Raw genomic sequence first — 117,935 nt, 5'->3', positions numbered from 1 at the left:
ATAATGAAAATTTTCAAGCAAACGAATTCATTTTAATCATTGATACAGAATGTAGGCCTACCCTATGGATCAACAGAGGATCAAACATCATGGAAATCAGAGTCGTGTTGACATCATGAAATTGAAGTGCACTATTATCCTGTATAGCTATATATAATCAGGACCCCCAACCCCACATATATAACAATTAGTGGGGGGGCCCGAAAGTTCATAATCCGCCCATGCATAAGCTTAGTTGTTATTGTTACATAGGCTATACCTCTCTTATCTATTGCATGGGCCTATAGTCCTTTTGGTCAGGGTTTCTGGCTTTTTTGTGACTAGCAGTCACTTAGGCAGTTTTGGAACTTTAAGGCTACAGGCTACACTTGAACAAAGGGAGACCCTCATAGATCTTCCCAGAGATGTCTGGCTGTTTTCCAGGCAAAGGGAATGGTGATTCATCAACAGGAATATCATGCACAAGTGAATTTTTGGCAGTGATGTTGTGGGTTGACAATGGCCTATGATAACCAAAAGGCTGTGCTCAAAAAGAAATAAGATAACAATCGGTCAGCACTTAACTTATTGCAAGTATAGCTAATTACAATAGATCAGTAGCCTATAAACCCAGACGAACCTTTGGCAAATTTGAATTTGCTCTGCAGGTCTATTCACTCCCATTTCCAATGCTCCTTCCTAAACCTGGGCAACAAACATATCCATTGAGACGAGCTTAACATGATGATAACGAAACAGTTTTTGAAAAACACTTGTTTGTTGAGATGTGTTTTTTACATTGCTCTGCATGTCATCTAGCCTGGAAAATCCAGACCCTGATAATCTAGAAAGATTAAGGGTCTGGCCAAGAACAATGTAATGGCCCAATTTGAGGGGCGGCAACAAGCATGCATTTAAAAATCTCACTGCACTCAATTGGATAACACTAGACCATGTTTACTCTGAATGATTTCGGACTTCGACGCAATCGGATAACACTACGACCAATGTGTACTGTCCTCCAACGTTGCAGTGCTGTCTTAATCAGTTTAGCTGGTTCCCCTGGAATGTTGGGGTAAAATGATGTGCATCATTGCTCTTTGCCAGAGTGTCTCACAGAGACAATTCCATTGTGCTCTCGCGAGAACTCTGGAGAGTTGTTGGTTGATATCATCCAAGAAATGATATCAACCCTGGCGCCTTACATTATGCAAGGTTGGGAAAGATATCATACGGGGTCATGAAGTAGCATACTGTTAGTGTCAAAGTTACCTATGAGAAATGCAGAACATTAAACCACATATTGGAATACTGGACATAATGCAGAACATTAAACCACATATTGTAATATTGGACCTAATACTCTATTCTTTCTCTTTTATGAGTATAATCTGGGTTAGTACATATTGATGGCTATAAAAAGGTTTTTCATTAGGTGTCACACAAGAAACTTTCATGATGGGTACAAACAAAGAGCTCTCCCAAGACCTTTGCAACCTTATTGTTGCAAAACAGTAAGCCACAGGGTCATTATCCGCAAGTGGAAGGAACATCACTGCATCATCAACCAGCTACGCACAGAAGCTCCTCACAAGATTTTATAACCAGGGAGCCGGAAGGATAGTCAACAGAGTAGCCCAAAAGCCAAGGACCACTCAGAGAAAGCTCCAGAAAGACTTGGAGGCAGTAGGTAGAATTGTTATAGAGAAAATGATAGGTAATGCACTCCACTGACATGGCCTATGCACGCTCATCCCGCACAACTCCATTACTGTAAAACATGTCGAAGCTTGTTTAAAGTTTGCTACACAACATTTGGACAAGCCTCTGAAATACCGAGAGAGTAGTCTGGTCAGATGAGAGCAAAATTTTACTTTTTGGATGTCATATTATACACCATATTTGGAGGAGAAATGGCACTGTACATCACCCTAAAAATGCCAAACAGTGAGGTTTGGAGGTGGATGCATCATGGTGTGGGGCTGTCATCTTTTTTATCTCATGCTACTGGCAGACTTCACACCTAGTAACGGTACACGAAAATCACAGTTCGGTGTGTACTTCAGTTTTGAAGTCACAGTTTGGTTCATTTTCGGTAGCAAGCCTGTAGGTACTGCTAGCACTGTTGAGATGTTAATTGACTAAACTGACATGTGGTCTGCCACTTAACACGTTTGTGTGGGAACTTGAAAAAAGCCTATGTTACTGTTAAAGGAACACGCCACCCAATGTCAGTAGTAATATATGTTCTTACCTTAACTTTCACGAGTTGAGTCATCGTCAGAAATATCATACCGGTAAAACATCTGTAGGTAGCGAAGTAGAAAAAGCTGGTGGGCAGATTGGCCTACACACTTCTGACATCTAGTTTCCACTGGATTTTTTGATTGTCGGTGCCGTTTAAGTAGTAGGCTATAGACTATACTACTTAAACGGCACCGAAAATCAAAAAATCCTGTGGAAACTAGATGACAGAAGTGTGTAGGCCAATCTGCCCAGCAGCTTTTTCTACTTTGTCGCCTACAGAGTTTGACAGGTACGATCTTTCAAAACGCTATGTTATTTCCCATAGACAATCGACGCCAGGAAGTTGGATGGATACGGAAGTTAGGAGGCGGGACTTATTCTGGAGAGGTCTATTGTAGATCCTATCCACCACAGAGTTTAGAATCCATGCTGGATCGACCCTCAGCCTCTCCCTCCCCTCTGAGCGAGAGAGAGGCACACACACTAGAGATGCGCTGATGGGCTATTATTTCAACCATAACTGTATAGCAAAACTTATCATCCATCAGCACCAAAGTTTTTTGACCAATTTTCAAAACCGCACCCGCCCACCATCCGCTGGTTGTTTTAATGTAGGCTATATGGGTGATGCAGCGCTGCTGACGTGAGGCTAGAAAGCCCTTGCCTGTTCTAGAAAGACTGATCCCATGCAGCAAATATATTAAAAGGCTAAAAAAATTCGTTACATTGGCTATGTTGTAGCCTATCCCTAGAATATCAGCAGCAAACTCAGTCTCTGTCTCAAAAAACAGTCTCCAAATAAAACGCACATCGGCCTGTTGCCTATTCTGCCAGCTTGTGGCAATATATCGTCCAAAATGCTTGATTGCATTGCATTCTCCACATTTTTAGCTAAATTTTCATGTACCACATCAACGTGTTTTTGATTACTTCTACGGCTAGTTACGGCAAAGCCCGCTAGCATAGCAACATGCTAACACAGTCCAGCCGCGCACCAGAGCGTTTGAGTGCACGTACCGACACGGGAGGTATGACTCAACTCGTGAAAGTTAAGGTAAGAACATATATTACTACTGACATTGGGTGGCGTGTTCCTTTAAGCCATCCCTCAAAAAACCTACCCTTGACCCTTGCCTGGCCAACTAGCCTGGCCTATATCTAATCTCCCTTTTCTGTCGAAAATACTAGAAAAAATAGTGTACAAACAAATTAGTGCCTTCTTACACATGAATAAAATCGAAGAATTATATCAGTCTGGTTTCAGAGCTCACCACAGTACTGAATCAGCCTTAGTTAAAGTGTTTAATGACCTCCTCATTGCTGCCGATAATGGACATATATCAATTTTAGTCCTCCTGGACCTCAGTGCTGCCTTCGACACCATAAACCATGACATACTACTTCATAGGCTTGAACATTTGATAGGCATTAAAGACTCAGCACTCGCTTGGTTTAGATCATACCTTTCTAACCGCAGACAATTTGTACAAGTCCACAATAAAAACCGTCTATCCAGACTATGGTAAAATATGGGGTGCCTCAAGGCTCAGTACTAGGGCCCCTGTTATTTTCTCTCTATATGCTTCCCCTAGGCTCTGAAATTAGGAAACATGGCATTAAATTTCATTCTTATGCAGACGATACACAACTATACCTTTCCGTAAAACCTGACCTAATTAACTCCGTTAGCCAAACTTGACACATGTATAAGAGATATAAAGACATGGATGACAAATAATTTCCTGCTTTTGAACTCCGATAAAACAGAAGTCATGGTTGTAGGTCCTAAAAAGATGAGGGATATCCTATCCTCATCAAAGGCTACATTTACTGATCTTCGACTATCCTCATCCACAAGTGTTAAAAATGTAGGAGTTACAATTTACCAAGACCTATCACTAAGTAATCACATAAAACAGATTACCAAAACTTCATTCTATCACTTAAGGAACATTTCAAAGATAAGGAAGTCCTTATCCTTACCAGACGCTGAAAAATTAATCCATGCTTTTGTAACCTCAAGGATTGATTATTGCAACGCTCTGACACCCTCCCTATTTTTAAGTCTAGACTTAAAACATACCTCTTTACTGCCTCCCATAGTTAGGTATGGTGCGGTGTGGAACTTCACCTATCTCTGGGATTTTGGAATGGACCACCCTGCTGAGTCCTCGTGGTGACTGGCACCCCAGTCGGCGGCGGAGATGGTGGTCACTGACCATACCTGCGCTTGGTGTCGACTACCCCTCACCATGCCTTAGTTATGCTGCTATAGCATAGTGCTGTCATGGACTTCTCATGTGCCACGCCGTACAACCCCCTTCCCTCTCCTCCCTACCCTCTTTCTCTCAACTCTCCCTCTCTTGCCCATTCTCACTATGATTTGCTGTAACAATATATAGCACCACTGATCACTTCTTGACATTAACCACATTGATTTCAAGTAATACTAACCCATTCTACATTTCTCTTTCTTCTCCCTTACTGTACCTCACTTGTGAGGTATATCATCACCAGTCATCAACCATCCGTGTGCCTGGCCCTCCTCTTACCCATCCCACCTGAAGTCCCATCCTTGACTGCTGTATTACTGTCCCCCTACCTGGATTCCTGCCCCGTACAGCCCCATCACCTGCCTATGACAACTCTGCCCGGATTCTGGCCTGTCTGCTGACCCACCACTTGCCCCCTCACAACTTTCTTTCCTGGACAATTCCGACGCCGGACTATTGCACTTTCTCTCACTAAATCATGATTATGCTTTATCATACCGGATACGTAATCATCCCACCTTTTGTAACTTTCACCTCAGGTGCTTTAAACACCATGTCCTATTCTCCACACCTGACTGTCATATGCATTTGTCATTGTTTACAGACCTTACTGTCCGTATTGACCCTTGGCAGATGGGTCAGGTCCTTGAGTCGTGGATCTGCTCGAGGTTTCTTCCTATATGTATCTCCAATTCTAGGGAGTTTTTCCTCGCCCCTGTTACCCATGGGCCTTCCTTCTTTCTTTCTTCCTTTTCTTTTCTCCCTCTTTTCTTTTTCTCTGAATGCCTACATTCTGTAAAGCGCCATGATACATGTGTAATGTTTTGGCGCTATATAAGCACAATAAATTGAAATTTAATTATTTAGTGACTTTTATCTAATTGACTTTTATATAATTGAATTATTTAGTGACATTCTACGCATGCACACACACACACACGCATAAACATACATTCATACACACACACACACACACACACATAAAGACACATGCACACATGCAGGTCAACACACACACCCACAAACACACACACTCATATACAGTACATACATGCCCGCATGCATGCACACACACACACACACACACACACATAAACACACCCGCACACACACAAATACACACACCCAAGCAGGCACACACACACACCCTATTACCCCTACACACACACACACTCACAGGCGAATACACACACACACACACACAGTATAGCCTACACAAAAACAAACACACACATACACATACTCATTTGCATAGGCCTGCACAAAAGTTGCAAGAGTGGGGTATGGAGTAGGAGATCTAGTTTCTAGATTTTGTGTATTTTATTTTAAGCATATGCATTTTCAATCATAGATATTGACACCTGCCATAGATTGCATAAGAAAATGCAGAGTAAAGTGAACTAGGCTATTATACTGACTGCAAAGCTATGACCAGGGGCCTGTACTACGAAGAGTTACTGGCTTATCTGGGTATCTTCGAGAGTAACTTGATCACGTGTGGCGTAACTTCCCGATTAACCCGTCTACGAAAGATGGATAGGTTTTAACCGAGGTATGCTGCCATGGCAATTTACGCTGCATCTCAAACCTGCTCCGACCAGGTTATGTTCTTGGTTAACCCGAGGTTTCCGTTAACCACACCCTTTATAAGTAGGCTACCACCCCTCCACTAACAATTTCTCCCGAGACATGTCGGCGTACCTGGATGATCCATACGACATTGGAGCGCAAATCTTGAGGGACTCTCTTCTCCCATATTTGCGATGGCCAACTCTTCTGCTACTGTAAAACACGCTGGTGCCTTTCCTCCTACAGTAGTGTTCAAAGACACCTTTTTCTTGTTAGCTGTAAAACAGAGGCCAAGTGAAGGCTATAAGCTAGGCCTACATGTTTTCATAATTAAGAAATATTAATGCAAGCTATAACTATATAAACCTACTATTCTGAATAATGGTGTTGCATCTGAAATGTTCACAGGATTAGGCATACACTAAATCAGTTAATGGGGGCTACTTAAACATTCAATTATTCATATTACTGTAATCTATATGCCCACTTCTGAATTGGGTTGCATCTGTAGGCCTTTCTATGAACTCAAAATAGGCTATTTAATTATTTCAACTCATTTCAGACATTCCGCAAGCTACTAATCCTCCGTAACACATATTTGAAGAACATGTGGGAATAAAACTTTACTTTTAGGCATTTAGGCTACCCGATCTGCAATACGTTGCCAACAGCCTTGCTTTGCTCACTGCTGACGTATTTGATTTTTGTCGTAAAGTGGGTTTTAATTGCTCATAACTTGTCATAATAATTCATCCGTAAAATAAGGTGATCGCGTCATCATTGAAAGTGGTGACTTGCGCTGCAACCCGCCCCTTTTATGTGAACGCGCACAAACTCCAATTAGGTTAACCCCTCTGAGGGGTAGGCCTATTCCAGAAAGCAGGTTTACTGGCTTAACTGGGTATGTTAACACAGAGTTAACGGTAAACCTGGGATTTCAGTTCCAGAACGCTCAAATATGATCAGGCTATGTAAGTAACTATGATAACATAGGCTCTGAACTTAACCTGGTAGGGGGTAGGTTTTGTTCAGGTTATGTTCAATTATGTTCGGTTATTTCAGTGCATGTTCAATTAGGCCGCTATTTTTACACTTGTCACACAATGGCGTTTCATTTTGACGATTGACAAAGAAGCACAAAATCATGTAATATTCATCTGTGCAATTCACCGTGAGAGGGCGAAAAGACCACAACATCACATGATAGCCTATCCATTCTTTTCCAAACGAGTTTTTCAAGAGCGCTAGAGTTTTTCAGCTGAATCCTAAATATAGGCTACTTGAAAAGCATTCTCCATCCCTACATTACACATGGTGGATTAGAATACAATAAAATAAATCTTTAATGTAGGCTAGCTAGCCTACTCCATAGTGGACATTTGTGTTTGGCTCACCAGACAGATGGACAAACAACATCTCAGACACATTGAAGATATAATTAAAACAAGTACAGTACAAAAAAGGGGAAACATAGCCTATAGAAAATTAATAAATAAGTTTAAATATAGCTCTACAGCTCAGCCGGGTATGCATGTTGTCACTAAGTTTGGTTAAGAATGCTGATGGCATTTGGGATAAAAAAAATAATAATAATAATAGGCTACACAAGCTCTCCGACTGGGAGTTTTTGTAGTGTTGGAGACGCAGAGCATATCGGCAAGCTGTCGGTCGGTGCGTAAAGTTTGCCTTGCGCTAAAGTTCCTGCGCAACTTCATTCGTTTTCCTGGACACAAACCCACGAGGATCATTAATGTGTAGTTTCACCAACTGGCAGGTCAGCATCACGTATTACATTGCCCCGAAATGTGTCCAGTAGGCTACCCACGCCTTTCGACATTCACCCTTCTGATGATGGAGCGCAAAAGTTTAACTTGGCCCACAGCTCCAGAACCCGCGTTAAAATAGAAAATTACATTTGGGATTCTCAAAGAATTCTATGGCCCACTCAATCTGTGACAAGGTAGGCTAGTTTAAGAAAGCATCATTCAAAGCAGTCAATACAATACGTGATGTCCAGTGAATTATTTAATTGTGCTTTTGACATTAAATAGGCTATCCTAAAAGTACGCATTTACACGGTCAGTTAGGCTATTCTCTGCCAAGCAAGGTCTCGGAAGCAGGCGCTTACATGTAAGTATTGCTCTTTTTTTTGTTATTACAGTTCTCTCCTCCTCGTAAGCCTCGACTACTCCGCCTCTGGAAAATACGGTGCTCTTCGTTTCACTCATGGTTTCGACTCTCAATAGATGATGCGTTTATAAGTTCGCCGTGAACGCGCACATCTCTAGGTTATCTAACACAGGGTTGATTGAACTAACTGCTAACCAGTGTTTTGGAACCGACAGCTCGGCGGTAGTCGCCACAGGTTCAGACAACCCAGAGGTTAAGTTTTATCTCAGTGTTTGTTAAACCTCCTTTCTGGAATACCCCTCTGGAGTACCCCCCCGGTCTATATCTTGTTTGTAAACAATGAAAAAGGATTGCCATTCCAATGGTAGTGACATGTTGTTTAATTAATTATTTACTTTTGAGACATTTGAACAAGTTGCGAATCATCCACTATGTGTTGTGGATCCTAGTTGGAACAAATGGTTTCGAAATTCACTTGTGCACAAGATGATTTCAGAAATGCACCAAAGCAACCGAGAAAAACTGTAAAACAAATGATTCTGTGATTTCTGCATCGCAGTCTGCATTTCGCCCACAGGGCTGTGCTCTTGCACTAATGTTTTAGAGGGTCTCACGGTATTTTTTTGTTTGCTTGTTTTGAAGACAAAATTCATTGTCTGCTAAGACACAAATCTTCAGATATTAGCTCGAAATATAGTCTAATAAAAATGTATTTGTGATCTTCACATTCAACTTTTTAGAGCACATAGCATATAGCCTACTTCATGTTTACTAAGCCTATGAATATTTCCAAATAATTGCCTTCTTCCAGTACAGTAACGAACCTATTTCTCCGAACCTCTGAGGGTCACCCCCGCCCCTGCCCCCCAAACACAATATTTATTAGCCTACTCCATAGCTTGCTATTAAACAGTGCACTGGGAGAGCGTGAATGTACTCTAGCACCAATGTTTGAAGAGGTACTCTTTCGTTAACTTGTATGTGTGAGACGCACGCAGTCATGCTGACTGAAGGTGGTGTGGATGCGTACTTATTAAATCGTACCGTTATTTAACGAGGCGGTCTTTCTTGCAAGTAAGCAGTTATCATAACAGAAATGCAACCCGCCCTCCCCTCCTGCCTGTTACACCACCATCCCTAGGGCGTATAAAAACGCACGGTTTCCTCAGTGGAGTTGAAACAAACTTCCACCCGAGGGGACCACTGTCAGCCCGGACAACAGCTTCCACAGCCATCCACTCACCACTGCCCACTGCAACACACCAAGACCGACACACCATATGGCTCCCTTCGAGAAATCAATGGAAATGATGCCTTTCAAGCAAAGGAAATGCCTTGGTATGTACTAACTTAGCCAAACCACATTAAGCAAAAAAAGCCCTTTTGCAGCAATTGTCTGATTATTATATGTACGTTTATACTGTGCAGCTACTAGAAAAGACGAAGTGAGTACTATTCGTTCAAAATTTCCCAACAAACTTCCGGTAGGTGAAAGCTTATTTAATTTGTCAATGTATTCCGCCGCTGTTTTGGCAAGGTGAAAAACTGACTTATCGCCAATGTTCTCGCGCCCCCACAGGTAATTGTGGAGCGATATTTCCGTGAAAAACAGTTTCCTCTGCTCGACAAATCTAAATTCTTGGTGCCATTTGAACTCACAATGGGTCAGTTCATAAGCCTTCTTAGGTGAGCCTATGTGTCTGTCACTTGTTTGCTTGTGTTTGTGTGTGTTACTGTGTGTGTGTTTGTTTGTGATAGACTAATGGAGAGATTTTTTGAAGATTGTGAATATGATAGGTCTGTTGGCCTGACTTATAGCACCTCATTTTGCAAACAGCTGTCCTCTTGCTCTATTGGCAACCAACTCACACTGCATCAACCAAGTTTGCCAATTTTCACTCACAATCCATCTTTTTTGACTCTCTCGTTTCTAGGCTATACTTTAAATAGGTAAACCAGCAATAATGTCTTAACTCTCTCTCACTCAACATTTCTCTGTTTTCCAGGAGTAAGATTGACCTTGATTCCACACAGGCCCTGTACCTGCTAGTGTCAGAAAAGCACATGACCTGCATGACAGCGAGCATGGGAGAGGTGTACTCCCAGTACAGAGACCAAGATGGCTTCCTGTACATGACTTACGCCTCACAGGACATGTTTGGCTGACGTCACCCCACCGATGCTCCACAAGCTGCCATCTATACCGGTCTCTCTACCATCCACTATGATTGACAGCTGAGCTGCACTCTATACTTCCAGATACGGTGTACTGAAGTTCTGCTTTGCCATGATGTCAGTGAACCACAGCAGAGAGAACAGCCCATGTCCACCTGGAAGAGATCTGTCCAAAGAAGACTTCCTCCCTGATGACCCTGGATTTTATTTATTTATGATTCATTTTATTTATTTGGAGTCTGAAGGAGGGGAAAAAGCAGACAAGACTCCAAGGCTCTGTGATCAGCATTTGATACCTCCAATTAAATATGTTCTTTTGCCAACAGAATGTCATCTTTGCGAGCCCAGCAAGGACTTAACTTTTGGCACCATTGAATGCGATTACTGGACTGAAAAACAATGTCCTGCTTTCTCATCTTTATGAATTCTCCATAGGTCTTCCACCGTCAGAGGAAGCATATCATGGAGGCAACATTAACCGTTAGCCGTGGCCTACTGGTTAGTGCTTCAGACTTGTAACCGGAGGGTTGTCGGTTCGAACCCTGACCAGTAGGCACGGCTGAAGTGCCCTTGAGCAAGGCGCCTAACCCCTCACTGCTCCCCGAGCGCCGCTGTTCTTGCAGGCAGCTCACTGCACCAGGATTAGTGTGTGCTTCATCTCACTGTGTGTTCACTGTGTGCAGTGTGTTTCACTAATTCACGGATTGGGATAAATGCAGAGACCAAATTTCCCTCACGGGATCAAAAGAGTATATATATACTTATACTTACTTATACTTAGATGCCAAGCTCAATTTGAAAACATCTTTGAAATGTTTGGTTGACATGACAGTATGGTCAGTTGCCATGTACTGTATACTACCCAAATCTACTACACAATAAATCAGTTTAAGACCTGAGAGAGAAAGTTTATTGTGTTTACATGCTACAAAATAAAGTATAGGCCCAAACAGGCCATGGTTGGTAATATGATTGATAAAACGCTGGTTAGGATTGTAACTATTATTCTTAGAGGAATCCCTGCAATTTGTGGTCACTCAACAAAACAGCTGTTGTCAAGTTTGGGGGAGTGGGCAGTTGACAATTTGACATGCCAACAACAGGGGAATGTTCAAATCAAAATGGTTTGCTCCGTTTTGCTATGATTTCCGGTTTGAACAAGTTTGGTCACAATAGTGTGTAGGCTAACAATGTGCAACTGGCTTTTTAGGTAGTTTTCTCTTGTTGGGTGTGTCAGTGCTATCATCACTGACATGTACAGCCATATTAGACAGTGAGCACAGTAGATCCACCTAAAACAATTAGATTAAACATTGATTTCATCAAGCTCGAAATACATTTGGGAAAGAAAGCGCACACAAGATACCAAAAACGTTTTGGAATAAAATAGAATGTTGTAGAGCAGCCGTCTGCTGTTCTTCATTCTAGAGGTTTACATGGTTGGCTACAAAGGTTTACATGTAATTCATTTAAATATTAGGAGTCTTACAAATAAAATAGACCTTCTAAGAGCCTGGCTGGTCTACAACAAGCCAGATGTTATTACTTTGTCTGAGACCTGGCTTAATAGTAATATCTCAGACGATGAAATGAAGCTCGATAAATATACACTGTATAGATCTGATAGGGGTGCGCAAGGTGGTGGTGTAGCCACCTATGTCTTATCACACTTATCCTCAGAGGTTGTCAAACCTAATGAAATTCCTGAGTCCTTTGAATGTCTTTTTATACAATTATGTCTCCATGAAAACAAACATTTGACTATAGGTAATATTTACAGACCACCAAGCTCCCCCTCTGAGTCTATAAAATGTATTGCCAATACCATTAGCTCCTTAAACTGTTCAAAAGAGATGATCATCCTTGGTGACTTTAATCGCAATTGGCTAGACCGTTCGTCTCTTCATGAAAGACATTTTCTTGAGAGCCTTAACTTAACTCAGTTAGTCAAAGAACCTACTCGCGTTGATAATAGATCCAAAACCCTATTAGACTGGATCTTGGTCACCCACCCTGATAGGATAATTGAATCTGGAGTACTTCCTGACTGTTTTAGTGACCACTCTGTTGTGTCTTGCATATGGAAAATGAGACTACCAAGATTACCACCTAAAATTATTAAAGTAAGACAACTGAAAAACTTTAATGATGAGCATTTCATTCAAGACCTATTGAATATTAAATGGGATAGGCTTAACTTAATTCCCGCTGTTGAGGATGCTTGGAATTATTTTCACACCGAGGTTCTCCAAGTTATTGATAAGCATGCTCCATGGAGGTCAGTAAGGGTAAAAGGAAGACATCTACCCTGGATTGGTGGTGAACTACTTACACTATTTAAACAAAGGGATAAGGCATGGGGCAAATATCGTTCAACTAAGGACCTTGTAGATTGGGAAACATATAAACATTTAAGGAACATATGTACTACAAAAACAAGGAATGCTAAATCTGAGTATTTTAAAAGTTCTCTATCAAATAACTATAATAATCCCAAGAAATTTTGGAGAAATCTTAATGAGTTATTTAACAAATCTAATCCAAGTGCTCCAGCTAAAATAAGATTAAAAAATGATACTCTTTCTGATCCACTTGCAATAGCTAATGCTTTTAATCAGCATTTTGCTTCCATCTGCAAAACCCAGTCTCCTAATTCCAACAACATCTTAAATATGGCTCAATACTCTTGTGATAGGCCTACCTCTTTTTCTTTTTCAATTATTAGTCCCGTCGATGTACAGAGAGCTAAATCTGAACTAAAGACAGGCAGTGGTAGAGACTTAGATGGTCTGGAAAATATATTGTCATATCCACTATCTGATTTATTTAACCAATCTTTAACCACTGGTGAGGTCCCATTAAGATGGAAATGTGCCAGGGTAACCCCAATCCATAAAGGAGGTGATCCATTTGACCTTAACAATTATAGACCCATTTCCATTATTAGTAGCGTGGCAAAAGTTTTCGAAAAGCTAATATTTAATCAATTATATAATTATATTAATGCGTCTTCTATTTTGTCTCAACATCAATCAGGTTTCAGACCTAAATCTTCCACCACAACTGCCTTATTGAAGTTCACCAATGATGTATCATCATCCCTCGATGATAATATGTCTACTGGAGCGATTTTTATAGACTTAACCAAAGCTTTTGATCTTGTTAATCACTACATGCTTTTAGACAAACTTCATGCTATTGGGCTCTCTAAACAAGCTCTTCTTTGGTTTAACTCTTATTTACATTTCCGGCAACAGTGTGTCCTTTTTCAGGGTAGTCTATCCTCCTTTGCCATTATGGAAAAGGGTGTCCCTCAAGGATCCTCGTTAGGGCCTCTCCTATTTTCAGTCTTTATCAATGACCTTCCACAAGCTTGCTCAGACTGTTCTGTTCACTTATATGCTGATGACACAGTGATCTATAATTCCAACTTTAATATTTCTAAGATACAGAACACTCTTCAGACAGACTTTGATATTATTTAAAAATGGTTCCAATGTAATGACCTCCTGTTGAATAAAAAGAAATCATACTGTATGCTTTTCCCAACAAGATCTACTGTTAAACAAACAAATTTGTCAATTAACTTTTTAGATGGCACCGCTCTTGGTAGAGTTGATGAATTTAAATACTTGGGCTTTTGGCTTGATTCTCAACTCTCCTATAAAACCCACATCAATCATACTATAAGAAAGCTGAATTGTAATATAAGGATGCTGTATCGTTTCAATAATTGTTTTACACAGCAGATCAGGTTGAGAATTGTGAAGCAATTATTATTTCCAATTATAGACTATGCTGATGTAGTATATCAGAACTCCACTGAGACTTGTCTTAAGCCTTTGACTGTTGTCTTTAATAGTATTTGCAGATTTGTATTGAAATGCTCATACAGGACGCATCACTGTATCCTGTATTATTCATTGAATATTCTGTCACCCAATGCCAGGAGACAGTTTCATTGGTTCCAGCTTATTTTTAAGTGCATACATCTTAGTTATCCACTCTACCTGCAACAACATTTAATACCTTACCAAACAAACTATAGTTTGAGGCACACCGAATATCTATCATTTACAGTACCACATATCTCCAAAGAAAGCGGCAGGCGTTCATTTAAATACAAGGCTCCCTTTGACTGGAATAGCCTGCCTGGGGCCTTAAGATCAATTACATCTTGTCGCTTCAAGACATCTTTGTTCACATATCTGAAAGCAAATAACCGTTGTAATTGTTTTCATTAATGCTTTTTTGTGTGTCTTTGATCTGTCAATATGCTCTGTTATAGATATGTGAGCATATTTTCGTATTTTGTGTATATTTTCGTATATGTGTATGTACTGTGCGCATGCATATATGTGTCTCTGTATGTATATATGTGGATATGAAGATGTATGCTTGTTGTATATATGTGTATATGTATGTATTTTTAGGGAATGGGAGCTGTTGGGGGTGGGGGAAGGGGGCTGTATGTGAGTGAATGTGTATGTTGTATTGTACTGTACTGTAGTATCTTGTCCTTGTACCTTTGTCTTTGTCCAGTCCTATCGAGGACCCTCTTGAAAATGAGATGCCACATCTCAAGAGGCATTCCTCTTTAAATAAATAATAATAATAATAATAATCCGGTGTTCCAGTTTAGATGGTGAGCAGATTAACTGGTTATATGTGCATAAAATTAGTGAATATTCAACAAGACCCTGCCTACTTCTTCAGAGCGTTCTGCTCTGCCTCAGCCTAGTGCAGGTTCACATTTTCACGAAGTGTTTGCAAGTGAGACAATATAACGGATATCACTGAAAAGATCACCAGTGTATGTCTAATACATGTCTGTTTAAGCATTATCCACACAAATATGACACATACTGAATGAATGGGGGGAAATAAAACTAGCGATCTAGCTGGGATTCGAACCATGCATGGACAAGAAAGTTCATCAGATAAGCTTCTACATTGTCTATACCACTACGAGCCGCTGAAATTGATGCCAGATTTCTATGTATATTTAACTTTTAGTCAAAGTTAACACAGGTTAACATATGTGAGAAATATATGCCCATGTTTACTGGTGCTATCACAATTTAACATGGGCATATGCAAGCCTCAAAACAACAAAGTAGGTTAATCTTTGCCTCACATACCAAAACCTAACTGATGTAGGCTACAACAAACTGGCATGTCCCCACTAACACTAATTGATAATATGACAGTCATGTACAAAAATTATCATAACTTAGTGTTATCTTAGTCTCGGTGAAGTTATGCAGTGTCTAGTGTAGTGTAGTCTAGTGTAGTAGTCTAGTGATTTGAAGTGAACATATGAAACTTATTTTCTCCGAGTTAAAATGGTTCAAAGACAAAATGGTTATCATGGTAGCATATTTATGGATTAGACAACTTCAATGTAGCTAGAGAGTTTGATGACAGATGTTGCCGTTTCAGATTCCCACGTAGCCTAAATTAGTAAATATTTTAGCCTATTACTGCAGCCTATTACTGCTCAGCAGCCTGTTGCAAAACATTCACGTAGCCTAGATGTTTGCTATAATGAATATCTTGATCGATTGACAAATAAGCTGTCACAATAAGACAACATAGGCCTACACATTCATTTAATTGGAACACCATGCTAACGTAGAAATACAAAATGACCAGTGGTGCAATTGGTTAACAGGGTGGCCTATTACTGCTAGCTTGCTATTTTAGTGAGCAGTTCGAGGCCCACAAGTGATCTTCATAATTTTTGCGCACGATGTGTGTTTCTACACAAAAAACGAACAACGTCTGATGAGGTCATGCCAGTTTGTTACTGTTTGTGATGCAAAATTACTGAGGCAAAATTCATCTGCATTATTCAAGGCATGCATTCGCTGTGTTTGCTCATGTCATAGGCTATCACCAGTTAACATGGACATCAGGATAACTAGTAAGACTAGACTAGTCTACTAGAATAATGACAAGCATTGTTCTCTGTGGTGTATTGGTGATAGTGCTTGCTGCTTGGAACATTTTGCCTCAGTGAGACTCATGTTCGAAACCCAACAAAACCTTCGCTGATTTACTTTGACACTCCTGTTTGCACAACATTTTATGTGGATGCTTAAGCAGACATGCATTATACATGAACTGGTGATTTCCGCGTGTTTTCGGCAAGATCTTGCTTCATATTCTGTCGCCACTGTAGGCTTGTGAAAATGTGAATCTCCAGCACTGGAAGGGCGGAAGCAGAGCAAAGCGTTGTTAATAAGTAGGCAGGGTCTTGTTGAATATTCACCAAACTTCAAAGTTCCTTACTGACCACCCGACGGCACGACCGCCACCCTCTGACCACATGTTCGTTTGATCTCTACGATAAATTAAGACAGACAGTGACATTTTGTCGTGTATCAAAAATAAAAGACGCCTACTGTGGGATTGTCATCCCTGTCAAGTAAGTAGATAAGCTACCAAGTTTGATAAAGTTGGTTATCTGAATCTTTTGCACACTAACGTTAGCCTATATCATCTGCATCGTTTTCTCCTTTGTTAAGGAGGCTATTTCTAGTTGTCTACTTTAAAAGCTGTGATCTAATTTGCTCAGTAGATGAATTCAAGAGAATTATTAACCTTAATGTTACTGTCAGTCGAAATGTGGCGTCGATATTTAAAATTTGGTGCGCCATTTTCTTCAAAGCCTAGGCAGCTCGTCAGCAAATTTTCTTAACATTGCAGCCTTGATCGATATAGCAGCTACGTCAGTTAAATAGCCTAAAGATGTTTTACATCTTGAGTTACGTTAGCCTATGATGTGTAGACCTTTTAGCATTGTGACTGCCAGCATTAATGCATAAACAAAATCAGAGATGTGACCGAGAAAGATGGACAACTCGTTATCTTATTTTAATGGAGTCTACTTTTCAACGTTTTCTCTCACAGGATGGCTTCACATGGTCTGACTGTAACGGAATCTCAGGACTTTCCTGATATTGAGATCAAGTGGTCTGCTAAGGTGACATTAGGGGAGAGTGCTAGAAATCAGATGGATAAGAAGAAAAGGGACAGAGAAAGAGAATGCATTTTGTATGGGATTTGTGCTCTTCTGAACTCTGGATGAGGAGTTTTCACTTTGGATATTGCCAACTCATACAACTACAGAAGAGAGGGAAGGGGATTAGATATTGAACAGCATCTGCTAGACTTAGTGGGTTCCCCTTTTGAAGATATGATTGAATGTATCCCTCAAGGTGACAAAGTTCATATCTATGTTACGTCAGGACATCCTGGTTACCATAAATCAAGACTTTGGAGCATTAATACTGGTTTATGGGAAAGAGCGGGTTCAAACGATGAGCGTGTTAGTCCCAAAGATATGTTTGAGTTCTTGAGGAAGAGAAAGGACAGGGCTGAAAGGAATCAAAATCAGTATGAGGTGTATCCTCCTGCAAAGCGACATGCAGTACCATTGCCTGGCAATGACGTAATAAGACAACAAGCTGAGAAATTCTATATGATGGACTGGGTGGAAAAAAAACGATGTTTAGAATTTGGGGAGAGTGTGCATGTAGAATTAAAACTATTTAGCAGCAGTGACAATCTCTCCAAGAGGCTTAAGGAAGTCGTTCCTAAAAATATATCGGCTTTTGGGAATACAGATGGTGGTTTCATGTTTATTGGTATACATGACAAAAGTCAAGAAGTCATTGGGTGTGGTAGGGGGCTTAATGCAGAGGCATTGCAAAGTATGGTTGAAGATGTGTGCAGGAAGTCAGAGGCAATTCATACCTCTGACTGCAAGAAGAAGAATACGAGCTGGTCTCCAGAGTGTAGACTTATCAAAGTCATCACTCCGAAATCCTCAGAAGCTGATGCATATGTGGTGGCCATCAAGATTCCAGTATTTTGCTGTGCTGTCTTTGAGAAAGATCCAAACTCATGGCACATTGAGGGAGGCACTGTTTGTAGACTGAGAGCTCCTGTGTGGATGAAGAAAATGCAGCTCTCAGACCCAGGTAGCTTTCTTTAACATATTTTTACATTAATTGACATAAATGTGTTATCTGTGCAAGGAAAAACACGATGTGTTTATAGGAAAAAAGGATGTTTCTTCAGTTAATGCAGCTTCAATCTTTATTCCAATAAAAAGCAATCACAGAAGTACATGTGACGTACTTCTGGGCACCAATCTTGTAGAGTGACCCTTGATGAGTCTTGAAGAGTAAAAACTAACTAACTTTTGAGTATCTCAAACTCTTGGCATATATTCTGTGTCAAAAGTCCCTCCTACACTCTAAATGTTAATGAGTAGATAACACCTTGACTGGGATGGTTATCAGATGCCTTCCTCCATACCGTTTCTCCAAATGTTAGTGTTCTCACACCTGAGGCCATAGCATGGACCTTTGAGTGATATTGATAAGATCACCTTGTAGCATATGATGTTCTTAAAGAGGGTAAACTGTAAAATCTTACATCTGTCATACATTTGCAATCTTGTTGAAATGAAAAGAAAGGGTAAGCCTGTTTTTTGTGTGTTTTTTTATTCAGATGAGGACCTGTGTGAACGCTTTCAGAATGTGCTGAGTCTACGAGATGCCCCACCTCAGTGTAAACCAGTGTACAGCATCGAGTCGTTGACACACGTACAGGAGAAACTTTTTCCTGGTCAGCACATGCTTATTTTGTTTGTTTAACATAAAACGTGTGTTTTAATGTGTATTCACAGTTACATACCATTAACATTCATTCAGTAACAAGGCAAGTCAGTAGTATCAGTAGAAATCTGTAGAAATGATGACAAGTGCTATCATAATACTTTTACTTGTTCTTTTAATACTATGTGTACATAAACCTGAAGTAAATCATTGCTTTAACATTGTTGTAACACTTTTAAGATATTGTGGAATACTTTTTATATTGCTTTAAATATAAACTATTTATGAATGTAAAAATAATAATAAGTTCTGATTCCAGTACTCTCAGGATGAATAGAATATACTGTATGTTGTGGAGCAGCCCTTATGTGCATATTGAGTGTGTTGTTCTTTATTCTAGTTCCAGAGAATAATATCGAGGTGGTGCCAGATGCCTTTAAAAACAAGGCGCTCACTGATGCCATCCTCAATGCCAACTCAGCAAAGAGTCCGGGAATTTGCATTTGCTCCCAAAGTTGGGCAGTTGATATAGATCTCTCCAAGAATAATGATGTAATTTGTGAGGCTCTGATCATCAGCACAGGCAGTTATCCCACTCTCTGCTGTGTGGTTGAAACGGATGGTCCTGATTTGTGGAAATATGCAACAAATACAGCATTCCATCTGAAGCAGAAGCTGGTGAACGTGGGAGGCTATACAGGCAAACTTTGTGTAATCCCCCAACTAGTGTACAGCCAGAACTGGACAGTGCTGAACCACCCCTCACTATACCCCAATAGTTATAGACTCAACCAGGAAAAAGATGTGAAAGCCCTTCTCCGCTCCTTGGTGATTGTAGTGACGAATTTCACCTCCCTATTAAGTGATGAAATTGGCTGTGAGTTCCTTAATTTGCTAACAGAAGAACAGTTTAAAATTCTTCAGACCTATGGTGGAATCAAGAATCTCTTCATTCATGGTGTGCCTGGATCTGGGAAGACATTGATTGCCATGGCGCTCATAAGAAGGATCAAGAACTTTTTTTGCTGCGAGGAAAAAAATATCCTTTACCTTTGTGAAAATGTTGGATTGAGAGACTTCATGAGGTATGTTCAGAAATAGTATACAGGCTTGTTATTAAAAGCTTGGATATGCTAATCACTGCTCAAATATTATAATTGATATTCTAAAATGGATAGTTGAATGGAAAATGGAACATACGGGTGTTTATTGCATACCTGATACAATATAATTATAATACAATTAGATACAATATAATTGAGTCAATTACTCATAACATGTGTGGTTTCTTTCCAGAAAACAAAACCTCTGCCAGTGTGAGACAAGAGTAAAGTTTTTAGCTGAATGCACAGATTTCTCGGCGGTAAAACACATCATTGTGGACGAAGCCCAGAACTTTCGTGTGGAAAATGGGGAAAGCAACTGGTATGAGAAGGCACTGAATCTGAGAGGAGCGGATGGGATGTTCTGGGTGTTTCTGGACTACCACCAGAAATGCCATAATTTTCCAGATGGCCTTCCACCGCTTTCTGACCAAAACATGGTTGTCTTGCACAAAGTTGTTCGTAATTCTGCAAAAGTCCTGGAAGCTATGCAGTGTCTAATGCATAAGATAATTGAGGGCCCACAATCTGAGGTAACACAACATTTAGCAGCTATAGACAAGCAGATGGAACTGAGCCACTCATTCCAAGGCTCCTGTATCATCAGAAAAGCGGCACCTGGAAAGGAGGTGGATCTTGTGCTCCAGATCCTACAGCATCTCCACTCTCAGGGCCACACTGCTGGACACGTCGCTGTGCTCTTTTCAACACAGGAGCAGCTGGCTGCAGAGGAGTTCAAACTGAAGACAAAATTCCCCATTCTTTTCAGCAGTGTGCAGGAGATCAATCCGAATAAGATGGTTCTGGATACTGTCCGCAGGTTCACAGGTCTGGAGCGGAACATTGTGATTTTGGTCAGTCCCTCTGTCCATCCTTTTCTTACATGTGTCGAGCCTAACTTTCTTATTTCTGCTTATTCCAGAGCAAGGATCAGGTTGTATGTTGTTAAGTCTTCATAAAGAAATGTTGTGGCTGTGCAGGTGACACACAATGTATCTGTCCAAGTCACCCAATGGATATTATGGACAGTGTAAGGAAGTGGATGATGGTTAGTTTTCATTACTGTGTTTTTTGGTACTACTTTACGATTTATCATGTTAATGAATTTATCATTATTTTATTTGTCATATATGTATTGCCTCACATTTTATCAGTTGACAATCAGTAACATCCATTGGTCTATATGCATAATTCAATATTGTCATGTCCAGACAGATCTGCCAGAACAAATGCAATGAGCTCTAAGATTTGTCTGGTTCCCTGCTATCCATGTACATCTTCAGGGTTAGTCATTTAGCAGTGTAAGAAATATTACATGGTCACTGTCTGAGAATTATGCCTTTATATATTTCTGTTGAAGTTAGTTCTTCTTAGACTGATTTCACTTTTTAACTAGATGTACCGCATAGCGGTACAAAATATGACCGCCGCTCAGTCCTGTACATCCGTTCCGCGAAAATAAATCACACTTCAATTTGTCTCCATATTTTACTCCATCCCCCACTCTTGAAACTTCTGTGTATGCTTGTTTGGCATGCCTGAGTGTGTGTGTGCGGCTGCACAGAAAGTAGCCTACTGGTGCTGAAAAGGTGAATAGATTGTAGAATAGCCAAAGAAGATGTAGCATTGTTATAAAACCTTTAAAATCTCTAAACAATCACAAGTAGGGCAGTTCATCACAGTTCATCCATTGCAACTGGATTGATGAAAGGTCACTTACACCTGTAGGCTACATTGTATTTGGGAAAAGCAAAAGGTATCAGCATAATGTTATTTATTTATTTTTTATTTATTTTTAAACAAAAACATCTCTGTCAGTTCCATGCCGTTTTCAACAGCTATCAAAAACAAAGGTCATTTTTGGATGGATGGATTTTTTGTGAATGTTTCTTCTTCTACATAAGATTTTAGTCATCTTTAGTTCATGTAATACTTTATTGTCAATGCACAAATTAAGTAACAGTAGTCTGAAACGTTATTGTTAATGCACAAATTAAGTAACCGTAGCCTAGTCTGAAACAAAATGCTGTTTTACATCTAAGCAGTGGTGCAAATAACTGACATGTCCAAATGGGCCTTGATGAAATGCGTCGCTAGACTGTTCATACACATTTTAACGGGCCAAAGTTGAAGAGTCCGTTATTGTTAGTGCAAATATAGGCTGATTCATGTTCCCTTGCATTGTTTAACTGAGGTCCATGGCTAGTCTGGCTTTCATCAGACCAAGCTCAATCTTTTAAGAAATCAAAAAATAAATAGCGGGCAGATCAGGCTGGGTTCACCCAGCCTAGTCCATAGGCACCCGATATTGTTTAATTTTCCGATTGAGATATACACGCCTGGCTATTCTAAATGCAAAAATGCATCAGGGAGTTATGACAAAACGGTAACTAACAAACTAGATCCTAATAGAAAGCTGTTAGCTTCCTAAGCTACAGGTAGGATTATAAGGTAGGCCTATTTACAACATAAATTGTCAATAGGCTATGCTGGCTTACACAAATAAAATCTCCTTTGAAACCAATGGCTTATGCTTTACAGTATCAAGCGGACTTAAACGGTCATATCGTGGCGAAAAAGTTGTAATAACATTCACGCAGCTCCATGAGTCAAGGAAAGCCCAATGAAGTAGCCACTTCTAAATGGGACCCACTACACAGTAGCTTAAGGTGTTTTGCTAAAGCAGCCATAATGAAATGAAGGTGTCATTGTTTGGATACTTCACACACACGTGCTTTTTAATTTCACAGACTACAACTACCAAGCTGTAATCAAAGCACATCGATTCCCCTCTCACACCCTGCACGCACTTAAAACAAAAATAAACAGGCGCCTCAGTCTCACGATGTATAGGCAAAACTGTATCAGACCGGGTGTAACGCTTGGTAAATCTTCCATTGCACAGAATGATTTTGTAGCACGTGCAATAAATGACAGTCGAAAGATACAAACAGTGCTGCTATACATTTGCTTGGTATAACCGCATTTATAGTTTTCTACAAATGCAATAAATCAAATGCCTCCATCACTCAACCAACGCTAACGGTAACATTACCTAGGTCCTTATTGATATTACAAGATTAACGTACCTGCAGTAAAAACCAAGCATGTCCGATAAACATCCTCAGATTTATTTCGGCTTCAAGAAGAAATGGGAATTACACTTCATGTGAACATCGCCCTATCCTTATTAGATGTTCGCTATGTAAATTACAGTCCTTGTATGAAGCGCCCATTGTTTTTCCAACCCACTTTTAACTTCCAACAAAATTACGTCTCACTGCAACGATGCGCCATCTAGTGGACAAACGACTACTTCTCGCCAATACTGAAAATGCAGCCATGATGATGATGATGATGAATATTTATTTTGGCTTTCTTTTAATCCTACTGAATTTGTAATTATGTATCGGCCGTTCTAATACCGATAGTATGTGGGTGCCTGTGTGTGTGCATGTGTATATGTGTGCACCGCCATTTACAGGCCAATGAGTGTACAGTCACTAAATGTACACATAACCTAATTTTTTTAGACCCCCCATGGATGAAATTCTACTTTAAACTTGGCATACCCCCGAGAATGCCAGGTCAATCATACACATAAAATTTGGTGCAGTTCTGAACATCTTAACTGAAGATAGGGGCGATTAAAGCAGAATAATATTGCATTTTCATTTTTTCCCGGGGGGTGGGGGTGCAAATCACAAATGAGTGATTATGAGCCAGGTTGATGTGGGCCCTTGAGACCAACATACCATAAAAGATTCTTCATCCTCAGTGCCATGGTTCAGGTAGTTATTTAGGAAAAACGTTTTTTTTTTGCGGTTCAGGGGGCCCAGCACGGGGGGGGGTGGTGGTCCCCGGGGACGAAATGAAATTTTTCCGTAAAAGTCTAGTGGGGCTACATACCCACCAAATTTCATGTACCCCGGTGGTTCGGTGTCCCGGGTATCAATGACCAAAAATTCAGGGAGTAGATGACGGGAAAAATTCTTGAAATGTGTGCGTGTACAAATTTATGTTTATGTGTGTGGGTGTGTGTGTGTGTGTATGTGCTTGTGTGTTTGCTCGTGATGTGTGTTTGTGCATGTGCATGCATGCGCATATATGTCTACTGTGTGAGTATGTGTCATAATGATGATTACTGTAAATGTATGTGTGTGCGCGTGTGTATCTGTTTATGCACATGTGTGCACATGGAATGGGTTAACATGACCCCTGAGGCAAACATACGGAAAAAAATGGTCATCCTAGGCCCTACAGTTCTCAAGATATTCACAGAGAACTGTGTCTGCCCTACCCTCCTTTCGGGGTCCAGTCCAGCTGGGGCTACAGATCAAAACGAAGAATGACGGTTCCATGCTATCCATGTGGGGGTACATGCCCACCAAGTTTTGTGTACCCCGGTCTTTCAGTGTCCCGGAATCCTTGTTAGTGTACGCCACTAAATGTACACATAAATTATTTTATTGTAAGGCCCCCATGAACGAAAAGTACACAAAACTTGGCATGCATTCGAGGGTGTCATAATGATCCTACACTTTTAATTTCGCGCAGTTTTGACCTTGTCAGCCAGAGATATTGTGATGAAAACACCTAATTTTTGCTTTTAATTTTTAACTAGGTGGCGCCATACATGAAATAAGTGGTAATGGGATGGGTTGACATGCCCCCTTAAGACCAACATACATAAAAAAGGTGGACCTCCTAGGCCCCACGGTTCTCGAGATATTCACAGAAAACTGTCTCCGGCCACCTACATGCCAGTTGGTGTATAGTAACATAAATTAATTTATTGTGTGGCCCCCATGAACGGAATTCCACAAAACTTGGCGTGCATACAGAGGGTGTCATAATGATCCTACACTTCCAATTTCGTGCAGTTTTGACTATGTTAGGTCACAGATACCTTCAATTACAACACCTCATTTTTACTTTTTTTGTGTTTAACTAGGTGGCTTATACATGAAATGAGTGGTTATGGAATGGGTTGACATGGCCCCTTGAGATCAACATACAAAAAAAAAAAAAAAAAAAAATGGTCCTCCTAAAACCCTACGGTTTTCGAGATATTCACAGAAAACTGTGTTCGCCCTACCCTCCTTTCGGGGTCCAGTCCAGCTGGGGCTACAGATCAAAAACGAAAAACGATGGTTCCATGCTATCCATGTGGGTTTACATGCCCACCAAGTTTCGCGGTACCCCGGTCTTTCAGTGTCCCGGAATCATTGACGGAAATTTGGGCATGCGAAAAAGAAAAAAAAAAAAAAAAAAAATCTGACTTTTAACGGAAAAATTTCAGTTCGTCCCCGGGGACCACCACCAGCCCCCCCGGACTGGGGCCCCCGAACCGCAAAAAAAAAAACAGTTTTTCCTAAATAACTACCTGAACCGTGGCACTGAGGATGAAGAATCTTTTATGGTATGTTGGTCTCAAGGGCCCACATCAACCTGGCTCATAATCACTCATTTGTGATTTGCAACCCCACGCCCCGGTAAAAAATGAAAATGCAATATTATTCTGCTTTAATTGCCCCTATCTTCAGTTCAGATGTTCAGAACTGCACCAAATTTTATGTGTATGATTGACCTGGCATTCTCCGGGGGTATGCCAAGTTTCGTAGAAATGGCGGTGCACACATATACACATGCACACACACAGGCACCCACATACTATCAGTATTAGAACGGCCGATACATAATTACAAATTCAGTAGGATTAAAAGAAAGCCAAAATAAATATTCATCATCATCATCATCATGGCTGCATTTTCAGTATTGGCGAAGAAGTAGTCGCTTGTCCACTAGATGGCGATCGCTGCAGTGAGACGTAATTTTGTTGGAAGTTAAAAGTGGGTTGAAAAACAATGGACGCTTCATACAAGGACTGTAATTTACCGCAGCTTAACATCTAATAAGGATAGGACGATGTTCACATGAAGTGTAATTCCCATTTCTTCTTGAAGCGAAATAAATCTGAGGATGTTTATCGGACGTGCTTGGTTTTACTGCAGGTACGTTAATCTTGTAATATCAATAAGGACCTAGGTAATGTTACCGTAAGCGTTGGTTGAGTGATGGAGGCATTTGATTTATTGCATTTGTAGAAAACTATAAATGCGGTTATACCAAGCAAATGTATAGCAGCACTGTTTGTATCTTCGACTGTCATTTATTGCACGTGCTAAAAAATCATTCTGTGCAATGGAAGATTTACCAACGCTACACCCGGTCTGATACAGTTTTGCCTATACATGTGAGACTGAGACATACCTGTTTATTTTGTTTTAAGTCGCGCAGGGTGTGAGAGGGGGAATCGATGTGCTTTGATTACAGCTTGGTAGTTGTAGTCTAAAATTAAAAAGCACGTGTGTGTGAAGTATCCAAACAATGACACCTTCATTTCATTATGGCTGCTTTAGCAAACACCTTAAGCTACTGTGTAGTGGGTCCCATTTAGAAGTGGCTACTTCATTCGCGCTTTCCTTGACTCATGGAGCTGCGTGAATGTTATTACAACTTTTCGCCACGATATGACAGTTTAAGTCCGCTTGATACTGTAAGGCGTAAGCCATTGGTTTCCAAAGGAGATTTTATTTGTGTCGCCAGCATCGCCTATTGACAATTTATGTTGTAAATAGGCCTACCTTATAATCCTACCTGTAGCTTAGGGAAGCTAACAGCTTTCTATTAGGATCTAGTTTGTTAGGTACCGTTTTGTCATAACTCCCTGATGCATTTAGAATAGCCAGAGCGTGTATATCTCAATCGGAAAATTAAACAATATCGGGTGCCTATGGACTAGGCTGGGTGAACCCAGCCTGATCTGCCCGCTTATTTATTTTTTTGATTTCTTAAAAGATTGAGCTTGGTCTGATGAAAGCCAGACTAGCCATGGACCTCAGTTACACAATGCAAGGGAACATGAATCAGCCTATATTTGCACGAACAATAACGGACGTTAAAATGTGTATGAACAGTCTAGCGACGCATTTCATCAAGGCCCATTTGGACATGTCAGTTATTTGCACCACTGGTTAGATGTAAAACAGCATTTCGTTTCAGACTAGGCTACTGTTACTTAATTTGTGCATTAACAATAACGTTTCAGACTACTGTTACTTAATTTGTGCATTGACAATAAAGTATTACATGAACTAAAGATGACTAAAATCTTATGTAGAAGAAACATTCACAAAAAATCCATCCATCCAAAAATGACCTTTGTTTTTGATAGCTGTTGAAAACGGCATGGAACTGACAGATGTTTTTGTTTAAAAATAAATAAAAAAAATAAACAACATTATGCTGATACTTTTTGCTTTTCCCAAATACAATGTAGCCTACAGGTGTAAGTGACCTTTCATCAATCCAGTTGCAATGGATGAACTGTGATGAACTGCCCTACTTGTGATTGTTTAGAGATTTTAAAGGTTTTATAACAATGCTACATCTTCTTTGGCTATTCTACAATCTATTCACCTTTTCAGCACCAGTAGGGTACTTTCTGTGCAGCCAAGACACACACAGGCATGCCAAACAAGCATACACAAAAAAGTTTCAAGAGTGGGGGATGGAGTAAAATATGGAGACAAATTGAAGTGTGATTTATTTTTGCGGAACGGATGTACAGGACTGAGCGGCGGTCATATTTTGTACCGCTATGCGGTACATCTAGTTTTAAAACATATAACATCAAATGGAAATGTACAGAGAATAACACCCTCGTTGTATGTAATTACAGAAAAGTTCTAAACATCTATTTGAAGAGTTGGAAATGCTACATCTCCATTTTTAAAAACATTAAAAAGTCATGTCACTTAATTGTGTATTTCAGGTTATATCAATAGAATTGCAGTTATGTTGTTTTGATTGAGGAGATAAATCAAACAATACCCAACTACAGTTCTACTGAAATTTGAAAGCAATAAATGTTCCCCAGAGTCGAGCTCGGCCCGTCAGGTGAGTGATCACGTAACCGACCCTCGCCCCTTCAGTGGCAAAAGTCCTGGGTTGCAGGGTAAACTGGACACGGCAGCTCGCCAGGAACGCCTGCATTGGGTTGGTCGCCCGAACCGCTTCTGGATTGCCGATCCTGGGTTCTGGGGTCCGCAGCCACGCAGCAGTGGACTGGGCAGGAGACTCGGGTGCTGGGCCGGTGAGCAGGCTGGCTGGGGCTGGGCCGGTGGGAGCAGGCAGAGGAGAAAGGTTGGTGAGAAGTTGAATGATCATTACAAGCTGTTGCTGCTGGAACTGCTGACGCTGTTGGTAGCCGGCTTGAAGTAGGGAGGCAATGTCAGCAGTGTTGCGGTTTACCTCTCTCTTCCAGGCGCTGCATGGCGGTGGGTGGTTCTGGTTCGCCGGTTTCCATGCTGGTTCGACCGCGCTGGGTCCATGTTTGGTCAGATCGCACTGTCAGACACCAAACAGGACGAGGACCACAAAAGCGCCACGCTCAAAAAGTTTATTTAAGGGTTGGGGGTTAAGGGGTTTCAGGGTTCCGGGGTACAGGAGTTCCAAGAGTTCTGCGCGTGTGTTCCCCAGTAGCCTAACAGCGATGGCAGGAGCTGGATGATCCGGGAAGTCCTGGGGAAACACACACAAACAGCAATTGAAACGAAGCAGCAGTACAGTCAAGGACTAGGCGGCATTCAGAGAAGAGGGACGGAAGGCAGGTCAAGATTACCGGGCTGGAGAACACAGAAGTAGTCGAAAGCAGGTCCGGGATCACAGGCAAAGAGTCAGAGGCGTTTTCCAAAATAGGCAGGTAACTGGTGCTGGTTGCAGACGATCTGACAAGTGTGGACTGAAAAGCAAGGCTTTATATACAGGGCATGATGAGTGGTGAATGCAGTGCAGCTGGTAGGTAAACGAGGGTGAGGCAGAGCAGAGCAGGAACAGGTGGAGGTCATCAGACTTCAATCAGCGCGTGTTACCAGGCAGAGAGAGAGCTCATGACAAATAAACGAAATGTTTTCCTGATTATAAATAAATACTTCTTAATTCATAAAATATAGAGGCATAACATTAGGTGGAAGTGGTAGGCTATGAGTGCTCATTCAATGTGTATGCGTGTTTGCGAAAGTGAAACTGACCCACTCGCAGAGGCGATTCTAGAGTCTGTGGGGGCCCTAAGCAAAAATTCCTAGGGGGCCCTACCAAACAGGGTTCATCACCAATATGTTAGGCTGTAAATAATCTGACATGAAAAACCTTGTTATGTTGAAGATATAAATGTAGCCTAAAGAATAAAACATGAATAAATAACGAAAAAACAATACAGTAAATTAGGCCTACTTTAAAAACCTTTTCACAAAATATAAAGTTATTTATATTGACGAACTCCCCTTTCAATATTGTGAATAGTAAATGTGGGCACTACAACATGAGACACTTAAGGCTACAATAATTGTGGCATTGATGGACAGTTTAACACGGAGCCTGGCTTATTCTAATTACTTCTTTGGATAAAGTCTATCTTACTTTTATTCTTAAATAGGCTACTTGGTTGGCCCATCTCCTGACAATGTTACAATGCTTACAGTAGAAGCGAGAAGCAAACTACAGAAGTTGAAGCTGGGAGAAAAAATAGCTGGGCCTATAAAGAGAAATAGAAAGAAAATGTTGCATTCATCTTACCCGGTTTCACAAATGCAAAGCCTGTGTATCTGATACTGTGTGCAACAACGCTGTTGCTGTTTGAAAAGAATATCATAACGCACTACAAAACGCAGCGGCACCTTCAAGGTGGCCTATCTGCTTCAAACAGAAGCACAAAGGCGGGGTATGCACAGCTAGCAGGATCCAGTGCGTTCTGGTGTTCTTTCTCATATTTGTTTAAGCACCACTCGCAGTCTAATTGGTGAATAGCCTAGGCTATATGTAAATCGATATTGTAAAATTAAACAAATAAACAAACTAAACTAATAAAACACTAAACAAATTGGACTGCCAGAATAATCTGGCTGGGCTAAATAATTTTAGAGGCGGGCCAGCTTTGGCCGCCTGTTGCCGACCCATGTCGTAGCCTAAATGTGAGGTGTTTCAGTGATTTTTAAAAAAAAAAAAATTTTTTTAAATTAAGTAAAACGCCTATTCAGCCAACCGGGAGTTCAGCAGAACTGCGTTAGTGTTCATGACTACAGGAGAAGTGTCTGTGTCAGTTTGAGGACAAGAAACGGTGCATCAAAGGGTCAAAATATTAGCAGCCAAAGATAATCGTTGATAAAAGAACAAGTGATGGTGTAAACTTAAAAAATCTTTGGCTGCACGCGATTTAAAAAAATCAATGCGTTATACTTGCTTGTCATATTGACATATTAGCCAAATCGCATCGCAATTGACAGCCCTAATACAAACATATTAACATATCCTTGCTTAACTAGTTGTAACTGTCGCTAGCTAGCTCAAGTTTATTGTCAGATGTAGCAAACCATGTTCAATCTTTCTGTCAATTAACATTAGCCTACCATAACTTCATTGAGTCAATGCCAAACTCCGATGTTGATCCGTCATCACTTTGCACCCTCGATTGAAGTTTACCACAATAGCCTAAATATGTAGGCCATACGGATTCTTTGAACTCTTTTGAACACAGATCCTCTGTTTATAAGTCCATAGCATACATACACAGATGCTCTGTTTGTACAACAGGACAGGAGCACGCAAAATCACTCAATCATTCAAGATCTATGAACGGAATTCTCGCTTGTCCCACCGGCAAACGCGCTGAGACCAGGTCTCGGGGGGCTAGCAGCTCGGGGCTCCAAGCAATTGCCTGCCTTGCCTATTGACAAGGTGCGCCTCTGCCCACTCGTGGGTAGGTGAATGAAGTGGATTCCTGCAATGTTCATGAAAACAGCATAGCGATTGGATAGCCTAATAAATCGCGACTTGTTGTAGGCCTAACAGTAGCTTATATCGTAGCAAATAGCCTATGGCGATGCCGATGACAGATAGGCCTACACTTATTTCACTCGTCTCGCTGGAGTGAGCGCATAATGTGGACTGTTGCGCAAATAAATGAATTAGGGAGATGATCTGCATCTCCATTTACCAAACGCTATAGTTTTGCTAGCATCTCCACTGTTAACGTGAAATATGTCTCCATGCAAGGTAGTGTCAAGCAGCAGTGAAGTGAAAACCTTATCATGCAGGTAGCCAATGTTCACGTCACCTTAGTCAGACAGAAAACGGGCCCTGCTTGCTCTGTTAAAGTTTGTATGCCCCTTCCAAACTGCGTTAAAAGGGTATATTTAACAACCAGAATTTCGAAAATTTCCAGGGGGAGACACCCCCGAACCTCCCGTAATATGATCAGCACCACCTCTCACAAAATACTATCAACGTCCCTGCTACCGGTCCGTTTAGTGAAAAATGTTGCTGTAGACTGTTTGGACAGCAAAGGGAGATTACAGCCTAGTAATAAAAACAGCTGCTGGAATTCATTTCTGTGTGGGCCTGAGTTATAATATATGACATAATGTACTACATTTTCATTGTGTGCAATTGTGCACCAGCCTGCAGAGCAACAGCAAAGAGAGAAGCGCTGGCCGCGTCGCGGTCAGGGGGAGGGGGGGCCTTTTTTGATATTGTGCACAAGGGCCCATATTTGTTTAATCCGTCCCTGATCATGACACCTAAGTAGGTAGGTGGTGCAAGAGAGAGAGAGAGTGTCAGTTTTGATGTTGATGTTATGCTGTATGGTTTAGATGAGAAGACCAGTAGTTCAGTCTTGGAGAGGTTTAGCTGGAGGTGATGTTCTTTCATCCAAGCAGATATATCAGAGACAGTTAGAGATCTGCACAGAGACTGTGGCATCATCAGACAGGAAGGATAGATAAAGTTGGGTATCATCTGCATAGCAGTCCATGTGGACTGTCAAGTCCAGCAATTTCAATGTGAACTTGGGAATTTGCAGTTTTGTCGCTTGATACATTTGAGTAAATACAATCGTTTATGTTTGTGTTTGAACCTTGGTTGTGTCGTCCATGTTTTTCCCACATTTGGACTGCAAATTACATGAACACTCGCTCGCAGCTTGAATAACGATGTCATCACTGGAAACGTTCCCATCATTCTCAGACCTCATGAACACACCATCAAACAAGCTAGACAGCCCACCAGCTGTTGCTTGTGAACTGACTTGAAAGGTCATTTATATGTCTTTTCAGGATAGGCCTACATTTATAAAAGGCTGCATGAATAGTGTCCTTGCTCCTACCAGCTTATTCACACTACCTGTGGCATGTGCTTCGTCACTGCTGTGTTGCAGTTGCGTGTGCGACATCAGGAATGTCTCAGATGCGCGCGCTTCTGCTGCCAGCCCCGTCTTTACACATGTAGGCTGTGTTAGTTATTTATTATCACAGAATGATTATACCGTACAATATAATTTTATCACCCTTCCTTGGGAGAGAGAGCTGTGGAAATGTACTGCCCTCACCAAGAGCAGTAGAGAATGACTGTCTCTGCCACTTCATTTCAAAAATGAATATGGCATAATTTGATTACAGCAAAAACTATGTCGGCTCTCTCCTTTCCGAGTATACAGCATATGTCATTCACTTTGATACAAAACATCAGTAAAAAAAAAGTGTCAGTTATGCAATGCTGATGTTATTCATGTCAATATGACAATTAAAATATATTAATATGCATGGCGGCAAAGCGATTATTCAAAATCACCATGTTATTTCCCCATTGGACAAAAATCACATGGACACGGATCTCCTTGTATGGGCAAAGATGGCAACTTTTGTAGGTAAACTCCAGAGGTCTATGAAGTTGCCATGCACATGACATGCCACACATCTGGTGTGAATGGGGCGTAACCTCTTTATGCAGTCTACAGGTGGAATCTGTTCATTGGATGCTAAAATGGAAAGTGATAGGTTTTTGGAAGAAAGCGCACCTATCAACTCACAGCACGCACCTCATATGAATAGAATGTGCTGAGGGGATAGAGCACAGAGAGCACAACTATAGTTTCGATTAATCTTGGCACAGATTGAAAGACCTCTTCTGCGATAAAATAAGAGAGTGAAATTTTGTTGTCTATCAAACATAGAGCCTACAGTGGATCTCTCAAGGTTGAAGAGTTATATCCCTGTCAAGTAAGTAGATGAGTTACTTTGTTTGATAAAGATGGTTTCTTCATTATCTGAGAACGTTTCCACATTGATAGACCTACTCCATTGCTTTCTCCACAGTTAGATAGGTTGATGGTATTCATGTCAATATGACAATTAAAATATCTTTTAATATACTATATGTGCATGGCGGCAAAGCGATTATCCAAAATGTCCATGTTATTTTCCCATTGGAAAAAATTACATGGGCATGGATCTCCTTGTATGGGCAAAGATGGTAACTTTTGTGGGTAAACTCCAGAGGTCTATGAAGTCGCCATGCACATGCCACCCATCCGATGTGAATGTGGCATAACCTGTTTGTCTATGAACAGGTGGAATCTTTTAATTGGATGCCAAAATGAAAGCTGACAAGTTTTCCAAGAAAGCATACCAACTTACACACATTTAGTATGATTAGAATGTGGTGAGGGGGTGGAGAGCAGAGAGCACAACTACAGTTTTGACTAATCTTGGCACGAATTAAAGACCTCTTCTACAAAAAATTAAGACTGAAATTTCATTGTGTTTCAGACATAAACTTGGCCTATACTGTGGAATTCTCCAGGTTGAAGAGTTATATCCTTGTCAAGTTAGTAGGTAGGTTACTTTGTTTGATAATGCTTTCTCCACTCAATTTTTGGTTGCCTACTTTTAAATGTTGTCATTTAGTTTGCCCAGTAGACTAGCCTAGAAATCTAGACGCACCCTAGCGGCAGCAAATGTAATTCGTCTTGTAAATAAATTCGTCTGTATAAATCGTCTTGTAAATAAACTACCAGTGCTTTTTCAAAGTTCTCAATGTCTCGTTTTAAATGTCAGGGCCCTAGGAAGTCTACCAATGAAGTATGGAGTTACTTTGAGCCTCGTAAATGGTGTAAAACAGTGATTTATTTGCACACCCCATTACCCCCACACACCCACTCACAAGCGAACACATACACACAGACACATAAAACCAACATGCAGGCAAGCAGACACACGCACACACACACACCCCATTAACCCCACACACACACTCACAAGCGAAAACGCACACACAGAGAAGCACACATATACACAAAAGCAAACGCACACATGCACACTAATTTACATACACAAAAGTTGCAAGAGTAGGGGATGGAGTAAGTCAGGAGATGGAGACAAATTGTCATGTGTGATTTATTTTTGCGGAGAGACTGCAGGACTGGGTGGCGGTCATATTTTATACCGCTCTGCAGTACTTCTAGTTTTAATGTACTTTTCAATTTTTTTCTCTCACAGGATGGCTTCACGTGGTCTGACTGTAACGGATTCTCAGGACTTTCCTGATATTGAGATCAAGTGGTCTGCTAAGGTGACATTAGGGGAGAGTGCTAGAAATCAGATGGATAAGAAGAAAAGGGACAGAGAAAGAGAATGCATTTTGTATGGGATTTGTGCTCTTCTGAACTCTGGAGGAGGAGTTTTCACTTTGGATATTGCCAACTCATACAACTATAGAAGAGAGGGAAGGGGATTAGATATTGAACAGCATCTGCTAGACTTAGTGGGTTCCCCTTTTGAAGATATGATTGAATGTATCCCTCAAGGTGACAAAGTTCATATCTATGTTAGGTCATGGCATTGTGGTTCCAATAGATCAAGACTTTGCAGCATTGATACTGGTTTACGTGAAAGAGCAGGGTCAACAGTTAATCATGTTAGTCCCAGAGATGTGTCTGAGTTCTTGAGTAAGAGAAAGGACAGGGCTAACAGGAATCGAGATGGATATGAACCACGGACAAGCAATGACATAATAAAGAATTGTGCTGAGAAATTCTATATGAAGGACTCGGTGGAAAAAGGTAAATGTTTAGAATTTGGGGAAAGTACGAATGTAGAATTAAAAGAATTTCGAGGTCAAATTTTCACCGACAAGTTTCAGGGAGAAGTTAGCAGCAGTGAGAATCTCATCAAGAGGCTTAAGGAAGTCGTTCCTAAAATGATATCGGCTTTTGCAAATACAGATGGTGGTTTCTTGTTTAATGGCATAAATGACAAAAGTAAAGAAGTTACTGGGTGCGGTAGTGGGATTGATGCAGGGGAATTGCTCATTAAGGTTAAAGATGTGTGCAAAAAGGCAAAGGCCATTCATACCTCTGACTGCAACAAGGATGCAAGCTGGTCTCCAGAGTGTAGACTTATCAAAGTCACAGCACAGGAATCCTCAGAAGCTGATGCATATGTAGTGGCCATCAAGATTCCAGTATTTTGCTGTGCTGTCTTTGAAAAAGATCCAAACTCATTGCACATTGAGGGAGGCACGGTTTGTAGACTGGGAGCTACTGTGTGGATGAAGAAAATGCAGCTCTCAGACCCAGGTAGCTTTCTTTAACATAATTACACACATTAATTGACATACATGTGTTAACTGTTAAAAATTTGCAATCATGTTGGAATAAAAACATTTTTTTTTTTTGTTTCAGATGCAGACCTGTCTAAACGCTTTCTGAATGTGCTGAGTCTACGAGACGCCCCACCTCAGTGTAAATCAGTGTACAGCATCGAGATGTTGACACACCTACAGGAGAAACTTTTCCCTGGTGAGCACATGCTTATTTTTAACTCGTTGAAATGCTGTTGCCATTTAATTTGTTTGGTTAACATAAGATATGTCTATTAATGTGTGTTCACAGTTACTGTTCACCATTAACATTCATTCTGTATCTAGGCATGTCAGTACTTAGAAATACCAGCAAGTAGAAATGATGACAAGGGCTATCACAGTAAATTTGGTTTTAATTTTTTCTTTCTTTTTAAAGCTTAATACCATATCATAAACCTGAAGTAAATCATTACTTTAACATTGTTGTAAGAGTTCTGTGATGTAAAAAAAGATTTCAACTCCTGATTCCTGATTCCAATACTCTCAGGATAGAATTCTAAATAGAATATATGATGTAATGCAGCATCTTGTGCTTATTGAGTGTTGTTCTTTCTAGTCCCAACGAATAATATCGAGGTGATGCCAGATGCCTTTAAAAACAAGCCCCTCTCCAATGCCATCCTTATTGCCAACTCTTCAAAGAGTCCGGGAATTTGCATTTTCTCCCCAAGCTGGGCAGTTGATATAGATCTCCCCAAGAATAAAGACGTCATTCGTGAGGCTCTGATCATCAGCACAGGCAGTTATCCCACTCTCTGCTGTGTGGTTAAAACGGATGGTCCTGATTTGTGGAAATATGCAACCAATACAGCATTCCACCTGAAGCAGAAGCTGGTGAACGTGGGAGGCTATACAGGCAAACTCTGTGTAATCCCCCAACTGGTGAACAGCCAGAACTGGACAGTGCTGAATCACCCCTCACTATACCCCAATAGTTACAGACTGAACCAGGAAAAAGACGTGAAAGCCCTTCTCCGCTCCTTGGTGATTGTGGTGATGAGTTTCACCTCCCCATTAAGTGATGAAATTGGCTGTGAGTTCCTTAATTTGCTAACAGAAGAACAGTTTAAAATTCTTCAGACCTATGGTGCAATCAAGAATAACTTCATTCATGGTGTGCCTGGATCTGGGAAGACATTGATTGCTATGGTGCTCATAAGAAGGATCAAGAACTTGTATTGCTGCGAGGAAAAAAATATCCTTTACCTTTGTGAAAATTTTGGATTGAGAAGCTTCATGAGGTATGTCCTAAGTATAAGTATAAGTAGAAGTATATATACTCTTTTGATCCCGTGAGGGAAATTTGGTCTCTGCATTTATCCCAATCCGTGAATTAGTGAAACACACTCAGTACACAGTGAACACACAGTGAGGTGAAGCACACACTAATCCCGGCGCAGTGAGCTGCCTGCAACAACAGCGGCGCTCGGGGAGCAGTGAGGGGTTAGGTGCCTTGCTCAAGGGCACTTCACTTCAACTGGTCGGGGTTCGAACCGGCAACCCTCAGGTTACAAGTCCGAAGCGCTAACCAATAGGCCACGGCTGCCCTGAACTAGTATACAGGTCTCTTATTAAAAGCTTGGAAACAGTGCTCAAATATTGATATTCTATGTAATTAGTGGGATTGATCAAGCAAGTCCACAGCATGGTGAAGCCCACTATTGTTCTTCTCAAGTAAATATTATTCCCTTTCACCCAATTTTTGTATCGACTACTGCTTCTAGCGTTTGAGTTATCGACACAGGTCCAACTCTAAAAATTCAGGCCTAAAGCGGTGTATCCTGCTTGTATAAATGGTGTGGTGTGTTATTCCTGTTTTTCATTTTCCATTGAAATGAATGGCGGAATGCTCCCCCCCTCCCCGCAAACGGTGTTTTTAAAAACTCCTGCTAGAGTGGAGATTTTGGAAAAATTCGGTTGCATGTTTGTATGTAAACGGACAAAGACGAAGGTTTTATGCAGCCATCACATTAGGCCTATGCGCCAGCGCCAAAAGTGCAACCTGTGTTTAGCAACCAACCTGATTACCCTAGCAACCACGATAACAACCACATTATTTTGCATAGCAACCACAATATGTACCCTAGTAACGCCCTAACAACCACCTTAATTACCCTAGCAACACCCTAGCAACCACCACTATAATGTAAACCTAGCGACCGCCATAGCAACCAACATGATTACCCTAGCATTCACCATAGCAACCACGTTATTTTGCATAGCAACCACCATATGTACCCTAGCAATGCCCGAGCAACCACCAGCAAACACCACTATAATGTAAACCTAACGACCGCCATAGCAACCAATATGATTACCCTAGCATCCACCATAGCAACCACATTATTTTGCATAGCAACCACCATATGTACCCTAGCAATGCCCGAGGAACCACCAACAAACACCACTATAATGTGACCCTATAGCAACCACCATATGTAGATAGATAGATAGATAGATAGATACTTTATTGATCCCCAGGGGAAATTCAAGAAAAGACACGGAGCTACCTCGACATGCTGCCACTCTTGTCGGCGCCAGAACCGGCACATCAGGGAACTTTCTATGTGCTGCAGATACACGCCCCCTCTTAGGGGAAATATTACCGTTTGGATATAATGAAAACCTATTTATGCGTTTTGGCCTATTGGATGTTGTGTTAATGCAGACAACTTTTGATCGGTGTGATTTTCAAAAATGAGGTACTGTTGCAATCCTTTTGGCAAACTGCACCTGATCAAGCCCATTCTTTCAGTCCCTCTGAAATGGAATTCTATTCTATAATTGATATTCTAAAAAGTTTCGGTCCTTGCTTATGAAACTCAGAGCTGTATGGAGTCACGCCTAACAACACTTAAATTACTAGAACATACAGCCTCGCTGGGTTTATTGCTTAACGTATTAGATACTATATAATTGAGTCAATTACTCATAACATGCATGGTTCCTTTTCAGAGAGCAAAACATCTGCCAATGTGAGACAAGAGTAAAGTTTTTGGATAAACACACGGATTTCTCGGCGGTAAAACACATCATTGTGGATGAAGCCCAGAACTTTCGTGTGGAAGAAGGGGAAAGCAACTGGTATGAGAAGGCATTGAAGCTGAGAGGAGCGGATGGGATGTTCTGGGTTTTTCTGGACTACTACCAGAAATGCCATGATTTTCCAGATGGTCTTCCACCGCTTTCAAACCAACACCAAGTTATCTTGTGCAAAGTTGTTCGTAATTCTGCAAATGTCCTGAAAGCTATGCAGTGTCAAATGCATAGGATCATGAAGGGCCCACAATCTGAGGTAACACAACATTTAAAAAACATAAACAGTGAAAGGGCACTGCACCACTCATTCCAGGGCTCCTGTACCACCAAAGAAGTGGCCCCTGACAAGGTGGTGAAATGTGTGACCAAGATCCTGGAGCGTCTCCTCGACAAGGGCCACACTGCTGGAGACATCGCTGTGCTTTTTTCAACCCAGGAGCAGCTGACTGAAGAAAAAGACAAACTGACTACACAATTCCCCTTATTCAGGAGTGTCGAGAAGATTAGTCAGAAAGTGATGGTGGATTCTGTCTGTAGGTTCTCAGGTCTGGAACGGAACATTGTGATTTTGGTCAATCCCTCAGAGTCTGTCCATCCTCGTTTAAAACATCTTAAGCCTAACCTTCTTATTTCTGCTTATTCCATAGCAAGGATCGAGTTATATGTTGTTAAGTCTAAAGAAAGTGTGTGGTTGTGCAGGTGTCCCACAATGTTTCTGTCCTAGTCACACAAGTGATATTATGGACAGTATAAAAAAGTGAACGAGGTTTTTTTTTTTTGTATTACTGTAGCCTACCTACTATTGCCTCACATTTTGTCAGCTGAAAATGATTAACATCCATTGGTCTATATGCATAAATCTATATTGACGTGACAGATCTGCCAGAACAAATGCAATGAGTTCTAAGATTTGTCTTGTTCCCTGGTTATCCATGTACATCTTCAGGGTTAGTCATTTAGAAGTTTAAGGAATATGATATGGTTACTGTCTGAGAATTATGCCTATATATCTGTTAGTTCTTCTACTTTACTTTACTTAATGCTATATTTTAGCATCCAACATTATCTTTGTGAATCATTGAAATAAATGGAAACCAATGGAAATAATCTGTCTTTCAATTCTTCATCTTGAAACATAACATCAAATGGAAATGTAGGTACAGCTCAGGATCAACTTGCCGTTGAAGAAACCAGTATACATGTTTTACACAATGGTAGGCCTAGTCCTGTGGGGATTGAGAACTCATCAGAATGTACATCAAGTCAGTCATAGAGAAGCAACTGGTGATGGTCAGTCTTGAACTCCCACGCATAAACAAGCATGCTCAATGCGATCAAGAGACGCAGTGCCAATGATCACACTCACACCTTCTTCTCAGAAGCCTCACTCCTCTAACTCTAGAGTTATGCAACTCGTTTCCCTTATATAATACTTTGGGTCAGTGTGTCGGCTGGACAAGAGAAATGGCCGTCACAGGGTATAGAAGGGACCCCATGTGACATATTTTTGAGAGGGAAGGTGAGGAGAGCAGGAATGACTAAGAGAAGACACACGGAGCTCTCACACCCTTCTCACATCTGTGCTCATTCTGGCACCCAAATGATTGTATGCCGCCTCCTTGACCTGAAGGCAGCAAGCAAGAAGCATCTGTAAGTGTGACCAACAACAGGTCAGACAGAACCTGTTGATATCATGCCATGTGAAAGGTTGTTTTATTGGTTCACTGAACACCAAACTGCACACAGAGCAGCAAATATTCCAAATCAGGTGCACTGACTAACTTAAAAATCCAAAGGCTCTAATTTACACTAACAAATAATGTCTTGAAATGGAGGTCTCTAGACTTTAGACAGAATTAAAAATGAAAACCAGCTCTCTTTTTCAAACTACTAGAATATTTAAGTTCAGAAGCATGTCACTCTATTCTGTTTTATAGAATATATTATAAACCAATACATGATTTGGTCAAACTCAGTGAATTGTTCTTCACATGCCTTTACCATTTTGTATGAGTGTATAAAAAAAACTGGTGTTTGTCCAGGTTCTGTAAATGCAAAGCAAAGTTGCCTGTATACGAGCCATGGACTATTCCAGCCAATTTCGTTGCCTCTACTTGTACTCTGCACAATGACAATAAAGTTGAATCTAATCTAATCTAATCTAATCACTATGCTGCCTCCGGAGCACAGATGGAAGGGGTGTATTTTGATTGACTGTTGAGTTGAGATAATAACAGCTTTTCACCAGGATCTCAGACATTTAAATTACTTTTGTCTTAGGGACAAAGGAGCAGGTTCATCCCAATATAACTTTTCACCATAAGGGGTCACTGTAAGTCAAGATTTTGCTCTGGTTATTGTGAGCAGAGAAAATATTTTTTCCTATTGTTGCCAGAACTACTTTACCAAGCCCTCACTGTAAATAAACTGGCCCATTGTGGTTCAAGCGGTGTGAAGAAATCAAGGCTCTTAGATGAGACCTCAAGCATACATGAGACTTAAAATTTCAGAGGTAAAAAAAGGCCAATTGTCACCCTTGTGAGAAGATACAAGTGACCAATTAACACCTCATAGCAAAAAGCCAAGCATGTAAAGCATTGCATTTCCTAAGACCTATGGTACAAATAGTATTCAAGCATTTCAGGGCGTGTGTGTGTGTTTGTTTGTGTCATGGAGACACACTGTCATATATGACAACAGATGAGTTACTGTGCATTGCTCACATTCTTGGCCCGATCCTATTTTTCCACTGATGCCGACACAGCGTCTTTAAAAAAAAAAAAAAAGCCCAAACCAAGCAGATCCATAGATAGTCAAGACTACAGTAACAAGGATTCATTGATTGTTTTCCCTCCTTGAACAACATGCTGGTGTGTGTTGGTTTTAGACACGCCTTTAATGGTAGTTTCTGAACCGGATGTACAACGGCTTACACATCACGTCTGTCAAATCTTCTCACAAGACATTAATCATGCATTCGTAAATGGAGTTTGATAACGATGCACTTGGACAGATCTTGGAACAGCAAACACCGGTACTGCATATAATGTATGGGGATCTCAAACACAACTCAATCAATGTCACCCTTAAGACATCGTTCCATATCATACATAGCACAGTGGTCTATTCTGAAGTAGAAGGTGAAAGCTTTTGAGGACTTCTGAGTTCCCAGTCCTATATGAGCAAAGCACAACTGCAAACTGCACATAAAGGAGAAAAACTGGAGTAAAATGAACAGAAAAACTTCTCATAGCTGTCCAACATTGAAAATACAAAACAGACAAAACTAAAAGAATAAGTTAGACATATTAACTCTGGAAAAGGGTGATGTATAATGTATATCATTTTTATATATATATATTAATCACATTTAGCACTCCTATGAGAACTGGATTTTCTCTTAAAATGCATGAGGTGTAACATCTCGGTCACAATAGTTGTCCCTTGCAGTACCACCAAAACGTACCCCTAAACACAAGTTCAAAGTTCACTTTGTTTTGTACCAACCCCTCTGAAGAACACGTCCACCAAATGTAAGGTCTCTCACTGGCACATTTGATCTTTTGTTTGTTTGTTTATTTTTGTTTGTTTGTTTTGGTTTAAACCCACACTGCAATGAAATCCATCATCTCCTCCACAGTCTCCTCGCTCACATGGTCTCCTGCCCTCTTTTGGAGGGCGGCACCAGGTGGTCGGGCAGTGTCGCGGGCAGCTCGTGGCCCTCCAGCTTGACCTTGATCAGGTGGTTGGCCAGCGCAAACTCCTCGTCGTCCAGGTACCCGTCCTTGTCCACGTCCGACAGCTTCCAGATCTTGCCGAGCACAGTGTTGGGCAGCTTGGACTTGACCATCTCCTTCTTGGCCATGGCGCCGGACACCTTGCCATTGACGGGCGACAGCGTGTAGAAGATCTCGTCGTAGGAGGGCTTGTCGCGCGCCACGATCCACTCCAGCTCGTCAATGCCTTCGCCCGCTCCCTCGCCGTAGCCATGTCCAAACGGGCCGTTCATGGTCCCCTCAAAAGCACCACCCTTGACTGTATGGGTGGGCATGGAGGCCTCCTCCTGCCGCACCAGGGTCATCAGCTTGGCGATGTCATGGGCCAGCATGTCGTCCACAGCCTCCAGCAGCTTGGGCTTCAGCGATGGGAACTTCGTGAAGTCCTGATTGATAAGGATCTCCTACGGGAACAAGTGAGACATGAGAACCAGTCATGAGAATCATCATTTATCATTCAGACAGCATGGCAGTCCGAAGGAGCCATCCTCAGTATCAGTTCACATACTGTGGATTAGTGTTGTCACGATACCAAAATTATGACTTCGATACGATACCTGCCATAAATATCACGATGCTCGATACTGAAACGATACTACGGCGAAATCCTGGAAAAGAAAGGACTCATACCTCCTCCAAGTGTATTGAGTCATTTGTGTTGAATTCAGTGCACTTTTGTAGTGTGCAGGTCAATTCTGGGTTCTAAACTTCCTAAATAATTATTATTTTTATAGTCAGTAAAATAGTAGGCCTACTTTGTGTGATTAAGTCCTTTATTTTTTGTTATAGTTCATTTACATTGTGTTGTGTTTTGCCAATAAAGTAGCTTTAAATAGCCAAACTAGGCTAGATCAAGGTCAGTGTTGAAATTACTGCATGCAAATCACTGAATGCTATGCAGAGGGGCCTAATCTTTAGGCCATCTGATGTACAGTATAGGCTTCCCTAGGCCTTCCCGTGTTCATGGGATTTCTTTGACAGTTGCAAAGGGAAAGATGTGAGGATAGTCTTCTTTGTGCCCAGTGTACAAGTACGACGTTCCAACCACTCAGGTCTTCTGCAGATAGGCCTACACCATTACCTGTTGCAATATGTCTGTGTGCATTCCTACATTAGCCTACGTCTATTTCTTTGATGACATGATTTGCTACCACATAACAATAACCCGCTATTATTATTAGGACTCAACACGCTTTGGTGGTATTATATGCTGTGGGCTTTAATTAGCGCATTTCGGGTAGCCTATCCTACATCTGGGCAATACTTATTGAACAAATTGCAGTCTACATGCCATGACAAATATTACCAGTAGTACTGACCTAACATGAAATAGATTGTTTACAAGTTATGGTAATGTTATTCTGGCGTGAACATTGGCGCTTTCATCACGCTAGCACCCTATGATTACAGCTCGTTATGTCTCGGCCAAAATTCATTGATGAAGGAAGGTTCGCTTTATCCCAGAGAACCATACTCGCTTTCACTTAGGCTAGACTAAAACAGAAGAGAAGAACTTGGCACTAACCATTTAGTCGTGTTTTCTATAGCATATTCGTTAACCTGTCGTTCTTTGAACAAAAATGTTGGGATATGTCTGCGAGGTGTTTAGCCAAGTTCCATGCGTAGCCTACTGCTTTTAAATGACTTTGAAACATATTTCACAAACGGGCCTCTGTGTCTGATAGCTTGCCTTCACTATTCGCGATGTATCCGAAATAGTTGCAGATTTCACTTGACCTTTTGTTTTATCCACAAGGCCGAGGACGGTCGGCAAAGAACTACTGTATGTTGACGTTGGCTGCGCACTTACTCACTCAGAGCTGCCTGCTTGACACGCCCACTTGCCTAGATGCGTGCAAGGAGCAGTGAGAGCAGCAGTTCATGCAGACACAGCACGTTAATTTCAATAAAGTATCGATTCTAAAAACGTCGGAAACCGTATCGTTTTTTGCGTGAAGGCATCGTGATACCTTTTTAGTATCGATACACCGTGCAACACTACTGTGGATTAATAAAAAACTAAAACAAAAGGGAACTTAACTACTACACATGATTCACTGATACGGTTAATTTCTTTACCTGCATCTTCTTAACTTTAGGGAAGTCTCCAGGTGAAATCTGGTGTTCCCTTTCGATGGAGGCGTAGATCTCCGGCAGCTTGGCTATCAGCTCCTTCTTCTTGGAGTCCTTCCCAAACACGCTTGGCATCTCCTTCTTCAAGGAGCTGATTATATAAGCATGCACCTGTGCAAAGATAAACAAATACCATCCATTTAGAGACACTGACCAAATTCCTTTCATTTACTATAAATACCATCAATCGACTATCCTTCCACATAGGCTGAGAGTATGATCTCTGATTCATCCACTGTCAACATGCCAGGTGAAGCAGGGATTTATGTTGGTGTGTATTATTTGTAGTGATTCTGATGGCAGTGGAAAATAAAAGGCTAGCTTTCAGAGAATGGAGTGAAAAAATATGTTGTTTATCTTACACTGCACACCAGTAAAGAAACTCAGTCAATGATTTACACACCGTCTTACTGTGGCTAAGCCTGACAGTTTCAAGAGACAGGACGAGGCAGGAAGCCAAGCCAACCCTCCAATCACCTTAAATGCAGACTACTTACAGACGTAAAGCAGACCCAGGGCTGCCTGGCGAGCCGCCTTTCTGTGGCATTTAGCGGCACACACAGCTAATGCAAACCATTCAGCTACTTCTGAAGCAATCCGTCAACTGAATCAAGATACTGTTGGGCTCGAACACAGCGCTGCAGAGCGGCAGATCTGACGGTTTACTGACATTGTGGACGTAAGCGCGGCAGCTTGTCTCTACGGCTACGCAGCTACGGCTCACCTTAGCCAAGCGCGCTCGCTTGATGAGATCGTTGAGCTTGCGCAGGGCGGCATTGCGCGGCAGGCCCTGGATGTCGCTGAACAGGTCCTGCTCCTCGGCCTCGAACAGCTTGCGGTTGTCGGCCACGAGCAGCGGCTGCGCCCAGAAGGAGCCGATGTAGACGCGCACCACCTCGGGCGTGTTGATGATCTTCCCCAGCGACCACATGAGGGCGCCGTAGACGCGCATCAGCTGCTGCGTGCCGATCTGGTCGGCCTTGTTGAGCACCACGCGCATCTTGTCCTCGTGGTTCTTGAGCGCGCGGATGACCTCCGAGAACTCGTCCGAGATGTCCAGCTTGTGGGCGTCGAACAGCAGGATGATGCGGTCCACGCGCTCGGCGAACCACTCCAGCACGGCGGCGAAGTCATAGCCTGTCGGACAGAGAGGAAGAGGATCAGAGTGGGTCAGATGATGGATCTAACGGTGGTAGTGGAAGATGCGGAGGAGGGGAGGGAGCGAGGGGGGTGAGGGGGTCTGTTTTGGTCAGAACATTGTGCCCAGATAGAGTTACTTCAACCTCCTAATCCACAGCCTGCTGGCCACACTCCGCTAATCTGTGAAGCCGGAGGGCCCCTGGAGAGGGGCGACCGGCTCAGAGCTATTCTCTACAGCCCAGCTAGTGTCAGTGTAGCGTGCGTGAAACTGGAAACAGCAGAGTGAGAATCAGTGGACTAAAACGGCCAAAATTACATTGTATCAACTCAAAACACAGGATGATGGTAATTACTGAGCTCAATAGCTACTTAGCCTTTAAGGCGTTTCAGGGACTAGCTACATCGTTAGCCTTTTGGCTGGAGTCTCTCTTACACACACACACACACACACACACACAAAATCAGATTCAACACAGTGCACAGTAAACTACAACTAAAGTAAAGGAACCCTTTGCTTTTCCTCCCCCTTGTGAAACTGCCAGGGGAAAACACCCCTGGAGAGGCAAGACAGGCCGAGGGGGAGAAATTATGGTTTTGATTATGGAGGAGCGTCATCTGATCCGTCAAGGACACAGTTGGTTCGAAACTCGCAGGGCCACGTAAACACAAAGAAATTTGCCTTCGCAAACACCTCCGGGGAGGTGCTCTGTGTCTATGCATGTATGAAACACAGCAACACAGAAATGATTGTACATGATAAAGGCACCAAAATGACTAATAACCACTGACAGAAACAAAAAAGGCTGTCTAGGAAAGTAGTGCAAGCAGAGGAAGAGCAGCATTTTAAAATGGGAGAGGGGTAAGAACAGAGTCCCTGGGGGAAAAGCCCCAAACATTCTTTCTGCAGAATGACTTGTGCACTTGAGTGATCCTTCAGCTGCACTCACTGACACACTCACATCCGTTCTCTTCCTCTGCTTTATCAGTCAAAACAGAAGCGACATAAATAAGCTAACAACAACAAAACGGAGGACAATAGAGCATCATAATAACTGGTTTTCTCCACATGCTGGGACAGTGGCTTTGACCTTCTGAGACAAAACCAAAAGCCTCACCCTCTCATGAGCAATCCAGCTCTGTGGCACACTGACAAGACAAGGTAGTTTCCCCATAAACTTCCCAATGTGCCTGTGCGAGCGCATGTGTGTGTGTGTGTGTGTGTGTGTGTGTGTGTGTGTGTGTGTGTGTGTGTGTGTGTGTGTGTGTGTTTTGGAGCGGAGCTGTATCTCTCTCTGTCTGTCCTGTTTGACGACTGATAAAATGGCTGCCTTGTCTGTGGAATGAAGGGCATCTTCCTCCTGGTGTCAGGTTACCCCCAGCCTCCTGATCAGGGCCACACAAAGAGGGGCCTGTCACAGACCAAACACATCCTCCATCCACCCCTCTCTATCTACCCATTCACCCCTTTCTCTCTCTCTCTACCCATCCATTTCTCTCTCTCTCTCTCTCTCTCTCTCTCTCTACCCATCCATCTCTCTCACTCTCTCTACCCATTCACCCCTCTCTCTCTCTCTCTCTCTACCCATCCATCCCCCTCTCCCTACCCATTCACACCTCTCTTTCTCTCCCCTAACCACCACTCTGGGTCCACTTCCTGTTCAGTTGCTGTCAGTTTTGTTTTTCATTCTCTCAACCTGCATCTGCCCTCCACACTCTCTGTGTGTGCCTCTATTTGACCCCCTCACATTCCGATAGGCATCTCTTCATTGTCATTGACACACACTATTGTCTTTATGCCTTTGCCTTTTTCAGGACAAATCCTTTCACTAGTCTTTTAACAAGTCTTTTTTTAGCCCCCACCACCCCAAACTCACTCTTTCTCCATCCACTGAGACACCATGGACTGTATATATATATTAAGGTTGACACAGTGGAAAGGCCCGTGCACATTTTTACAATTTACTGACGTGTTCACTCTGCAAGAGTTGTTGTGCAATGCACTGCGGTTGATTGTGGAACTGAGAACCTCCCTGGCAGCATGAGCACGGTGAGCGCTAAGCGCAACCGCGGCAGGAAGGGGCTTAGAGAGGGGGGTCACGTGACATGACAGAGGTGTGCCAGCCCGTGCTGATACCCATCAGCAGATAGCTCCGGTGGAATGTACACAACATACACGGAAGGCAGTGAACCCTATGGCTCATCCAGGAGCAAAATACAGCCCCACAGTCAAAGGCATGGTCAGGCCTGTCTTTTAGTGAGACTAAAAGTCCCATGGCCAACATGCTAAAGGAGCTTGTAATGTCTCAAATCACAATAGCTCTGTGCTGGTCATAGCAGTGATTGTAGGGCGGGCACGCAAACAAATGCTGAGCCAGGCAAAAGAATTAAGAGGATGAACTTTTGCATGAGAAAATCCCTCACGCTGAACTTTTTTTTCACCAACGTAACTGAAAGCTTATATGCTGACTCAGGTTAAAATGAGCAGCTCTATTTATGGATGGGTCGTTTTCATTTGACATATAACAGAGGCATTGCTCAAAGCATACGTGTATACGCCATGTAAAATCGACATTCCATAATCCACTGAACCACTTGTCCTCCACTTATCCAAGGAAATGAGCTGTTAAAGTTTATTGTACTCCTTGTGGAGGATTCCACATGCAAATATGGCATCATGATTAAATGTGGCGGGAGTTACTCCCTACTAGTTTGCATCCTGATGTCAGACAAAGCAATGTCACACAAGTTAGGTATGCAAGAGCCTGACAAAGACAGAAAGCGTGAAAAGGAGTGAAATTAGGGAATGGAGGAGAGAGGTCAAGATGGGGTAGGGACACTGTGGGGAGGAGAGAGAGGGAGAAGAGAAAACAGTGAGAGAAGAAAAAGAAGAGAGGGAGAGCTGAGAGAGGGAGAGCTGAGAGAGAGAGAGCTGAGAGAGAGAGAGAGAGAGAGATCACCGAGTGCACTTACCCCTGCTGATTCTCTGTTTTTCTCCAGACAAGATTCCTGGAGTATCGATGATACTGATACTCTCCAAGACTGGGTTGTTCATCTGAGCGCACATAAACCTGTTGGGGTGCGGGGGGGGCACAGGTTTAGGGAGGTTAAGCAACACCTCACATCTAAGTCTTCAGGGGAAAAAAAACTTTCCTTTCCATCACACAGAAACTTGCCCATTTGACATGCACACATTGCCAGTACACTTTAAATTCCTCCTTGAGGTAACAAGTAGGTTAATATGAAAACACTTGAAATACCTAGTCGGAACGTTAAAACTAGGCACAAACCCTAGATGTGCCAGTGATCCATCCAGCCAAAACGAAAAAGAATCCTTCTGTCAAATTCAATCCATCCAAATTAAATGGCTAAACATTGTGTGCGTAGCCACTCACTTTGTTTTCTTAAATGGAAAGTTTCATTATCAAGACAGCTACACAAGGACGCAGAGCACTAGACACACCGTTCCTGGTGTATTCTGTTTACACTGCAAGATCAGGATAAAGCCAAACTTCAACAGAGAGGTGGAAACCAAATGATCTGTGGTCAGGTCTTTAGAAAGTGGTTTGTTTCTTTTGAACATTTTCACTTTTTTTTTTTTACACTTCTTAAAACATTTTCTCTGTTCCCACATACCGCTAGTGCCCCAGTCTAGCCGGCCGCTCTTTTGGAGCTAATACTCAGATGAGGATCCTGGTCATGAGACTCTCGCTTTATGCCAGAACATTCTTTGTACAAGAGGGGCCAATAGAACAGGGCTTATTTAAACCCAAACCAAAAGTGGAAACTATGAAAACTATTCGGGGGTGGGGGGGGGGGGGGATAAAAGCCTGGTTTTTCCAAAGTGGTTATCAGAATCTGTCTCAGGAAAGCTATTCTTCCTTTATCCTGCTTGTATTAAAGTGGGAAAGCATACTGTTAGCATGCAGAAGAGGAGACTATTTACATCGGCTATATGACATCCTTCAACTGAGCTTTGGACTTTATGAAATAAATTCATAATATCAGAAAAATGCTTTTCAGGGCCACTACCTGCCAAAAACACATATCCTTCATCTCCCCTTGATCCTACTTCCATCCTTTTCTGATCCATCCTTCCTCTCCCTCTCTCCATTTCCTCTCCTCCTCTGTGTTTGTGTGACTGTTTGTGTTTGTGTGATCTTGCACGCTCCCTCCCGCTCTCTGTCTGTCTGTCAACCTTTCAAAAAGACCCTTCTGCAAAGTCATCATCCGTGTTGAGGAAGTGCAAACAATGGAACTGAGAAGAGAAATAGTTCCGCGCAGTTCGGGGACGTGGACTTTTTCCACATCAGCTTCTCCTTTTCGAGGGGTTTCCTGGCTGAGCTGTGTGGGGGGTGTGAGGGGCAGAGCCCCAGGATTGCAGCACGATCACACATGGTTTCTGTCTGCCTCCTCCTGACGGGAGCCACACAGTCATGTGACAGGCGACAACACAAACCCCTGAGTCAACTCATTTCAGCCCTGAGTCCTGTTCGGTTCTGCGTCACATACTGATGAATCATGTTTGGCAAAGCAGCTGGCCGTGAGCAATCTGCATTTGTCTTTGATTGAGAGAACACTAAAATTAAATCTGACTTGCCTCTCAGGTGACGACTACAAATGTGTTGGTTTGGACTAGCTCCTATAGATAGAGGCCTCAAGTGCTATAATAAGATGCACATCTATAGAAGACCCACTTTTATACCAGTGGGTAGTCTGAAGAAGATTCAAAGAAACGTAATGTGTGCACATCCAAAAGTAGGTGCTGGATAAAAAAGTGATATCGTGAAAAATAGGAAGGAATATACGCACACAGGCTTCCCTACTTTGTTTATTAAAGTTACACCATAAGTACTAATCAAGTCTGATGAAGAGCTTAAGGCTCGAAACGTTACTTATGGTGTAACTTTAATAAACCAGTCTGATGAAGAGCTTAAGGCTAGGAACGTTACTTATGGTGTAACTTTAATAAACAAAAAGAAGGGGGGCTTGTGTGCGGATAATCTGAAGAAGTTGAAATAATTGTTGTCATACTTCCACTTTATGAGGATGCCATCAGACCAGCTTGCACAACAGAAATGGTGACTCAGCTGGAGTAAATTCTCTCTTCACACCATGGATGTAATCCTGTGGCACCAATCGGAAACAGTTTAATCTTAACTAGCATATGGCGAATGAGGGCAGTGTCTAATCCCAGGCAATAATAATCCTCTTGAGGAGATAAAACACCTGGACTTGCCCCAAAAACATTGGGTTAGGATTGTGCTTGGGTCACTTCCATTTGTGCTGGTCAAGTTCTTGGACAGTTGGTACCACCTTATATCCGACTATGCCATGGGTGTGACCAACATGGGTGTGTGTGTGTGTGTGTGTGCACAATGAGGGTGTGAGTAATGAGGCCAGCTGCTCTTGTATATTTCTGAGTTGCTGCCTTTGTGCTAATGTGACTGCTCAATTCCATACAGTACAAGTAAGCACGGGCCCGTGGAATATGACAGATCTACCGATACACGGGCGCAAACACGATCTAAAACAGGTGTTACACAATCTGTAGACGCCAACACATACGATTTCTTTTATCTAATAGTTCCGGATGAGATCATGGACTCAGTTGACAAAAAAAAAGTTTTTCTGAACAGAGGGGGGCCATGTGTTTACGGGGAAGACAAGGCATAAATGTCCTAATGTGGGACCCTGCGTAATGTGGGACACCTAAGCTCCAGTGGGTGTGGCTCTTCCCCAAACTAATGAATGTCAGTGAAATAATAGGAAAGCCAAAGATATAGGGTGTGGATTTAATGTGTTGCCTACACATAGTAGCCTAATATAATCTATAGCCTACATAAGTCCGAAAAGCTAAAAATGTCCCAAAGCAATCCACCCCAAATATTAATAAACATCGGTTTGTGGACCCAGAAAGCACCAGAACTGTCATCAGAACAGAACGATCACCTACCATATCCGGTGCAGCGCAACATGAACATGCCCTACTAAGACCATGACCTGACAGGGTGCTTTCCAACCAAGAGTGTCTAGTTTCACAATTTCAGTCTGGTATCTGTGATGAAGTGAAGCTTGATTTGACATGAAGCAAAGCAATTGTGACAAATCTGGATAAAGTTAACTTACTGCCTGACCAAAATGAAGCACCCTTTGAACCCTTTAAAAGTTAGTGTTGGCATATAAAAGTTTGTTCAGTGATAACGTTCACCAATGTATCCCCCCTGTAGCATGGCTTTGATGTAGCTAATAAAAGGACACTCACCTGTTCAGAAAAGCGTTGCCAAATGCGTTGAGTTTACGAAAGGGTTTCTTGGGGTCAACCACTAAGGCGTTTCCAGGTATCACACCTTCCTGCTCACCGTGCATTACGGCAATAAAGGAATCTGTAGTTGGCTCTGGGCCTATCCTCATACCTGGAAAGTCCTGCTCCATCAAGTGCCGAATAAAGGTTGTTTTGCCGGTTGAATACTGACCAACCAGGAGTACCATGGGTTTGTTGTCAAAATCGGCGTCCTCCAGTGCCGGTGAGTGGAACTCATGGAAACGATAAGCGTCTTCCAGTGGAAAGAGTTTTGTTCGGTACAACCGACGTAGCCCCTCTGTGACATTCTGAAATAATTCTGGATCTTTTTTCCCGTCTCTTTTGGACCAGCTAAACATGATGAGACTTTGGCACTGACCGATACAACAGGAACTTTAAAATGCAAGTGCTATGACCAGGATGTCCGCCCGACTGTTCAGTTTCAGGTTTTGACAGTAATTAAGCTAGCTTACCACCACCCCTCCTACAACAGCGCAACTACGGCTGATTCATACAGTGAAGAAATGTCGTCGTGTGTCCCGCAGGGAGAATGAAACAGCAGATTTTTCATAGAAGGAATAGTCAAACGTCCTTATATACCGGAAATGACATTTAATTAAGTCTACCTGTGAAAACTGCTTGTTCTCTCGTGACTGTACCGTACCACTAGAGCGAAACTTTGTCGTTAACGTCCTGGTGCTAGCTGTGCCATTAGGCTACCTCTCGCATTTTTTTTCCGATTTTTTTTCCCACAGAGGAAACCGCGTGTGACATTGAGGTGTATAGAACGTGTCAGAATAAAAGTCCTTCACTGGCAGTAGCCCATCATGAAAGGGTAGCCTAATGTAGCCTATAAAAACATTTCATGTTGAACTTGAAAGTAGAAAAATATATGTTTACCAATGGATTTAAGAATAATAAACCATTCAATCTATAATTAACCTTAAAAAGATTTTCTATTATATATTAGGCCTATATATAAGCAAAAGAAGACAGTCATGTGTGTATACAATACCAACAGGTCAAACAGGTCAAGTACACCAGGGGAGATACAAAAAATATAATAACAATAAAAAAGAAACAAAACAACTCAATTTACATAAAGCATTTGAAAAGTACAAATAGTGTGTGTGTTCTAACAGCCTTCTTATTACTGCAACATGATATAGTAGAAATATAGTATTTAATGTGAATGGAGAACTCTATGAAGGTGTTTTATTTTGGAACTTGGACTCATGGATGTAAAATTTGGTTGAAAATCAGGTTGATTAAATAAAACTGAGAGGTGAGATTTGTGTTATAGTTAATGAAACCAAATAATAACCTATTTTCCCAGTACAAGGAGAGTTCAGGGTAAATAAGATCAGCTAATTACCGAGACAATTTACTGCAAAGTAATTTAGTATGAGGGCATAACCAAAATAAATACGCAAGAGTTTCTCTTTGAAATGCTCAAGAGTTTCTCTTTGATTCACACAAAAAGTACAGTTTCAATTTTTATTTCAGTCTCACAATTATTCAGGGCCTCAGATAATGGTCAATATCTTTACATGCAGTCCTACCTCTCAGTCACATTGACTTGGAAGAACCTCTTTTGCAAGAATTTAAGCGAGCATCTTTTGTATCACCAGTGTACTCTTGTGGCGTTTTAAGGTAGTTCTACTCAAGCACAATGCAGCGCCTTAGCAGTGCTGCGCAGATCTAGCTTTTTCTTTTTGTTTGTTTTCTGAATGTTTAATTGGCACAGTTAACACAATACAATGTATTCAGTGCTGAGAAACAAGCATACCAAATGGAACAAACGGAAAAAAAGTGCAAAACACATTGTTTGGACATTAAACCAAACCAAACTGAACCATGAAATAAGAAGAAAAAAGGTTGCATTTAGCAAAGCTGGGGAGAGAGAGAGAAACGACACCTTCAAATAGTATAGTTAAAACCTTAATAGACTTTCTCTCCTTTTTTTCTTTATATATACTCTCTGCTTCCGAGTGGCCAAGCGATCTGTACAGTGAGGGGCCACAGGTGTATGGCATGAGCATGAGAGAGACTGGAGGAGCGACCTCAGTGGTTTCCTCTCAGTGTGTTGGGCATCACGCAGGTCTTACTTCCTGTTGATATCCCGCAGTTGTGTGGCTGTGTCTGTGGATCAAGACATCACAGTGCCTAGAAGTCTGCTAGTGTTGATGATGGCAGTCTCTCTCCTTAGCCCTTCCACTAACAACATAACAGAACAGCGAAAAACAACAGCATTTGCCATGACGGTATCTACACACGTCGCCATTGATTTGGACGGAAACACGGAAGTAATGAGTTTGATGCACTGTTCACATGTTTATCTTGTCTGGACTCTATACGTGTTAATAAAGATATTTGTCATTTCTGCCATTTATATTTACAGTGGTATGATCGATAGCACTTCAGTCATCGGTTTTTGAAATGTTCCTCAAGTAAATACATTTTACAAACATGTTTTCATCAAACATCTCCCAGACACAATTCTGCCTTTAAGCAAAATAAAAACATTGTATCCTCACCAAACCACATCAGGTCTCTGAAGGCTCTATAGCTCAGATGTGGCACTCCTTATTTTCACTTGTGTGGTTTGGTTGTGGGCATACGTGATTCAGGTGCAATTTAACATTTCCAGCAATAAAAAAAGAATGAAAACAGCTACAAAACAAAAGCATTTAGATCTAAAGACATCTCATAAGACAGTCCATCATCCATCAAAGAACCGATGTGAATCTAAAATGTTCACATCCCTTCAAGAGATGTAAGAGGACAGAGAGCAACTCACCACTAATGGAACAAACGCACTGTTAAAAAATTATACCACAGATCATAACATTGCATGGCATTCATAAAATGGAGTCTCGTTCTATCTCTCATTCATGCCCCTTTAAGGCTTGATGGGGTGATCATGGTCACAGGTTCACTGTGTAGAAAATATGTGCATGGACTCAACTGCTAGATAGACACTGCTGAACCTGGTTGTAAAGGTCAATCTGTAAATTGGCCCCCCGATAAACCCAAAACAGAAGCAGGTCATACGCCAACACACGCGTATCACAAATGACCTGTTCATATTCACTCACAGTACATCTGTAAATAATGCATACAATGTATACATTATAGACAAAGGAAACAAGAAACAGAGACGCAAACCCTGATGATTGTGGCCAAGGTTCTTGTGATTAAGTAGTGATGCCTATAAGCAAATAAAACTGAAGGGAGAGCAAAACAAACTAAGGTTAAAAGTGAACCTAACCTAAAAGAAAACTGAGCCAGCTGGATAGAGGGACGATTTATGAGTGTGAAGCTAAACTGATAACAGAAGCACAACCAGAGGGCCAATGTGTCTGTAACAAAGCCATTGGCTGGCCCCAGCAGTGGCGTGACTGGCTGGGGCATCTGCACTGTACGCCGGCGACCCGGGTTCGATTCCCGCCCTGTGGTCCTTTCCGGATCCCACCCCGACTCTCTCTCCCACTCACTTCCTGTCAATCTCCAAAAAAGCCCAAAAAATATAGGCCTACTTTAAAAAAAAAAAAACAAAGCCGTTGGCTTGACAACACTCAGACTTCCCCGACATTGTGGGTCAAGTTGATTACAAAATGTGGATCCCACTGGCACACTACACATTGTTGTTTGGTCATTCCAAAGCTGTTATGGACTCTTTCTGTGTGTGCCGACTTATGGCCTCCAGCTAAACATGAAGTTTGTTTCCAGTTCCAGAAAGTTCTAGGGTGGGATTTAATAATTTACCCTCATGACATCTCTCGCCGTGGCATACTCTTCCAAGACCAAACTGAACAGAGTGAGTGAAAAATGAGGAAGAGACAGGAGAGCAGAGAAGTGAGTCGTCTGCATTCATATGCAATGGCGCCCTCCTGTGGCGGTGACTGATCCTACCTGGACAGCCTCCACGGCCCTGTTTTTCCAAGGGTCACAAAAAACACCAAGGTATCAAAGAGCAGGAGCAGCAGAACAGTACAATGTGTGTGACGAACTGTGCAAACACCAGCGCAACTGGACAACACAGCGTGACGACAGAACACATGTAACAGACACCAGAGCTGAACTGAAGACAAAAAAAAAAAAAAAAAAAATGATAAAACATGTATGAGAGCTGACTTTGTTTTTGATTCTGATTTTAACCCAGGTTGTTTTTTGTTGTTGTTTTTTTTTACGGTGCCAGCTACACTGACACATACGGAGCCCGGGAGAGTTCACTTTAAGTGATATTTTTTCTGGTCGTGATCATTTGTGAGCACGTTTTCCTTTAAGCCCTCGAATTAATGAAACGTGAGCACGTTTTCCTTTAATTGAGCCTTCGAATTAATACAACGTGACCCCGTTGTAAGCCTAAATTGAGCTCTCGAAATATGCATTTCGTGCTCACATTTAGTAATTCCCGACATTTTCACCGCTCGCTGTGCTGTGGTGGCAACTTCGTGTACCTTGACATGGACTAGGCCTACAGCTGTCTGTAACAGTTCATATTGGTAATGTGATGATAACCGTAGGCAGCTAATTAAAGACTTTAGGTGGTCATGGTTTATAGCGGACTTCTACTCTTTGTAGCAGGGGTACTGTGGTGTCAACCGCCAGCTATGGAGACCCATAATGGGGAAATTCTAGCTACAAAGGCTACTCGGGCTCTGTTGTAATGACCGGTTTCCACTATCTCCTGGATTGTTGACTTAACTGTGAGGTCTAGAAGTCAATCGAAGCACATCACAGGGACAAGCTGTTGGTACAAATAGGCTACTGCGTATTAGTAGTATAGCCTAATACCCACCCAATACAATAGGTTCCCTCTAGCGCCCGATGGGCTTCACCAGATAACCCACGCGCACACCAATGGTGCACACAACGAGGTAAGCTTTGATACGGACTATGAAACGGGAGACATAAACAGTGGCGTTCACGATGCTCAGCTCACACCGTTCGCGATAAACACCACAGCTCTGCATACACTTGGACCTCAACAAACACTCAAAACTTCGGCAAACATTCAGCTGGACGATGATGGCAAGGGGCCTGTACAAACACACACAATCATCTGCTCTCCCACCTACAGCCTACCTAACGGGGCTATATCCAGGTGCACTGCAATCAATGAGATTCCCTCTACGTCACTACAAGCGACACACCTCCCCACGTCATTCCCGGGGATACCCCTTGACACCACACTATGTTTTTGTGCACACAATTTAATTTCTTCGAGCCCACGTTTTAATTATTCGTGGGTGCGTTTTAGTAGATCGAGATCTCGAATATAGCCTACTATAACGTGCTCATGTTTACATGTGTCAAGACAATATTGAGTGCACGTTTTACAAATTGTGGCCACGTTTAAGTAGATCGTGCACACAATGTTCTATAACCATGTTCACAAATTGTGCTCTCGTTTTAATAAATCGTGCCCTCGTTTTAGTAAATCGTGCGCTCGTTTTAGTAAATAGTGCACTCGTTTAATAAATTGTGCCCTCGTTTTACTATGCTTAAAATGAGAGCTCAATTTAGTAAAATGAGCTCACACTATAGTAAAACGAGAGCACAATATAGTAAATTGTGCACACGATTTAGTAAACCGAGCGCACAATTTAGTAAAACGAGCGTACGATTTAGTAAAACGAGTGCACAATATAGTTAAACGAGAGCACAAATTACTTAAACAAGAGCACAATTTAGTAAAACGAGCGCACAATGTAGTAAAACGAGCGCACATTCTCTCAACATGCAAAACATTTTGCGATGACCCCTCTAGGGCTCCGTAAATTTTCAATATCAGCGCCAAAACATTACACAAGTCATGTCTCATGGCGCTTTACAGAATGTTAGACAATTATAGAGAAAAGAAAAGAAGGACCCAGCTAAGGGTGAATATGACTGAATACCAGCTGAGATCAGTTGCATTGTTTTTTTTTTAAACAGGGCTGCAGTTTTCCGATTACATTATGTGCTTACATAATTGCAAAAGGGTTCTTGACTGTTGTAGAAAGAAATGGTTAATCTTTAATGCAATATCTACATTATCAGCCACCATTCCATGTTCCAACACTCTAAACCCAGATTTAGTTGTAATAAATATGTTAGGTGGTCACTACTAATGTTTGTGTGTTTTGTGAAAACTCTATGTCATAACTAAAAGAAATGAGTTGATTGTACTATTTAAGTGAAATATACAGTGCACTGATCATGTTAAGCAGAGACAACGATAAATGTTATGTTTTTTTGCAAGGCAGAGGAGGGGTCTAAAAAAATTCTGCCTATCAACCGTTCCTTCTGCTTCTCAGTCCAGATGAATGACTCCATGCCTCGTGCTGCTGTGACAAATAGGCTACTACATCAAATGGTGGGTGAACTTTCTGATGAACTTGTTGAAAAATTTTAAGTCTGCATTTTAAGTCTAATAGTGTCGTAAAGTCCCTCTCGAACGTCTTAAGATTTGCCGACTGTTTCCCGAAACCATTAAGAGCGTCGTGAAAACACTCGTAGATCTACGAGTGCTCCAGAGTTCTCGTTACCGGCTAAGAGCGTCTAACAGTATGCTACTTCTCACTGAGGTCACCAACAGGACATACAGAGGAATTACAACTTAGAATACATAATCCAATTTACGTTCCCATTCTTTATTGTGTTTACCTGTGATGAATTAGATTTTAGCCTGCAAAATAGCATAGCCTAAATTTAATGGTCATAATAATGTGATGAAAAGCGGACAAAAATGCAATCAAGTTATGAAACGAGACGTTGCCAGAATAGTTTGCCATTATCTTTGCTAAGTGAGGGCTATATTTTATTAGGCCTATAAGGGTACAAGCAGAGAAAGGAACATGTGGTTTAGTCTGTAGGCCTATGCATCAAAATCTAAGCCTACATTTCCTCACTTTCTTAATCGACTTCTTCAAACGTTGACACAGCGAAAAAGTATTGCAATCTAATCTTAAATAATTACAATTATTTATGCCTGTGTGTGGTATATCCTTGGGATGCTTACATGCAGATGTCAAAGTGTTTCTATTTTCGTATTGATGTGAATTAATGTGTAGATCTGATGTTTAAATGGTAGGCCTATAGCTGTCTGACATCATCATCAAATCAGAGGATATTTCAGAACTATTAACGTGGACAGCTCCTCTTAAGAGCATCTTAAGAGCAGTGCACGCGCGTTCACGCTACGAGCATGTTCGGGAAACAGTCGGAAAAACCAAACGAAACCCCAACAAAAAACCCCAACAAAAACCCCAACAAAAACAAAATGTGGAGAAGTTCTGCGACCCTCTTCTCTCCAACCAACAAACAGCAAACATTTGTTTCACTTCTTATGAGATAAGCATTGGTGGCAGAGGCAGGTATGTCTTAGCTAGTACCAACACCAAAGGCACTATTGGTATGACAGCCTTTTGAGAATCTAAATTAATTATTTTCCAATGGATAAGCACCCATCCAATGTATAACTGGTGCTCCTGTGAGAGATAGTCTATTAGCCATTACCCGATTAACCTCTCAACAACACATCTTGCATCCTTGTTTAGGATAGTTGTAGGATAGTCATATAAACACACACACACACACACACACACACACACCACATTCACAATATCTTTATGCTACAACTTGCTCTGTCAGATTCTGTTTTGGCTCCTCTTGCCAATAAAGAGACGTTTAACAAAAGTGGAGTGGGCACTCAAAGAGGCTTTGGGCTGATTCATTCGTTCAGGAAAATGAGTTTTCTTGTAACTGACGTACAGTTTGTCCTCGTCAGGCAGTCGTAGGTGCATGAAACCGACGGGGGAAACAACGAAACCCTGTCCCAATGTGAGAAGCGTTTGCTTACCTTGGAGACTCAGACACACTGCTTTCAAGTTCGTGGTATCGTTATATATTTGAATTGCCATATACTTTTAGTAACGTGAAATATTTTGACTCAAGTTCGTTTCCCACCTTTTACGGCCCAACTGTCAACTTAACAGTTGGTTATATTATCCTAGTTGGCTTAGCATTGTAGCTTTAGCTAATGAGTTTGCGGCTAACATTAGCCAGCTACAGCTATCTCTGAAACTGCACATGAAAATCCTTGTCATCATAACGATGTGACATATTTGGGCGATATTTAGTGATTTTGTTTGTTAACTTTACTATCTAGCAATGTGTCCTCTGAAATAAGACTATCAGTGATTTTTCACTGATGTACCGGTTTGGTGAGAGACAGACAGCTAGCAAGCTAGAGTGGTCACACCAAAGTTGTAGCATTTGTAGTTAGGCTGTGTATTTATTTACTATTTTGGAATGTCCTCAGAACCATGGCCGAATGCACTACATTAGAGAGTCTGCTTGAAATGGGGTTCAGCAGAAACAGAGCGTAAGTTTAATATTTGAACAGATTCAGTGTTTGTTGTCTGTTACATACTGCTCATCATCACAGAAGTCCGGATGTTTCCATATTCAGTTTGGGCCTTTTGGCTCTTTGTTTATCTATTCTTAGAGAGAAGGCTGTGGCGCACACAGGAAACCAGGGAATAGAAAGAGCAATGGACTGGTGAGTGAATCTTTGGACCATGATTCGTTTATTACTTGTAAACATGTTTGGAATGGTTTGTTCTATTTCATACCTCTCACTCCAGGTTGATGGAACACGAAAACGACCCAGACATCGATGAGCCATACGTGCCACCGGCAGGGAATGTTGTAGGCGGAGGAACTGATCAGCAGAGCGCAGCACAACCACCGTTAGAACCTTCAGAACCTTCAGAATGTATGAGATGCCATGGTGTCATGCATGTTAAGCTCAATTTGTCTCTGTCTGCACCTAAACTTAACTGAACGTTTACTTTCACTTCTGATAGCTACGGAGCATGACATTGCAATGATGCAAGAGGGAGAGGGAGATGGCAAGCAAGCCATGACAGAGGAAGAGAGGATTGCACAGGTGAAAAGGTTGGTTAATGTTTTTGGTCACTTAATTCATGAGAATTACAGGTGTGGTCTCAGTACAAAAACAAAACAAAAACGGACCACTTTGCCCCGTCTCTTGTTCCAGATTGGAGGAGCTGATGAGGGTGAAGCAGGAGGAGCGGCGCGAGAGGGAGCGCAAGGACGAGGTGGAGCGGGAGAAACAGCGCCGGAAGCAGGGCCAGGAGCTCCTGCAGATTAAATCCAAACTCCAGGATGACGAAATGAAGAAGCTGGCTGACCAGCGGAGGAAGGAGAAGATGGAGGATCGGCTAGCCAAGTAAGAGCCCCCTTGCACAAGGTATTATGACACTGCCGCAGAGATTCTGGCCGGTATTGATTGGATCAAGATGCCTCCAGTGATAAACAGGCCAGACTTGGAAGATTCATGGTAGGCTGATCAAAATAAATGAGTAAATAAAAGTTTCACCCATGCCTCTAAATGTCTGGCGGGGCAGCCGTGGCCTACTGGTTAGGGCTTGAAACCGAAGGGTTGCCGGTTCGATCCCTGACCAGTAGTAAAAATGTGGGCGGGGTAAGTGGTTGAGCATTGCTCACATCCACAGCTGAAGTGCCCTTGAGCAAGGCACCTACTGTAACTCCTCACTGCTCACCGAGCGCCACTGTAGGAAGGCCGCTCACTGCTCTGGGTTAGTGTGTGCTTCATCTCACTGTGTGTTCACTAATTCACGGATGGGATAAATGCAGAAACCAAATTCCTTGTATATGCAAATATATTTGGCCTATAAACCTGATTTACATTTACTTTTTTGCTGTGTGAATCAGGCAGCGGGTCCGAGACAAGATAGCCCGTGATCGAGAGGAAAGAGCTCAGAAGGTATTGTGCCAGGATTCTTGATAGACCTGTCTTATCCATTACTCTTGGAAATATGTTGCCATATCATGTTCTTTCAACACCCTTGTACTAACCCCATCCATGTTGTCTTAGTTTGGCGGTGGCAATGCTTCAGGGACGGGCATTTCTTCTCCCCCACCTGAGGCAACCTCACCAACCCCTTCAGACAACCAGGGCCCCCCACCAGCCAAGAAGGACTACGATGAGTGCAGGATACAGGTAAAGAAGCAGAAAAGCCCTACGCCTACTCTGGGCTGTTTCCCAAAACCATAGTTGCTAACCTGTTAGCAACTTAGTTGATTGGCAATGGTAAATTGCATTGCATACAATGGTAAATTGCATTACTTAGTTAGCAACTATGGTTTTGGGAAACGCGCCCGTCTATTAATGATTAATAGCTAAGGTCTTTTTTTGCACTTTAACCTGAATGTTATTCTCTTTCTGTAAGTCACTTTGGATAAAAGCATCTGCTGAATGAATAAATGTAAAAAAAAGATACAGGCGTGTTGTTGCTTCAGCCACGACTGAGTTGTGAAACTAAGCTCATGCCATGTCCAGGTGCGCATGCTGGACGGCTCAGCACTCACAGCCACATTCAAAGCCCAGGAGCCACTAGCAGCTGTGCGGGTCTACATACAAATGAACGGAGGCAGCGATCAAGATTTCGGCCTGCTGTCGCCATACCCACGCCGCGTCTACACTGAGTTGGATATGGAGAAGCCGCTTCGGGAACTAGGTGAGAAACAAGGACCAGGGAGTCCAACCAGAGGCTTTCTAAAGGGGAGACACAGCACTCAAAAAATCCTCCATAGAAATGCATGGGGTTAGTTTGTAACAGCAATGCATTTCTATGGAGGATGGCAATGCCAATGCATGGGGTGAGTTTGTAACGCAGTTGTCTACACATCCCGCCCCTTCTGTGGCAAAAAAAGTTAACGTCAATATATTGTGCCAATCATGTGTTGTGATCTTGCTGCTGTGAAGCCTTGCATACGCACATTTCTGTGGAAATAGATTCCCAATAAGTGACCAAAAAGCGTTACAATATGGCCACCGAGTGGAGGGACTTGCCTAAAAGGACTTTGGTCCAACAGAGACATGAGGTTGCCTAACCAAAATATCAGTGCAAAAAATGTAATATATTATGATGTGCTTTGTTGTGACAGGTTTGGTGCCTTCTGCAGTCCTCGTTGTTACCAAGAAGTAAAGGGGTTCCAGAGACAAAACCGATGACGCAGCTCTTCCAGATTTTGTTTTACCACTGACATGGAGAGTACATCTGACTCAGCAATGGACCTCCCCCCTCCGCCACTTTTCTTTTCTTATTTAATGATTAAATACTGGAGTTGATCAAAACAGAGCAAGCACCTTAAGATGAGGTACAGTTATGATTCTGTTACAATTGTAAAGTAAATAAACAAACAGCATCCCAAGAAGTCAAAGGATATGACGATGGGCTATTTTCCAGGTGCTGTCAGGAATAATGATGTTTCCGCTGCTTATTACCCACCATTTTGCCATTTGAAATAAATCAACAATATTTTCCCAGGACTTGTCTTCCTGCAAAGAGCAACAAATCAACCTCAAAACAGACATGCAGAAGACATGCCTGTGTGGTATACTGACACTTTTATTAAGCACTGTGTAAAAAAACACATTTGCATGAAAGACATTCAAATAATAATTAAAAACAAAACAGCCAGCAGGTCACTTATGGGGTTCTGTTTGTAAAAATAAATGTCTACAAGTGTGTAAAACATGTGGTTTTACTGCCTGCACAACAATAAAGCATACAACAGAAGAGGTTGGAATGGTATTGGTACACTCGATAACGAGTGGAGCAAGGCAGCATTTGCCTCAAAGTTTCTGATCAGTAAATTCACACAGACATGGCAATACCTAGTACCCTGCTGGCTCTGTCCAGATCTCTAGTCTAAGAATGACTTCGGTTTGTTGCAGCACCATTGCAACTCTTCCCTCCTCAATGCCCAAATACAGCAATACAAAATCAGTACCTCTTCAAAACATTACCAGTTAGCCTCTTAGGTACAAAAGTAAAACAAAGGCAGCTCTTGTGTCAATGTATTTACAGACAAATATCTGCTGGACAAATGGATGTTACAGTACGGGGAGGTAGTCGACGTGATGACTAGCTGAAGCAACTGAAAATCAGCTCTCGATCCACTGGCTAAAGAATGGGGGGTGGTCCAGACTAAAATAAAATCATGAGATGTTCTGCGAGTATTTACCATTCAAATTTTTAAAATATCTGTACATACAAAAAACGCCCTGTTTTCTGCCGGAATGATGCAAGATTTAAAATACCAATGTATGTGCTCCTTATTGCAGATAGTAAAAACCCAGCATGAATTAACACATTGAGCCCAATTTTTCATCATACTAATTCCGATGTAAAACTAGACTTTATATGGGAATTACAAACTTTTTACACCTTAAAATCTCAATGAAGGGGAAGAATCGGGCCTTTTGAAACATGACTACATTGTTAAAATATTTCAATGTGGAGCTGATATTGGATGTCCTCTTTTTAGACACTGTTTCACAGAAGAAAACAATGAATATAAAATCGTAACTTTAAAGATTTGTAAAGCTTCATCTCAAACCCTTGAATGACTTTGATCCTTATCCTTATTCCTGTGGTCAAGCGTTGTTTTTAAGGAGCGCTCTAATCACTTCCCGGGATATTGCGACAGTGAATGGGTGCATATCTCTATGAAACCAAACAGTATCCCAGAATTCCTGTGGCCAGCCGTGAGTCATGCAGGCCTTTTATCCTAGCTGGGTGGGTAATACTGGTTATACTGATTCCATGGGTTCTGGTATCCTCCATACCCTCCATACTGAGGTTGCTGGGGAGAGAGAAAGAAGAGGAAGAGGCCGAAGGGCATAAATAAATGCATCAACATCAACTCCTGCCCAGAGACTACAGATGTGAATGAGCCTCTGCTATAATCTAGCTCAGTTATACACTGTCCCTGTTAAATGAGCTGTAAGTACAGCAGTAATGTGACGTGCTCACATCTCCTCATACCTGATACCAGCTGCTGTAGCTTCCGTATGAGCTGCTCATGTCCCCAATCATGGGAGGAGGGGGCGCGGTCATGGGAACAGGTGGTACAGTGGGTGGGGCAGTCTGGGCAGTGGCCAAGGCAGACCCATCGTCTGCGCGGCTCACTTTCTCTGGGTCATCACTATCTCTGCAGGACAGGCAATGAGAAACACAGGACAGCTGATGGCACTACATTCTCTTCAATATTCACAGGCCTGAATAGTATTTTGAAGGAAAACAAGGCCTTGGAAAAGGCCCTGGGTTTGTTCAAAAGATCAAATAATTGTCCTCATTCATCATCATCATCATCATCATCATCCAAAACTACACCACCACTTATTATTATTACAATAAGCTGCTGGTATTGCCATAATTACCACGGATGCTGTTAAACTAGAGGGTATGTGGAACTCTTAGAAAGTAAGGTTCTGTTCATGATGCTCAGTCTCAGTCTCACCCATTCTCTGCTCCCCTTTTCTTCGGGCCGATTTCCTTCAGCAGCTTCTGATGCTCATCATACATGGTCAGCACGCTGGGAGAGAACACACAACACCCAGTGAGTGAAGTGACCCCATACTGCACCCCACTGGGCGCGCGCGCACACACACACACACACACATACATACACAAGTATTAATTAGGCCAGGTGCATGGTGGGAGAGGGATGGAATGAATAAGGTGTCAGTGTAGGAGATGCTCTGACTCACTTGCCTTTAGCAGCTGCTGTAGCAGCTATCTGATGCTCTGCAGTTGCTACTTAGGTATAGGACAAGATTTTGAGAGCGGCAAGGGGGAAACCCTGACTCCTTAAGCAGAACATTCAAGTCCGTGTCAATGACAACTTCAAGGACAGACAAGACCCCCTTTCGGGTTGTTGATTTTTTAAAAATCAGATTGCAGAAGTCATTCTTTCTTCGGTTGTGTGGTGCTGCTTACCCTTTCACGGTGGTGCCAAAGTCTTCGGCAAACTGCAGGCCCCGCTGGGAGAAGAGAATCTTGGTTCGGGGTGAGAGCGGGGCAGCCAGAGCCCGGGTGACGCACTGCTGCACCGCGGCAATGTTGGTGCGCGGGTCTCCCGACACCTCCAGCTCAAGCAAATTCAGGTGCAGCTTACTGTTGTCCTACAGCAAACACCACATTACACAAGTTAAGACAAGACTCCTTCATAAGTATAGTAAGTATATATACTCTTTTGATCCCGTGAGGGAAATTTGGTCTCTGCATTTATCCCAATCCGTGAAACACACTCAGCACACAGTGAGGTGAAGCACACACTAATCCCGGCGCAGTGAGCTGCCTGCAACAACAACGGCACTCGGGGAGCAGGTGGTTAGGTGCCTTGCTCAAGGGCACTTCAGCCATTCCTACTGGTCGGGGTTCGAACCGGCAACCCTCCGGTTACAAGTCCGAAGCGCTAACCAGTAGGCCACGGCTGCCCCAAAGGATAACTCTCAAGTCTATGCAATACTAATCAAACTGTGACCTCCAAGAGGACTGAGAGTCACAGATACAACTCAAACTTTGAGAGCTCTCAGTCATGTCTCGTGAGTACTAATACATTTAGATGACACTTTTATCCAAAGCGACTCTTTGCAGTAGCCAGTATCCCTGGATTAACTTGGGGTTAAGTGCCTTCAGCGAGTCATCGAACCCATAACTTTTTATGACCACTGCATGCCAGCCAAGTCCCTTAACACTACCAGTGCCCACCATGGCCCATGCTCACAGTGAGTGGTGGACTTTGACTTACAGGGTTGAGGTCTATGGCCTCCTGAAGGACACTGCGGGCCCTGGCCGCATTCTTGCCCAGCTTGAGGAGCAGCCTGGCCAGCTTGATTGAGTAGAATGCGTGCAGCTGGGGATTCTCTTTGCTCTGCTCCAGGGCCTCCGTCAGCAGAGTCTCTGCCCGGTCCAGATGGCCCAATCGCCTCTCCAGGCCCGCCCTGCGCAGGCGCACCACGGCCAATCCCGGCATGGCTTGCTCCAGGGTCTCGAGAATACGCTGCGCCTCACTGTAGTTACCTGCAGGAGACACATCACAGTAGACAATGAGAGCACCAGACACCCTCATGTAATGGACAGCAAGCACATTTAGAACATAAAATAGGACTGTGGCATTAGGAATATACCAAGACAATGCATTAGGGCAATTCTGCGCAAAACGGTCACATCCATAACGCCAACACAATGCCGTGGTATTTAGTTGCAGTTATGGACGTGACAATTTTCCATGGAATTGCCCATTACACAACTATATAATTGCATTATAATTGCAATTATTCAATTAAACTTCAGTACTGAAGGGGACCTAAGGCATTAATTCATTAGGGTCACCTTCATATGCATAGTGTACATTTCTCACCATGCCTCTCCTCAAACGTGGCCCACTGCAGGTGGATGGAGTGCTTGTAGGGCAGGTGGACCTCACAGGCTCTCCTAAACACAATCCGTGCCTCCTCCACACTCGACTGCTCCAGGTAACGGACATACTGCACACATGCAAACACACGCGGTTTAACTTTCGCCCTGTTAGAAAAAAAATCCATTGCTGGACTCCTCGTCCTCTGCCAGACGCCCCCCGTACGTTACCTTGGTCCAGAACTCCTCGTAGAGGGCACAGGCGATGAGACAGCGCTCAAACAGAATCAGCACTCGCTTGTGGTCAGAGATGCCTCCCGCTGGCTTTGGGACCTCCTGCTCCTCCGCTGATTCCCCCTCAGTGGTCTCCGGGGGCTCATTCGCACCCTGGGCCTCGGCCATCTCCCAGTCTAGGTAGCTCTGCCAGCCCTTCAGCTGAGCCTTGTCCAGTGGTTTGACATGGAAGTATGGCCTTTTGATCTACCGCAAACAGGAACAGACAAGGGTCATGCGGAATTGCCATGGACCAATTACCAGCTCAGCACCCTTCCAATTGAAGTCTGTGTATTGAGGGAGTCAGAGTGATACTCACAGCGTCTTCAAATGTCCACCTCTTGCGGACCTCGGCCTCATTGTCCTGGAACACCTTCTCCCTGCTGGCAAGGAGGAGCTCCTGCATCTTTTGCACAGCTTCTTCCTGATTGGATGAAACAGAGAAATGAAGAATTACACCCTGGACAAAAAAAATCAGGCAAGGCAGGTGAACACACTCGCTCAGGTGGTACACACTACCGAGTCTTTGCCGTTGCCGTTGTCTGCGGGTTCCTCCTCTCCCGGTGGTCTCTCCTCTTCCTCCTCTGTGGGGTTGGATCCTTCTCCCTGAGCTTGGCTCTGTTTATACTCTGCTCGCAGATTCTCATATTCTTCTGCAGACAGAATTTCCTGAGGTGGATTGGAACTAATATGAGTCTTCAGCCTGCAAAGACGTAGACAGAGGGACATCTTTAATGCAAGTGAATTGCCTTAGCAAAACAAATCACCTACACCTCATGATATTTCCATTAACACCATAAGCTTGCCACTTCTAATTGCACTTTAAAGCCAATTAATGGCCGAGGCCTTGGTCAGTGGAACATAGTGGGTCTGCCTTACTTGTCATAGTGTCCTCGGTAGAGCTGTGTAGGCATTCTGAGCGCCCGGTCGTAGACCACAGTCATGGCCTTCAGGTTCCCTTGTTCCTTCTCCCACTCAGCGTACAGGTCCCAAAGCCGGTCAGAGTGCCAGTCCATCCCAGCCGCTTCCACCGCTTCCTCAAACACGCTGCAGCAAACATCAGTGGGGAGCTAGGTCAGTTTGACGGGTTTCAACAAGGGGCTTTCCATTTTTGTTCTCACCGTATTTAAAACGTAAGAGGAACAACCTGCCACCCCAAGGGAAGGGATCTTAAACATGCTCACTGAAAGTGGACAGACACATGAGGAGTGATAAAGACAGGACGATTGTGGGGGACTGCACACCTGCGAATGCGCTGTGTGGACTCAGGCAGGTTCATGTTCAGAGTCCCCAGTAATAAGTTGATATAGTGAATCCAAAGGTCCACACTCAAAGGGATGGCTTTTAAGCCCTGCACACACACCTGAAACACAACAAGCACACAATCAACCAGAGCACAGAGATCTCCCTGCTGCTCTAAATGGCAACAGCTCTTCGCTCTCTTGCAGTTCCTCATGGACACAACTGTGCCTCAGTGTGTCCAAAGGCACATAATGGGGTTGACATCACAACACCATACAATACAATGCACGCCCTCTCTTACCTCCTCTGCCTTGACGTTATTTGCTGCTCGTCTCTCCATGTCTGCAAACTTCTTCCAATAGCCGTAGCACAGTGGGTATCGCACCAGGAAGGCATTCAAAGCTCTGCGGGAAGCAGTCATGTGACCCTAGAGGAAGGAGGACAGGTAAATAAGAGGTCCCAAATGCTCCAGTCATAGACTACAAAAGATGACACACAGTACATTACATATAACTTGAGAACTGACAATCTACATCCAATGTGGAGAAGTGTATTACAATGTGCTAAAGGCAAACTCTTTATCAATGTGCAGATGGATTAATCTTAAAGTTCTCACCTCTTGTTCACAGTACTGTAACAGGTCTGTCCAACTAGAGAAATCCTGGGGGTTGTCGTGGGCTGCTTTCCATAGCCTCTCGAAGTCCACTGGGAGCTCGCCCTCATCTTCCTCGTCGCCCTCCACTGTGGGCATTGCGTAAGGTGCAGCAGGAGCTTCAGCCGCTTCCATCACTGTACCTCCGGTGTCACCAGAAACCTGGCTCTCAGGATTTGGAGCCACGAAGGCTTCAGAGTCTCCGAGCTCTCCTGAGAAACAATACCAAACAGTGATAATTAGCCTAATGATGCGGAAATGTTTCTTACATAAGAAACAATGTTCAAACTATTTTATTTGTTGTTTAATGACTATTATGTACTTGTGGTAAACAGCATGACATCAATGACTTCTAATTTCCGACCGAACAATCACCAGACACATTTTATTATTATTAAACATTTCATTTGAATGGTCACCTAACTTCTGAAAATGTTTTGCGGCCACAATTGTTATGCTAGCTCGCTGACGTTAATAGCTTCGTGTTACGTTGCGTGTCTAAATTAGCACAGTCCCTCATAGATTCTATTGCTTAACACAATTGGCAAACGGTTAATGTAAATACTTACAGTTAACAGAAAATGCTGTACATAGAAAATTTGCTAATAGGTGGAAGACCAGGGGAACTTCGCTACGTTGGCTCACGTTAAGATAATGTGGCATTTGCTGTTAACGTTACCAGCTAGCCTGTGAGCTAGTTAGCCATCATCGTGTCTAAGGACGCTAATGAGTAATATTTTCCAGATGAATGAAACTCCACAGTTAGAGCGGGCAGTTACAGAAGTTATAAACTTTCCATGCTCTAAAATAAAATTAACCCAACCTTCTGGGATATCCATTTCTCCATTGCCACTGAGGTCTTCAGAACCTTCTGCCGCCATGTCTGAGGCTACAACAAAGACGTCATCAATCCGCGACGGTCTTTTCATTCATTCATGCCTTTACTGTTCATGATCGGATCAGAGCCCGTTTACGGACATTCTCTGTTATGATCTACTACACAAATATTGTGTTCATTAGCTTAAATATCTTTTGCGGACAACACAGGCTTATCTGAAATCACATGCCAACGTTCGGTATAATACACTTTTATTACCCACATCAGATCCAACAATCAAACATTAGTCTTTATTAGCTTGCGAGTAACCTCTCAAGGCAATCCTCTACAAATGTGTTATTTGAAAGAGGGCATGAGCCCTAGTTTGAACAGGATCCCTAATCAACACTCAGCAGAACTAATCCATACTACCAAGAAAAAAATAACATAGTTATTGGTTGACTTTTGTGACATATCACATTTCCGTACAACCAGAAGTCCACAATGTAGCATTATATTTCTGCACCTGCACACAGATAAAATCATTATAACAGCAGTCAATAAGGCTCTACAAACCCACAACCCAAATTCTATTACAGGTTATTGTTGTAAACATTGCACCCCCCCCCCCCCCCTCTCAGAATGCAAAGAACAAAAACAATGAAGTTGTTCTAGATTCAGTGGTTTATTCCCCTGAAAACATGTAACAACTCTTTGATTTTAATTTCCTGCTTAAGCTGCCACATTTCCCCTCACCCACCCATCACATTACAATACACAGAGCCAGTACTAGCAAGTCATTTAAACTGTCCCACATAATTCTCAAGTATTTCAAGTTGAAGTTAAGGACACAGTATCTCAATATTTTCCCAAATTAGAGAAAAATCTGGCACAATACCAAGTGCTGTGTTGTTCAGGATAGTAAGAAGAAATGGGTGACGATTTCTAAAGGCTCAACCATGCTATGATGACTTACTGATTTTCACAAGGCATGATTAGGTTACTAAAATGATTTATAGAGATCCAGATGAAATACCTTCAGATGAAATGCCTGAAATCTCAGAAAAAAAAAACAAAACCAAAAAAAAAAAACATTTTGACTTTAGACTTCGTCAGTTAAATATATATTCAACAATCACATGATCAAGATTGAATTGACAGACATGGACATTTATAAAAACAGAAAAAGGAAAATCAAAACACCTAGTCCTAGGAGTTCATCTAAGATTTTTTAATGACATGGTCACGCAGTAATAACTCAGTTGTGGTCCTGGATGGCAAAGGTGATAAGTCATCACCTGTTATGATGATCATAGATGTATTGTGTGTGTGTGATTGTTTCGCTTCTAAAGAGTCCCATACCCATTGGTCTACTTCGGGGAAATTCACTTGCATTTCTGTGTTGATGAACATCAGTGTGTGTGTTGGGAGAAGTATGTGTTGTGTCTGTGTGTGTGATGGGGAAAGTATGTGTTGTGTCTGTGTATGTGTAAAGGGGTTGGGGGTATGTGTGTGTGTGTGTGTGTGTGTGTGTGTGTATATGTGATCGTAGTCCCATATTCAATCAGCTTGGTCTCCATGTGCCTCTTACAAGCTTCCCTGCCTTGGTCATTTATCCACGTGTGGTCACCACAGCCTGTGGCCACATCCACCCTATGGATCCTGAGCCCAGTCCCCACCAGCCTCACAGCAGCTCCACAGTCCAGTCTGCACCAACGTTCACGCCAGGCTTACGGAGGGTCAGCACCGACATGGAGGCATCAAACTCATAGTCCAGTGGAGTCACTTTACCTGGACATTGAGAGAGGGGAGAAACAAACAGAACAAACTGAAAATTAGGCATTTTCAAATACTATATAGTGAATTAGAAATCGCTATTCTAATGGTGTACTACAATTAACATGTGTTGTGTTCGAGGAGGAGGAGGAGGCAGAAATGTGTATCGTACCATCAGTCTTAAGGTTGACCCCTTTGGGATTACTGGCCCCAAGAATGATCACCTTCTCGATCCAGGAGGGAGAGGAGAGCTGGCTCTCAGGGCACAGGTTCCTGCAGAGACGGTTGTTACAACACATGTTTGAGGACACATGGAACAGGTCATGGTTTTTGTACAGTTTTGCTTAACTATTGTTTTAGAGGTCATTTTAGACATGAAAACGAGACTAGGGAGAGAAGTGAGGGCTAGGAGGAGAGAGGCAAGAGACATAGGAGGATGTAAGTGATTAGGAAGTGTCTTACCTAGTGGAGAGGACGTTGTTGGCAAAGGTTAGGCTCCTGTGAATAAACTCCTTCTTGGTGTCAAAGCTGAAGGTGTGGCCATCGTCAATGTAGAGCTCTCCCTCTGCAGTCCTCTATGGTAGCCATGACATACAGAGCTTTATTAAATAATGCTGTTTATACTACAACTAAAACAAGGCAAACCAAAACAGTGGTCAGGTTTCTGAGAAGAGACTTTCTCTGACCGCATTGGGAGGCAAAATGAATGTTTAACCTGGGGATTCAGAGCCACAATAAGAGTGTAGGGGTCGTTCTCCATGCATGAGGAGGACCTCCGGACCCGGAGCTTTTTGGGAATAATGGAACCACCACGTTGGAATACTGGAATCTATGAAAGAGCAGGATGAGGATCTATGAGCCAACAGGAAGAAACTGAAAAGCAGCACTGTCATGTACTTCATTTCCTTCCTTTTACTTCATACGTAATTCATACCGCAGTATTTGTTGGTTTGTGGAAAACCAATCAAAGTTAGATATTAAAATGAGTAGATGTGACATGAATAGTTTATGTTGGCAAAAGTCAAAAAGCTATCTTACAGAACTCATGGTAACAGGAATGTACAGGCTCTGAGCTCCGTTGTGTTTCTGGAATGTGTGGACATCGTACCAGACCTGACAAAAAAAAAAAAAAAATGTACCAAACACAATTTATAACACAAATTGGTGCAAACGTTTAACAATTTGTGAGCTGCAGATCACATAGCAACTTCTTTTAGCACAAAGCAGTCTCTACTCTCTACAACAAATACTGCTAAGCATTCCACCTGCTAGCTGACTTGCTTTAAACAAGTGGCCCATTTATATCCTCAGAGATACCGCAAACCGCAAAGAAAACAAACAACAATCTGTTAGTCCAACACAGCCTGCCTTAAGCGAGAGACAGCATAAAACATGGCGAGAAACTAGAGTGGAGCAGAGGAACGGCCTCTGAATGGAGAATGAGGGCATTGTGGCAGCACTTACCTCTCCATGTCCTGGCAGATAGGCCGTAACGCCCCGGGAGCCCTCCTCAGTTACAGGGTGCACCAGCAAGTCCTTCCCTGTGGCAGAGACAGAGTGAAACTGGAGCCGGCAAAGTGAAACTCCTCACTTGTGGACCTAGCCATGCTCACGCCATATGATACACCAACATCTTATCAAATTCTCTGTGTAAACGGCTGTTTGCTTGCTCACTTACAGGCTGAGTCTTTGAATGACTTACCAATAAGGAACTGGTCATCCATGGTGAACGTGGCTGTGTCCTTGGGATACTCTACCCACAATGGTCTGTGAAAGAAAAAGTACATGACTTAAAATGCACACACAAATAACCTCAAAATCAAAGACAGGCAAAAACAAGACTTGTGTGTGAACTTACTAATGCAGCTTTGACATATTCAGATCACTCCCGCTTACTAAACCAACAGATAACTATACCAGAGAGGGTTAAAGTGGAATCAAGGATCTTTGGCTATACTGGCTGAGGACACACTACCTCTCTCAGCACACTCTCCGGTTCTGTCATGTTTGATGTGTTATTCTCTTTGTCCTTTAAATCACATGGAGTCTGTGCTCGTCATATGAAATGTGCTAGGCAAATAAAATCCCAATCCCAATCCTCCCTCACCTCATGACGGGCTGGCCGGTCCTGTAGGCCTGGTAGAACTGCTGGTACCAGTAGGGCAGGAGGGCGTAGCGCTGGCGCACGGCCTCACGGATCAGTGCCGTGTTCTCGGGCCCGAAGAGCCAGGGCTCACGGCGGGGGGTGTCCAGGTGGGCGTGGGCGCGGAAGAAGGGCTGGTAGGCACCCGTCTGGTACCAGCGAACCAACAGCTCGGCGCTGGGCGTCTTGAAGAAACCCCCGACATCAGCTGACAGACAGACAGGACATGGAAAGGGAGAGAGGGACAAGGCCACAAGGGTGAAGTGGATGGAATGGAAAGGAGAAGGACAGAAAAGAATTCAATGACTTACTAAAGCTGTACGCTCATAACATGTAGTCCATGCACAGTATAAGTTGCATGCATGCACGCACTGCAAGTGAAAAGAGTGTGTGTCACTGACCTCCACACAGAGAGATGCCCACCAGGCCCAGACTGAGGCACATGGGGATGGAGATCTTCAGGTGGTCCCACTCTGCCGCGTTGTCACCGGTCCATACCGCTCCTGAGGTTACACACACACACACAGTTTTTAGACAGGGGGCAGACCATCTCAAACAACTACAGAGTCATTCAAATCAACCAAAACATCAACAACGTAATACAGATAAGAGGAAATCCAGCCTAAAACCTTAAGCCAATCACTGTGGGTTAATGACACCAGCGTGCAGAGGAACTCACCGTATCTCTGAGACCCAGCGAAGAAGGCCCTGGTGAGGACGAACGGACGCTCAACTCCCCCAGAGCGGCGGATCAAACCGTCAGCAGTAGCCATTTGCTGAGGAGATCAGAGAAGCCAGGTTCATAGGTCTTTTTCATCTGACTTAAAGTCCAGTTAAATGCATTTTCTTCAGGTAAAAGTATATGTGAAGGGCTGGTGTGTGTGTGTGTGTGTGTGTGTGTGTGTGTGTGTGTGTGTAGGGAGTGAGAGAAAGTGGAATAGAGCATTATGACCAATATTCTAATATGTAATGTTCTAATATTTAATGTTCTGCATTTCTCACTAGTAGATATCTGTACTGTTCCTAAACATGGATAATGTAAGGCACCAGGGTTGACATCATTTCTTGTTGTCAATATGTAAACCCTATTTTAAAACTATTTCCTTGTTAGAGCAGCTGATGGATCATGCGGTCTCTCCCTTGATGCGCATCAGAGATGAATGGGAATCAAGCACTCTGTCTGTCTGTCTGTCTGTCTATGTCTGTCTGTCTATGTCTGTCTGTCTATGTCTGTCTGTCTATGTCTGTCTGTCTATGTCTGTCTGTCTATGTCTGTCTGTCTGTCTATGTCTGTCTGTCTGTCTATGTCTGTCTGTCTGTCTTCATCCTCTTCATTAAGTATGTCTCACCACATAGAAGCCGTAGAGGTTGTGGACATCACGGTGCTCCCAGTCGCCATGCTTAGCATCCTTATGCATGGTGACCTCTGGTCCATTGAAAACAGATGGCTCATTCATGTCGTTCCATGTGTACAGGTTCTCCATAGAACCCTGAAACACACACACACACACACACACACACACACACACACACACACACACACAGATTTAGGTCTGGGAAGCAGAAGTCATGTAGATGCTTCAAGCAAGTATTGTATTGGTATTGTATGTGTTGCTGTATCTATTTCCTTCCCATCTTGTGAATTCTCATTTTTACTTAATTCTCAATCTCTGATGTTTTATTTGTTTGTTGGTATTATTACTTTTTTTCTCTATTATTGTGTTAAATGCTCCAAATGTAAAGCACTTTGCTGCATTCTGTGTATGCCATTATTATTATTATTATTATTATTATATAATATATAAAACAATTATATATAATAAATTATTATTATTATTATTAATAATAATAATAATAATAATAATAATAATAATACACGTTTTTAAACCCAAGAACAACTGCAGATTCAAACGGACAGTAGATGTTTTTTTCTGGATTTGGGTCAACCTAACTGAGGCAATAATAATGCTTTCTGATTTCTGCATGACAAACGCTTTCTAAAACATGAACCAAATGCAAACATTGACATCAACTAAGATGTCTCACCTCGTATTGGTCATAAGCAAACATACTAGCCCACCAGGCCCGCATTTGGGGGTTGGTGAAATCTGGATAACCAGCACTCCCTGGAGAAAGACAAGCATGAACATTTACACACAATCAAACAGCCAGAATGCCACAACACTGATACATCAATTAGCGAGCTAACAGGCTTTTAAACATCCTGTTTGTTGATATGTAGGAGGAAAGTCCTTCAGCTGTTAAGCTTGTTAGTGTGCTAGTTTTAGGCACAACTCACAAATGTTTTCTTTCATTTGAATAGGATCTATTCTGAACCGAGAGCAAAAAAAAAAAAAGTGTGCTGGTATTTCATAAAAGACTACTAGAACTATTTGCAAATTATACATTTGCTATCTTAAAAAGATAAGGCAACATTTCCGGGCGAACCTCAGAGAGGATGCTGTGGTTGGAAACATACGCTTGCTTTGTGCCAAAGCACACAACACTTCTGTGGAAGACGGTGCCAACAAACACTTCTTCAACACTTGATATATCAGATCATATCATATCATATATCACTTGCTCAACAATACACAAAAACGTGATGGTTGTTTACCAGGCCAGCACCAGCCTTCATAATCTCCTCCATCTTTGTTTTTGACATAGAAGTTTTGGGCCCGGATCTCGTTGTGGATTTTGTAGTTGCTGTCTATTTTGATGTGAGGGTCTACGATTGCCACCATCTGGAGGAAACAGAAACGGAAGCTTAGTGTAAACAGCATAGTGCAGAATCAGATACACATTTCCTCTCCCTTAGCATTTTAATGATGCTACACTTTACTTTAGCAGTTGAGCCAGAGGAACTCCGAGCTGTGAAACCCTCCTATCCATCTGATAGATAGATAGATACTTTATTGATCCCCAGAGGAAATTCAAGAATGTACTCTGGTCGCTGACCTTGCGGCGTTTGTCCATGATGCCCTGCAGCATGTCCTTGGGGGTGGGGAACTTGTGGGGGTCCCAGGTGAAGTAGCGCTTGCCGTCGGCGTGCTCGATGTCCAGCCAGATGAAGTCGTAGGGGATGTCGTGCTCATCGAAGCCCTTGTCCACAGCCTGCACGTCCTCCTGGTCGTTGTAGTTCCAGCGGCACTGGTGGTAGGCCAGGGCAGCAATGGGGGGGAAAGACTGAGTGCCTGTAATAGATCAGCAGGACGAGATGGAGGAATGAGAGCCAGAAGCCCAAAGGAAGGTGAAGGGCGATGACAATTGTATATTGGTTCGTAATATCCATTATTAGTCTACTTAATTTCAAATAACTTGTGACACCATTGTCCTTAAAAGGCATCAGACAACCCCATGATCAGACAAAAAAGGCTGTGTCTATACTGCAGTGTCTCCGTGCACGCTCTCTCACCGGTCAGGGAGGCGTACTGGGTGAAGACGTCAGAGGGAGTGGGGCCAAGCATGATGAAGACGTCGATGATGCCGCTCTCGGAGATCCAGCGCACGTCCGTCTGTGGCGTCTCACTGGCGCCCTGAACGTAGTCCAGCATCTTCCCAAACACGGTCTGCATGGCAAAGAGGACAAGAGGGCACGCTAGAGCTGCTCGATAACGGCAAAAATCAGTCATGAGAATTTGGGTCAATATTGAAATCACTACACAATTATTAAACACCATTACTCAATAATTTTGGAAACATTTTCTAAACTTTAAAAAGTACTTTCTAAAAAGATTAAATTGAATTTTAAATATAATTCAAATAAAAAAATACATGCAAAAAAGATCATGTATACAACAGTAACCACTAAAGGGGTCCACTGGAACTCAAGAGAAAGTAATAGCATTGTTTTGCAGCAAAAAAGAATATTATATTTCAATTATGTAGTTTTCAATATCATTGGAAGTCATAATTGCTGATTAATTATATAATTGCACAACTCTAGTGCATCCACTTAAAACTGCAAAACAGAAACAGCAGAATACACCAGGTTCCTCTATGTGCCATCAGAGGAGGCGGTGGACTGGGTCCTCATACCTTTCCAGCGGTGTTGGAGCTAATGTCCACCCAGGTCTCTGCAGCGTTTAGCCAGAAGAGGCCCATGGTGCGTGCCGTACTATGGGCCAGCATGACGGGTACAGCTCCGTACAGGGCCATGGGGTTAAACAGCTCGTACTGGAACACGTCCAGATTATACAACCTATAGGGATCCCCACCGCTAGAACAAAAAAAAAGCTAGGTTATTACAGCCATCTACAACAACTCTCTGCTTTAATGACTTCACTGGCTACTTTGTCTTGTCTATAGTGGCTTTGAGATGGTTCGGCAAGGTGTATCGTTGACTCCTTACTCTGTGGTCTTCAATTTGAGAGTGTCGGCATGTTCTGGAATGCCATAGACGTGTTCTACTCCGGGCAGAGAGAAGTCTAGACTGATGGAGGTCGGCCCTGTAGGGCAGACAGTTGTCTCTTGAGTTACACAACACAAGCAGAGCTCCAAGCAAACACCCAGATGAGATCACATCAAGAGAGCAAAGTGCAAAGCATATTACATTAACACACACAAATTGGGACAAAGCCAGACAGTGAACCAACTAAATCTAATGGATTATTAAGATGGTGTGTGTGTGTGTGTGTGTACCATTCGGTTTGCCGTCAGTGTGCGACTTGAATGTCTCCTCCCACATGCCATCCATCTCCTCTTCTTTAACACCTTCTTCTACGGTCTCCTGAAAGGAGGAAGGGACAGAATGAGACCGAGGACACAGGTTTTGGTTGACACAATTGTTTTTTTTTTAAAATAACATCTCAAAATCGTATGTGAATCTTACCCTCCACATCAAGCAGTCGTGAACGAACAAGGCAAGGAAGCGTGTAACTCGTAACTCAGACTAGCCGTGTGTGTGTGTGTGTGTACCTTTGCTTCCACCTGCTGTTCTTCTCCATCTGCATCCTCCTTCGCCTCGCCACCCTCAGGATTGGCCTGACTGCATGTTGTTCCATAAACCACATGCAGACAAAAAGATGGCATGAATTTCATAATTTCTTGAAACCAGTCACGGTATCAGAAAACATACTGATCCAACAGGAAAAACATACTGGAATCCAACAGGAAAAACTATGACCGTCAGAATGTTCAACTACAGGACTTCTGTTGCAAAACAATGTACTTATTCAAGCAAATCTGAGCACTTTTCATGAGAATCTCTTGAAATTCTCTGTCTGATTCATCTCAAGTTCAAGTGCTCTCCCAGAACTTTTGAGAGCTCAGGTAGGGACTTACGTGTCCTTGCGCATGCGCAGGTGCTCAAAGGCCAGGAGGCCCCGGGAGTTGAGAGACATCAGCACCTCGGGTCCCTCCACAATGTCCAGCCGGAAGGGCCGAGCGCTGACAATCAGCCTCTGCTGCCGCTGTACGCCCAGGGACAGCACCACGCCGTTGTCATCCTGAGACAACAGCGACATACTACAGACACGGTGGAGAGCAGGGAAAGACAGGAAGAGAAGAGGTTATGGGAGAAGGGAGGGGCAGAAGGCATAGACAGAGTGATAGAAACAGAGAGGGAAAGAGCGAGTTAGAAAAAAAGTTAGCACTTAAGACAATACAGACGAATCATACACACTGACTGACTATTATTGTGCCATAATAATCACCATGGTAGAAGGAGTCTTACTTTGATCCCTCTCTCTCATTTAGTTCTACTGGACTAGTTCTCAGACCTTGATCCATGGGAGAGCCTACTAGGCTGAAATACTTACGGCTCAGTGGGTGGGTCGGACACCAGCACGTCCGGCACCTCAAAGCGGGGCCTGAGTGGCTTCAGCTCGTTGATCTTGACCCGCGTCATGTTGCCTTGCAGCCGGTACAGCTCCAGCAGAAGACGCACCTGTGCAGAGGTACAGGGGATATACAAGTAAAATAAGAGCACCATGTACATTACAGAAAATGTCATCTGATCTTTGTAATTGTACATGAGTAATTGTACATGGGATCTCTACAAAGCTAAAGGTTCTATGGATGAGTATGAGGTTCAGCAGTTCATAGTGCTGAGGAGTCATCTAACATCTCACCTTCAACTCAACGCATAAGGGCTCTCTCACTGACACAAAAACCTTTTTACTTTCCCTTGTTAGAACAAATAAATGGTCAAAGCCATAAACATTCTCTGAACTGGTTGAAAATATTCAGGACACTTCTCTAATGGAGGGATCATTGATTTGGAAGAAAGTATGCTGAATGTGGCTAACACAAATAGGAAATTGTCTCTCAGACATAATGAAAAAACCTTCCAACCATTTTACAAATATAAAATACAGAAACTAGTCGACAAACGAACTGTTGTGGGATGTGTTTCGATTATATGCATGCAAAATAAATTCCAATTATGCCATTTAGGTCTTTACCTTCTAAGTATCTATGTATCTATCCATCTATCTAATTGCGGTTAGAAAAAAGGAGAGAGCTTGGGCTTTCAATGCAAAGTTAGCTGATAGCCAGACCTTGTTGTTGTCATTGATGAGCTGTAGTGTGACCCTGGAATCACTGAGTTCCAGCGTGTCCAGCAGGGCTCTGTACGGCGACTGGCCTGCCTTGAGAGCCCGTTGACGTCTGTGACAGCACATGCACACACGCGCACATAAAAAGAGGAAAGAGCATGGATTGTCAGGTTTTGCGGTAATATAGACAACACAAGGAAAGCTAGTTAAGCTAACGGAAAAGTGTAAATGCGGTCACAACGACTTCTGAAAGGTTGAACTTGAACTAGAGTGGGCATCGTTAATTATTAGGTTACTCACTTGCAGAAGGCACTCTGGTCGCAGGTTTTGAAGTTTCCTCGATCCACAGCCAAAGAGCCACTCACCAACAATGAAACACAGGCCAAGACCAGCAACCCCATTCTTGAAAGAACAGGAAAGTCGATTTAGAGCCAAATTTATTTTGAAATCAACACATATGATAAATCAGAGCTCGCATTAAAACTCTCTTTTCCTCTCTTAAAACACAAGATGAGGAAATCTCATTGTGAAATGTTGATGGGTTCATAGGTTCATATGGCTACGTCATCATATGTGGCCTACGAAAGAAAGATGAGCTAGCTTATCAATAAACTAGCTGAATATCCTGCTCCCTAATCAAACGGGACAAAAACTCTGGATATGAAATTGATCATGTCTTCCGCCATAATTTTTCCCAATGTTATGTCTACATAATTTTAAACTGAAACAGGTGCGAGCTACCACCTTTGTATGACATCCGCTGTAACGTTAATGCGCTAACCGACTTGTGAGCTAGCTTGCCATCACCGCTAGCTAAAATTAATGGTGAGCGGTAAAGGCAGAGCTGTATTAAATTAGGCTATCAGCTTGCTCAAAATACATATAGTCGATTGTTTTATTGTCTGAACTATTCAGTCCAGTATTTCCAATAGTTCCGTATGATGCTCTGAATGGGGAAACTTGCTGATAATCCAAAGATGCTCACCTCTTTCGCAATCGCCGGCTATTAACGTTTACGTATCACTGCACTACCTATTTCGAAATTCCTACACAATTCAAGTGTGCCGAGTCCTGCCTCTCCGTAACTGGCGCTAATATCGAAATGTTATAATTAAAGATGTGCAATAAATGAAAATACCATAACTACCATTAGCTATCTCCCTCTTACCTCTCAATGAAGGCAGCCATCTTGGGTATATTCCAACCCCCAATGGTAGTCCAGCCCCCCAAAACAGTGCGAGTCTAAGCAATAATGAGTCTCATGAGATATTTATTTTCCTCTGGGAACCTAGGTGACAAATGAGGGAAATATAACCGGCCCCTATGTCTTTTTCTAGTATAGTCAGTGCATTGAACAAAAATATTTTAATATTAATCTTTTGCGCCCCAAAATAGTATATTTCGGCCAACTATTATAATCTTGGACACTTCAGTTAATAGTTTAGTGTCGTCATTTTCATAATTTTATAAGTGCTCTAGACCTGCGTATGCGCAAGATCGTGCGTTAAACATGCACCCTAGATGTACAATGTGTCGGTCATCTATTCTAGGCTACTTTAATGAATCGGGACTCGCCATGAGAGTGTGTGCTATAGGCTAAACAAGACTTCACAAGGTCAGGTTCATGGCTGATTTTCTGCATTTCCTGGTGGTAGTGTTCATGCATAACAGGCATTTCTTGATGAATTAATTATTTCTCTTTTAAATTACAATAAAAAAAAACTGGAAAAATATATTTGAAAATATTCTAATTCTGATTCGGAAAAAAACTATCAATGTTGATTTACATGTTTGACTTGAAGACATTTTTATTGAAAAGAATCTGCAGTACACCATAATAACATCACTATAACAAATGTGAAATGTCACTATGGAAAAAAGTCCTGGAGTGCTGCAGAAACACTTACAAAAGGCTGACTATGATATTATAAAACTGATATTTCACACAGAAATGTGCAGAAAGATGTACTGAATGACTGAAAACAAGATCATACATCAGGCTACCTCACACACAGTATTAATGTAATTGAGAAAATTAAAATTATGTGTGCTTAAAGTAAGAACATTATTAGGCCTACACACAAAAAGTGAAAGGAAATGTTAGAGAGTATTCTTAATGTCAAGTGTTGTGTGTTCAAAAGTGTAAACAAAGGTACATAGAAAGAAAACACCACAAAGAAAATATCACAGAAAGCGAACATCACAAAAAAGACCTAACACCCAAGCATCTTTTTGTAACAACAATCAAACCGCTCTAATGTACATCACACTGTCACGTTCCTTAGACTTGAAACCTCCAGCATAAATGGCCGAGCTGGTCAATGTTCTTATGCAGCACGCTGTGAATGGGTGCCATGTAGCGTGCCACATCCCCATCCCGGGAGAAATCTCGGTAGAAAAGTCCTTTGTCTGCACTAAAGGTGAACTTCTGGGGCATGGGACTATTGCCGCGCATGTACTCCCAGATTCCAAGCAACAGAAGCCTGACCTCGAAGGGGGTCAGATGCGGAAACAGCTCGTGGATGTTGCTGAGGACAGGAGGGAGGAGCTGGCCCTCACCCATGCAGGAGACCAGGAGGCAGGAGGCCTGGAGGTGCCAGGGGGAGTCCACGACCAAGGGCTCTCGCGAGGACTCCCAGTGGGAGAGCAGAGTGGCGAGGAGGCCCCTGAGGACTACTGAGCAGTAACAGAGGGCAGGGCGTCCAGCCGCAACCACGCGCAGGAGGTGGAACAGGATGGGGTTTGCCTCAAAGGCACGGCGTATGTGGATGTCTCGCTCCACTGTGGTTTTGGCATGTTCTTCGGGTGGCCATGCAAGCTCTCCATTGGTTACTTCAGGGCAAATGTTCTCCACCAGAGCGACAGCGATGGCCTTAGCTGCCTCAGCGTTGATTGGGGCAGGTTCATCAGGGTCAGCACCTTGTTTGAAGCGGGAGCCGTTAGAAGGACCTGCGCCCGAGCCATTGCCAGCATTGGCTCCAGAGCCCACTCCGGCCGAGCTGCAGCACTGGACGGTCACCGCCAGCAAGGTCTGAAGGTTCTGAGTGACTTTGTCGGGGTCCAGCTGTGGAGAAACACTTGGAGGTTTCAACCCTTTCCCAATCACTCCGGCGTGAAACACTGACCACACACTGCTGGAGAAGTTCACCGTGGTGCCAAATTTACAGTTGATGTCCAGCAGCGAGGGTCCCATGTCCGGAACAGATGAGGGTGAGAGCGGCGTGTCGTCACAGGTGGCCTGGCCCCCAAACAAGTCGGCGTGGCCCCTGTGCAGTGTGCCCTCCACAAGCTGCTGCAGCACAGCCTTTAGAGTCAGGGGGGAATACGCCGCCAGTCGAGACAGAAGCCGCATCGAGTAGGTCACTGCCTCACTGCCACCTCTCCCCCCATCTCGCAGTCCAGACACTCCCCTCTGCCGGAGGGCCAGGAAGAAATGGGCCACAGCTGCCCTCGCAATGACCAGGATGTGGGCCGGAGAGGCACTGCGGGGCAGCTGGCTGCATGATAACAGGCGAGCTGCTGCTCGCGACACGAGATGGTCACCGTGAAGGAGCAAGGGACAGAAATCGTGGAGGTGGTTAGAGACGGCTGCCCCGACTTGAACGGACATGGACGCCTGCACTGATGCGGCCGCCCCCACTCCCTTCCTGTCCTCCTCCTGGCTCTGCACGGCTGTGGCCAGGTTGTTGAGCAGCTGGCTGAGCTCTCTGCTGCTGAGGTTCTGGGTGTGAATCTGTGCTACGCAGCGCGCAACAGCAGCCGGGATGAGCCCCGGGATGGAGCTGGAGAGCGGGGCGTGGAGTTGCGAGGCCAGCGCGAGCTCCTCCGGGTTCCGGGCGAGGGTAAGCAGGTGGCACAGAGCTTCGGTGGCCACGGTGGGGCCCCCGTACACCGACAGCAGACACAGAAGCTGGTGCAGCCACAGGTGCCTCTTCCTTTCCAGTCGCAACGTTTCGCCGCAGAGATCGGCGATGTGGGACTGCAGCTCCTCCAGGAAAGGGATCACTCGGGCGGTGGGTGGCACAGACGGGGAGAAGGAGGAGTGGGCGTACGGCTCGTCTCCATCAGGCCGGTTGTACACAAGCTTGTGGAGGTGCATGAGCAGCATCTGCAGCAGGCGGTCACAGCTCTCTCGGACGCCTTCGTGAGGCGACGGGGAGGGTCCGGAGATGATCACGGAGGACGGAGTGGCCGTGTCGGCAAGGAAACGCAACACCTTGGCTCCCCCTGCGGGAAACTGGCTGATCAGATGCACTGCTAGGCCCAGCAAGTTCTCCAGCTCCTCCCGGGGTAGGCCCTGGAGCTGGGACTGGAGCTGCAGGAGGACCGGCGGACGCAAGGAATCCACCAGCTCTGCCGACACCGCGCCCAGAAGCGTCGGGGACAGGGCGATGAGCTGTAGGAGGAAGGGCACGGCAGCATGGCGGAAGTGGGCCGAGCTCTCCCAGGCAGCTGTGCCCGACGGCGTGGAGACTGGTGGCTGCGGCGGGGGGGACACACTGTCCTGAAACATCCGAAAGAGCTCCCTTTTGATGCTGTCCGAGTGTCGGGAGGCCAGGTGTCCGAGGATACCCACCACCGATCCTATCTTGGGAACCCTGTTGCTTTTGTCCATGCCCGCCAGCGCAGAAGTAGGACTGGCGCGAGCGCCCTGCAGATTTGTCCTGTCGGCACTGGTTGGGTAGCCGTGAGCGCAGAAGTCTTTCAGCCCGCACGCCAGCACTCGGCTGATGATGGTGTCAGGGAAGGCCGAGCCGATGTGGGCGACCACCCAGTCGAAGTGCGGTGAGTGCTGCACGGACGTGTCCAGCAAGGCGTCCACGCAGGCGTCGGGGCACCAGGCCAGCATGGCGGCGAGGCACTGAGAGTAGATCTCCATGAGGGAGCGCGTGGCGGCGCAGGACATCCACAGCTGGAGGAGTTCGTTGAGGCTGGAGGAGTGCGGCGCTGCCCTGCGGCCGGCGTGCTTGCTGCTGAGCTGACCGAGCAGGTCCACGGCCCAGGTGGACACCAGCGGGGCCCAGGCTTTGGGATTCAGGCGGATGAACTCGGACAGCACCAAGTGGATTTCCTTGATGACATCCTCCAGGTTGGAGTCCATGCTGCTGCCACCCTCATGATCGCCTTCTGTCTCCAGATCTTGCAGGAAGCCCGAGACATACTCATCATACACACCCCTCAGGTGTTCCAGCACGGCGCCTCGGCACGCTGGCACCGTGCAGAGAAGGCGGACAGCACAGCGGGCATGATCACGGACACTGAGTTTGCGTCCCTGTGTCTGGTCGACCCCACTAATGAAAGCCTTTATTTCCAAGGCCAGTTCGTGGGGACTGCAAAGCAAGACAATGCATGTTTACCTTTTTTGCATATTAAATGCACAATTATTTTAAATTATATAGTGAGCAAAAATGGCTTTACAAAAAGGAACAAGACGTTATTTCTATCAAAATCTTTGCTGTACTGCTGTTGGTGTTACTGTCTTGTGCCACTTGCCTACTGCCCCATACCATTCACTTACTCTCCCGCACCAGAATAGCCTACCTTACCACTTGCCTACTGTCCCAAGCCACTTGCCAGGTGTTCCAACTATAACCCATGTAACAGTTGGCAAGTGGCAGGGTCAGTGCCACATGCCAACTGTTACATGGGTTAGGGTTAGAGTTATGGTTAGAAAGAATTGGCAAGTGGCACGCGTCACCAACAACCGTACAGTTTTTGCTCCTACTGCCACTCCAGAAGTGTAATATGTGTGTGAATGAGGTACTCCGGCATATGAAGATGATAAAGCAGGAACCGACAAAGCAAGGAACACGTCCTACAGTGCCTATCTATAAACATTTAACTTTTAAACTAATGTTCTAACTTCGAGGGCAATGGAATGTCTGTTTATCAAACTACTTACCTATATGTATTCTGAGGCGTGTGACTGTGCGTGGTCTGCATCGCTGTCATAGTTGAGCCATTAAACATAGCAGATATCATACGTTATTTTTTAATCACCATATACCACATTTAAGATGTCTAGTTGACCGTAATTTAATGGAACAGAATGTAAGGCTGATATTATCTGAAATATCTCGCTAACTCTAGAGACAAATCAACATTACAACTCTTTTATCAGCATCCAACCGCCGGAAGTGCAATCCGTTTTTTCCTTCATACTCGACATCTCTGAACTTGATCGACCCCTGCAGTTGTGGAAGAAGTACTGCTTGATGTTGTGATTTCGTCACCTACCCGCTCTCCTGCCTCCTGCTCAGCTGACTGATGACATTTGGCACGATACTTTCAATCCGAGCGAAGTTGTCGGAAAGCAACCTTGTAGCCTTCATCACCACGGTAAATATAAACAGTGAGCTGTATAAGAGACGATTGATGTCATTGGTGTTTCTGCAGATAAAACCATTTTTATTTAGAATGTAACGTTGGGCAATGCTCGTTGGGACGTTCTGAGTTTAAGATGGTAAATAGTAGCCTACCGTTAACACGACGTTAGCTGTTGATGCCGAGGAAACAGGCTAGGCCTAGATGGTCGTTTCTGTTAACAGAAAATACGAAGAGGCTGTCACGAAAAAGGTAACAGACAGTGACCTTTCATTAAAATGGTCATTTTCAAGGCAAAATGACAGGCCATGCTATTTTTATTATTATTTTTTTTTTTTATCTCTAGATATTTTCAAGATGTCGATTATTTTGAGAATGACCTCTATTAACCTTTTCCTGTGATGTTGATTGTGATAAATGTTGTGGCTATTTGCTGTGGTTGTAACGCAGGCGGTCGTAAGATAAAAATTAGTTTTTGTTATTTTGGGACAGTTCTGGGGGTTTCTATAGCCTACAGAAAATGCTAGCAGGTAGCCTAGGTTAAAGGTAACCAGTTAAGACACTTTCCATTTTCACTTGCAGATTGCTGTTCCACTAAACTTTGCACTTTGTTCTAGCAATGTTTCACAGTTTGCTTTGCACTGTGCACAAATTCAGATTAATTCAGATAATCCAAACCTCTCTTTAAAGCATGGGATTAAGGGTACCTCATGCCACTCTGTCTGTGTGGTTATCAAATTTATTTTATCAGCTTACAAAGACAAGGAATAACTTTATATAGGCTAAATGGTTATTGTAGGAATAACTGTTACTATTTTATTACTAGAATGTGACAATGTTTCAGCATGACTTAGAATATATTTATTTTTTCGATCACATATCTAACGACATTCACATTCTAAATGAATCCCTTCTGTCCTTAACCTTGCGCTTAATTTTTTTCATCAATAAATATGATGTTGTGTAATTCCTCACAGGGCAAAGGGAAGTAAGAAAACACTACACAAGTGTGTCCTTGAGGCAAACCTTATTTGAGCTTCGGTCAGCATGGCACCAACTCTGGTAAATGTTTGCACTTTTAGATTTTAGATAACCTTTTTACACAAATGTGACAGTTTTTTTTATTTTTTTTAAATAATGGCCTCATTTCACAAAGACTATTTATATGTTGACTTCTAGTATGATGAGAAACCAGAGATTGGGGACCTGATAGAGATCTTCAGAGGAACATACCAGCACTGGGCCGTCTACATTGGAGATGGATACGTCATTCACCTGGCGCCACCCAGTGAGTCATCACTTGCTTTTGTTTTTTATATATAAAAAGCAAGGTTGTGTACCTGTGAAACCAGTCTATTGGTATAAACTGGTCTATTTTAAGACAGGATAACCTGACCAACAATAGATTTTTAAAGGGACATAGACTGATGATATTTTGATAATTACTAACACATGAAGCTGTGCCAATAATTGTTATTGTGCCTCTTGTATTAGGCTACTCCTGGTCAGCATTGTTTGATGTGATGATTTAAAACTAATTTATTACTAACTTATTACTAAATCATTACATCTTTTAGCGTCACATAGTATTACACGTTGCTCAATGTCAACTTGCACAACTCTAGCTGAACAGGCACGTGGTGGGGCTTACAGCATGATGTCGGTGCTGTGTGACAAAGCCATTGTGAAGAAGGAGGAATTGTGGGATGTTGTGGGAATGGACCAGTACAGCATCAACAATCTCTTGGATAACGAGTATGAGCCGCGGCCAGCACACGTGATCCAGCGGGAGGCCCAGACCCTTCTGAACCAGGAACTGCCCTACTGTGTTTTCCGAGGGAACTGTGAGCACTTTGCCACCGAGCTGCGATACGGCAAGGCCCAGTCACGCCAGGTGAGCCATGAAGCATGCAAAGATACGCTCTTATCTGCTAGAGGGTAGTTAAAACTGCTCTCATACGTAGCACATGTAATCTTCACTGTCAAGCATTTGTCATGATTTACCTAATTATAATGCTGTGCTTATGTGCAGGTACGCAAAGCTGTTGAGGTTGGTGTCGGAGTGGGAATGGCTGCTATGATTGGTGTGGGAGCTCTAGCTGTTGCTGCAGCCATGTTTGGAGGTGGAAGCAAGCAGAAGGAAAGTAAGCGCTGAATATCCTTTCCTTGAAGTAATACTAAGCACACTACCACCACCAGGCCTTTCTGACAATAAAAACGCCACATTTCTCATACATCTCTCTGGCGTGGACCCTGAAATACATCCGTGACTGGAGTATGGATCAGCTGACACACTGTCAGTCATGATTTGACAGATTTTATAGGTTTTTATCTCTCTCTCTGTGATGGTGCCATATGTTGGTTTAAATATTGATTAAGCTGCTTTCTGTTAATGTAAATCTATATAAATTAATATGTAAAAACTGTTGAGTCAGTTAATGCACATCTTACTCTGTGACAAATGATCAGAATTAACACAATTACTGGGTCTCCCTCCAACTCAAGCACATTTTCAGCTAAAGAAACTGGACACTGAAGTTGTGCACAGCTGTGTATCAGCTGGAATCAAAACATAATGGTTGTCAGGGCAACTTTGACAGAAAAGCTAAATAAAATTGCAACAAATGCCCATTTCCATCAACCTCTATGCATTATACCCTATGGGAATTGGGATACCCTCCTCTAGAACGTTGATTTCATATACTGTTTTTAAGATTTTATGCAAATTTATGCAAAAAAACTTTTGCACACAGGATTTCCTATTCTTTTCTATTCCGAGTCAAAATTCAGTTACTGTCAGTAGGCAGATCTGTTAGGCTACACAGCTGACAATTCTTAGCTATTGATTGCCATTTGATTGATAAAAAGTGACTGATTTTATCATTTACTAGGTGTCAGGGTGTTTAATATAGTTAAAAGGGAATGCAAATAACTTTGCAGCATTATCTAATATTTGTTCACAGAAGACTGGAATTTCATAGTTGGCACAGCTTTTCTGTAAAATAGTAATAAATGTGACTGTTTATTAACATTACAATGTTACTATGTGATACATTTCATCAAACCCTTTGTCGAAAATAAAATGTTGTGAAACATGTGCAAAGGAGAGTTGTCTTATTCACAGAGTCAAACAATAATTTAGATGCATTCAAATTAAGCTGTCATGCACTGAAAAACTCCTTTGTCCACCCGTGGCCAAAACAAAAGAGTATTTGTTAACTGAGATCCTGTGGCACAAAGCTTTTTAGAAACTGTTGCTGTTGAGCAACTCCAAGTGGCCGTCTTAAGGTCAGCAATGAAATATCGGTTCATTTTACACAGTTCCGTTCTTTTTACCCTTCCTCTTAAGTACTGATCTCATGACAATTCAGTCAACCCATAAACAAGTACAATGGCATTGCGCACACACAGCTTGGCTTATTGAAATATCCACTGTCCATTGTTCAAGAAGGTGTAAACTGGTTTCTGTATTAGGACTATTAACACTTCAAGATTCTTTTATTGATAAACTTCATACGTGGTTAGAGTAAAAATCTTGGGTATCAGCTCCTCCTGCCAATAAATAAGAGTATGTGCTAATGTTGTCTTTGTAGCAGCTTTGTCTGAGTAAATTATGTGTGTGTGTGTGTGTGATGGGGAAGTATGTATTTTGTGTGTGTGTGTGAGTGTCAGTGCGTGATTGGGGAAGTGTGTGTTGTGTCTGTGTGTGTGTAAGGGGGGAAGTATGTGTTGTGTGTGTGTGGGGGAGGGAGGAGGATAGGTACTGCAATAGCGCTTGCCAGACGGCAGCAGCTGAAAGGTACTGTGGATGTTGGGGTCTTTAATTATTCTGTGGGCTTAAACGATACATTGTATGAGGTACAAGTCCTGGATGGAAGGAAGCTCACACGCGCTGATGCCCTGGTATGGGCTGTCCGCACAACTCTCTGCAGCATGTTTTGATTGTTGACAATACAGCTTCCAGACCATGCAGATATGCCACCAGTCAGGATGCTCTCTGTTGTGTTGCTGTAGAAAGCCTGTGTAGGATCTTGGTCCTTATGCCAAACCTTTTCAGCTGGGTGCAGAGGCATTGCTGTAGGCTACTTTTTTCACCACATGGTCAGCGTGCATGTCTCAGGTGAGGTCTTCTGTTATGTAGAGACACAGGTCTGACTGTACAGTGATGATGGTGACACTGAAAGTGAGATAGTTTTCCTGACACCATTGTGACAAATTGCTTTCTTGCATGGAAAGTGAAAGGTTGAATATGTCTGTGAACACTCCAGCCAACTGCACTGCGCATGACATGCCATCAGGTCCGGCAGCTTTGCAGATATTGACACGCATGATTGGCACTTATCGGCTTCTGCCATTACAGTATTGCATGGTAGGCTAAGTGTTATTGGTGATAGGATTCCAGACAGTTCTTCTCATTCAATCCAATACATAGAGATCTAACTCACAAACTAACGAATTGAGTGATGAGAGTTTGAAATAATATTTCTTTATCTTATTCAAATCCATCACAATGCTTCTGCGCTGTCTCTTAGTTATGTAAAAACTAGATCTTTCTCGCCCTCTCCCGTTATAGAAATGGTACTACCACTGCTACATTCTGCTTTGACGCGTACTGTACGTTTGCGTCACTCGGCCTTCTTTCCCTTTCGCAGCAACAAGTTACGACAGGGTGATTGAAGTATGTAACTTAGTCTATTTAGATTCAAGCTAACTTTCGCTAGGCCACAGGCTCACGGAGATCGACCAAGTAGGCTAGTTTACCAAGGTAAATATAACGACTGATTAATATCTTCTGTTTTTCATGTGGTTTGAAGGAGAGAATTAGCCTGGGGAACATTCCCAAACAGTGTCTGTCGACAATACACGACATCCATGTTCGACACATGAATACTTTTGTAATGAAACATTAGTCTAGAATGCTACAAAAACACCAACAGTTTATTACTATCATGTACGACATTTGTTTTATGGAGGTGTTTTAGGATTACTAGCAGAAATTAGTTAACGTTAGCTAGCTAGCTAACTTGCTCAGATGTTTTCAACCCAGGAGGAGTTAGGAGTATCCAAAAGAAGAAGGCCTACTTTGACCTTTTACTGCATCAAGTTATGGCTGTTCTTTGTGCTAAACTGATGTAGTATACTATTATAGTCTACTACTAGTATATATACTATTGTAGTCTACTGGTATCTCTCCAAAAACCCTTATTTCAGTTTAAGTTCCCCAAAAGTGTATCAAACCATCTAAGCTCTTTGCATAGAATCAATGTAAAAATGACAGGCCTCTTTGTTTTTTATGCTGAGCTATCCCACCTGCCAGCTGCTGACAATGCTCAAGTCAAATTTAACAGCTGGATTTCTTTTAAAGTACTTAATTTTACATTCGTATTGCTTAATATTATTAATGATTTCCATAATAATGTACCCCTGCCTTGTTGTATAATGTTATACAGAAAGCAAAGGGAAGGAAAAAATCCACTTGTGTCTTCCAGCCAAGATCCTCACTTGTGTTCACTGAGGTCATGGCACCCACTCTGGTAAAGTGTGACTACATCTAGAAGGTTACATGGGTTTTTATGCATTAGTTGCATGACAATTAGTGTTTCATTTTATGTTTTCACTGAAATTCTTTCTGTCTGATTTTCCTTAGTATGATGAGAAGCCAGAGATTGGGGACCTGATAGAGATCTTCAGAGGAACGTATCAGCACTGGGCCGTGTACATTGGAGATGGATGTGTCATTCATGTGGCACCCTCCTGTGAGTTCCAATCAGTGTGCTCTTACCAGCATACCAGTCAAAATTATCTCTGTGAATAGAACAAGCTTCAGAACTGGCAGTACATAACCTGTAGTAATGATAGGTCTGTTAAGGGACCAGACCAGACAGGTCTGTTGGGTGAAATAATTCATAAAATAGGGCATCTCACTGCACTATGCTGGATATTTGCCAGGATAGAACACCTGTTTTTCGACATTAAATGTATACTATGAAACATATTCTTTCACACAAACTTACGTCACAGACCACTTGGAGGTGCAAACAATATCAGATTTTCGATTGATTTGACCATCAGTTAACTTCGAAACAGGCACCTTACTATGGAAAGACAATAGCATTTTATATTATTGCTCAGTGTAACTGACTGAATTGATCACTCTCTCCTCCCCAGCTGAAGAGGCACGCAGTGGATCCCGCAGCATGATGTCTGTGCTGTCCGACAGGGCTGTCATAAAGAAGGAGGAATTGTGGGATGTTGTGGGAACGGACCAGTACAGCATCAACAATCGCCTGGATAATAAGTACGAGCCGCGGCCGGCACACGTGATCCAGCGGGAGGCCCACAGGCTCCTGGGCCAGGAGGTGCCGTTCTGCGTGTTCCAAGGGAACTGCGAGCACTTTGCCACGGAGCTGAGATATGGCAAGGCTGAGTCACGTCAGGTGAGGGAGACATGGTGGAGTGGAAGGGGAACGGTGCTTTTGTTCGCCAAAAGATGACTTAAAAGGGGGTAATTTTGCCCAATGATACTTGCTTTGGGAGCAACACCTTGCACCTTGTTCTTTCTTTACACAATGTTATTTTGGGTGGTCCTAAAAGGGGGAATGGATGATGCAATGAGTTCCCCATTTAAACCCTGAAGTGAACAGGTGGACAAGCCCCATAAAGTTAAAGCCATGTCATTTTCCTTCGGCCAGTGCAACTAACACAGGTGATATCAATTATTAGAGTTGTGTTAATTAGAATCAGCTGGTTAAGTGATATGAATAGTTGGAACAGTTTTTTGACCTTTTTTTTACAGGTTTAAATGTTAATAATGTTTTATTAACTAATTGGCTCTAATGTATTGTCTGTACTTTGCCTAATGCAGGTGCACCGTGCTGTTGAAGTTGGCGTGGGGGTCGGTGTAGCTGCAATGGTGGGAATGGGTGTTCTAGCTGCAGCCGCAGCCTTCTTTGGAAGTGGAAGCAAAGAGAGGAAAAACAAGAGCTAAATAGAAAAGCCTACTGTATCTGCCTTCAGGGGAACGCACTCTAACACCAGCAGGCCTTACAGAACTAAATGTGAAAAAGACCACAAATCCACTACTGAAATATGATGGGCTGAAATATTTAGCAGAAAAAAGAAAAGGTTTTTGTAAATAAACAATTTTATCTCCGATTGTAGGTACAGCCACAATGCAGTGAGCCATTTAGAAGCAAATTGCTGACTGATTTATTTTCAGTTTTAGTAATGTGCTCAAAATTGCACAAGTATTGCTATTGTTTGGTGAGTGAAGACATTTCTACCCACAGCCTTTACAAGGGGTGTGTATTATTTGCACTGTTTTACACTTGAATGCCAAGATTGGTCTTATTCAGGTGTATTTAAATAAATATAAGCCAGCATTCTGTGTGCAAACAGACTTTTCTTTTTAGTTTAGTTTGTGATGCTTTTATCGAAATCAGCTAGTTATTTCTCACAGTGATCTATCTGTACAGCGTGAGTTCAAGAGCTCAGGTGCTCACACAGTGGTGCATTTCACTGATTTCCAAAATATGAATATTTTCTTTATCACTATGTTCAGTGTGTCACAATGCTTGCACAGTGGCACAGTGTCCAACAAGTGTGTTCTGCTGAGAGATGCTCTGCTCTCATTCTGCATATGATCTTAAACATAAATGTAATCAGATCCCTTTTGAACAGATGTTCCATTTTCACTTCTGTTATAGTGCTCCCACGTTGGTAGCAAATGTACCTCAGGTTGGTTATTCTACTGGGAAACAGTATTTCCCTGTTAAACGAAACTCTTCCCATAGCTCCATAATGTTCAGTGACTAAGCTTATTGCTCAGCTTCTACATCTTTTTGATTTTTAACTGAACTAACTGTATCCCTGGTCTTTGGTATCGATAAGACATTACAAGAGCTAATAAGTCATTATGACCAGTTACTAGTTACATTGTTTTCATGTGACAGGTGTAAATCATGTTCTCACACCTCTTCCCAGTAAACACACAGCATGCACACGGTTTCATTTAATTCGCAGCTGTATTTCGGAGTTGTTTGCATCATACACATGATTACCCCCTTTGTTATATAATATTGCACAGGATCAAAAGGGTATGACCTCTCACAACAGCTGACATTGAAGTCAACACAACCCCTGCTCTTTCAAGTACAGTACTGTCACCAAATAAAAACAAGGCACAAACCTAACACTGGTGATTTTACAGTCTGCCAGGTGTCCCTTCAATCGTCAATGCCAACAGTCAGAATCGGAGCCATAACCAGACTCCTCCAGTTCTGACTCTTGACTGTTCTAAGTGTATGTCTCTGGGGCATACCTGACAGCTGAGTGCTTGCAAGCCAGTGGTCCACAAGCACCAGCAGTAAAGGGAGGCCCAGCCCTGAGGCTCACACAATGTACTATTACCATAATAACCACAACCCATGTGGACCTGACAGCCACTGCACTGTTGTCAAGCACATGGTGGGGAGGCATGCATGAGGGGTAGGCCTGTTCTACATAAGTACTCGACTCGTTCCCCATGTGGCTCCATTAACTAGTCTCATGTTGGAATTATTGTTCAGTTCATGTCTCTGAAGTCAAAGGGAGTGGCACACGGTTAGAATGGGAAGGGCATGTAGGGTACATGAAAACCAGATAGTCAGCTTGGTTGGTAAACATTCAACGCTTAGCCAAGCACTTGGATTATGTGAAACATACATTCCACATATACACTCATGGTGCTATGGAGATAAATAATTCTATATATCTATGCTGTAAAAATGATTTGATTCTTTATGGACTTTATGGCTAGTTGTGCGGCTAGGTGCACACAAATAGATTCTAATATCAGCTTTATTATAAAAACATCCAGGACAACAAAACTGCTGTGATGCAAAATAAAAAGTCATAGTTGATCATCTTAGGTCACAGTCCAGCGAGTGACAGGGGAAAACTGCATCCCTTGGCATCTGGCCTCGGCCAGGGGGCAAAAGAAAGAAAGAAAGCACTAGCATGTCCGTAGCTCTTGCTCCTCCCATTGTCGTCAGGAATTTGTCATCTGCAGGATCACGGAATGTTTTTAGCTTTCCAACTCAAACTCTTCCAGCCCAACGCCATATCCAGCAATGTCCTGAATGGATGACTATGAGCCCAGATCAATCACAGCGCAGTAGGATCCCTCCACCGATTCCCTTCTCTTTTTGGCATTCCACCCTGCTCCACCCCACCCCACCCCACCGCCTCAGTCCAGTTTGCGGGCCCCCAGTTTGAGAGGACCCTTGACCGCCTTGCGTTCGGCCCGTTTGGCCTCTAGTTTAGTCCTCCTCTCCTCGCGCTTCTTCTTGGCCAGCTCTGCCTTGCTGAGGCCTGAAAGGGAAGATCAGAAGTGGCAGGTAAGCAGCAGCAAAGTTCAGACACATGTACTGGACACTGAAGGTCTGTGGAACACTCCCTGGCTTGCTGAGTTCCATTCTGTAATGTTTTTAAATGGATTCCCTACATGTGAAATGTTTTGCTTTTAAAGACAGTGTTTCTGGTTTCTTGACACTGCAAATATATATAATATAATAATGTATAATAATGTTTTCACTGTTATTTGAGAGTTATATCAGTGTGGTACGACATAAAACATTTATATTCAGGACAACTATATACTATTCATTACAGAATACAATTTTAAAGCCCAGTTCACACCAACCACATCAACTAGGTGTTTCCTTCCATAGAACTCGACTTGGAAGTTTACATTCCCGAAAATTGTAAATTTTAGTCCAATCAGTGTTAACTGGTCTTTAGTGACATTCTGTCCGATCATCTGGAACAACACTGACCTTGATCCCCATCCAAGGACTCCCAGTTCTCCTCGGCCCCCCAGTCTCCTGCAGTGTCTGCTCCCCAGCCCTCATCTGCCTTCTGTGCTCACACACACACACACACACAAACAATCAGGTGGAAACTCCAGGTTCAATAAACTTGGGGTCATTAGAGGGGGAATAATAACACAGGACCTCACTTTTTAATCCTTGTGACTTACAATTTATCAATCTTTTTAAAAAAGACAATCTATGGAACAACTGAATCATGTCGCGGACCCTTCAGCTCTGGTAATACCACGCTGTACCATGTGTGGCCAGCCACTGCATTAGATACAAATCACTGGACGAGTTCCGTGTGGCTGCGCTCAAGACAACTGGAGCAGACAGAGTTCCACACAGCTCCTTAAAAGGACACATCTCTCTTCCCTTTAAAGGACACATCTCTCTTCCCTTTAAAGGACTCTTCCCTTTAAAGGACACATCTCTCTTCCCTCCTAAGCTCATCCCTCCTTCCTCACCGCTGGCGCCGTCCTCTGGGACACGCTGGCGAAGAGGTCATTCTGCATCTCTCCTTTCCCTCCGGCACTCTCCCAGTTGTACTCGCTGGCCAGCCGCACGCCCTCTTGCAAAGCCTCGCTCTTGGGGGCGACGGCCGCTGAGGACCCTTCCCTGGGCGTGGGGATGAAGCTGTCCCCCAGGCCGCCGTCCTCGTCCCAGTCGTTGCCCCAGCCCTCGTCGGCCGGCGAGGTCTGGTCCTGGCTGTCCGGCTCCTTCTCGTTGGACCAGCTGTCGTCGGCGTCCCAGCCCGAGCTGCTCCAGTCCGAGCTCTGCTTCTTCGCCGAGGAAGCCCCGCCCAGCTGTGAGGAGACAGAGACACGAGTCATTCATGAGCTGCAGTAATCCAGACTGCACACAGTCTCCACACAGAATGAGTGAAGGAGAACAAGGCTGTATTTAATGCTAATGCACAGGAAAAAAAGACTGCATTCAGTACTAATACAAAAAAGACAATGACCTCTGAATACATTTACTCATACTACAAATAGTTAGTACAGCACTAGTAGTATGTTAACAGGATACTCAAAAAGCAGTCTAAAGTAGTTCTGAAGGACATAATACTAAAGCATTCTAAAGTAGTTCTGAAGGACATAATACTATGCAGATGATCATACGTAAATGCCAAAGATGAGCTTAAAGAAGATATCATATGGATATTATCATTAGCATCCACTTACAGTTCTCTCATTGGCCTTCTTCTTGCCTGATGACACCGTTGACCAACCCGTTGACCAGTCCTCAGGGTCTGTCTGGGCCTTCTCAGTGTCCTGTTGTGAGAGGTTACAGACAGAGGTGAGAACAGCAAACATCACCTATGGGTACTAGGTCCACCAAACGTGTTTTTTGAGCTGACAGTACCCTCAACCACATTTTTTCAGAGTGCTACATTCAAGTGTTTATTGTTGCTAGGTTGCCAAAACCGCCGGTGAGCACTTCCTTTTTGGAACGCTGCTTAAATGCTAATTAACTAGCTAACTAAAAATTGGCTGCAATTTTTCAGAACTCTGCTTATTAAAACATGACAGACAAAAGGAGCTCATTTGGCATTAGAGAAGGCCATCCCTCTAGCCTTTGTACATTTTGTCCCGCCCCTTCCTCGATTTTAATTGGCTAGCAAGAGAGAAGTGACATTGATGAGCCCAACGCTGTTCTGAAAGTTGATTTCAACCCGAAGCACCCCGAAAAAAAAAAAAAAAAAAACCCGTCTCCGCCGAGGGTTCCCGAGAGCACTGGGAACACTGAACTTCATAGGGCCGATAGCACAGTGCGTGAAAACGTTCAGCCTCTGTTGAAGTGTCTCACCTCCAGACTGCCCCAGTCCTCGTCCTCCCAGCGATCCCCGACCGGCTCGTCCGGCTCCTCTGGCGCGTGTGAAGCCTGAGGCTCACTGGCGGGGGGTGTGGAGGTAGGATTCCTGGGCACCTTTGGTTCAGCGTTGCCTGACAGAAAACGAGAGATCTTTCAGACGACGCAAGAAAAACAGAAGAGAAAAAAAAAGCTTCCCTGGACAGCCATGTGATAAAGAAAGAAAGAAAGAAAGAAAGAAAGAAAGAAAGAAAGAAAGAAAGAAAGGAAAAGCAGATAAGCGCATCTCGTCCCCTCACCCTTGCTGGCCCCGTCTGGGACAGGGGTCCCTGCGTTGGCGGTGGCTGCGGGAGCGTTCTCCTTGGCCGCACCTTCAGCACCTGCCGGCACGTTCCTGATGAGTTTGGAGGTGAGAGAGGAGACTCCGCCCACCGCCCAGCCAGTCCAGGAGGCAGCGGACGTTGCGGCCCCGGGACTCGTTGCCAAGACGTCCTTCTCTGTTGGAACAGGCAGGAACAGAGACAAGATAAATACCTCACATCTCCCAATACACAGCCTGTAGTCACTCTTCCCACTCATCAATTTCAATTAAACTGTGAAAATTGTAAATGTCAGATATGCAGATCGGGCAACATTCAGGGAGCCAAATTGACTTCTATAAAGTAAACAAGACAATATGGCATTCATTAGCAAGCCCATCAAAAGCCATTCAGAGTACCTAATTCTTCCAGCTTGGATGGGTCCTCTGATACAGTCTCCAGTTTGCTGAGGAAACTCTTAATGGCTTTGAATGCCTAAAAGGAACAAAGTCAACGCACTGTGATGATACCACCATTCTGCTTTACACTGCTGTCTGAAATGGCTACAATGACTTGAATTAAGACAGAAGACACATATAATTGTTTTCATTTCATTATTTGTCACATATTATGGTGCATTTTGCCAAGATAACACTACATTCTGACTCCAAACATAAGGAGACACTGGCACTGATCTCTCTGACCTCGCCAACTTAAAAAAAAAAAAAAGCTTATTTGTGTGGTCTACGCCAGAGTGAGAAGTGAGGAAATATACATCTGTCTCTTCTCTGTGTGCGCAATAACCCAGTCTGCCACTGGCTGGCCTAGCTTAGCATAATTCACTGGGAGTGGGTTACACCAGTTAGAAGCTCGTCAGTAGCTGGAGAGAACACTGGAGTAGACAGCAAATAAGCGGATTTCCCTCAGTGAAGCACGAGTCCAAAAGAAGCTCTCAGGAGTATGTACCTGGTCTCGGACGTTCTTGTCTGGGTCGACGGTGAGCGTGCAGAGCGTGGGGAGGATCCGGCCGGCGCTCTCCACCAGACTAAAGTAGTTGTGTGTAGCAGCAAAGCCTAGGACCCCTGCAGCGCGGGACGCTGGGAAAGGATCTTTAGTGGCCCGACAGAACGCCGAGATCAGAACACGTTGCCGCGTCTGGGTAAGAGTGAGAGACAAATATCCCCAAATTACAAAACAGAATCAAAATGTGGGCTAAAACATTCACTGCACACACACACACACAAATCATGCAATGATCTGAATCAACCAAAATAAAAGATTTTCGTTATTTATTTGACAGTGATAAGAGGGGAAAGGAAGATAGTGCCAATAAAGGCCCCTTACTCCTGAGTTGAGGTAGGGGGCGATCTTGCCCAGGCAGACAGTGGTGTTGCATCGGATCGGGCCCTGCTCATCACGAGCCTGCAGCCTGGCAAAGTGGCGCATCAGCTCCTGGTTCAGATTCGCCTCGTTTAACTTGGGGGCCAGAAGGAGCATAGACTACAGGGAAGGAAGGCAGATTGAGAGATGACAGTCAAGTTGGTGTGGGGGGGGGGTAGCTATGTTTGCGACAGAGTGACAGTAAAGTGCTAAATCTAGGCACTTAAATGATTGCTGACCATCATTCTTAAGCATTTGGAATGTACTGCCTTTACCTTGACCGTCTGCTCCCTGATGGCAGGGTTGGTGTCAGTGAAACCGTGCACAACGTGAGGGAAGATCTGAGAGTTGACTGCAGCTTCATTCAGATACTGAATAAATTGCTCCATCTGACAAAACAAAAAGGAAATGAGAAAGTTAATCACCCATTTCTCTCTCATATTAAAAAATTTCCTGAGGTCTCCATCAGACACAATTCAGCCTGAAGCTGATGACGCACATGGCAACTTTTTGAGTTATGTTGCTGGGCAATGTTCCTGAATATCTTTGCACAGGCTTTGTTGCTAGAAGTCAAATTATTATGATCATCTAATCAGAACAAATGGAACCAGTTATGTGGTTGCCCAGTAACATTGCTTAAAGGGCAGCTCCGTCTGTCACCACCTACAGAATAAACCCAGACAGGTATCCATGAACCTCCTCACCTGCTGAAGTAACCGTATCCTCATGGCTCTGTCCGTAGAGGAGAACATCTTTACTATGACTGGAATGATCTTCTGTTGGTACTCTTCTGTCGACAGGTACTTCCCCACCTGGCAAACACAGGGCCCTATGTTGAAGATGCAACAAACATAATTAAATGTATAATGGTCAATGGAAAGTTCTAGATCACATACCTTGAAGAGAGGAGTGAGGACCACAGCGCCGGCATTGCCAAACTCGAAGGCCGTTAGAAGCTGTGGGAGCACTTTGTGTTTACAAAAATCCTCAGGGAACGAGTCCAGATTCTCACTCAGGTCCTGGAAGAACTGCTGTTTCTCTGCTTGCTCTTTTATCTGAGGACAGACACACACACACACAGTCACTACATGTCAATATTGAATATGTTCATATGTGCATCCTATGACACAATTAACCATGATAAATGAGAGAAACAGGTTGGACATGTCGGTGAGATGTTCTTTAGTGCAGAGGAGTGCAATCACCTGAATTTCCTCCAGAAAGAGATTGCTCTCCACAAAGCTGTTGCTGAGGAAACCTCCAGATGCACGGCAGTTCTGGAGGAAGTTTGCCGGGTTTGGTCGGGATTTGGGGTTTGCTCCAACTAGCTCACAGTAATGCGGAACCAAGGACTTAGGGACCTAGAGAATTGATATGAAAGAGAACTGTTGTTATTTGGTGCGTTAATAAATGCCAAATACCTGATCTATTGTTTTTGTTTCTGACCAAAGGCTACAGTATATACACAGATACAAGTATACATCAGTTCACTTCATTAGTGATTCATCACTCTTTAGAATGAGTGAACAATGACCACGTCTGAAATAGACCTGGCTTTGTACAGTAATAGAATAAAAAATGAATGATAGGATATGTAATATGACTGCCATTACAAATCGTATTTTGAGCAATGGTGCACAGTGGTCCAGAATGGTGTACAGTGGTCCAGAATGGTGTACCTTTCCCAGTGACCGCAGGGAAGATGCCCGAGCAAGAGGGCCATTGAACACCTCCCATATAAGGCAACCCAGTCGCCACACATCCCCAGCCCTGAGGAGAGTAAGGGGGAAAGAGAGAGAAAGAGAAAGAGAGAGAAAGACTATGAGAGATAGTTGGATGAAAATACCTAACCAAACAATTACAAGACTGGTCGATGGTAATATAATGATGAGGTGGAATTTAAGAATGATAACTTAATTAAAATTGAGAAATATACACATCTAAAATTAAACCATTTGCTACCATAACTTTTTTATATCCCCACTACATTAACCAATAAACTACGCCCCCTCCCACTCCCCACTGCATTTGTGTAATGCACTGTGCACTACTACGCACCATTTCTCTCCACCACTGTTGGGGTTCTCAGGTGGGTCATACTTCTCCAGGTCAGGGTGTATGGTCCTGGGCGAGAGTAAGCCTGAGGTGTCCCCCTGCTGAGATGTCATGTAGTCCAGCCCTCCCAATTTCCATTCGCCGGCTCGGTCCACAAACACCGTCCAAATGCCCAGGTTGTTATGAAGCAGATGGCAGTCATTCACCACGAAGCTCAGAGCTTTCTGTAAGATGAAGGTAAGATGCTAAGCCATCAGCAGAAAGTAATTCACACACAAAAGTTAAGGCATGAACAAGGCATGATATCTTACAGTTTAGCAAAAAGGCTGGGTAAATTGTAGTGATCAAGAGTGGTTGATGACTTTGGGTTGGAGGCTAGGAATCCTAAATGGATCTAAAATCAATCCCAACAATTTCTTACCACAATCTGGTGAAGACCCCAAGACACCTCCAGTTCTCCAGAACCACCCATATCAGGTCGGGCTTTCAGATGGGTGGAGAGAGGAATCACTGGCTCTGTAACCAGGTACAAACTTTTCTCTGTCTGGAACACAAACATGATGCAAACAAACATGAGTGAAATCAATACTTTGTTTTCATAACCGAGTTGATGAACAACATGGTGATATTTGAGGAGTCTTCTAGCTATAGCTCTACAAGACTGGGACAGGGTCACAGGGTTAAACAAAGGTGTACCTGTACAGATCTCTTTGGCACTCACCTCAGACTGCACAAGATATTGCATTGAGGGGTGAAAATACAAAGGCAAGTTGATTGTGATGGAGCAAAATTACTAGGCTACTTCAAACATGGACTGCATTACGAGTTTAGTAAATACATTAAATGACTTGTACTTCAAATTAAATGATTAAAAAGTGTAATATGATAGTCATTTTTCAGAAACATCTGCAACATTAACTTAGGGCTACTGGGTCTATTGACTTATATCAACGCCTTTTTTTTTTAACTCACTGGCTTAAGAAACAAACTCGCACTGTCAAGTGTTACCAAAAATCACACCATCAAATGTCTATCGAATATCCCCTCAGATAAGGCTCCTTTGTTTACTGATACAAAGAACTCAAGTATACCTCCAGTCCATCCACATAGGCCAAGATATTCGGATGTCTCAGCGTCTTCATGCGCTTGAACGCTGCCTTGGCCAGCTGGGTCTGGGCCTCCGTTCCCTGTGACACCTCGTAAACAAAGACTGACACCGGCTCGCCAGTCGTCTGCATAAAATGATGTGACAGAGACTTGAAAACATTACATTCCCTAAATATGTATCATCATTTATTATGGTATGCAAACAACACGCTAACGTTACCCTGTAATCATAGTCTGAACAGAGAGGCTAGCGGTCAGTCAGATAACCTGACTGCTAATGTTCAATGTTACACATATTCAGACTTAGTGACTAATGTCACATAGTGTACATTCAACTCTACTTATGCTTATGTTGGTTTGACATGACGTGACAAAACGAACTGATTTTACTGTCAATATGTGGCAAGCTAGTTTGTCAGATACCTCCAAAGCTAACGTTAACATTAGCTGGTTTGTGTTGTTGATCAGGAGATTGACGTGGCGGTACAGTACGTGGCTTCTCCAGGTCTGTTTGCTTGTTAGCTTGGTTGTGAACACCAACCAACCAACCGGTCAGTTAGTTATATGTTTTCTGAGATGTGATGAGCTAAAAAGAGTTGGATGCGCTTGCATGCTTAAGTTACATCAACAACAGACGAAGACAGACATTCCCAAAGTGTGTGTACTGTTTGATCAGTGATGATCATGGATAGGCAAGGCTACACTTGCTAGCTAAAATACAGCCCGTGGACTTGCTAGCTTGCTAATGGCCTGTATTCAGCTTGCATTACTTGTCGCCCAATCCATCTATTATAGAGGTATTCTTACCTTTCGTTTGCCTCGGTGTAGAGTCCATATTCCCGAGGCCTCTTGGGTCTCCGGTAAAATCTCATAATTAAAATCTTTTATGGGATCCCGTGCAAAAAACGACCACATCCTTATATGTGGAAGTCTACATCAAACACTGGTAATGGCGGAGGATATGAGCTGGATCTACTCTAGCCTGTGGGGGGCGTGAGGAGGCATCAAAGAGTGTCACTAAACATTCAAAGAATCAACTTTGCCAGCAACACTCCCATTACATTATTCTACAGTCAAACATCCTGGAACATTAGGTCTACACACCTCCTACAACGGGTGGGAAATGAAGACAGTGGAATATCACATCGACAGCCTACAGTGGATAGTGAAGAAAGAAAAAAACTGCAATGCTCAGCCTACAATCATGAAATAGATAAGTGCATGCAGGCACTTCTCTCCATGCAATAGGCATATTGTGTTAGGCTTACTAATTATTTTAATTTCAGACGTATTGTTTTACAACAGCAACAACTAGTTTTATAGGTTAGGCTACAAACAACCTATTAGACATAGTCCGGCAGCCATGGAGTCAGACCTGGTTTTGTCGGTTAAAGTTTTTTTTTTTTGCAGAATCTGAGATCACAACACATGATTGGCACAATGTATTCACAACACACCACATCATTGGCACAATGTATTTACATGTTGACTTTTTTGCCGCGGAAGGGGCGGGATATGTGTAGACAACTGCCATATTGGCGTTACAAACTAACCCCATGCATTTCTATGGAGGATTTTTGGAGTGCTGTGACTCCTCATTAGAAAGTCTCTGGTAAACCTCCATCCACACCTAAGAGACGTGCTAGTGAGAGATGCTAGCATGTAGCACCCATGGATTAGTTTCCTCCCCCACTCTGAGAATGAAATCTGTACTTCAGAAGCACCTACATACCAAACTTTCCAATCTTATACCTAACTATATTTAGAAGGCTTCTACAGAGGGGTTTGTTGATATATTATTCCTAGCCTTTTTATATGACATTTTATTCCTAAAAACATGGACAAAATTGATTTTTTAAGGCTATTGGCAGTACTTTCTGATTTACGGAATAAATAAAAGAGATATCTAATTCCCTGTGTAAAGACTTTTCATCTAGTATGTCAACACAATGAAAAAGTAATTTTGAACCTGGCTTCATCCAATGTTCCGATTTAGTTTTTTTTAGTTTATGCAAATCAGCACATATTTAATTGGATTATGCTTAATTTGCATATTCAAACTTTATATTACAGATAACTTGTAATACATTATTTTTTCATATTAATGTAAGTAATCAACTGGGGAAGTTTCATAGTGATATCTGCTAGTTATTTTTTTTACCCTATTCACCTGTGGTGCCTCGCCTTATATTCAACACATTGGACAAGAAAGGCTTAATATCGAGAATTGCCCAAGGGATATCACCGGGCACCCTCTCTAATCTTATTGAGTTACCCCTTGGCAACAAGAAACAGCAAAAAAAAAAACTTTAACCGACAAAACCAGGTTCACCTAAATTATGGCATTTGGCTGCCGGACTAACACCTCACGCTGACAGGCTAAAGCCTATGGTACGGTCCCGCGTCTGCGTCCCGCGCACGCGGCACTGGTGAGCGCGTGACGAGATTTGCATCATTTTTACAGCATGCGTCGCGTCTTTGAGTCGACCGAAATTTAAGACCGTGCGTCAAAGTGACGCGTAGACTGCGCATGTGTGAAACGGAACTGCTGTAAACACTTCCCTCCAGTAGGTGGACCACATAGAAGACAACACTTAAACCTAGAAACAAACCTAGACAGAAGAAGACTTGTTTGGTTACCATAACGACAATGGAACAGAGCGCCTGTCCTCAGCTTGCCTGGCTTTGAGTTACGTGAGACACCACGACATGGAGTCAACTTCGACCGATGTAAAGCCACAATCCACAGATACATTCTTTAACATTATATTTAACGGTCACTTTACCATCTATGGTGTAGAACCCAAAGTATTTCAAGACACACATTTTAGATGAGTTGGGGACGTAATTATCTGTCTGCTGGCCGTTCTGTGCGTTACCTTTGATTGTCGAAACAGGATGGCTGCATGGGCTCATTGTGGCTACTGGCTATTATATTGGCTTGATTTGGTCATGAGCCCTGGATCATATAGCACTGAATGAGATGGCAAACAATAAAATAAAACTAATCATAGACTGTAGAAATGCGCTACACCGCACTAAAAACCGAATAGTTAATTTATAGTTCGACTACGGATATTTCACGTCATGTTCGAATAAAAAGTGACAGCCCTACTCCCTGCATAGAGAGCTGACATGACTTCGGATTAAATGCATCTTTTAGAAATGAGCGTATGCTGAAATCAAATCGCTTAACCCAGAGCCATATAAAGGTATCTATCAAAGATTCTAGAACAGAGCTTTAGAATCTTTGGTATCTATCTACAACGCTCAGGCGAAACCCAGTAACACTTGCTGATCGAGATGCATTCTCGCCGGTTCCGTATATAATGCGTTATCAATAGTGATTTTAATAATAAAGGGAATGTAGCCTACCTCTCCCAGGTGCAATCATTATCACCTAGCCTACTCCTGAACAATGCTGAACTCAAATCTCGAAACTCGCCTGTCAACACCAGATAATGCGTTATCATAATAATAATTGAAGAGGCTACCTCTCGCTCTAAATATACACCCATTATCACAGTGAGACATTATACATTATGAACACAAATAGTTACTTCAAAACTTTTATTGACACGTCATATTTACAGGTTTTTGGTTCATACTTTTTGGTATGAGGCAGGTGTGAAGACTCAATACAAATTTAGGGATAAGGGATGCAGGCCTAGGGTGAACCTCATTTTTAGGAGGTCCATCACTGACCAGAATCCTGACACAGGTCGCTATTTAAAGCTGAATGCCTTTGATATACAGTACTTTCTATACTCACTTTCCTCTTTCCCATACTTCGAATTAGCAGCTGCCTTCCACTTAATATATCCACTGTATCCACTTAATCTTACTCCCCTACTTCCCTATTTTCTATACTCTTAAACATTAAGGGCAGCACTTTCCTGTTTGAATTCACTTCAAGGGACAGCTACACTATATTGTCAAAAGTATTGGGTCACCTGCCTTGACTCACATATGAAATTAAGTGTCATCCCATTTTTTATCCATATAGGGTTTAATATGATGTCGGTCCACCCTTTGCAGCTATAGCAGCTTAAACGCTTCTGGGAAGGCTTCCCACAAGGTTTAGGGGTGTGTTCAAATTTTTGACCATTCTTCTAGAAGCGCATTTGTGAGGTCACATACTGATGTTGCACAAGAAGGCCTGGCTCTCAGGCTCCGCTCCAATCCATCCCAAAGGTTGGATGGGATGTCACTTAAGTTCATATGCGTGTCAAGGCAGGTGATCCAATACTTTTAGAGTATCTGCATCCCAATACCTCATCACAGGGGTACCCCAAGGCTCAGTGCCAGGGCTCCATATCTTTGCAATTTACACCACCTCTTTTGATTATTCGTTCACACAGCTTCTCATATACATATGGCCTAGATGATACACAACTCTTCTGTAATACTCACCAGACGACACCTCGGATCTCTGAATGTCTCAGACATAATATATTATCCTCATGGATGAAACGGAACTTCTCAAAGATTGAACTGCTCTCATAAAGGTACATGCTACCACCTACTGCATTCTTCCAAAGAACACTACCATGGCATTGCTATCCGCATGCTCACGTTTCATCCAAACTATTCTCCTCGGTGGTTCCCCTGATGGTGGAACCTGCTACCAGTTGCTACCAGTTGCTATCAGAGCAGGGGCGTCCCTCTGTATCTTCAAAAACCTCTTGAAGACCCAAGACCCAACTTTTCCAAGAATACCTCCTCTCCTAACACCACTAACAACCCAACACACTTAACTTGCACTTACCATGATATTCTTCTCTATCCTGTCTATGCTTTAAATATCCCTGACTTAAATGGACTGTATTTGTCATAGTATTTCTTATACAAGGTAGTTCTTATCATTACACTATTGTCTTGACACTTGACATGTGTCTAGACACTGTTGATTGTCTACATTTTCTGCAACTCACTTTAGACAAAAGCATCAGCTAAATGCATAAATGTAAATGTGATATACCCTGCTGAGCTTTGGGTAGATGTGTATTAAGGGAAAGGGAAAGCAAGGGAAAAAGGAAAAATTGAAGACTAAAAAATGAAACACTGAACACTGATGAGATGGATAACGTTGTGAAGTTTACTCTTTCGTTTGTGAATATTCAAACTGTCTGTTAAATCTAACTGAAAAATGCACACTAATACACTAATCTAACGGCTCCTGCAACTACAGACCTTATACCCACAACTCTTCCAAAACTCTAACTGTTTCAACTGTTGAAACTCTAACTGTTTCAAGTTTCCTGGAAATTAATTTAACAGCCTGTCCCAATCTAATTACACCAGCTATAAGTACACTACAGCATAGACAGAGTAATGAAGGTTGGTGGAGAGCACATCATTTGACATCCCCTTTGGAATAGACTAATAGAATTCTTCACACCAGTTCTGTCAGTCTCCTCCTTATAAGTCCCTGGAGGAGGCTGCAAAGTGCTGTGTAATGAGAAGATGTGATTGGCTATCAGAGAAGTGGCACTGATGTTTGTGCAAGTAAAAGAAAATGTCAAAGTCTTAGGTCCCTATCGTGCACCCGGCACAAGGTGGCGCAAAGCATGACGCAAAGCTTATATTCTTATCTTATAAAGTGTGGATTTTTCACCATGTGCTCCTCTTTAGTTTACCTTGCGCCAGGGGTGTGGTAATTAGCGAGGTGTGGTCTGGCGCATGCATGATCCAAAAATCGCTATCTTACACCCTCTAAAAATCATTATGCCACTGACCAGGTTTTTTCAGGCTACGTTGTCGTTGAACATGCGTATTTGTTAGCCTAAATGATGAATAATTCTAAATGGCATTCCCAGATTCCCTGGAAAATATTTCTCACATATATTTGATGATGATGATAATGATGATTATTAAATGATGATTGAAAGTTCTTATTCACATTCTACACTACTGCTGTACAATACAAACCATTCCTTACATACATTTCTCATTTGATACATTCCTTTTGTGTGATAGTACCATGTGTTGCATCCTGTTCACAGTCCACCAATAGGTGGTAACATTAGTTATTTTTGATGCTATTCACTTCATACTTTCATTCATAGCCATTTTCAAGTCAAGGTCACTTTAAAAATATGGTTTATGTGAAATTGATGTTCATAATCCCAAATGAAATGGTAATGCCTGAAAGTGTCTGAATGCCGGCCAGGAGGCTAGTATTTTCGGATAGGCTGTGAATAGTTTTGGACATAGCAGCTGTTGTACTCTAGCTAGAAAGGTCACCTTGGACTTAAATTGAAGCTCATGAACTTGGGTAGTTTTCTATTTACATTTGAGGGACTAATCACTAATGCATATCATAACAGAGTTGAAAATGAACAAATTTGACAGACGGACAAGCATTTTTTGGGCTTTTTTGGTATGTTAAAGATGATATTTGACAGAAGAAAAGCACCTGAAACATTTTTCAGGTTGGTTCCCCTATGTGACAGGGTGATCCATGTAAATGTACAGGGTTCTAGGACCATTTTGCAGTTGCAGTACCTTAATATTTACAGCTATATAATTTCGCCTGCAGATTTTCCTTAAATGATGGTTTTTTGGGCCCTGAGACCAAACGGGGCCGAGTTGGGAGTTGTCCCTATCAACTCGTTATGGCCCAGGGTATAGGCTAACAGGGAATCATAGTGAAAAAAACATAGCAAAAAACATCCTGAGGGGTATACGTGGCTCCCGGCCTATCAGTCTTTATTGGAAGTTCATTGAGGATAGTCCTCATTTTCATTGATGTCAACAATAAAACAACAACAAAAGAAATAGACAATAGTTGTAGTGAATGGACAAATGAATCAAAACAAAATAAGCAATAACATTTTAGAGGGGGAAGGACAGAAAACATATTTGAACATTGGTGTTGTGAAAGCCTGCGTCCTTTGATTTATTGGACCTCGGACAAATAAACTGTTCATGAGATTGGCTGCATGGATTGTATTTTAGACAACATGGAAGATATGACACTGAGCAGATGCATGTAAAAACAGATGTTACTGTATTAGCAACAGGTCCCTGGAAAAATAACCCATAATCTTTCACAGCTCACTTACACTTTATAGAATCCTGTTGCCTCCTTTACAGTTGTTATATTTATATTTATTGTGCTAAAAGTTGAGATTGCATCATGTAAAGTTGGATGGCATGATGTGATTCACCTGTGATGAGATCAGTGGTCAGTAAGATCAGTATGTTGAAACATGTGACTAAGAGTTTGTTGACTATGCTGCTCTAACTTTCCACTTGAGGGCACTCTAGGTCCATTAGTTCAGTTTCAACATGTGAAGGAACCTTATTGTAAAACATCTACGCGGTTTTCAAATTTAATTGAATGATATAATTACAAATAAATCATTTTATTGAGAGCACCTTGTGTTTGTTCACATCTCCCCTCCCTCTCACTTATGTTGAATTATAGCCTAATATGTCATTCCAAATCAAAACAGATAATAATGGTAGTATAATAATAATGCAGATAATAAGGTATTGCTTATAGTGTTTTGGGAGATTTGTTTCCCCTGTAGATACAGTAGGTAGCTGGTGTATTACTGTTTACTGGTTGCTACTCTTCTTGTGGGTCATGTTCCCAGAAGCCTTTAGTCTTGTGGTAAGAGACTGAATGCCGTTAAGACTCACTTACAGTTTTTTCTTACAACTGTTTACACACATTTTCAAAGTTCTTTGTCTATTTGCCAAAATATACAATGCTCACACAAAATGCCTCAAATCTCAAGCAAAATGACACACACCATTCAAAATGTCATAACACATCTCTAGCGTTCACCTCACATTATAAACATTTTTGTCATCATAATGATATTTTGTATACATCGTACACACTGTTGCTCAAAACCTCTTCTGTCTTTCAGGGGCTTATGTATATTTCCTTACAAGACTGAAAGTCATCTACAGAGACAAGTTGAACACAGTAAACATGTAAGCCATATTGAAACCAAAATATTGTTTTTTCCAAATAAATTGCTGTTGTAAAAATAGTATTTTACAGCCAACAAGAAAAAAACAAACAAAGCAAAAATACAATGAACTCCATGGAGTTTTGAAATTGGGTAGAGAGTATGTGGTGTTTTATGAAATTGACAACTCAGTCAAAGGCTGAGAATTAGGTTTTGCAGATGGTGTGGTTATGGTGTTTGAGTGACAGGTTTCAAATATTGTGTTTCGTTAGGAAAAAGTTCACACACTCCTTGGTACTCTTTTGTTGAGTTTATTTTGCAAGCTTGCATGCTGTACCTGCAAGGGTTAACGAATTACTGAGCTGACTCCACCCCTCTAAACAGGTGATTTAGATGATGTACCAAGCCTGTGTTTGCAAGTGAATCTGAGGAAGACCGCAAGGTCGAAACGTCATGTGCCAAATAATAAGAAAATAAACTCAACAAAAGAGTACCAAGGAGTGTGCGAACTTTTTCCTAAAAAAACTTGACCTTTTTTTGTTCAGCACCTGGGATGTGCACAAAGTCTCCTTGGAAGTGATTAAAATATTGTGTAACAATTTAATGTAAGCAATTAAAAATTGTTAAAGCATCAAATATATTTTTAGGCATGGAACAGAAGCCATGTGAATGATGCAAATGACTGAACAGTCAAAGTTACTCACAAACACTACTTTTCATGATTAATGTGAAAGAACAACTTTGTTTGGGCACGAACATCAGTATGTATAGAGTTACCATGGCCACTGTCATAACATAAACCATGGTAAGTGTTTGAAGTTCTATCACACTCAAGTGCCATAGCCTAAAGGTATTCAAGTATCCAACACAGTAAAAACATGTAGACATGTTAACTAATTCTTTGACGAAGACCACATCCAAGTAACAAAACTGATTTATAGGCTGCATTTATAGTCAATTATCTGTGTACACTCTGTGGCAATAACAGATAGTTTGATTTCTGTCTTGTGGCACCGTTATTGCTATTATCCGATGATAACATAAGAAAGAAATACTAGTCATCCTGAAAGAAAAAAGGAAACAGCCTGTCAGTCAATTCCAGTTCAGTTAGCTTGATGGAGGGATGGACTGATGGATGGATGAATAGATGGATAAAAAGATAGATAAAATATGCACATGCATGCAAAAAACCCCACATAACTCACAAAACATGCACAAAAAGAATTCAACTTTAAAGACAGGGCTTTTAAGATGCAAATGTGAAATCTACACTGTGTCATGCATTTCCCCCGCCACAGAGGGGAGGCACTGCAGATGGTCATTGTGGTGGGCATGGGTCACTTCCTGTAACAGTGATGGTGAAGAATGCAAGGTACACTCTGTTGTCTGATCACTACATAAATTGAACTTGAGCTCATTTTAAACATTTAATGTTATCAACAAAGTGACATTGTGTGACAATTTAGGAAGTGGAAAGAACAATATTCTCATAATATAGACATAGACATTTAATGCACACATCACAATGTTTCTTGCAGTGCCTTTTTCACCTATGGAACATTGCAAGACTACACCAAGCCCTCAGTCCAGCAGCACAGAGCAGAAGTCCTGGTCACTGACTATTGCAACTCCAGCTTGTCTGGCATCCCAAATAAAGTGCTCCACCAGCTCAAATGAATTCAAAACTCTGCAGCAAGGATGACACACTCCAAAATCCACAAGCCAGATAACACCTGATCTCATCCAACTGCTTCCTGTTACAGAATCCAATTTAAAATCATTGCTGATTTAACATATAAGGCCCTACAGAATCATGCTCCCACGTACGTACTTCACTGACCTGCTGCCCCGGTCACTGCGATCCTCCTGGTCTACTCAAAACACCAAACCTCACCACCATGGGACAGTACAGTCACACTACCCGTAAGCTCTGGAATTCACCTTTCCCCCATTACATCAGGCACTGCGAATCCATTGCAGTCTTTACAAGTAATATAAATCTCTTTGGGCTAGCATGGTTTTTATTATATTGGTTGTAAATATGACACATTACTGTTATACTAATGTTTTATAAATTGTATTTGTATGTTTGCATTTGTGGGGTGACCTTGGGTGACATGAAAGGTGCTTTTTAAATCAAATGTAGTTCCTCATCATATAAAAAGCTTCAAGGTTATTAAACTTCAACACTTATTTTTTAGTTATAGATTTGTAAAAATATATAATATGCAAAACAAATATACAGTTCAACCATAAATGTGTATTTTCTTCAAACAACCCATTTTATTAATGGCGGTTCCAATGCCAATCTGTCTCTGACATAAAACTCCTCAGATAACCTCTTCAAACAATGAATGTCATGTTGTTTTGAATGCAGACAGCTTTGTTACTCATTAATCTTCCTCTCACATCTCGAGGACAGTGTGCCAGCCAGTGCTGTGTCACCTTCACTGACACGGACAGACACAAGGTATTGTCAGCACAGACAAGACGACCAGGAGACAATCTTGCTCCTACACAGACGGTCTCTTCTGTGACCTGAATGGTTTTCCTTTATTCTACCCTGTTCCTCTCAAAGTTGGCACTGACAGATTTTGCTAGCCCTCCGACACTAAAACCCAGGACGTATCGTGCTAAGATATGAGGTGGGTAGAGATCAAAGAAGGTTGCTGGACAGAAGTACTCTCCTATTCCTGCTTGATGTTAACCCTGTGCGTGCGTATGTGTGTCGATGAAAGAAGAGGAACCTTCAATCGACCTCAAATGCTTCCCTGCGCAAAGCATTAATCTCTGCCTCACTGCATACCTCTATTATTCATGCTCACAATGTTTTTAGTGACCCAATCTAGTTGTGCATTCCTGGATCTAGGTCAGGTACAGTGGAATTGGTCACAAAGAACTCTTTCCTTTGCTACTACTGGGCAATTACAATAGAATTTCAGCATGTTGGTGCACTGGCCACAGACAGATGTATTTTTAAACATGAGCATCTTAAGAGGATAGTGATGTGCACAGTCCCCACACTCATTCTCTTCATCACTGGCCACTGCCATATAGTCAGACAATAACCCAAGGAGAGACAAAAGTGGAATAGACGCATGATCCTCAGGTCATGCTAAAACTGTTCAAAGAACATGTTTGTGGGGGACACAGCTACAGCTCCCATACCACATTCGGCTCCAGGTGCCCACGGGGAGCTGGGTTAGAGTCTGACCAGTCATTTCTTCCACTTCCTGTCAGTCTATTCTCTATCCTGTCTCATTTGCCTTTATTGTGTGTGTGTGTGTGTGCATATATATACTATATGTATATATAAAAGAGGTAAATGTATTCAGGTATTGGGAGAGGTGGTAAAGGTCAAGGTACCCCACCCAGGCCTACTTTTACATGATGGAATGGATGCCAGTGAAACTTGAGCAAAGGTTAAAGGGACCTCAACAAGAGAGACACCAAAGAGGTCATAAAGAGAGACTCCACCTCTTTGACTAAAAGAATAATGGGGGTGGGTGTGGAGAGGAGAGGAAAGGAAAGGAGTAATGGTAGTAATAGTAGTAATCATCTCAAGGGAGGTTGAGGCAGTGCACTAGGATGTATTGAAAACATTTCCTTACTTTTTTAATATCAAAAACAATCCCCTGCTTTAAAGAGTAGCAGAGACTAGTCTGCTGAAATGGAATCAATTGAGACGGAAGATATCTCCACGGATAGGTGAGTTACCTGGTTTGCACTGTATGATAAAAGCCTTTGTTTATTTCATCATCAATAACAACATCCTACAAGGTTTGGTTTAGCTTATAGTACTTTATTTTACACAGATTTGTTACTTGACTGTGTGGCACAGCACAAATGGGATTAAAACATTTTCTTCCCATGTAGGTCGCTTTGGGTGGTCTTTGTAGTTCATTAGCTGAATTGAACAGAACATTCTAGATCCTCACATTACAATCTAGCATTACCACCATGCATTGTGTTATTTGCTGAATTACACCACCCTCTTAGCACAATCCTCATTTGGGAAGAAACAAACAAACCGTGTAAAACTAGGGTGTCAGATGTCAATCAACACCCAGCCCAGTTTGAAAGAGCCTTGGTCAATAAATAGTCTTATGATTGTTTTGATATAGTATGTTTAATTAATTTGTCATGTTAGGAACATGAAGCCTGAGGGAGAATTTCACAATAACATACAATGACATGACAGTACAATGTTTACCAGGAAGAAATCTGTGGTCCTTGTGTAATTAAATCATTGCAAAATTGACTTATCTTATCTTCATTACAATACCTCCCACAGATCGTTAGAAGGCTTAGAACAGACCTACAAGTACCCAGTCAATTATTCAAAAAGGTATGTGAATGGAAAAAGTGGAATGTATAATTTTGGAAGGGGAATCTCAGGTCAAGTGATCAACATATAATAACTGAAAGTGTTGATATTGTCCTCAAACGTCTGTGTATAGGGGCGTTGTGCTGTTGAAGGAGTATGTCAACACATCAGCGCTGTCCAAACATGACTTGAAGCATAACGTTGTGGGCAGGTAAGGGCACAAAAGGACATATAGTGAGTAATAATTAACAACGCAGGTCTATTCAGATCCTCTCAGCAGATGGATGTGTTATGGTCTTCTGGCTTCTAGTATGTGTATGCCTGAGGGAATACTTAGATGTAAATGCCTTGTTAACCTGCAGGTTGTCTATCTTATTATAAAATACCCTTTTAAGTTTAAAGTGCTCAAAGAACATTAATATTGGCAGCAGGCCTGCTTTCTAACCCAGCTGTCAGGAGTATCATTTCCACGGGTTAATTGCTCAAGAGGCTAATGTGCGGAGTTCCAAAAGGGTAACAATAATTATTTTGCACTTTTCTCCTGAGTGAAAAGACTGCTTGCACATACTGCGGAGAGTCTGTGGACACAGATGTCATACTCACCATTGAGGACCTCAACACATCCTGCCACCCCTCATGTTTCAAGGTACAGTCTTTGAAAAGTAAAAGTCTGGGAGCCCTTTAAATAAAAATGGCATCACAACCATGAAATGCCATCACATTAACATTACATCAATATTTGTTTGTAACAGAAGTAATTGTAGATGGTTTTTATTGCAGTGTGGCATATGCAGCAAGCCAATGGGGGACCTGCTCGGTAACATGTTTCTGCGTCAAGGGACAGTTCATTGTGGGAACTGCTATGCAAAAGTCAATTAAAGCAAAAGGTAAATTAGAGTTTAGATGCAAAAGTAGAAGTGAGATACTGTACATTCAAATATCTTACATCATCACCAGAACTAACTCCTAAAGGTACACGCCAAGTTTTTGAGAAATTAGCTTAGGAAGTAACACCAGTTATCCTATAGATCCCTATTAGCTATAGGTGTGCATCCTTTCATCTAACTGTGGGCTGGAAGGCAAATAAGCTAAGCCATGTTACTTTAACATTTTGAAGGTTGTCCAAAACCACTGCTGTTGATCCTTTTTGAGTTGTTAGAAATATGTACATTTTTTTAATCATAACCTATGTTACAACATAACTGTTTGTAACTGATACCTCATATCAAGTTATGATCTGTGGCCATATCACTTAAGTCTTTCTGTATTCCTTGTAGCATTCTAGCAACAAAATACATATTTGTTCAAATGAAGTGTGTTGTATCATTTTATGTCATGCTTTGCCTTATAAAAACATAAAAAGCTCAGATGATTGTAAAAAAGTTGTATAAACATTACAGCACTGAATAACACTGTTTACTGATAACAATAAAAACTGTGTGTTTACAAATAGCTACATAATATGGATTTGGTGAAGTCTGCAGTTTGGCCTCCCACTCAGAAGGCTTGTATTCTAATAATATATTTGTGTGTCTATCACATAGATATCCATGTCCATTTCCTGAGAGCCAAGAGTTTGGTGGCTGTGCTTTGCTGACTTAACTTTTCTGACTTACTGCTCAATATTATACTTGTTTCCCTTTTTCATGTAAAAGGATATTGACATTTACAAGATTGTCTCTCTCCTAGTGTACATGTTTGCCACTTACCTAGTGTTTTAAAAAGATGCACCACTTAAAAATTTCCTGGTGACTGTGTCTAAAAGAACATCAATCTGTCACCTTTTGCATCAAAGTCGGTAAAAAGACTTTGAGGCTTTGAAGTCTCTAGGTGGGACAAATGTTGTCCGAGTGAGAGCTCACAGAGTCAGTGACCTTTCGCTCTTCTCGTTGCTATCTTCTGTATGTGATGCCACAGCAGTCCAGGGTCAGACTCATTCAGTCGGATAAGAGACTCCAGACCTTCTGCCTGGTCCAAGCTCTGCCAGTAATCTTGGGGCCACATCTGGAGCCAACTGACACACACACACACACACACACTTATTTAGTTATAGTTATGGAATTTGGCTGACGCTTTTGTCCAAAGCGACACACAAATACAAAACAAAATTGAACAGGGAACAATTTAAAATGTTGGTCAGACTACAATAGGGACAATAGCAATTATAATCAA

General features: G+C 42.6%; 13 protein-coding genes across 29 annotated transcripts in view; 7 read left to right on the top strand and 6 right to left on the bottom strand.

Annotated features, from left to right (window-relative positions):
* The first annotated feature begins 9,334 nt into the window (after positions 1-9,334).
* On the top strand, positions 9,335-10,531 carry map1lc3cl (microtubule-associated protein 1 light chain 3 gamma, like). 2 transcript variants are annotated; one of them, XM_048231638.1, is made up of 4 exons: positions 9,335-9,536; positions 9,627-9,643; positions 9,778-9,884; positions 10,205-10,531. In XM_048231638.1, exons 1-4 carry the CDS (start codon positions 9,479-9,481, stop codon positions 10,362-10,364), a joined length of 342 nt encoding a protein of 113 aa, XP_048087595.1. In that variant the 5' UTR covers positions 9,335-9,478; the 3' UTR covers positions 10,365-10,531. The 2 variants fall into 2 exon arrangements, with proteins under 2 accessions (XP_048087595.1, XP_048087594.1); XM_048231637.1 differs by having other exon boundaries at positions 9,347-9,536; positions 9,627-9,682.
* Positions 10,532-16,664: 6,133 nt separating this feature from the next.
* Positions 16,665-21,564, top strand: LOC125286409 (schlafen family member 13-like). Of its 2 annotated transcripts, XM_048231483.1 has the most exons (5): positions 16,665-16,803; positions 17,289-18,361; positions 18,897-19,013; positions 19,404-20,088; positions 20,300-21,564. In XM_048231483.1, the coding sequence occupies exons 2-5, from the start codon at positions 17,575-17,577 to the stop codon at positions 21,063-21,065; spliced, it is 2,355 nt and encodes a 784-aa protein (XP_048087440.1). In that variant the 5' UTR covers positions 16,665-16,803; positions 17,289-17,574; the 3' UTR covers positions 21,066-21,564. The 2 variants fall into 2 exon arrangements, with proteins under 2 accessions (XP_048087440.1, XP_048087441.1); XM_048231484.1 differs by lacking the exon at positions 17,289-18,361.
* Positions 21,565-28,287: 6,723 nt separating this feature from the next.
* On the top strand, positions 28,288-39,780 carry LOC125286746 (schlafen family member 11-like). 5 transcript variants are annotated; one of them, XM_048231990.1, is made up of 6 exons: positions 28,288-28,314; positions 33,771-33,836; positions 34,500-35,578; positions 35,684-35,800; positions 36,200-36,884; positions 38,599-39,780. In XM_048231990.1, exons 3-6 carry the CDS (start codon positions 34,501-34,503, stop codon positions 39,404-39,406), a joined length of 2,688 nt encoding a protein of 895 aa, XP_048087947.1. In that variant the 5' UTR covers positions 28,288-28,314; positions 33,771-33,836; position 34,500; the 3' UTR covers positions 39,407-39,780. The 5 variants fall into 5 exon arrangements, with proteins under 5 accessions (XP_048087947.1, XP_048087946.1, XP_048087945.1 ...); XM_048231989.1 differs by lacking the exon at positions 28,288-28,314 and adding an exon at positions 33,006-33,221; XM_048231988.1 differs by lacking the exon at positions 28,288-28,314 and having other exon boundaries at positions 33,006-33,836.
* A 1,779-nt stretch (positions 39,781-41,559) lies between these two features.
* On the bottom strand, positions 41,560-52,789 carry ehd1a (EH-domain containing 1a). The gene is made up of 5 exons (XM_048231854.1): positions 51,994-52,789; positions 48,702-48,799; positions 45,316-45,728; positions 44,538-44,702; positions 41,560-42,862 (listed from the first exon to the last, which is right to left on the bottom strand). The coding sequence occupies exons 1-5, from the start codon at positions 52,389-52,391 to the stop codon at positions 42,332-42,334; spliced, it is 1,605 nt and encodes a 534-aa protein (XP_048087811.1). The 5' UTR covers positions 52,392-52,789; the 3' UTR covers positions 41,560-42,331.
* A 7,014-nt stretch (positions 52,790-59,803) lies between these two features.
* Positions 59,804-63,400, top strand: ubxn1 (UBX domain protein 1). Of its 3 annotated transcripts, none has more exons than XM_048230965.1 (10): positions 59,804-59,862; positions 60,344-60,406; positions 60,530-60,583; positions 60,669-60,799; positions 60,891-60,981; positions 61,085-61,276; positions 61,783-61,834; positions 61,946-62,071; positions 62,411-62,588; positions 63,019-63,400. In XM_048230965.1, exons 2-10 carry the CDS (start codon positions 60,348-60,350, stop codon positions 63,057-63,059), a joined length of 924 nt encoding a protein of 307 aa, XP_048086922.1. In that variant the 5' UTR covers positions 59,804-59,862; positions 60,344-60,347; the 3' UTR covers positions 63,060-63,400. The 3 variants fall into 3 exon arrangements, with proteins under 3 accessions (XP_048086922.1, XP_048086920.1, XP_048086921.1); XM_048230963.1 differs by having other exon boundaries at positions 59,804-59,909; XM_048230964.1 differs by having other exon boundaries at positions 59,821-59,916.
* An 875-nt stretch (positions 63,401-64,275) lies between these two features.
* On the bottom strand, positions 64,276-70,352 carry si:ch211-114c17.1 (pre-mRNA-processing factor 39). Of its 5 annotated transcripts, none has more exons than XM_048230960.1 (14): positions 70,271-70,352; positions 69,412-69,659; positions 69,097-69,222; positions 68,798-68,916; positions 68,433-68,600; positions 68,070-68,256; positions 67,873-67,977; positions 67,512-67,760; positions 67,285-67,411; positions 66,673-66,944; positions 65,859-66,043; positions 65,380-65,454; positions 64,905-65,070; positions 64,276-64,722 (listed from the first exon to the last, which is right to left on the bottom strand). In XM_048230960.1, exons 1-14 carry the CDS (start codon positions 70,326-70,328, stop codon positions 64,648-64,650), a joined length of 2,160 nt encoding a protein of 719 aa, XP_048086917.1. In that variant the 5' UTR covers positions 70,329-70,352; the 3' UTR covers positions 64,276-64,647. The 5 variants fall into 5 exon arrangements, 3 of the variants coding, with proteins under 3 accessions (XP_048086917.1, XP_048086918.1, XP_048086919.1); XM_048230961.1 differs by having other exon boundaries at positions 68,073-68,256; XR_007192134.1 differs by lacking the exon at positions 64,276-64,722 and having other exon boundaries at positions 64,998-65,070; positions 65,380-65,728.
* Positions 70,353-71,764: 1,412 nt separating this feature from the next.
* Positions 71,765-81,907, bottom strand: ganabb (glucosidase II alpha subunit b). 2 transcript variants are annotated; one of them, XM_048230957.1, is made up of 24 exons: positions 81,849-81,907; positions 80,981-81,082; positions 80,684-80,792; positions 79,943-80,070; positions 79,467-79,649; positions 79,101-79,170; positions 78,825-78,912; positions 78,535-78,631; positions 78,222-78,402; positions 77,599-77,752; positions 77,142-77,377; positions 76,801-76,927; positions 76,230-76,309; positions 75,533-75,673; positions 74,863-74,959; positions 74,585-74,686; positions 74,148-74,391; positions 73,743-73,807; positions 73,505-73,581; positions 73,079-73,153; positions 72,756-72,869; positions 72,503-72,615; positions 72,213-72,313; positions 71,765-72,055 (listed from the first exon to the last, which is right to left on the bottom strand). In XM_048230957.1, exons 1-24 carry the CDS (start codon positions 81,866-81,868, stop codon positions 71,949-71,951), a joined length of 2,811 nt encoding a protein of 936 aa, XP_048086914.1. In that variant the 5' UTR covers positions 81,869-81,907; the 3' UTR covers positions 71,765-71,948. The 2 variants fall into 2 exon arrangements, with proteins under 2 accessions (XP_048086914.1, XP_048086916.1); XM_048230959.1 differs by lacking the exon at positions 81,849-81,907 and adding an exon at positions 81,666-81,772.
* Positions 81,908-82,481: 574 nt separating this feature from the next.
* Positions 82,482-86,823, bottom strand: ints5 (integrator complex subunit 5). The gene is made up of 2 exons (XM_048231658.1): positions 86,583-86,823; positions 82,482-86,010 (listed from the first exon to the last, which is right to left on the bottom strand). Exons 1-2 carry the CDS (start codon positions 86,660-86,662, stop codon positions 82,962-82,964), a joined length of 3,129 nt encoding a protein of 1,042 aa, XP_048087615.1. The 5' UTR covers positions 86,663-86,823; the 3' UTR covers positions 82,482-82,961.
* Positions 86,824-86,907: 84 nt separating this feature from the next.
* On the top strand, positions 86,908-90,101 carry LOC125286513 (phospholipase A and acyltransferase 3-like). Of its 2 annotated transcripts, none has more exons than XM_048231659.1 (5): positions 86,908-87,019; positions 87,982-88,066; positions 88,184-88,292; positions 88,630-88,898; positions 89,037-90,101. In XM_048231659.1, the coding sequence occupies exons 2-5, from the start codon at positions 88,052-88,054 to the stop codon at positions 89,157-89,159; spliced, it is 516 nt and encodes a 171-aa protein (XP_048087616.1). In that variant the 5' UTR covers positions 86,908-87,019; positions 87,982-88,051; the 3' UTR covers positions 89,160-90,101. The 2 variants fall into 2 exon arrangements, with proteins under 2 accessions (XP_048087616.1, XP_048087617.1); XM_048231660.1 differs by lacking the exon at positions 86,908-87,019 and adding an exon at positions 87,027-87,256.
* A 1,516-nt stretch (positions 90,102-91,617) lies between these two features.
* On the top strand, positions 91,618-94,386 carry LOC125286357 (phospholipase A and acyltransferase 3-like). Its single transcript, XM_048231384.1, has 5 exons — positions 91,618-91,769; positions 92,455-92,538; positions 92,652-92,760; positions 93,173-93,441; positions 93,870-94,386. The coding sequence occupies exons 2-5, from the start codon at positions 92,524-92,526 to the stop codon at positions 93,990-93,992; spliced, it is 516 nt and encodes a 171-aa protein (XP_048087341.1). The 5' UTR covers positions 91,618-91,769; positions 92,455-92,523; the 3' UTR covers positions 93,993-94,386.
* A 623-nt stretch (positions 94,387-95,009) lies between these two features.
* Positions 95,010-104,539, bottom strand: scyl1 (SCY1-like, kinase-like 1). The gene is made up of 18 exons (XM_048231383.1): positions 104,316-104,539; positions 103,493-103,633; positions 102,823-102,945; positions 102,405-102,625; positions 102,026-102,116; positions 101,552-101,707; positions 101,243-101,401; positions 101,051-101,158; positions 100,622-100,735; positions 100,311-100,466; positions 99,933-100,121; positions 99,386-99,461; positions 98,967-99,164; positions 98,665-98,801; positions 98,040-98,129; positions 97,323-97,661; positions 96,820-96,901; positions 95,010-96,355 (listed from the first exon to the last, which is right to left on the bottom strand). Exons 1-18 carry the CDS (start codon positions 104,421-104,423, stop codon positions 96,231-96,233), a joined length of 2,613 nt encoding a protein of 870 aa, XP_048087340.1. The 5' UTR covers positions 104,424-104,539; the 3' UTR covers positions 95,010-96,230.
* A 10,424-nt stretch (positions 104,540-114,963) lies between these two features.
* On the top strand, positions 114,964-117,076 carry LOC125286777 (zinc finger protein 185-like). 2 transcript variants are annotated; one of them, XM_048232047.1, is made up of 5 exons: positions 114,964-115,144; positions 115,731-115,784; positions 115,897-115,974; positions 116,317-116,409; positions 116,544-117,076. In XM_048232047.1, the coding sequence occupies exons 1-5, from the start codon at positions 115,107-115,109 to the stop codon at positions 116,731-116,733; spliced, it is 453 nt and encodes a 150-aa protein (XP_048088004.1). In that variant the 5' UTR covers positions 114,964-115,106; the 3' UTR covers positions 116,734-117,076. The 2 variants fall into 2 exon arrangements, with proteins under 2 accessions (XP_048088004.1, XP_048088005.1); XM_048232048.1 differs by having other exon boundaries at positions 114,965-115,144; positions 116,310-116,409.
* Position 117,077: 1 nt separating this feature from the next.
* Positions 117,078-117,935, bottom strand: part of fut11 (fucosyltransferase 11 (alpha (1,3) fucosyltransferase)) — a 4,083-nt gene continuing 3,225 nt past the window's right edge. For both annotated transcript variants that reach the window (XM_048232045.1, XM_048232046.1), the window contains exon 4: positions 117,078-117,777. In XM_048232045.1, the coding sequence (XP_048088002.1) occupies positions 117,630-117,777 (148 nt within the window). In that variant the 3' untranslated portion in view covers positions 117,078-117,629. The remainder of the gene's footprint in view (positions 117,778-117,935) is intronic.

This window comes from Alosa alosa, chromosome 21 (genome assembly GCF_017589495.1).
Source record: "Alosa alosa isolate M-15738 ecotype Scorff River chromosome 21, AALO_Geno_1.1, whole genome shotgun sequence".
Taxonomy (NCBI): Eukaryota; Metazoa; Chordata; class Actinopteri; order Clupeiformes; family Clupeidae; genus Alosa; species Alosa alosa.
The sequence above is the reverse complement of the archived record's forward strand: the minus strand, read 5'-3'. Positions and strand labels throughout refer to the sequence as shown.

Coding starts and splice junctions, on each gene's coding strand:
- map1lc3cl (XM_048231637.1), top strand. CDS start 9,479: ATGGCTCCCTTCGAGAAATCAATGGAAATGATGCCTTTCAAGCAAAGG. Junction 9,683..9,777: donor AATTTCCCAACAAACTTCCG/GTAGGTGAAAGC, acceptor GCGCCCCCACAG/GTAATTGTGGAGCGATATTT. Junction 9,885..10,204: donor CAGTTCATAAGCCTTCTTAG/GTGAGCCTATGT, acceptor TCTGTTTTCCAG/GAGTAAGATTGACCTTGATT.
- LOC125286409 (XM_048231483.1), top strand. CDS start 17,575: ATGATTGAATGTATCCCTCAAGGTGACAAAGTTCATATCTATGTTACG. Junction 18,362..18,896: donor AATGCAGCTCTCAGACCCAG/GTAGCTTTCTTT, acceptor TTTTTTATTCAG/ATGAGGACCTGTGTGAACGC. Junction 19,014..19,403: donor ACAGGAGAAACTTTTTCCTG/GTCAGCACATGC, acceptor TCTTTATTCTAG/TTCCAGAGAATAATATCGAG.
- LOC125286746 (XM_048231990.1), top strand. CDS start 34,501: ATGGCTTCACGTGGTCTGACTGTAACGGATTCTCAGGACTTTCCTGAT. Junction 35,579..35,683: donor AATGCAGCTCTCAGACCCAG/GTAGCTTTCTTT, acceptor TTTTTGTTTCAG/ATGCAGACCTGTCTAAACGC. Junction 36,885..38,598: donor GGATTGAGAAGCTTCATGAG/GTATGTCCTAAG, acceptor GTTCCTTTTCAG/AGAGCAAAACATCTGCCAAT.
- ehd1a (XM_048231854.1), bottom strand. CDS start 52,391: ATGTTTAGCTGGTCCAAAAGAGACGGGAAAAAAGATCCAGAATTATTT. Junction 44,703..45,315: donor AGCGAGCGCGCTTGGCTAAG/GTGAGCCGTAGC, acceptor ATCTTTGCACAG/GTGCATGCTTATATAATCAG. Junction 42,863..44,537: donor CTAAAGTTAAGAAGATGCAG/GTAAAGAAATTA, acceptor TTGTTCCCGTAG/GAGATCCTTATCAATCAGGA.
- ubxn1 (XM_048230963.1), top strand. CDS start 59,824: ATGAAACCGACGGGGGAAACAACGAAACCCTGTCCCAATGTGAGAAGC. Junction 59,910..60,343: donor CTCAGACACACTGCTTTCAA/GTTCGTGGTATC, acceptor GAATGTCCTCAG/AACCATGGCCGAATGCACTA. Junction 61,835..61,945: donor GAGAGGAAAGAGCTCAGAAG/GTATTGTGCCAG, acceptor ATGTTGTCTTAG/TTTGGCGGTGGCAATGCTTC.
- si:ch211-114c17.1 (XM_048230960.1), bottom strand. CDS start 70,328: ATGGCGGCAGAAGGTTCTGAAGACCTCAGTGGCAATGGAGAAATGGAT. Junction 69,660..70,270: donor AGAAATGGATATCCCAGAAG/GTTGGGTTAATT, acceptor ATTGTTTCTCAG/GAGAGCTCGGAGACTCTGAA. Junction 69,223..69,411: donor TACAGTACTGTGAACAAGAG/GTGAGAACTTTA, acceptor TCCTTCCTCTAG/GGTCACATGACTGCTTCCCG.
- ganabb (XM_048230957.1), bottom strand. CDS start 81,868: ATGGCTGCCTTCATTGAGAG. Junction 78,403..78,534: donor CTCAAATTGAAGACCACAGA/GTAAGGAGTCAA, acceptor TTTTTGTTCTAG/CGGTGGGGATCCCTATAGGT. Junction 76,928..77,141: donor TCATGGACAAACGCCGCAAG/GTCAGCGACCAG, acceptor TGTTTCCTCCAG/ATGGTGGCAATCGTAGACCC.
- ints5 (XM_048231658.1), bottom strand. CDS start 86,662: ATGATATCTGCTATGTTTAATGGCTCAACTATGACAGCGATGCAGACC. Junction 86,011..86,582: donor ACGCCTCAGAATACATATAG/GTAAGTAGTTTG, acceptor CTTGCTTTGCAG/TCCCCACGAACTGGCCTTGG.
- LOC125286513 (XM_048231659.1), top strand. Junction 88,293..88,629: donor CATTCACCTGGCGCCACCCA/GTGAGTCATCAC, acceptor GCACAACTCTAG/CTGAACAGGCACGTGGTGGG. Junction 88,899..89,036: donor GCAAGGCCCAGTCACGCCAG/GTGAGCCATGAA, acceptor GCTTATGTGCAG/GTACGCAAAGCTGTTGAGGT.
- LOC125286357 (XM_048231384.1), top strand. Junction 92,761..93,172: donor CATTCATGTGGCACCCTCCT/GTGAGTTCCAAT, acceptor TCTCCTCCCCAG/CTGAAGAGGCACGCAGTGGA. Junction 93,442..93,869: donor GCAAGGCTGAGTCACGTCAG/GTGAGGGAGACA, acceptor TGCCTAATGCAG/GTGCACCGTGCTGTTGAAGT.
- scyl1 (XM_048231383.1), bottom strand. CDS start 104,423: ATGTGGTCGTTTTTTGCACGGGATCCCATAAAAGATTTTAATTATGAG. Junction 100,736..101,050: donor GGATACGGTTACTTCAGCAG/GTGAGGAGGTTC, acceptor TTGTTTTGTCAG/ATGGAGCAATTTATTCAGTA. Junction 96,356..96,819: donor GTCCTTGGATGGGGATCAAG/GTCAGTGTTGTT, acceptor CTTCCCTTTCAG/GCCTCAGCAAGGCAGAGCTG.
- LOC125286777 (XM_048232047.1), top strand. CDS start 115,107: ATGGAATCAATTGAGACGGAAGATATCTCCACGGATAG. Junction 115,785..115,896: donor CCAGTCAATTATTCAAAAAG/GTATGTGAATGG, acceptor GTCTGTGTATAG/GGGCGTTGTGCTGTTGAAGG. Junction 116,410..116,543: donor GCCACCCCTCATGTTTCAAG/GTACAGTCTTTG, acceptor TTTTTATTGCAG/TGTGGCATATGCAGCAAGCC.